The sequence below is a fragment of the Bactrocera tryoni genome, chromosome 3 (genome assembly GCF_016617805.1).
Source record: "Bactrocera tryoni isolate S06 chromosome 3, CSIRO_BtryS06_freeze2, whole genome shotgun sequence".
NCBI classification, from domain to species: Eukaryota; Metazoa; Arthropoda; class Insecta; order Diptera; family Tephritidae; genus Bactrocera; species Bactrocera tryoni.
In genome coordinates this window covers 76,986,577-77,130,755 of record NC_052501.1, presented here as the reverse complement: position 1 = coordinate 77,130,755, position 144,179 = coordinate 76,986,577, and the positions used below count along the sequence as shown (strand labels likewise).

At 37.0% G+C, this 144,179-nt stretch overlaps 10 protein-coding genes across 15 annotated transcripts; 7 read left to right on the top strand and 3 right to left on the bottom strand.

Annotated features, from left to right (window-relative positions):
- The first annotated feature begins 25,747 nt into the window (after positions 1-25,747).
- Positions 25,748-27,546, top strand: LOC120772010 (glutamic acid-rich protein-like). Of its 4 annotated transcripts, none has more exons than XM_040100372.1 (3): positions 25,748-25,836; positions 25,967-26,186; positions 26,242-27,546. In XM_040100372.1, the coding sequence occupies exons 2-3, from the start codon at positions 25,985-25,987 to the stop codon at positions 27,411-27,413; spliced, it is 1,374 nt and encodes a 457-aa protein (XP_039956306.1). In that variant the 5' UTR covers positions 25,748-25,836; positions 25,967-25,984; the 3' UTR covers positions 27,414-27,546. The 4 variants fall into 4 exon arrangements, with proteins under 4 accessions (XP_039956306.1, XP_039956304.1, XP_039956305.1 ...); XM_040100370.1 differs by having other exon boundaries at positions 25,772-25,872; XM_040100371.1 differs by having other exon boundaries at positions 25,792-25,898.
- A 16,179-nt stretch (positions 27,547-43,725) lies between these two features.
- LOC120771214 (farnesol dehydrogenase-like) lies at positions 43,726-44,797 on the top strand. The gene is made up of 3 exons (XM_040099116.1): positions 43,726-44,376; positions 44,446-44,580; positions 44,648-44,797. Exons 1-3 carry the CDS (start codon positions 43,807-43,809, stop codon positions 44,687-44,689), a joined length of 747 nt encoding a protein of 248 aa, XP_039955050.1. The 5' UTR covers positions 43,726-43,806; the 3' UTR covers positions 44,690-44,797.
- A 2,564-nt stretch (positions 44,798-47,361) lies between these two features.
- Positions 47,362-48,341, top strand: LOC120771655 (farnesol dehydrogenase-like). Its single transcript, XM_040099770.1, has 2 exons — positions 47,362-47,970; positions 48,031-48,341. Exons 1-2 carry the CDS (start codon positions 47,401-47,403, stop codon positions 48,208-48,210), a joined length of 750 nt encoding a protein of 249 aa, XP_039955704.1. The 5' UTR covers positions 47,362-47,400; the 3' UTR covers positions 48,211-48,341.
- A 14,080-nt stretch (positions 48,342-62,421) lies between these two features.
- Positions 62,422-63,474, top strand: LOC120771291 (farnesol dehydrogenase-like). The gene is made up of 3 exons (XM_040099222.1): positions 62,422-63,062; positions 63,132-63,266; positions 63,334-63,474. The coding sequence occupies exons 1-3, from the start codon at positions 62,493-62,495 to the stop codon at positions 63,373-63,375; spliced, it is 747 nt and encodes a 248-aa protein (XP_039955156.1). The 5' UTR covers positions 62,422-62,492; the 3' UTR covers positions 63,376-63,474.
- Positions 63,475-66,154: 2,680 nt separating this feature from the next.
- LOC120771575 (farnesol dehydrogenase-like) lies at positions 66,155-67,107 on the top strand. The gene is made up of 2 exons (XM_040099640.1): positions 66,155-66,782; positions 66,843-67,107. The coding sequence occupies exons 1-2, from the start codon at positions 66,213-66,215 to the stop codon at positions 67,020-67,022; spliced, it is 750 nt and encodes a 249-aa protein (XP_039955574.1). The 5' UTR covers positions 66,155-66,212; the 3' UTR covers positions 67,023-67,107.
- A 1,072-nt stretch (positions 67,108-68,179) lies between these two features.
- On the top strand, positions 68,180-69,160 carry LOC120771743 (farnesol dehydrogenase-like). Its single transcript, XM_040099915.1, has 2 exons — positions 68,180-68,836; positions 68,912-69,160. The coding sequence occupies exons 1-2, from the start codon at positions 68,267-68,269 to the stop codon at positions 69,086-69,088; spliced, it is 747 nt and encodes a 248-aa protein (XP_039955849.1). The 5' UTR covers positions 68,180-68,266; the 3' UTR covers positions 69,089-69,160.
- A 1,873-nt stretch (positions 69,161-71,033) lies between these two features.
- Positions 71,034-71,978, bottom strand: LOC120771664 (farnesol dehydrogenase-like). The gene is made up of 2 exons (XM_040099779.1): positions 71,360-71,978; positions 71,034-71,299 (listed from the first exon to the last, which is right to left on the bottom strand). Exons 1-2 carry the CDS (start codon positions 71,927-71,929, stop codon positions 71,117-71,119), a joined length of 753 nt encoding a protein of 250 aa, XP_039955713.1. The 5' UTR covers positions 71,930-71,978; the 3' UTR covers positions 71,034-71,116.
- A 3,162-nt stretch (positions 71,979-75,140) lies between these two features.
- On the bottom strand, positions 75,141-76,970 carry LOC120771107 (farnesol dehydrogenase-like). 2 transcript variants are annotated; one of them, XM_040098955.1, is made up of 5 exons: positions 76,582-76,970; positions 76,329-76,475; positions 75,556-76,244; positions 75,352-75,486; positions 75,141-75,284 (listed from the first exon to the last, which is right to left on the bottom strand). In XM_040098955.1, exons 2-5 carry the CDS (start codon positions 76,345-76,347, stop codon positions 75,243-75,245), a joined length of 885 nt encoding a protein of 294 aa, XP_039954889.1. In that variant the 5' UTR covers positions 76,348-76,475; positions 76,582-76,970; the 3' UTR covers positions 75,141-75,242. The 2 variants fall into 2 exon arrangements, with proteins under 2 accessions (XP_039954889.1, XP_039954888.1); XM_040098954.1 differs by having other exon boundaries at positions 76,329-76,970.
- Positions 76,971-77,811: 841 nt separating this feature from the next.
- LOC120771108 (farnesol dehydrogenase-like) lies at positions 77,812-80,940 on the bottom strand. Of its 2 annotated transcripts, none has more exons than XM_040098957.1 (4): positions 80,874-80,940; positions 78,289-78,969; positions 78,073-78,210; positions 77,812-78,006 (listed from the first exon to the last, which is right to left on the bottom strand). In XM_040098957.1, exons 2-4 carry the CDS (start codon positions 78,853-78,855, stop codon positions 77,965-77,967), a joined length of 747 nt encoding a protein of 248 aa, XP_039954891.1. In that variant the 5' UTR covers positions 78,856-78,969; positions 80,874-80,940; the 3' UTR covers positions 77,812-77,964. The 2 variants fall into 2 exon arrangements, with proteins under 2 accessions (XP_039954891.1, XP_039954890.1); XM_040098956.1 differs by having other exon boundaries at positions 80,854-80,877.
- Positions 80,941-91,276: 10,336 nt separating this feature from the next.
- LOC120771357 (farnesol dehydrogenase-like) lies at positions 91,277-93,701 on the top strand. The gene is made up of 3 exons (XM_040099311.1): positions 91,277-92,338; positions 92,404-92,544; positions 93,249-93,701. Exons 1-3 carry the CDS (start codon positions 91,769-91,771, stop codon positions 93,288-93,290), a joined length of 753 nt encoding a protein of 250 aa, XP_039955245.1. The 5' UTR covers positions 91,277-91,768; the 3' UTR covers positions 93,291-93,701.
- Positions 93,702-144,179: the final 50,478 nt, after the last annotated feature.

Here is a 144,179-nt window from a genome sequence, read left to right as displayed (position 1 = left end):
TCCCCTATCACAAGGCAGACTGAAATGATTCCCTTCGAACATTAGCTGCGCATGGTATATTTTGACATGCAATTAGAATCTATATAAGCTACGAAAAGCAGCTCGTGTCTTCAAGTATTTAAAATTAACAGGACAAGAGCAGTGTACTAAGTAAACAAGGGTATGTGTCTTCCAAAGTCCTTGAAATTTCTTGCCAACACACTTCCTCAGTACCACATCAGCTTTCTTAAGGCAGTAAGTAATAGAATTTGCTGATGCGCTCGCATTTTACAAGCAAATTATTCTTTTGACAAATACGCTTTTAATATACACCGTCAGCCGTCGAAGGCTCGCATTACAAGCGTCCTTGCAAGCTACTGGAAAATTTCGCCAGTCACTATGGTAATATATGCACACACACCGAACACCACTGTCACCAGACTGGCGTGCAAATGCAGGTGCCCGATGTAGGTATGTGTGCATATATGGTGCTCTCTATGTACTCTCTCACACATTGGCCTCAACATTGCAAGGACGCACACGTCTAATGCACGTGCAGCAAGTAATAACACAATAAAACGTGCAGTTGAGTGCTAAATTGTTTTGCAGCAGCGCCTTTTTGAGACTCGCCGGCAAGCGTGAAGATTTCCACACACACACACACATACCCACACAAGTTGACAAAAGGGGAGAAGACGTGCGAGCGCTAGTGCAAATGCAAATGCAAATCCGAAGAAAGAGCGTAGTGGCATTGCAAGACGTTGTCACTTGGCTGAAAAATGATGTTGACGCGTGTGTGCAATTTTGCAATTCATGTTGAATGCCGGTGCTGATGCGTTTTTAATTTACTACTACTCAACAATAACAACAACTCCGTCATACGCATTTTAGGTGGATAAAAAATGGATGTTTTTTGAGTACTCATATATGTATGCGCGAATGCATTTTCTTAGCGGATTTGTGAGTTGCTCTGTAAGTTTAGCTTAGAAATTTAGTTTCCTAGAATTATTTTTGGTTTTTTAAGATAACGCATGTCTTTAAAAAGCTCTTGAAGTTGGAGACGAGCGCTTTCACCGAAATGCAACTATTCGCGTCAAGGAATACAGAATAAAATAATAAAATTATGTATAGAAAAATCCTGAAAAGCATTTTTAATATGATTTCAAATAAGTTTCTGTAAACTTTCATCCAACTCCAAACTGGATCTTCTTAGATATCGCTTACGCCTTTAAAGCCGAGTCATTTCTTCTTTTCGTTATTTTGCGCCGGTTCGAGAAATCAAGTGCAGCCAGGTCCTTCTCCATTTGATCTCCTCAACGGAGTAGAGGTCTTTTTTTCCTCTGTTTCCACCGACCGGATACTGGGAAGTAAAGACGGAATACCGAGAAACTATTATGTTTTCATTCTTTCGGAACATCATGATCAAGCTAGTGTAGCCACTGACTCTTGATTCGCTGAACTATCTCAATGTCACCTTATATCTCGTTCTACTCATCATTCCATCGACTATTCGCCATTGTCAATGCTCAATAGACCATAAATCTTCCACAAAATCATTCTCTCGAACACTTCTAACGTCAACTCATCAGATATTAGAAAGTCTCCACAACACGTAGCATGACGGGAATTATGAAGGACTTGTCGAGAGAGTTTGGTCTTTCTTCGTCGGGAGAGGATTTGACTTTTCAATTGCTCACAGTGCAAAGTAGCACCTGAGGACAAGGGCGATTCTACATTGGATTCCAAGGCTGTGATTGTTGTTGGTGTTAATACAAGTTCCAAGATAGACGAAATTCTCTACGACTTCAAAGGATAGGGGGTAGAATTTACCCTTATGTCTGTCGTAAGAAGCGACTAAAATCCAATATGCACTATATCTGTTTGGCTTGCCTCGTAATTTCAGCGTAGTCTTGTCAAAAATAGTGCTACAATACTCAGCTTGAAGTGATATTATAATTTGAATGAAATTCCTTGGAATAAAAAGATATTTGAAGTTCTAGCGACAAATGTCACTAGTCATTGAGTTTGATGTGTGTTCAACTGGTAGTAACAAAAGCTACAGGGTCTGACCGGAGAGTAGTTTAGCTCTTGGAGTTTACTCCAATCTGTTCATTGGGCTTGGCCCTTGGGGAAGATTCGTGGTGGCGGTGATTTAAACTAAAGACAAGTTGAATTGAAAATTCGGTTCAGTGTGGAGTCGTACTGCGGCCGGGTGTCGGACCCTGAGCAGTTCAGAGGTTTTAAGTCCGCCTCGAACCCGACCAATAGGAACTAAATAATACTAGCATACAGCTTGTATTATTTGGGGTGCTGATTCATGAATTTTTTTTATCTATATGCTTTGAAAAAGCACCGTTGACGACAGGCCGTTGACGACAGGTACTCATGTAAATCCCAACTATTGTTGTGAATAATGACCATTCGGGTTAAGAAGGGGCTTGAGTGTGTCATCGCTGTGGTATGATTGGATTTCCGGAGATGATGTGGAGAGAGAGGGATATCTAAGCAGCAGGAGGCTTCTAGATGATAGGGTCAGATGTGGGTGGAAGCTCACATGAGAGTAGTTTCGGCTACGAGGTCAGATGGGAGATTTAATTCTGGTACCACGAGAAGCAGGATTCCTTGGGAGTGCCTTCAATCTACTCCTGCGGACTGGTTACTTGGGGAGTATCATGGAGATTGTGCTTAAAACCCAAATGCGGGAAGAGCTAACACTTTGCGTGTCGAATGAGGAGTTGCATCTCAGCGTCCGTATGTTGCCACAGTCCATATCTCTGCTCCTATATAGTAGAATGCGGGTGTTAAGAGACTTATGATGTGGAAGTTTGCTATGCTGAGAGTGGACTATTTCAATTGTCGACGCAACAAAGTGTAGCAAGTGTTGATTTGCCTTGGTATTTAAGGCTGAGATTTTCGTCGAGTTCAGACTGACAAATATATAAGTTTTATACTTAATTTTCAACGACATTTGCTGATGACTGATGCCTTTTCTTGCGGAATTGCTTTTCATCCAAGCTCAACTGAACGCTTTCTTCTTGTTCACAAACATTTCTTTCAGTCACGTAGGGGTCCGCGAGCAATACGACAACAAAAACAAAAATATAAAAAGCATATCTTCTAGTACAACATATGCCTTTCGAAAGCGATTTCACTAAAATTTTAATTTTATGCACTATTTAAGCTAACCCCCGCTCCACCAACTTGCCACCATATTTGCTCACTTGCCACATATTCAATTTACCCACTGCTTGTCTGTACTCAGCACTTGCAGCTTAAGTTAAAATCTGCCAATAAACTTTGCGATCGCATCTTGTTTCACGCAGAACACACACACACACAAGCATACGCATACATAGGGATACATATATCCAAAGCCTTGGATTCTACGCCCCACTCATAGATTTTTGCTTAGTATTTGCTTCCTTTTTCGGTTTTTGCATCAGCATGGCAGCAGAAATTTGCAACGGCTTTGGCATCGGAAATGGCAAATGTCGTTTGTTTTCTCCACACTCTCCACCACTTTTAGCTCGTCTACAGCTTCCTGTCGACAGTTGCAGTGACAAAAACGGCAAACGGCTAACGCCATAATGCAGCTGCAGCAACAATACAACAAAAACGCACACATACTCAAACAAAAACACAAGTAAATATATGAGACAAAAGCAACAACATCAACAATATGAAAAAAGTCTGTTTTAGATGCATACGCTTAGGCGCTTGGACGCTTGGCCTTGGTTTTGTTACACACTCGACTTGTTGGTGTCGGGCCATTTGTTATTTTTATTGTATTGTAAATAAGTATGTTGTGTTTTCCATTTTTTGTTGCTGTGTTATAGACGTTGCTCCTGCTGTCGACAATTTTTTCACTGTTAGTATTTTTGTTGTTGTTACTCTTTTTTTTATTTGCCTTTGTTGTTATTTTGCATTGCAGACGACATGTGTTCATAAATTTTGTCTCATGTGCATTGGCGTGGCATTTTTATTGCATTTATTCTATTGACTTTTCCCAACTCAAATGGTCTTCATATAATTCGCATACATAAAAGTTGGATAAGACGCTGTTACGAACACAGTAAGACGACCTGAGTGTGAACGAATGCTTGTAAGCAAAGCAAAAGCACACTATAACGGTATCTTTTTCAATAATGCGCAAAAAGGCAACGGCAAAACACACTGAAATAAAAACAAGGCATGCGAGTAATTTGAAAAAAAAAAATTAAAAAAAGTTGGCTGTTGAAATAGTACTCGTAGTAAAGGGTTTAAAAAAAGCTCCAAAAATTTAATAATTTTTAGTTGAAGTTAAAGAGACTATTTTCATAAGTAAATATTAATTAAAAAAAATTTAATTTAAAAAAATTTCAGTGTTTCAGTGTAGCAATAGAAAAAATTATTTTTTGTAAAAAATGCAAAAGTAAAAAAAAATTGTTCAAATATTTTATATGAAAATTCTAAAAGAAAAAAATTATTTGCAGTCAAAAAAATAAAAAAATAGAAAAATTTAGTGAAGTATTTTTTTTTCGAAAATTTTAATATGAAATTATGTAAGTGTTTCTGTGTAGAAGAAGGAAAAATTACAAAAAAAAATTCCAAAAAAATATATTTTTTGTAGAAAGAAAATTTGAAAAAAAAAATTAAATATTTTATATAAACATTTTAAAAATCTTTTTCGGGAAAACTAAAAGAAAAAAATTAAAATAAATCAATTTTTTTATAAAAATTTTTAGAAGAAAAAGTTTGAATGTTTCGGTGTAGAAGTTGGAAAAATTACTGTTAGTAAAAATATATAAAAAAATATAGAAAAAAATTGTAAAGGGTGATCCATTTTAAGGCTCCTTGCTTACAAAAAAACACGGAAACTTCAAATATTCAGAACTTTCTTTGGCATTTATTTTTTGAAGATTATATCTTACAAATATCGACATACTATTTCTCATATAGTCCATCCGCAGAGTCCAGTTTTCGATGACTCGATCGAGCATTTCGACTGATAACTGGCATATGATGTTTTGAGCGTGATGTTTTGCTTCAAGGCCTGAATAGAAGCTGAATGGTCGGCATCGACTTTAGACTTTACATATCCCCACAGGAAAAAGTCTAACAGTGTGATATCACACGATCTTGGTAGTTAATAGACCGGCTCAAAACGTTAAATTATCTGCTCACCGAAGTGTGCTCTCAATAAATCCATTGATTGGTGCGATGTGTGGGAAGCGGCGCCGTTTTGTTGAAACCAAATGTCGTCGAGATCATGAGCTTCAATTTCATGTATCAAATAGTCGGTTATCATGGCCCGCTATCGGCATCATTTTTGAAGATATATGGACCGATGATTCCATTGGCCCAAAAACCACAAAAAACCGTTTATTTTTTGGATGAAATGGCAGAAATATGTCTCATCGCTGAACAAACACGTCGGATCTTTTTTGGAACTTTTCAAGAGCTCATAGTACGAAGCGATGTCGCTTGGGAAGGTCGAGCGGCTTCAGTTCTTGCAAAAATTGTATTTTCTTCACTTTACGCGGTACTACAACTAAAAGAGAGCAAGCTGTTAGCCAGGGATGTGGCTGCGAGTGAGCGTCGGGCTTGAAACAACTGGCACGCTTGATATTGTATAATGTGCTTTATACTACTCGCCTAGCGGGCCTCTGATGAAAGATCCCACTTTTGATGACGGCCACAGCAAAAGTAATAAGGACTACGATTTAAGGACATGTACCTGTAATGACCGGTCCTTAAATTGGGAAGGTGATTGATGTCCTTGTAAAAGTAAAGGCTAATATCACCGCCGTCTAAGAAATGCAGAGGAAGACCTCCACTTTGTTAGAGAGATCAACTGAAGAAGGACCTGGCTGCACTTGGTATCTCACATTGGCGCCAAACAGTGAAAAGAAGAAACCACGTACGTAAACAGTGTCTACGCTATTAAAGAAGACGAAGAAAAGTAAAGGTGTCGCTATATGATCATCATTTTAGGCTCTTAGAATTAGCTTTTTAATAATTTTGACTACCAAAGTTGTAAGCTTCTGGTAGCTAATACAGTAAGTCTCAAATAAGAAATGGGTACCGCTATGTCTTCAAAGCTGATTATAGGCCGACGAGATCTGAACTATTTTACAACATAATTTGCTTCCAGTTGCCTTAAAATAGGCGAAGTATTTGGTCCGCTTGGTGCTTCGTTAGATCTAAATACATCAAAATTGTTTGTTAATGGTACTTGCCTTTTACTTTCTTTTTGGATTTTGGGCTCTACAAAAAACGTTTTGAAAATCTATCAGTCTTTCATAGGCGGTTTTAAAGTACTAGGAATCTCCATCTATCTAAAAAGTTCCAGAAGTAAATGAAATCTTGGAGAGAAAGCTCAGCTAAATATTGAAGGCTCTAAATGCGTTACTTCTTTTAAAGATTCTAAATGAATGGCTAAGGGACGGATAGCTTTGGGGGGGAAGCAAGCCAAGTTTCCATCGTTGCTTATATAGGCCCTATCCGACTGGATTTTATAGGCGACGTAAGTAGTCCAACATGCCATAAGCGCGGGAAACTTTATATTTACGACACATTTATGGAAACCATTACTTACTTGTCGTGTTGCAAAACGCTTCGTTTCTCGTTAAAGAACTACTTTAAATTTATCGCAATGTTCAAGCATGCCAGCCCGACAAAACTGCTGCTTTTAATTGCTACAACGAGAGTCAGCGCGCGCGAACTCTTTAACTTACGAAGAACAATAGCCGCCAACGCGGCAGGCAGCATCCGTAAATTCACACAAAATTGCGAGTGCGCGCGAGGGCGCTGGGATTGTCGAGCAACAAAGCGGCGCGGCGGTGGACTTGCGAAAGCGGGAAAGCAGCGGCCGCGCTTTTATAGCGTATAAATCCTGCGATTTTGATTGCCAAGTGTCAAATACAGTTAACAGACAACAAAAGGCAAATGAAAGCGGACAGTGGCAACAAATCGAGGAAGTGCAATGCGAAAAGCAACAACAATACCAACAGTCAGTGTAGAAAAAATGATTTTTTGACACAAAATTTGTCGCCACGCATGCTGTGCCGGCGCGGCAGCGTGTGGCAGGCAGGAATTACGGAAGGAAAATGCAGTCCCACACACATACACCGAGGCGAGCGCGGGAAGGCGCGCGGCACTCGAGTTGCGAGTGGTGAGTGGCGAGTGCCGTTGAATGGTGTGGTCGTTCTGCAGGACAAATGGCCGCTCGGCGTCGTTGAGCCCTCGTGATTTATGCGCGCACGTGTGTGTGTGTGTGTGTATGGCGCGCGCAGTGGCCTATAGGTTGCATGTGTGAAGGAAAATGAGACACATCGCTGCTCTTGATTGTGTTCCGCTTTGCGTTCGCATTCACGGTGGCTGTATGGTTGGCATGGTGTTGCCATATTGGTCGTAATCGTTAACGTCTGTGTCGCATTGACGATGACGCCAGCTCAATGGCCGGCCAACTCACACTGTTGACACGCAATCTCTCAGCTCCACGGTTGGGTTACGAGGGCAGCGTCGCGCTTCCCAGCCCCTCTGCGCTGTCATTGCTGTGTTGAACTGTTGATAGCTTGTTGACGGTTGTTCCGCGGGCCTCATGGGGGGCACACAGCGGGCGCACAGAGTCAAACACATACACGGCCAGATATGCATTTGGGTTGTGTGTGTGTGTGTGAGTGCGCGCATATAAATTTGCGACGTGTGAACGATTCTTTCTGTTGCTGCCACACATATAGTTGCTGTTATTGTTTATTTTTCTACTGCCAGTTTTGACTAATTTTGGCGTAGGCTTTTTCACCCTTCGTTTTCTAATTCTTTTTTTTTTTTTTTGCTGCACGGGAATTTGTGTTGCTGGTGAACGAGTGGATAAATTCGTTTTGGCGGCCGAGCAAAGGGTGTGCCAATTGTTTGGCAGGCAGCTATTGTGCGCTGGCGAAAAAACCGTTTTTTTGTCGCGGTTGCTGTTGTTGGAATACTCGTAATTCTTTTTTAGCGTGTGTGTGTGTGTGTTGCGGATTTGTTTTGGTTTGCTGGATTATTCGTGAATGTTTGGATTTTATTTGCATACAAATGACTGAAGTATGTCAAACTGGAATTGTGCATTGTTTGCAAAACAGATCACATTTGTATGTATGGATTTTTGGATATTTTGATGGATGCCGGCGGACAGAATATAAATACGTAATAGGCAAAGGCTTTATTGGTATTAGAAGCTTGAGTGTCATGTGTATGCGATAAAGTGAGGTTAGGTTAGAGGTGATGTTCTGAGAAGCTTACATTCTTATGAAAGTATGTAAAAAAGCTTAAACAGCGCAGAATAATTTTACTCTATTCCATTTAATATGACTTAAAAATTAAAAAAAAAAATAAAAATTTGAAATGAGCTTGCATTTAAAGCAGCTTTCATCTAAAAAAGCTTTTGTTTAAGCAGTGTTCTTACTTCAAAAAAGCATTAAAAAAGTTTTTTAGAGAACTTTCACATGACTAAGCACGGGAAAGAAGCTTTCACTTAAAGAGAACCATCCAATTAAAAAGTAGATATTCATTTAAGTGTACTTAAGAAAATCTTTTCCAGTAAAAATATTTTTTAGGAGAGCTCTCACCTGACTTTCCGCTGAAAACAAGCTTTCGCTTAAAACAGAGCTTTACTTTTAAGAAAGAGCTTTCACTTAATTCATTTAAGAAAAGAAGAATAAATTAAACTTGACCTATCACTTGAGAGAGGCTTTGACTTAAAAAGAGTCTTAGCATATAAGAACTTGCACTGTAAACATAAATCATCGCTAAAAATAGTTTTCACTTGGAAAAGCTTTGACATGAAAATAACTTTCACCTTACAAATATATACTCCTTGAAAAGGACTTTCACTTGCGAGAATCAAAAGAAACTTTCAACTAAAAAGAGCTTTCGCTTAAAAGGCTTTTTCATTAAAAAGCTTTAAGTTCGTAGCTTTTACTTAGAAAGGCTTTCACTGAAAAGCGTTAACTTAAAAAGATTTCGCGCTTAAATAGCTTTCGATTATAAACACTTTATCTTAAAAGCAGCTTTCTTCTTAGAAAAGAGCTTTCACTTAAAAAGTGCTTTCACGTGTAAGAGCTCGGACTTTAAAAAGAAATAAAGTAACTTTCTCTTGAATAAGACTTTAATTTAACAATAGCTTAAAAGCTTTACCCTTAAAAAGAGTTTCTTTTTAAAAAAGAGTTTAACTTGCAAGACCTAAAATAAATTTTCACCTTAAATCAGCTTTCCTTCAAAATGAGTTTTTACTAAAAAGATCTTAATTAGTAGCTGTGGCTTAAAACGGGCTGCCATTAAAAAGATTTTGACTAAAGAGCTTTTGCTCACAAATAGCTTTCATTTAAAAATAGTTTTATCTTTAAAAGAGCTTACCTCTAAAAAAAGAGCTTCCACTTCCCATGTAAGAACTTGCAGCTTAAAAAGAAGTTCTTGAAAGTAACTTGCACTTGAATGAGGCCAAAAAGCTCTAAATGAGTAGCTTTTGCTAAAAAAACATTTTACTAAACAGCTTAAAAGCTTTAAACTAAAGAGCTTTCGCTTAAAAATAGCTTGTTATTAAATAGAGCTTACACTTAATAAGGTTTCATTTAAAGAGCTTTCGCTGGAAATGAGCTTTCAATTAGTAGCACTTTTAAATTAGAATTGAAAATTTCACTCATTCAATTTTTTTATCGGTCAAAATATGTTTTTTTAGTATTCGTTTTCGCGCTCTTCGACGTTTTTAAATCCATTTATGCTACTATACACTTATTTCATTGCTTTTATTTGGCATTTTATGTCTACATTTTCACTCACGTTAAACAAATTTCCCCATGCTTTGGCGCACTTTTATTAACCAACTAATCGATCATAATAATATAGGCATTAATAAACAAAAAGTGACAGCTGCAAAAGCCAAACCGCCAAAAAATAGCCACAACATTAAGTCCGAACATAAGAATAACAATAACAAAGCCTAATTTACAGCTGTCATAAGCGCAAATAATATTCCAACGGAGTAAGAGTGAGCGCTAGTGTCAGGCTTTTATTACTTTTCGCCTTAACGCCCAATTTATTTAGGCCAAGCAAATGGCCGCTTATGCTGGCAAGGCTAAAAAGAAACCACAAGCTTACACATGCTTTTTGTTATTAATTATCCAGTTGTTGAACATGGAGGTAGGTGGCAAAGCCATGTGACGTAATGGCGCAAGCTTTTCGATTGGATAAGACTATATAGAGAGCTATAAATATATATAAATATTCGTATATAATACATGAATCTATATGTATTTATCGACCAAAGTCTTGGCGCTAACCCGCTCGCTTAAATACGCACACATACTTGCCTTTATTAATTATTCAAGCTCCTGCTGTTAATATCCTTTAATGTATGAGCATTGTCCTTGGCACTACTGTGACCACACGCAAATATGTGTATATATTTACAAATAGTAATAACAATAATGATTTACTTATTATTATTGTTACTAACATAGCCAACTTAATTGCTGCTAATACATTACTTAGTGCTGCACTAAATCCGTAGGCTGTTCCTTCAATACTCAGTCATCATGCATTCTTTGTTTATGTCCTCATCCATTGACCTACCTTCCAACATAATTATTATTTGTGTGCCTTGGAATTTATTGCAATTATTAATATTTGATTTAAATGACAAGCAATATAAGTGTGTGTTCAATTGTACATGGGCGAGTATTGTACAATGGGGCGTATGAGTGACCTGTGTATAATAAGTGTTTAGTAGTAAGGAAATGAAGCATTTCATAATTAAGTGCTGACATGCTCACTTTGTTGACAATATATAAATGCCGGTTTTGTAAGCATAACAAGTGCCGTTATGTGCTGTGGAAGGCGGTGTTTTCGTAATGGTAAATATTTCTTCTTTAATATTGTAGAGTAGACTATGAAGAGCTTCAGAGTTAGTTTTCATTTTTATAATAACTTATGTAATGTACCATAAGAGAAAAATTTTTTATAATAATGGAAAAAGATATATTTAAAAAATGAATTTTTGTGAAAAATCATTATTTTTTAATTAAGATATTTTTGGAATTAACGACTACCCTTTAAATTATATAATTTAACTATCAAATTCATGTTCTTGTATGGAATTTTTTTTATTTAAAGAGATATCTTTGAGAAAATCGTCAAGGATAATTTTTCAAAGCAACTGTACAATATCCCAACATTTTTTTTAGATCGGACTGCTATAACATATAGCTGTCCCACAAACTGATCGATCAAAATCCAGCTTGTATGGAAAGCATTTCTACTTGACGAGATATCTTCACAAAATTTGAAACGGATTATTGCCTTAAGTAATGGTACAATATCCAAAGATATTGTGCAGAATGAAGTCCAGATCTTAAATTGAAAGCATACAAAATATAGCTTGTGTAAGAACTGAAGCCGCTCGACCTACCCTAGCGACATTGTATCGCTCCATGGGCGTTTGAAAAGTTCCAAGAAGATCCGACGTTTTCGAGCCAAATTATGTTCAGCGATAAGTCCTATTTCCGGCTCAGTGGGTACGTAAGCAAACAAAATTGTCATATTTGGGACGAAGAACAACCTGAAGAGATTCAAGAGTTGCCTTTTCAGTCCGAAAAATCAACGGATTGGTGTGGTTTGTGGGCCCGTCGAATCATGAGTTCATATTTTCTCAAAAATGATGCCGTAACCGTCAATGGCGATCACTATCGCGCCATGATAACCGACTATTTGATGGTTGAAATCGAAACTCGTAATCTCGGCGCCCTTTGGTTTTAACAAGACGGCACCACTTCCCAGACATCGAATGGATTTATTGAGAGAACACTTCCTTGAACAGATAATTTCACGTTTTGGGCCGATCGATTGGCCAGTAAGATCGTGTGGAATCACACCGTTAGACTTTTTCCTGTGGGGATATGTAAAGTCTAAAGTCTATGAGGACAAGCCTTATTCGATTGAGGCCTTAGAGCAGAACATAACAAATGTCATTCGCCAATTACCAGTCGAAATGCTCGAACGAGTCAACGCAAATTGGACTCACCGCATGCCAAAGAATGTTATTTCGAATGATAATAAAGATTCTCAACTAAATTTGAGTACTCGGTTTCAAAAGCTCCTATGCTTGTTTGTAACTTTTGTGCCGTCCCTTGGCTTTTCACAGAACAGGTAAACACTTATTGCTTCTACTCAGAACTCCACCCATCCTACGGCTATGCTTAATTAAGATTTATTGAGAACCTGCTGTACTAATGACCAGCAGGCTAAGCGCTTGTTCGATTCATAGACATAATCAGCTCCAAATTTTGACATGTTTTACACAACGTGGTTAGATTTGCAAATTGTTTATACTAAACATTTTAGATTTGTCTTGCAACTCTGCTTCCCTATTGATTAAACACAAATTTAATAGGAAACTAATAAATTAATAAAATTAAGCAAGAAATGTCTATAGTACGTATATAGATACAAGTGTATCTTTTAAGTTTAGGTCATAAATAATTGAGAACTTCGGTAAATGAAATGTCAATTTAGCGAAAGCCATTGTGAAGTAAGAAGAAGTTTAGTATTGTATAGTACATACAAAGAGATATTACACTGTGAAATTTATGTGAACAAGTTCAACTGGTAAGCTTATCTGGTGCCTGACAACCACACAAAACCACGGTGGATAACTAAGTTTAAAATTACAAAGAATATACCTCGAATTTCCTCGAAAATATTGAATTATGTATGATCCTAAATTTGAAATTACAAATCCTCAAATTTCCTCCATAACCTCGATGAAGTCAAAAATGAAATAATTTTAAGTGTGGACTAAGCGTTTGAAAAAAAATTGTTGGAGAATACTATTCTTTAATCTTTTTGATTTAAAATTTTCTAAAAGATTTTTTATACTTCGAAAATCTTGAGCGAAATCATAGTGGTAGTATTTTAAGCGAAGAACAGCATATGATGTGGAGTAGTTTTCCAAGAAATATAGGTATGCTTAGATATTACATCTAGGACAACAGGAATATTAGACCCTGAAAAAAAATTACGGTTTATGTGACAGAAGGCAGAGGAGACCCCAATTTTAGGGGTTTACTATTACTACTAAATAGTGTGAGTTCAGTCGCAAAGATATGTATTCTACTACCACAACTTCACTAAGGAGAAATTTCTACGTCATTAGTAGATTGTTCGCTTAGGTAAAATATTTTTCAGTTCTAGAATATTTGCTTCAATAACATGCTGACTTGGTGCTCAAAGCTACCGCCGCTTGGTTGATTCAGCTCTAAGATATATTTTTACGTATGAAACGAAACTCACTTGCACTTGAAAAAAGGCTATACCGATTAGTTATTCAATCACATTCTCCATCCATTCGATATCTGGTCAATTCACCACGTTCCTGCACCATATAGCAGTAGACAATAGAGTTTGGTCTTTGTTCGACGAGAGAGCACTTTATTTCTTAATTGCCTTCTCAGTCCAAAGTAGCACCTGTTGAAAAGAGTTCAAAGCTATGACTGTCAACAGTGACGTGGGTGGCACGAGTGCGACGATTGATTGTTTGATGACAGGAGATATTTCGCCTTACAGCCGTTCATTTCCAGGTCCATTTGCTTCGCTGCTAATCCAGTCTGGAGAAAGCACGGTTGTTGAGGCCAATGATATCAATATTATCGGCGTATGTCAGCAGCTGTACGCTCTTATAGAAGATTGTAACCGCTCGATTGAGTTCTGCTGCTCGAATTATTTTCTGCAAGAGTAGATTGAAAAAGTCGCACAAAAAGTGGGTCGCTACTCTGAAACCTCGTTTTGTATCGAACGGAACGGAGAGGTACTTCCCGATCCAGAAGGAGCTTTTGGTATTGATCAACGTCAGTTTACATAGCTGAATTGGTTTTGGGGGAATACCAAATTCAGACATCGCGGCATAAAGACAGCTCCTTTTCGTGGTGTCAAAAACAGCTGTGAAATCGACGAATAGGTGGTGTGTGTCGATCCTCTTTTCACGGGTCTTTTCTAAGGTTTGGCGCATGGTGAATATATGGTCAGTTGTTGACTTTCCAAGCCTAAAGCCACACTGATAAGGTTTTTGACGTACAGTCTGTGGGAATATAGAGCTATTTTCTTATTCTCCTCAAGCGCTCAGCTTTAACAATGTCAGCAGTATTATCACTGAATAAATTTAACTGTAGTATATTTCTAAACTTCCTCTTCATATTTTCTTTTTTTAATAAACTAACTGTTATTTAAATACAAAATTGGTTTGTTTATTAGAAATGCCGTTATTCATTGCAGACTTTATTTATTGCTATTGCATCACTTTGAGCAATTTGTCTCATCAAATTGGCTTTGAGCACCGATTCGTTTTTGGCATTTTGTTTTCGTAAACTTTACAAATTCGCCATGCAGATGATCATTGTTTGGACTCGAGCTGCTGCTGACGCAACGAGTGTGATGAACGAACGCTCATTGTTGTAGAAATAAAATAGTTTGTCCGTGCAGCAAGTATATCTGGGATACTCTGCTAACTATATAGAAGTATATATATATATATGTATATGTGGCAGTTGTGTCTGTTGTCCCTGGACGTAGAAATCGCTGACAGCTGTTGTCGTTGGCACTTCATTGATTTAAGTTAATTGAAAAATTGATTTCTACAAAACTCACTCGTCAGCTACGAGGGGCATGAGCGCAACCCCTAGCTTATTTCAAATGTCGCAGTGGACTGTGATTTGCCACGACAACATTTTACACTTTAGTTTTTTAATTAAATCGAATTCGAAAATAAAGCTGCCTGCAGTTAATTGCTAGTCTAATATGAAGAGTAAGCTTCGTCAGCAGCTTCTCGCTTAATGCGCTCACAAACTCGTTTAAGTTTAATTGATTTCGCAGATTTTGTCTCGCTTAATAAATTAGATTGCATGCAATTAGCGGGTGAATCCAATTGCCGAAATACTTCGTTTGGAAGCGTTGACAGCGATCACTTAGCCGCTGCCATGAGCACGATATAGTAAGCTTCTTGCTTACCTTGATACTTCAACGGTACAATAAATGCGTCAAATACAAACTTCATTAGTTTGATGCAACAGGCGGACAGGACAGGGGGTGCCGCTCTTGGCAATCATTCGTATTGTTTGCGTTGTGCGAGTTGGCGTTAATTTGTACGAGGAGTAAAGTGCGTGGGAGATTTGTAGACTCACTACGTTGGGTGTGGGTTGAGTGAGCTCCATTGAAGTTGAGTTGAAGTCTAAGGACTGATCTCTTAGTAAAATTTTGAATACTTCGCTTAAGCTTTGCAATGTTCGATCCCTTCAGAGCTCTTGAGATAAAAACCGAAGAGCAACAGATTACATTAGGCATTGAGTGCATAAAATTTGCTCTGAGAATAATTACGTGGCCTGAGTTTTTAACGTGTAAAGATGTAAAGGTACCTACAATCGAGGCATCTGTGGTCGCTGCATATACTACCTATGGCAGGATATCAAGATCGACGCAGTATCAGCTGGGGGAAGCAGAGGACGAGGAAGATCTCCACTCCGTTGGAAAGTCCATGTGGAGAAGGGCCTGCCTTCGCTTGGAATCTCCAGTTGGCGCCACCTTGCGAAACGAAGAAACGACTGGCGCGCTGTTGTTAATCGACTATACCGAAACATAGGCTGATTCACTAAACCGGAAGTGAGACTCTGGAAAATCGAATGCCTTTAGAGAAAGATTGCTTTGACCGTGGCCAAAAAGTGGAAATAATATGTTTCTATAAACGAGTAAGAAGCTATAGATCTAACGCTACCTTGGTATAGTTGAAAGATGAAGTGCATAAGTTTCTTTTTTGAAAACTCGTCTATAACGAGTAAGTCACGGAGCCCAAATAATTGAATTAAATCGGTTTCTAGAGCAAGGTAAGAATTTTTGGATGAACCCAATCTCGAACAAGTAAGGAAGGCCTAAGTTCGGGTGTCACCGAACATTTTATACTCTCGCATGATAAAGTGATAATCGAGATTTCATTATCCGTCATTTACATATTTTTCAAATACCGTATTTGTGTAAAGTTTTATTCCGCTATCATCATTGGTTCCTAATGTATAAAATATACAGTGAAGGCATCAGATGGAATTCAAAATAGCGTTATATTGGAAGAAGGCGTGGTTGTGAACCGATTTCACCCATATTTCGTACATGTCATCAGGGTGTTAAGAAAACATTGTATACCGAATTTCGTTGCAATCGGTCGAGTAGTTCCTGAGATATGGTTTTTGGTTCATAAGTGGGCGAGGCCACGCCCACTTTCAATTTTTAAAAAAAGCCTGGATGCAACTTCCTTCTGCCATTTCTTCCGTAAAATTTTGTGTTTCTGACGTTTTTTGTTAGTCGGTTAACGTACTTTTAGTGATTTTCAACATAACCTATGTATGGGAGGTGGGCGTGGTTATTATCCGATTTCTTCCATTTTTGAACTGTATATGGAAATGCCTGAAGGAAACGACTCTATAGGGTTTGGTTGACATAGCTATAGTAGTTTCCGAGATATGTACAAAAAACTTAGTAAGGGGCGGGGCCACGCCCACTTTTCCAAAAAAATTACGTCCAGATATGCCCCTCCCTAATGCGATCTTTTTTGCCAATTTTCACTTTAATATCTTTATTTATGGCTTAGTTATGACACTTTATAGGTTTTCGGTTTCCGCCATTTTGTGGGCGTGGCAGTAGGCCGATTTTGCCCATCTTCGAACTTAACCTTCTTATGGAGCCAAGGAATACGTGTACCAAGTTTCATCATGATATCTCAATTTTTTCTCAAGTTACAGCTTGCACGGACGGACGGACGGACAGACGGACGGACAGACGGACGGACAGACGGACGGACGGACAGACAGACATCCGGATTTCAACTCTACTCGTCACCCTGATCACTTTGGTATATATAACCCTATATCTGACACTTTTAGTTTTAGGACTTACAAACAACCGTTATGTGAACAAAACTATAATACTCTCCTTAGCAACTTTGTTGCGAGAGTATAAAAAGAATCTTTTCGATAGAGATTCTTCTTCTTTACTGGCCGAGTTCACAACAGCCCAACTCGATTCCAAGTGTAGCCTTGTCTTTCTCCACTTGGTCTTTCCAAAAGAGTCGAGGTCTTCCTCTTCCTCTTCCTCTGCTCCAGAAACGATTCTTTTACATATGGCTAAAGCAGCTCATGACTTCCCGTCTTAGACCAAGTATCCTCTGGATAGCCAAAAACCATCCATTTGAAGGCGAGCGAAAGTGAGAAGGCCCTCCCTCCCCCGGGTTGTGCGCTTGGTTTGAGACCCGGTAATATCGGTACGTATCCATTTCTCCTTTCTGGACAGTGGAGACCGAAAGCTTGGTGGCACGCGCTTGTCGACTTTAACTTCTATTTTCTGATAGAAAAGTTCTCTTGTTAACTGAGATTCAGCGGCCTTAATATAATAACTTGCAAAAAGTCTCCGGTGTAGCTAAAAGTAAGGAGACTGTTTAAGATAGGGCTAAGTTCAAGTCATACTGAAATATGATCAAAAGCTCCGGGTGTAACGTTAGATATTTGTCAAATAAAAAAGTGACATTTTAATATAGATATGCATAAGGAAGAGATTTCACTTTCAAAAACTGTGGAAAAAATTTTGGAAGGTTTCAAGAGCAGTTCGAATTCTAAACTGAATAAAGAGAAATGATAAAGAACTTCTTGTGGCGCTCTCAGAAAAACTGTTTTGAAGCTCTGAAAATATATAACAGAGGTTTAGATAATGCGGTAAATATAAAGTTGCTTTCATCTCAGAGACTATTAGTTCCAGAAATTCGGAACAAAAATTCCGAGCCTTCAAGAATTCAAGCAAATTGCTTTAAGGAGGGTAAAATTAAAGCTCTGTTGATAACCACTGAAAATTGCTTAGCAACTCTCAACTAGCATATAAGAAGCTAGTGAGGACGAAGCCACTGTTGCTTTAAGTAGCTCCATAAATACAGCGCAGAGCGGAAAGTGAACTCGTAATTCCTCGGCAGTCACTAAAAGTCGCTGCAAAGTTTTACACTACTGCTTTGCCATTTCTCGCTTACAGCAGGTGTGCTAACACGCATCCGTTCATAATACCTGCGGAAATGTTTGCATGTGTGTGTTGCGAGCATATGGAGCAATTCGAAAATGTGTGTGCTCGTGTAACTCGAAAAATGTATGATTTACGAGTATGTTGGCACGTTTCGCTAAATTCAAAGTTCAACCAAGAGACAAGCATACTACATAGATGTACTCGTGTATAGACGGAGATGAGAACGCTGCAAATGAGCGCAGATAACTGGCGAAGTCTTTAGTAAAAAATTAGGGAAGAGTTTGTGCAGCACGTTTGGGGAAAGTTCGAAAGCATTTGAAGTAGTCCAGATATAGTACATTTGGATGTATGTGTTTGTGAATATATAATTATTAACGAAAAAGGTCTGACTGTTTTCTGGTAGATCCGCACTTTAAATAACCTCGAAAGTTTTAAAAATTATCCATCTAGTATTTTAATAGACTTTTCGTACGGCCAAGCTAATTTAGTACATTAAGTTTTCGCTTTCGATTAAAACTAGGCACGATTAACGATCAGTTGTACTCTTCCTTTTGTACTCATCAACTGATTGCTATTTTATCAAGGGACACAACCAATTTTATAGCATGGACAATAACCAAATATACAGTGGGGACAACAACCCTTATACTAGCAATCTAGTTTCAACTCGAATTGCATACGATTGAGCATTAATTTAGTAAAAGATTATTATTTGGTATGAATCTATCAAATTCAGGGTTTCAATCTAGCAAAGGCCAATTAATTGATCAATTAACGCCCGCTGAAAAAGGCCATAAAAAAGAAATTGAAAACGAAGTGATTGTGGGAGAGGTTTTCAGAGAAAGGGTCCAAAGGACCAGGGCTGTACATTAAAGTGTTAAAAATATTTCTAAAATGTTGTAATTTCGGAAATATTAATAAGTATTTAAAGTTATCCAAAATATCTTCTGACGACGAAAAGCTGAGTGAAATCGTATGTCGAATATTTTAGGCGCAGATCAGTAAATGGTGGTAAGAACTCTACTGCGCGTTAGAACGTTAAATATTCCATGATATTATTCCACGAACAACTATAATATTAGAAGCTGAAAACAAATGCCCCCCACATGTGTCAAAACATAAAGGGTTACTAATTTCGATTGTTTCTACTTTCTTAAAGAAAAAACTCAGAAACTTCAAATTTAATGGGGAATGTTTATTATCATTCGAAATAATAGTATTTGGCATTTATTTTTTCAAGATTATCTCTTTCAAATGTTGGCCGCGGCAACTTCTTAGATGGTCCAACCGTTGAGTTCAATCTTTGATAACTCGTTCTAGCATTTCCACTGGTAACTGGCGAATGACATTCGTAATGTTTTGCTTCAAGGCCGGAATCGAAGTGAAGTTGTCCTTATAGATCTTAGACTTTACATATCCCAATAACCTAAAGTCCGGTGTGATATCACACGATCTTGGTAGTTAATAGACCGGCTCAAAACGTTAAATTATCTGCTCACCGAAGTGTTCTTTCAATAAATCCATTGATCGATGCGATGATGGTGGGAAGTGGCGCCGTTTTGTTGAAACCAAATGTCGTCGAGATCATGAGCTTCAATTTTAGGTATCAAAGAGTCGGTTATAATGGCTTTATTTTTGAAGAAATATGGACCGATGATTCCACCAACCAACAAACCCTTGTTTTTCCTGGATGAAATGGCAGCTCTTGAATTCCTTCAGATTGCCCTTCGTCCCAAATGCGGCAATTTCACTTGGATCGAAAATGAGGGATCTTCTTGAAACTTTTCTCACCTTTCAAACACTATAAGGTATGATATAGCTCTGGAGATATACGACATTTATTGACAAAACACGAAAAAGCTTTTTCGATTAGCCGATACTACCCATATGACATTGTTCATATTTACTATAGATCTGTAAGGTAGATTGGTGGTATGCAATTTTACCTAGAAATGGACTTGCCAGGCCCTTATTACAAATTTCAAACTGCGACTTTTGTTGGAAACTATGTATAGAAGCCTTACCCCTAATTTTGACTCTAGGGGCCTTAGTGGATTTACTTTAGATAGTCACTCTCGGTGGGTTTCGAATAGTACCGTTGTATGGGAAGAGGGCGGGGTTAGAGAGTCACTCTCGGAGCGTTTCAAAAGTACTGTTATACGGAAAGTGGGCGTGATCAGGAAGTTAGGTTCCAAAAAGAACCGTTATGTGGAACGTGGGCGTGTTTATTGCTTGATTTTTGGTTATTGTCAAACTGCAACTGTAATAAATGTCGGTAAAAGCAATGTTTCCACCAAAGTATAGTGGAAATAATGCTAACAATTTATGAGTTACGTAAATTATAGTAATAGGAGAACAGAAAACCATATGTGTTCCTACTCTCTATGCTCCATTACGCTAAATATTTGTTCATATTCTTTAAACGAAAACTCCGCAACTTTCCACTAAGGCCTCTTAACACTTCCAAGCGCTCGTTCTTCGTCTTACTCAGCTCCTTATTCTTCCCCTTCGTATTGAAAATGTTTTTAAGCATTTAGCACTTTGCACTTTAACTCTCTTGGTGGTCTCATTGCAATCAATGTCGCACAGCAATTGTCGTCCTCCCACGGTGAATGTCCTTTGTGTGCGCCAACTGTGAATTCCTTTCAACGCAGTCATATATATATATGGCTGTATATGTGTTTGTGTGTGTGTGTGGACACACCTAAACATGCAATTACAAATGTGTATAATAGTCTCGGGCGTATTGTCACTTTCAAAAGTTTGGCAATAAAATTTGTGTTAAGTGATTTTATGGTCTTTAATGTGAACATTGTATAAGACAGAGGCACAAATATATATATATATATATATATAAAAGTACCATATATACGAATATGTTTATATGTTTGTTACGATTTAGATTTTAAAATATGTAAGCCGACGTGAATTGCCAACTAATTGTTGGTGAATGAAAGATTTGAATACTTTTCTGTTTGTCTACAGGTATGCTTGCCGGTATGTAGTGTGTTTGGGTAGCTCTTTAAGAAACAATATTTATTGAGAGAAAATATAATCTAAATTCCAAGTTTTTAAATATAAGAGGAGCAGTGCAAAATATTTAAGAGCAAACATACAAAAATGAAACGAAAACAAGTAAGGAAGAGCTAAGTTCGGGCGTAACCCAACATTTAATACTCTTGCAACTTGCAGGAATCAAAGCCTGGGAAATACCATAAGATGTAAAACGTCAACCAGATGAACGGAACTCAAGCAATTTTACATATTTGACAGTCGAAAAAGTCTTTTTGTACTTTGTCAATAGGTGTCATTGCAGTCGTATATCTCCAATGCTACCAATCACTTAGTGTTACATTATATGACGTTGGAAAGCTGAGATTTTATTCTTCATTTAACCAAAAAACTAAATTCGGTAAAGTTGAAAAAAAAGTTACATCTGTTCAAAAATGAGTGAAAATAATGATGAAGTTCGCGTTATTTTAAAATTTTCTATAAAAAAGGGAAGAATGCCTCGCAAGCCACCAATGAAATTTGTGAAGTTTATAGAGACGATGACCAGTTTGTGTAGCACAACAATGGTTCGCTCGAAACCGTTCTGGGAATTTCGATGTGAAAGATGCACCTCGCTCTGGTCGACCTATTGTTGAAGAAGTCGATGAAATTATGGAAAAGAGTGACTAGCCACATAAGCTACTATTACATCTCTAAGGAACTTAACATTCATCATTAAACGCTTAGAACCATTTAAACCAGGCTGGCTACAAAAAGAAGCTCGAGGTTTGGGTACCACATGCATTTTCTGTGAAAAATTTAATGGACCGAATTAACTTCTTCGATTCTATGATGCAACAAAATGAAATCAAACCATTTGTGAAGCGAATCATAACAGGTGACGAAAAGTGGTTCAAATACGACAATAATGTGCGAAAAAGATTATAGTCCAAGCCGGCTGAAGCTCAACAAATGGTCGCAAAGCCAGAATTGACGCCTCGAAAGGTTATGCTGAGTGTTTGGCTGGATTGGAAAGGAATTATCCACTATGAGCTGCTTCAGCCTGGTTGAACGATTGACTCTACATTTTACTGCCAGCAACTGATGAGATGGAAGCAAGCAATCGGAAAAAACGGTCAGAACTGTTAAATCGAAAGCGCTTCGTCTTCCATCAGGACAACGCTAGACCACACACATCTTTGATGTCTGGGCAAAAACTGGAGGAGCTTGGCAGGTAAGTTTTGATGCATCTAGCATATGGCCCTGACCATGCACCATCAGACTACCATTAGTTTCGTTCAATGCAGAACTCCCTTAATGGAGTAAAGTTGGCTTCAAGAGAAGTCTGTGAAAACTTACTTGTCACAGTTTTTCGCCGAGAAACCAGACAAGTTTTATACTGATGGAATAATGTCTCTAGCCGAAAAGTGGCAAAAAGTATACTACCAAAATAAGTAGTAAATAATTGGTTCATTAGAGTTCATTATAAATATATAAATACGAAAAGACTTTTTCGATTAACATGCCACATACGAAGAAAATGTTCTCTTATGTACATTAAGGCACCTCACATACCATCACAAACCATTTGGAACAAAGTCAAACGTATGTTCGAAAACCCTGGTAATAGTTATATGGGGCTAGCTTAAGTTTTCGTCCAATTTTATCTATTTTAGGCACAAAGATATGCCACTTTGTGTAAAACACGCTCTCTCATTTTCAAAGAGATAACTCAAATATTGGCCGATATATGCAGTATAAAGTCACTCGGAAGTTCGAAAGTCTATGTTTTAGGTGTATAGTGGCTCAGGGAAGTATTGAACCGACTCAAAGCATTTTTGATACAAAGACTTCCTGTTGTTAGGAGAGGATTCTGAATTTCAATTGTATATATGGAATGCATGGGATATGCATTGACCGATATTTTCGCTCAAAAGTCAACTATAGGTACTGAGTCCAAGTATTCGGTACCTAGGGGATTGAAGAGTTTTGGTTGGATTTTGACAATTTTTGGTCTTAAAGTAGCATACTCTAAAGGCGTTATTGTTTCATTATTATTTCTTGCTGTTTTGTACACTCGAAAGGAAAGAATCAGATGGAATTTAAAATTGTATGGGAAGTAGGCGTGGCTGTAGCCCTATTTTGTACATTTTCACACAGTAACATAGAATGTTAAAATAAAGCTGTGTACCGAATTCGGTGGAAATCGGGTCAGAAGGTCCTGAGATATGTAATTTTACCTAAAAGTGGGTAGTGCCACGCCCATCATTCATTCATTGCTTTCGAGTTAGTTTCTTACTTTAAAATATTACAACAACAACTGCATAGCAATTATGCTAACAGGATCGCATTTTACATTTATTATAGAAGATTTCATGAGCCATCAGCTAATTACATGTAAATGTAATTATTGTTATTTAGAGAAACACCAAAGTCTACTGTAAATATATAGCCAATTTATGGTGAACATATTTTTTAATTTTTGTTCTTTTATTGGAATCGCCACATACTAAGAAATAAACAAAATCTTTCTGCGAAAAAATTTGGAAATCTGTAAATGAGTTCTGAGAAAAAGCGTGCCGCTGCTGCATGTTTGGGTTGAGCTACTAGAGATATCTCGGCTAAATACAATGCAACGAAGTATATTAAGTTAGTCATGAAGTTTGCAGCACTGCACCGGAGCTGATATACCCTTCACAAGTGCATTTCTTTTAGTAACTATGTGTTCAGTTTATAAGGCAGCTATATGCTATACAAAGCCGATATGAAAAATTTCTTCGGAGATTACATTGTTGTCCTAAAAAATAACCTGTGTCAAATTTCGTAAAGATACCACGTCAAATGTGAAAGTTTTCCATACAAGAACTTGATTTCGATTGTTCAGTTTGTATGGCAGCTATATGTTATAGTGGTCCGATATCAGCAGCTCCGACAAATGAGCAGCTTCTTGAATAGAAATTGACTTTTGGAAAATTTCAAAACGATATCTTAAAAACTGAGGGACTAGTTCGGAGACGGACATGGCTAAATCGACTCAGCTCAACATACTGATAATTTATACTTGTATATATAGTATACTTTATAGGGTCTTCGACGCTTCCTTCTGGGTGTTACAAACTTCGTGACAAACTTAATATACCCTGTTCAGGGTATAAAACTATTCAATACAGTAAAAATTTTCATTTATGATTGTAGGGGATTGATCCAGGGGATTGTACTTGAAATCCAATTTTGAATATGCTCATACCAATAAATCTCAATGGAAAAAATAACGAATTTAAGGCTTTTCCTCTGTTAGATTAACAGCAACTGTCAGTTCTAGTTAAATAGTTAAAAAAAAGGGTTCTTTACCGAAAGAAGGAACCGTGGTTAAGTTTACCAGAACTTAACTGACAAATACCTGCTAACTAAACATTGAGAAAATGGCGCTTAAGCTTTGGCATTTTACTGAAAATTATAGTTATAGTTGAACTTTCCTAACTCGAATAACCATAATCCACAAAAAGACTTCGAGTTATGGCAGGAAATTTGTATACAATTCGACGTCTATTGCTAATTCAAGAGTTAGAGTTATGGAGAACTTCGAGTTGTAAAAGTTTGAGTTATGGAAGTTCAACTGTATTATATTTTTTTTGTGGATTGTGAATACATGCTTATGTTTAGAAATACATATACACAATGAAATCGCCCATAAACAGACACTGATGAACCAGCCTTCTAACCAATTATTATAGTTGTCCGCTTAATAGAGCGTCCATTAAATACAGCTTTCACTGTATTTCTCATTTATGAATTATTTTGACTACCGTATCTTCTAAGTTGGTTCAAACTGTACACAGTGTGCTAACTTTTGCTAAGATCAGTTCAGTAGTTTAGGAGTCCATCGCGGACAAACAACGTGACACGTAATTTTTATATATGTGACCTGGTCTACGAATAGGGGGCTAACGTGCGAAAACTAGTTTTCTGGGAAAAGCTGTTACAAATAATCGTCAGTTTCTCGTTATCTCATTAATTTTTCTCCTTTTTTTGACACCTAAGCCCCCTTTTCGTACACCAGGTCACATATAAAGATAATTGAAGAGCGTAATGAACTGATTTGGGTTAGCCGTGTATGTCTTTCTCTCTGTCCGTCTATAGATATATATGCGTACTGGTCCCTCAGTTTTCCAGATATCGAACTGAAATTCTGCACAGCTGCTTTATTCTCTAAGAAATTGTTTTATTTATCAAAATCACCGATATCAAACAACTATAGCATATAGCTGCCATACAGCCTGAGCGATCAAACTTAAGTCCTTGTATGGAAAGTTTTTTATTTAAAAGAAGATATCTTCAAGTAATTTGGCATGTCTTATTTTCTAAGACAAAGGTATTATAATCCCTGAAAGTATTGTTCAATTTGTTTTATTAAGCATATAGCTGCCATATAAACTGACCGACCAAAAGTAATGTCTTGTATGGAGAAATTAATATATTTCGAAAGGGTATCACAGCTTCTGTGCAGCCGTAGACAGCGTTTTTTCTTGTTTGCAATAAGACTTTAGCCACAGACAGGCACCGAAAGCGCGAAAGCACTTTTGTTGATTAAAACAAAAGAAAAAAACAAAAATCAGTTTTGTGTTCTTCAATAAAATCTTTCCAGTTTTTATCAATATATACTATGTACTATTTGGAATTCAATATTTTCAATTGCTTATCAGCAGCTGAACTGAGCTAACCTTAATATTGATTGTGCCGAAGCGACTTGACTTGTGAGCTGCTAGACTTCAGTCTCGACAGTTTGTTTTGCGAGACAATTTCGAATAGAAGGTTTGTGAGTGGAATTTGCCACAGAGCAGCTTTAAAGTAATTGAATTCCAAAATAAGAATTAGTAAATTAATTTGTGATTTTTTAAATTTGTTTAAGGAATAAAATTTAACGTGTTTTTGTAATTTTCAGGCACACAAAGTACTTGCGATGTTCTGTAAAGTCGCACTAACTTGTTTGCTGGGTATAACAGCGATTAATGCCCGTACAATAGGCAATTACTACTTTCCAACTTATCCGACACAAAACACAAATGAATTTTACCCAGGAGCAGCTATACCAGATTACAATCCTAAGCGCTATGGAGACACCACGAAAGTCGTACGCGTATCGTTAAGCATGGCGCCACCATGTAAGTATATATATATTTAATATTTGCAAGCACTGTACATTTCATTGTTTTTCAGCACGCCATTTATTGCCACCCTATGAAGATTACGGCGATGCACAAGCATATTCGAATGGAATCTACCGAAGCGAATTACCTGCTTGGCAGTACCGAAACGAAATGCCAGCGCAGTACGAAGAAGTCGAGCGATTGGCGCCACAATCGTACCCTTACGAAGTTGTTAACCGTATATTACCGAAGGTGGAGGAGCCCACCGATTTCCAACCGCTCGAGACTCAATTATCGGCGCAGGAGAAACAGATAACTCAAGTTGCGGACGATGTAAAAAGTGTACAGCAAATTGTTAGCGAGCTCGAGAAGTATCTGGAAGGTGTCGCTGCAGCTTTAGTACCACAAAACAAGGCCAAAAATGGTGTTATAAAGATTAGCATGAATCTGGTGCCCAAGCTTGGTGAAGTGCAAACTGGTAGTATGTCTGAAAAGGAAATAGATAAGCTTATTTCAAGTACGTGGGGAGAAGACTCCACAGAGGCAAATACTTCAGAGGAGGGAAAAGAGTTGGATAAGCTGATTTCAAGTACGATTGTAGAAGACTCTGCAGCTCACGATAGCGCAAAGAAGGAAAGAGAATTGGATGATCTAATTTCCAGCATGTTTGGAGTAGATTCTAATGAAAGCAGTAACTCAAAAAATGACAAAGAGTTGGATAAACTTATTTCAAGTTTGATTCTAGAAGACTCAGCAGTTAATGATAGCGACAAAGGATTGGTAAATGTAATTTCAAGCATGATTGTAGCAAAATCTGCAGATGACGATAGCGAGGAGAAGGAAAAATATTTGGAAAAATTTATTACCAGCTTGTTCGAAGACGATTATGCTAAGAATCTAATTGAAAAAACGGATGAAAACAGTGACGCGGAGGAAGAATATGGTAAAAAATTGGATGCTTTCTTAAATCAAATATTTGCTGAAGAAGCTCAGGAGGAAGAAGAAAAAATGGAAGAGGAAAAAGAACAAAAAATAGAAGAGGAAAAAGAAGAAGAAATTGCTACCGCCGAAACAAAGGAAGTAGAGCAGCTCCCATATGACTTAAGCAAGGATATTGATTACCTTTTTGGGGAAGGTAAGGATGTACAGAATCTCGATTTAGATGACCAAATAGTACTTGAAGATTATTTAATGAATAAGAAATATATCTTAAATTACAAGCACAAGAAAAATCGTTACTGAAATCTCCTACCGACATATATTACCTATTATCTTACTTTAGCACATTTAAGAACTGTACTTGAATCTTAAATCAATATAACTGCATTTGAAGAGCTTTTCAGAATCTTAAATAAATATATCTGTATTTCAAGAGCTTTTCAGACTTACGTTTTAGTTATTAATATCTTTTTTTTTATTTTAGAAAATTATTTTATTTTAAAACTGATTTTGTGGTGAAAAAGGCTCTAAAAGCTCTTAGTGCTTTCTTGAAAATGTGAAATTACTTAAAAATCCTTATTTTGATCATTGCTTACACTTCATAGAATTTGAGAGCCTAAAATCATCGGTAGCTTTGAAAATTCTTTAGGAGGAGAAAGACCTCTACTCTGTTGGAGAGTTCAGTGAGCTTGGGCTTAGCTTTAGCCTTTAACTAAGAACAATAAGAGCAATTCTACGACCCGGTGGTTCAATCGCCTCTTGAGAAGCAAAATCTATGAATGTTTATTTCCATGTTTGGTACTTCAATCTGGTTCAATTCCCTCTTGATAAGCAATATCTACGATTCTTTGTTTTCATGTTGGGCCCAAAAAGCTCGAACCAAAGTGCTGATTTCAGATCATTTAATACAAGTGAATGGGGCTCACTGATATGGCGGTCAATTAAAATTTCAGAGTTAAGAAACTCGTAATGACTTTTCTTTCGCCGAAATTCCAAAGAAATACAAAAACAGCTGAAAGCTTTAACAAGGTTTCACCTTGAAATTGGTTGGCTCAAATAATTATGAGAACAAAAGAATTTTTTACATCAGTGCCCACCGATGTAGCGTCACTTTTGTATGAAATTGTACATATTCGCTCAACAAAGCTCTTTATAGGCGGTTAGTAGAGCAACGTTGCAGCTTCTCAAATTAATAAGCTGTGGGCTGAACTAAACCAACTTATTCTGGGTAATAATTCGACGGATATTTGCTGAAGCTTCTTTTTAACCGTTTTATTGCACAGGCATTGCTGCTCATTAACGGTGTGCAGACATAATTTTTTTGGAAGGTATGCAATAGCCAACATCATCAAGCCATGAAATGAGTTTTCAACATAAGCCACATAACCTCACATATCTTGCGGGGTAGTATGATTATTAAAATTTCTAATGGTAAATGACACCGAATCATAAGTCAAACTATATAAGAAAGGAAAATACAAATTTCAACCTGCGAAGCCATGGCAAATTTATTTTTCATTTTATTTCAACTTTAATTACTTTTGTGTATTTCGACATAAATGGAAAGGTTGCGAAAATTGCAAAGGGCTTTGAAGAAGTTGAAAAAGTTTTGATTTGTATACGCTTTAGTGGACATAAAAGGACATTAGTGGATATGCTTGTAGAAGGGAAGCTTAAAGTTTGTATTGCGCGAACTTCTACTTCTACATCGGGAAGTCATTCGGTGAGTAAATAAGTGGTTATTTTTAAGACAAACTTGTATTTAGATAAAAATGCAAATTCGGGTTATAGTTGGAGAACTGTTGACTGCCGGATGGTTGCCTATGCAAACGATGTAGCACTTATGGTCAATAAGGGGTATGGGTTCCAGGCCACAGCGAAATCGCAGGAAACTGTAAAGCTGATGAGCTAGCAAAGAAAGTTACCCTAGAATCGCAATAGGTAGAATGGGAGCGGGTCGGTGGAGAGTTCCTGACGATAGGATATCTCCGAGTCGTAAACAATGGGGCAGTAGGAAGTGGTCTCGTCAACATCCCAAGTAAAACTGTGATGGTTTTGTTTACTAGAAAATATGGGATCCCAGCTGCCGCAATTGTGAGACATCCGACTACAGCTTGTAGATACAAATACTTCAGGGCTCGTTTTAGACAGGAAGCTTTCGTGGAAGCCGAATACCGAAGAGAGAGAAAAAAGGCAACGATTGCTTTATACTGCTGTAGAGGAGCCATTGGTAAAAGGTGGGGTCTCTCACCGAAAGTGGTCCTCTGACTCTACGACACCACAGTCAAGCTCATTATTTTCTATAGAGTTTTTACGTGGTGGATGGCTCTAGAAAAAACCACACTCGCAAAGAAATTCAATAGCGTTAAACAGGCAGCACTCATCAGAATTTGTGGTGCACTAAGATCCACTCCAAACATGGCACTTAACGCCATCTTGTACATAGTGCCAGTAGACATCGTCGGAAGCTATATGGCTGCGAATGTTGCAATTAGACTCAGAGAATATGGGTACTCAAAGGAATACGCATCTTAACACTCTGATATATTGCACACTTTAACTACACATCGGATCTCTTGGTTCATGAAGTTGCCAAACCGAACCCTGGTCCATATACCGACGAAGAAGTGAATGAGCAGAAGCCGCTGGAGGAGAGGGGCGATGAGGTTCTTTACGGATGGTTCAAGGCTTGGGGGGGAAAGTTGGTTGAAGGGTTTACTGTCAGGAGCTCTTTATCAACTCCAGCTTCAGAATTTCTGAATATTGTAGTGTCCTCCAAGCTGAAGTTGCAGCCATTAAGGTAGTAGTAGGTCTGCAGCACCGGAATACAGTCTTCTTCAGAAGTGACCATTTACTCAGATAGCGGAGCGGTGATACAAGCCTTGAACTCATTTACAGTGCGTTCAGGGTTCGTCGAGGAGTGCCTAATCGTGCTATCAAAGCATCGAACGTCTTAAGGCTGGTAAGCCAGCAAGGAAAGGCACCTCAAAACCACTGTCGGTAGAAAGGGAGCGGGTTGGTGCTCCCGTATGCTCTTGTGTTCTACTACTAGACCGCCGGAGATCTAGTGATCACTTTGCCCTCAGTAAGGCTAGCTTCTCCCCAGTTATGGGGTTTTTAACAGGCCATTGCTCTGTTTTGGTTAGGCTGCGAGTCTTACCAGACGTCATTTGCAGAATCTGTAGGGAAGAAGATTAGGTGGAAGTAACTCAACACGTCCTTCTTGACTGTTCCGCGTTTGGAAAGTCAAGACTCGAAAACTTGGGAGCGTCTACATACCTTCAGATGATGGTATTATTTAACTTTTTTCATACTCTATTTCGTGATCGAGTTTCATTGAAGTTCCGAACTGTCTTCGTCGAATTATGTTCAGTACGTCAGCTAACTCACCACTGCCTTTAAATAATTTGGTAGGTGCAATTTCCTTTACCGCCGGGTTTACGTAACCGAAATGGAACTGCATTTTTATCCGACCAAGAACTGTTCTCTCTGCAGCATTCATACAAATTACTTCAGGAATGTTGGTAATTGACTTTGAAGCTTTATGATCTTCTTATCTACACGTTCGACTTAACTGCTGGAAAGTACTTCACTAGATGGGAGGTGATCTTTCGTAAATATAGTCTAACTGTTAGTTAAATATAGTCTAATTAGTTAGTGTCTCTTTGATTCATATAGGTATGGGTCGACCCATTTCTCTCTTTCTCATTATTATCAAATCAACTGTCTTTTGGTGAGAAACAATTTGCTTCCCGTGGAGGTCAAATCGGTCAGATATAATTCATTATAACGCGCTTATTTGTCATTTCTGAACTATTAAGCTTATTCGCTCAGCTGCTCGCTCAATGAGATGTGGGCTGAGTGAATTCAGCTGTTCCTGTCGTCACCTTTTCCATTTCAATTTTTTTACGAAATCTTCTACTAACTTTCTCTCTTTTACTTTAGTCGATCCTTCAGCGTCTACCATCATTCTCTTTTATCTGTCTCCTTCTATATCTTTCTCTCTTTTCCTAACCCACCCAAACCTCGTCTCCTCTTCTATCGGGTGATTTTTTTGAGGTTAGGATTTTCATGCATTAGTATTTGACAGATCACGTGGGATTTCAGACATGGTGTCAAAGAGAAAGATGCTCAGTATGCTTTGACATTTCATCATGAATAGACTTACTAACGAGCAACGCTTGCAAATCATTGAATTTTATTACCAAAATCAGTGTTCGGTTCGAAATGTGTTTTTATCGACAAAGTTTGTTCAGCGATGAGGCTCATTTCTGGTTGAATGGCTACGTAAATAAGCAAAATTGCCGCATTTGGGGTGAAGAGCAACCAGAAGCCGTTCAAGAACTGCCCATGCATCCCGAAAAATGCACTGTTTGGTGTGGTTTGTACGCTGGTGGAATCATTGGACCGTATTTTTCAAAGATGCTGTTGGACGCAACGTTACGGTGAATGGCGATCGCTATCGTATGATGCTAACAAACTTTTTGTTGCCAAAAATGGAAGAACTGAACTTGGTTGACATGTGGTTTCAACAAGATGGCGCTACATGCCACACTGCTCGCGATTCTATGGCCATTTTGAGGGAAAACTTCGGAGAACAATTCATCTCAAGAAATGGACCCGTAAGTTGGCCACCAAGATCATGCGATTTAACGCCTTTAGACTATTTTTTGTGGGTCTACGTCAAGTCTAAAGTCTACAGAAATAAGCCAGCAACTATTCCAGCTTTGGAAGACAACATTTCCGAAGAAATTCGGGCTATTCCGGCCGAAATGCTCGAAAAAGTTGCCCAAAATTGGACTTTCCGAATGGACCACCTAAGACGCAGCCGCGGTCAACATTTAAGTGAAATTATCTTCAAAAAGTAAATGTCATGAACCAATCTAACGTTTCAAATAAAGAACCGATGAGATTTTGCAAATTTTATGCGTTTTTTTTTAAAAAAAAGTTATCAAGCTCTTAAAAAATCACCCGATATATAGATTGATCGCAATATTTCCAAAACAGACTTCTCACTTTCATTTACCGAGAAATCCAAACTGAGCCAAATTCTAAATTTAGAATTAGTATTAATAGCTGTGTAAGTAACGGAAATTCCGCGAAATTATGAAACCGTTATTTTTGTGCTGTTTAAAGTGCGTAGAATGAACTTGATTTACACGCAGCTTTTCGCTTCACTTTGGAGCGTCAGAGCTCGCACAAAGCGGTAAAGTTTTATGCATTTTTATACGTATGTCTACCTATATACATATGTAAGTATATGATTTTATGCAGATGTATGTATGTGTGTGTGCATGAAAGCAGCGCGCTGACAATGAAAATACTTTATGCGGAAAATTTGAGCGCGCACGTCATCACATCGATGCCAATCAAATATACGCGGGCATATAGTATTTATGAATATTCGCAACGGCGGCGGCAGCTCTAGAAACACCGCTACATCACGCTGAATGGTTGCTGCAACAGCGCACACCTACGCACGCGAGCGAGTAGCAGATTTTTATTAAATTTCAACGAAGCGCAATCATATTCGCCAAGCGTTGTGCGATTTATGCGCTGCTTTTGCTTTTCATTTCTTTCCTTTTGGTTTTGTTTTTGCTTTTCACTTCTTTTCTTTTTGTTTTTGCTTTTCATTTCTTTTCTTTTTGGTTTTGTTTTTGCTTTGCGCTTTTATGGCAGTCGAAAATCGCAACATAAAAATTTTATAACAATACTAAAATGTCTTTTTCACAAACGACCACGCGCTGCGGGTAGGCAGCGACGGCGGCGGCGTCAGTCGTTGGCATTGATGACCGCCAAATGCCCGCGATTTCCATTCGGAGGCATTCAAATGATTTTTATTTCATGCGATTTATTCCCAATTTTTGCCCGTTTTTCTTATACTTTTTGTTTTTGTTGGTTACCAACAATGAGAGCATCAAATTGCAAAGGCTTTCAATGACTCATTCGTTAGCCCTTCCTGCCGTGGGTAATGTATGCATGTGAGCAGCGTCGGAACGGTAATTTTTATACTACTAGGGTGGTTGGAAATGTTGCATAATGTTATTACAGATGTTGAAAATATTAATAATTAGTATTATTAAAAATAATTTTTAATTATATAAATAAAATGAATAATAATAAAATAAATGAATAATCATTAAGGATTTTGGGTACAAAACGTATTTATTGCATTAGGGCGGTACAAAAAAAAAAAATGTATTATACTGTTCCAGCTGTGTGTTTTCAATAATTTTAATTTATTGAAAAATTTTTGTTTAATATATTTGTCGTTTGTTTTACGATTATTATAAATTTTATGTTTTAAAAAACATTTATTGCATTTGGTTGGTCAAAAAAAAATATTATTATATTAATTTTACAAAAAATATAAAACTTTGCTCCAGCTGTATACAAGTTGATATTTTTCCATCGGCTTTTATTTTTACAAAATGGTACAAAATCCCGGACGAATATTTAAGTTACTGTGTTTAATATTTTCAAATTTTATTTTAAAAACTTTCTTTAATATATTTTTTTAGTTATATAATAATTTATAATATAATATTTTTATATCATTATATTATTTTTTTGTTTTAAGATAAAAGCGATTTTAATTTAATTAAAAATTTTTCGAAATATAATTATTTTTGATTGTCGATTCAGAAAACAGTTTCATTTATTTTCATTAAACAATTTTTTTTTTAGTTTTCGATGACGAGGAGTTAAAACAATTTTTTTAATTTAATTAAAAATGTTAAATTAAAATTATCTTTCAACTCAAAAATTTCATATAAAAAATATTTTTCAAAAGTTTGTTTTTATAAATAAATACCAGTTTGTGCTTGAAAGAGTTGCCAACTTCATTTTTGAGATCAAACATAGTAAAAAAAATCTTAAATATTTAAATAATCGCAACTTTTTTTTATAATTAGTAAAATTTTTTTATTTACTTCTTGTTTGTTCAGTTTAAAATATATTGAAAAATATTTAGTCTGAAACTCATTGGTTTTTCAACTCTGTACAAGGTACAAGGGTGTAATACTATAATTTGCTACAATAAATAAAATTTTTCTTTTGCCATAACTTTCTGCCAGATCTTCGTTGGTTATTTTCTAATCATACTCCGGTGCATTCTATACTGTTGCCTACATTTAGGCGGACACAATATTCACTAAAAGTGTCTGTGCGTTTCCCTAATTAGTATATGAAATGCGATTTCCCCATTGTCGTTATGCAATTTTCATTTTCATTACTTGCAGCAGCAATAAAAATACCAAACGCCAACATTCACACTCACACACATACAAATAAACAAAAGTTTCAATTTAACCAGACCATGCGGCACTTCGCCCAGCATAATTTACACGGAACCCTCTAAGAGAGTACCATTTTTGCAAATATCAGTGTAATTCCGTTGGCGAAGCCGTTGTGGTATGTCCAGTGAGGCACAGCGGTGTGTAGAGGCGGTTAGTGTTTTCACAAAGTGCAATTTTCATGTTCATTTTGCCTGACACTGGAGAGCACTTTACACCGCTGTTGCTGGGACAAACAAGGCAAGTGTTGAGGAAACAAAAAAAAATTAAAAAAAAAGAAAAAAATTAAAAAAAGAAAAAATTAAAAAAAGAAAAAAATTAAAAAAAGAAAAAAATTAAAAAAAGAAGATAAAATACAAAAAATGAGAAAAAAGAGAAAAAAGAGAAAAAATATATGAAAAGGTTAAAAAAGATATTACAAAAAAATGTAAGAAAATAAATTAAAAAAGAATTTAAAGAACGTAAAAATTAGAAAAAAAAAAAAATCACCAAACATAATTAGAAAATATTAAATGAAAAAAGAAATACAAAAAATGGGGAAAAAAAATATAAAAAATAAAATTTTTTCACGATTCGAAAAATAAAATATTCAAAAATGAGCTTTTAGTGTGTATGTGTGTGTGTGCGCTGTGCCGTAGCGTGCTATAAGTATTCCTTAGTATGTATGTATGTATGCGTGCGTTCGAAACAGTTAGGCAAAGCATGATGCCAGACTGTAGCATGGTGTCAATTCTGTCAGCAGTATATGTACATACATATGTGTATGGATTAGTGCAGGTGTTTGGTTGTTTTCATTGTTGTTGGTTTCAACTTAGCTATTACTGTTGTATTTTTAGGTGTTTGTTGTTATTTTGGTATCGATGATGGTATCTCTGTTCCTGCTGTTGTATATTTTAGTGTTTATTGTTGTTGTTGCAAGATTAGTTGTTGTTGTTATTGTTGTAATGTTTGTGTTGTTGTTTTTGTAATAATCATCGTCATTCCTGTTATGGTTGCTAGATCTGTTGTTGTTGTTTTTAGTTCTTGTTGTTGTTATTGTTGTTTTTCTAATAATCAACGCCATTGCTGTTGTGGTTGCCGTGTGTTTTTCTTTTTTGTTGTTGTTAATTTTGTTATATAGTGCTGTTGTTGTTTTCGTCATTATCACTATTGTTGCTGTTGTTGTTATTTTCCACTCGGCACTGCCAATGGGGATTCATTATGTGGCAAATGCACTTTGGGCTGCGACAGTTTTGCGTGTGGATGCGTGTGTGTGTAGGCGCGTGCTTGCTACAGTCCATTATTTAGTTGTCGTGATCATTGCAGACTTCTAGGTGGACAGCAACCGCCATCGGAGCATACAACAATGCGTGCAATAATGAAATTATCTGCAACACTCTGATGTAGCCATTGTGGCGGATTGTTGTAGCACTTATGACGCTGATTGCCTTTGTGTGGCGAACAGCAGAGCGCCGTGCATGTGTGCGTTTAGGCGGTAGCTCAGAGTTTATCAAATTCCTATTGAAAAATTTGGGTTTTGCTGACATTTACTCGGTTGTTCCATTTGCTTTGAAATAGTTTTGAGGAATTTGTGCATGGAATCAGTGAAGAGACAGCCTGTGCTCCTTCACTCCTAACACGACCGCGATTATTGCCGAAGTGCAGAGCCGCAACAATATCTTCAAGTCGCTAGTCTGTAGGACAAGGGGGCATAGACAAAGCAACGTTATTGGCAACATACAAGACAATTGACTGGCCGGTCCTTAACTACGCCGCATCAATATGGTGGCCTGAATGCCGTGAAACACAGACGTGGAAGCTTCAGGCATATCAGAACACTGCATTCCGGACTATAACGAAATGGCTCTTGATGATCGCACATCTACACAGTGCGGCCCACATGCTTTAAATTAGGGAGCAGCGTAATGAACTCTTCTCCAAGTAGTTTATGCTGGAGTGTTTTTGAAGAAATCATCTTTGCAGTCACCTACTTGAAGCAGAACCTCCTTCTAGGAGCATCAAAAGTTCCTTTCTCAACTCCGTCGACGACATAAAATATTATGCTGATCAAGCTTCGGACGCAACTAAATTCAGACATGCACTGACCGAAGTTTACAGTGAAACCATAAACATCTTCATCGACTCCCTCTCAGTGGATGGCGTACTTGGATTCAAACCATCACGCATTGTACTCAATGAGCTCGAGTTGCCGCGAGTATCGAGCGTGATTGTGGCAGCTTCGTTCTAGACACTGTAGAAGGCTAAACTACTACTTATCCACAAGCGACCGGGATGTATCAAATATATTTCCAGCAACGATATGCAATGAGTTCCCGAATGATTCTAACCATCTTTTTGCATGACCATCTAATCTTTTGACAACCGTACTTTGAAATCCAATTTTTAGTACTTCGTAGCGCCGGTTCCAACTCAACTCGAAACGCTGATTACTTATATATATATACATATATACGTCATAGAGTCTCCGGTGATCTGGCATGCTTAGTGTACCTTACCTCCCATGCTTGATTATCATCAACTTTCTCCCCTCGTACCTATTACTAATCAAAGTCTTTTGCTCAGCCTTAAAATCAAAAAAACTTCAAAACTCTCCATATGTAATACCTTGCAAACTTAGTTCCTGTGAGACACCAACCGAAACTGAACCTTTCTCTACTTGACCATAGTAGAGAGGTATACACAATGCAATAATCGTTTTGTTATCTTTTGGGATTCCTCCTAATGCTTAAAAGACTCCAAAGGATCTTCAAGGTAACCACATTTTCTTACATTTTTAATGATTGCAGATTTTTGTAAGAAACTATACTGGAATATTTTTTTCTCTTGTTTGATCTCTCGAGTACCATATATTCCGTTTGATATTTTATTCATTCGGCAAAAAAAATCTTGAATTCTTTTGAGGATGTCATGAAACTTTTTCTGTATTTCGAAGGTCATTGGAACAATTACTATCATCATATAGTTCCATGGTCCCTTGTTTCGGTGTTTTTCGGCCCATCGAGACACTATCTTGATGCCTTGATGTAGCTTTATACATATACTGACGAATTGAGTTATGGGCCGGCGAAATCGTTCGGTTGGAGTCTGTTATCGAAAGTTTCATTGTGGAACTAACCAGAAATAAAGTTTTGGAGGTACCAATCCGAAATTTTGCACCCATATTTTTCTCATTAAGAAGTTGCTTATTTGTCGGAATGTCCGATATCGGACCACTAAAGCATATAGCTGCAATACAAACCGAACAATCGCAATAAAGTGCTTGTATGGGAAACTTCTTCATATAACGAAATATCTGCAAGAAATTTGGCGTGGGATATGATCTAAAGTACCGGTGCAAGCTCAGAAGAAATTGTTCTAAACGAGTAACAGCATGTAGCTGCAATACAAAATGATCGCTCAAAATTTGTTCTCACAACAGTCGGGTCTATGTAACCGAAACGCACCCGGATTTTTATCCGACCAAGCACAGTGAACTCGGCACATTTCAACCGCTCACAATCAAGTTTCTGTAAGGAATCTTTTGTATTTGTGAAAGGTATTAGACCTTCAAAGTAGCCGGTAGGGTTTTATTTCAAGATCGTCGGAATGGTCATCTCAAGAGATCGAGTGACAATACTTTTTCTACCACCACGAATCTCTTTAACTGTATATTAACGCCAGTATTTATCTGCTTACTTAAACCACACGCTTCATATTGCTTTTCAGCAACCTAGAACATGCTAAAATATTACAATAACAACAATAAAAGCGCAATATAACATGATATTCCACTTCCTCACAATTTGATTTGCAAGCAACTCACTTTTATTCACATTTCTTTAATGTTGTTTGCGTGTGTCAAAGTGCAAAATTCTTATTGTCAGTAATAATTTCACACACAATGGCAAAAGTATTGCATTTTATGTTGCACACACATGCACACAAATATATACACACACAAGCAAACAATGGATATGCAATAGAGAATGAATCAAATGAAAGTGCTGCTGAAGAGCGGATATAGAGACATATATTTTAGCAAGAAGCAGATGAAGTGAAGACGAAAAAGAAGAAGAAGAGAGGGGAAGAAGCAGCATTAGAAGCAACGATGTAGTGCAAGACAACACAAAAAACAACCAAACAACAACAACTAAGTGTAAGAAAAGTAAAATCTTCCGCCAAAGTGACACGGCTCCTCAGCTACATTGAGTGGCTGCATCGTTATTCGCTCGCAGCAATTCCGACACAGTCATCGTCGTCTGTCGGCAAGTCAACAGCAATTTTCATTGCCGACGCATGTCTCCGGCACTCTTCACCATTTGCATTTCAATATTTCGCATGCCGGCAGTAGGAAACAACAAATAACAACTTTTTTTTTCAAAAAGTATTAAATAAATATTGTGCAAATGCGATGAGACCGAACGCACTGCTTGCAGGCATGCACTTGTATATCCGTGTGTGTGTACATGTGTATATTTATCGGTATATATATAGTATGCACATAAATATCTGGTACTTCTGAAGTTATTGCAAATGCAATAAGACTAAATTCAATTTCCTACTCGAGCAACATTTTTTGCTTTTGCAAAATAATGTGCTCCATTATATGTATTCCACTAGTTTTCTGTAATAGCATCGTACAATAACTGAAACTTTTAACCAGCTGCAACTAGTTGACGGTTTTTCTGTTGTTTTCTGTGATTATGCGAAATTCGTCGAACAACAGATGGCGCTGTTGTAGCATTATTTACTGAAAGAGTATTTTGGGTGAGATGTGGTATACTGCGCACAGTTTAAATACACCAGTCCGGGCCAAATTTGATTTGACAAGTCCCACTCCGCTAAGGTCACACCTTTATAATGCGCTCTCTCCATTTTTCCATTCCATTCTGTAGGCGATGCTTAACAGCAATAGGCTTGGAACCATTCCTTTTTTAGGTCGAATCGATGGAATTCATTATATTAGGTTGTCAAATATCTCCCTTCCGCCTTTTTGTCCTGTTGAATTTCGCGGTAATGTGTAAAGCGCTACAGAGCTCTAATCTGGCAGTACTATACATCTTTGAAAGGTCTTGACATAACCTATAAAACGACGCTATGAATGATTAGTTTGGATATTGCGTTTAACAGTTATAGACAGGTAAACATGGTGTTCCCTAACGTCGAAATTCGCGCTATTTTAAAGTTTTTCTTCATTAAAGGCAAATCCGCTAGAGAAATGTTCCGTGAGATTAATGATGTTTTGGGGGATGGTACTCTATCACTTCGAACTACGGAGGAATGGTTTCGACGATTCAGACACAATGGATAAGCCAGACGACGGAAGACCTCTGACGACGAATTATGGAAAAACATCGAGTTGGACCGGCATGTGGCATCTCGTGACATCGCCCAGAAGATGGCAGTTAGTCACCAAACCAATTTAAAACATCTGCAGAAGGCTGGATGCACAGAAAAGCTTGATGTTTGGGTGCCGATTTGACGCAACAAAACCTTCTGGACCGAATCAACGCCTGCGATATGCTGCTGATACGGAACGAACTCGACCTATTTTTGAAGCAGATGGTAACTGGCGACGGAAAATGGATCACATACGACAATATCAAGTGAAAACGGTCGTGGTCGAAGGCCGGTGTATTGTTCCAAGCACTGGCCAAGCCGGAATTGAAGGCCAGGAAGGTTTTTCTGTGTGTTTGGTGGAATCGGAAGGGAATCTTCCACTATGAACTGCTCCCATATGGCCAGATGCTTAATTCTACCATCTACTGCGAACAACCGCACCGCTTGAAGCAGGCGATCGACCAGAAGCGTCTAGAATTGGCCAAGAGGAAGGGTTTGGTGTTCCACCAGGACAACGCCAGACTACACACTTCGTTGATGACTCGTCAGAAGCTACGGGAGCTTGGATGGGAGGTTTTATCGCATCCACTATATAGCCCAAGTGACTACCACCTGTTCCTGTCCGTGGCGAACGCCCTTGTTGGTGTAAAATTGAACTCAAAAGAGGCTTGTGAAAAGTGGCTGCCCGAGTTCTTTGCAAATTAGGAGCGTGGCTTCTACGAGGGGGGTATTATGAAGTTGCCGTCTAGATGGAAACAGATTATCGCACGAAACGGCGCATATTTGAACTAAATCCGATCACTGTAACACTTTTTATAAAGCATTGTTTGCAAATCTCTTCTGTTGTCTTCAATGTTAATGCTCTAAACTTTAATTCATCTAGCGCTGGTAATCTAAGAAAACAGCTTTGTTTTTCCCAGTTCAGCTGACAGCTGCTGAACCATCCACACAGCTGAACCAACAAAATGTGGCGTCGGAAAATCTCTTTTGGTTGTGTTTCCATATCAGTTAGACTTATGGAGCGAAATCTGATTTTTTTCGGCCAAGAACTATCAACCCTGAAATAATTCTTCAAAGTTAATTGCGGAATATTTTCTAACGGTGAAACAAAATCAGTTTTTCAACATTTGTATGAGCACAGAATATTGTCCGTTCGACGGGCAGACATAACGGTAGTTGCAACTCTTTGAAAACTTCTATTGGGGAATATTATTATGCATCCAGATCTTAAACTATTAGTCAGCTTATATTGCATATTTTTAGGTGCATGAAAGTTTGCCTGCTTTCTGTTTTGTTTTCGGAAATGTGAAGCTTATATTTAGGAGCAAAGCCAATACATTTTTTTTATTGGTAGAACTGGTTACATTGGATAAAATCAGTCCCACCCACGGACAGTTCTAAAACTATGTAAATGGATAATTTCAACAACCAACATATCCTTGTAGCTGAATATCTCTATATACATGATAAATAAGTGATTAGCATAATCAGCTGCATAGAGTTCATAAGACCATGTTAGTGTGTCTAGCCTCTCAATTGAGATATGAGATATCGATCTGGTACGTTATTTTCTTACAAAGCAGCTGCTCATTTATCAGAACCACTGATAACGTATCATGATAGCATATAGCTGCCATACAAACTGATCATCAAGTTAATGATTTTTTATACCCTTTTTATGCTGTGAGTGTTATTAAACCTTAGTTTCGCACTTTTAATTTGCCAAAAATCTTAGTGTATTCGAAAAAAGAAAAATAGTCTAAAAGGCTGTAGACTAAAAGCAAAAAAGCAGCATCTGAAGTTGAATTTGCATTAAAAAGCGGCTGAGCAGATTCCATTCAACGCAAAGTAGCAGCATGTTAGTGGCATTTGTGGCAGTGAAAATAATCTGCATTTGAGCAAAGACAGTCTGACAATGATAGCTGCCTACTAGCAACTAGTAATTGCGCACACACTCACTTCGAAACTACACATGAAACCGTTAAAGCCTGCCTTCCAATGCAACATTGTATATTTACCTACTTGCTTATATGTGTGTATGTGCGTGCGCGAGGCTGGGCTTGGCGTGTTGAGTGCACACGTGCAAAGAGCAACGGTATGTCAATAGCCGGCAGGCAATGTAAGCAGTGCCGCACATGCGCCAAAGACTAGTCTTTTTGTTAGCTTAGCACTAGACGAAACTGCAAGTATGTGTATAGATGGGCGTGTGGCGCTTATCTGCATAATTTATGCGTTACGCGGCTGTATGCTTGTGTGTAGGTTCCTTTCTCGTTGTATCTTGCCTGTTGTCGTTTTAACTTTTTTCAAGTATTGAAGTTTTCGGAAAATGTCATAATCCTTGCAGACGGCTTATCAACTAACTTTTCTACTTTGCTAACGCAATTTCATTTAGCTAAACTTATACACACATATATACATGTGTGCACATATATATAAATGGTAAAATAAAGCAGCTTAGTTGTTGTTGCTTAACTTTCACCTGAAAAATTTCTGTAATTGAGTAGACGCTTGGCAAAGTCCGTTGATAAGCCGAGAAAAATGAGCTGAGTGTCTATGTGTATGTGTGTATGTATATATACAAGCATAACGGAGAGATATGTACACAAATAAATCCGTGAATTTTTACCATAAAATGAGCAACTCAATTTCCATATTTGTTGTAATAATTTTTACATAACACATACATACATTCTTAATAGTTAAATTACGAAGCTCAATCGAAGGAAGTAAAGTTAGCGCCAGTTTTGATGGGAATCTTATGATTCAATGCGAAAAATCTTAAAAAAGAAAAAGTGAAGTTAACTTCGCACACACAAATTTTCTTACAAGAACTTGATTCTGATTATTTTTGTAATATAACAGTGTTCTCAATTCATAATCACTCTGAAGTGATTGCTGATTATAAAGGTGTGACCTTATCGGCATGGAACTTGTCACATGATTACAAAGAGCGTTCCAAAGTAAACAGGACTTAACAAAAAAAAAGAAAGCAGATGGGCTTTTATTCATAATAGTCTCCTTCTGCTTCAATATAGCTTTTTGCATTGTACAAAAGGATGTCGAACGAGTGTTTTAGCTCGTTGGCCGGTATGGCCGCCAGTATGCCGGTGCAAGCCTTTTGAATGGTCTGAATGGTTGAACGTCTGCATAACGCTTTCCTTTCATGGGCAAATGCATTTTACCGAAAAGGAAGAAGTCGCACGTTGCCATATCAGGTGAATACGAGGAGTGGTTAATGCTTAAAACGTGATTTTTGATTAAATAATCGTCCTTCCAATGTTGGTTTCTGAGCAATTTTTGGTCATCAGTCAATTTGTGCGGAACAAACCGTACACACACCTTTCGTAAGCCCAAATGTTCGGTCAAAATGCGATAAATCAATGTTTTGGAGATGTTCAATTCCATTTCCATGAATTTGAATCATGATTTCGGCTGATTTTTGATGAATTCACGCACAGCTTCGATGGAATTTCCGGTGATCACGGATTTTGATTGGCCCACATGTTATCATTTATATCCTCACGACCATTTTGAAAACGTTAAAATCACTCGTGCACTCTGCTACGGCATAGGCAATCATCGCCATAAACTTGTTACATCTATTGAAATGTTTCGGTAAAAGTTTTACCAATTTTAAAAACAAATTTGATGTTGGCTCTTTGTTCGAAGCTCATCTTCGCACCGATAACACAAACATACTGACACTTAAAACGCAATAACTTCACTTCCAATCAATGAAATGTCATGAAATTCTCACTGAACAATTGATAAGGACAGCAGACTCTAACGTAGACGTATATATATATATAGATGCATATAGATGGCACCACCATGGGGCGCTGGATTCAAAAGGACTTGTTTACTTTGGAAGACACGTTGTACAACAATACAAGCATATTTACTTAGGTTAAGATGTGTACATATGATAACATATTGACATAAGGTATACATTGGGGAAATTGATAATAATGGGCACTGCACTTAAAAGCAATCCGCTGATATGCCGATTCGTAGAACAGTCAGTACTTACTAACCGTACAGAACGGTCTTTAAGAGCTAATACAACGCAAAAAGTCATAGAAATGGAACGTTGGCAGAATCGAGTTGCTGTAGTCACTGGCGCCAGTTCGGGCATTGGCGGGGCTATTGTCAAATATCTCGCTAATAACGGTATGGTGACTGTCGGCTTGGCACGACGCAAAGAACGTATCGAAGCCCTGCGCGATGAAGTGAAAAACGAGGCAAAGCAACGTATACACGCCATTAAGTGCGACATACGAGATGAAGCTGATGTGATTGCCGCCTTCAAAGAGATCGAAAGCAAGTATGGACCGGTGGCGGTGCTGGTAAACAATGCCGCCATTGTGCGTTATGGCGAAATGTTGAAAGAAGGCAACTCACAAGATATACGCGATGTGATCGATACAAATGTGTTTGGTGTTGTGTGGAGCACACGTGAGGCTTTCCGTTCGATGAAGGCTCAGGGTGCTGATGGTCACGTCTTTCTCATCAATAGCATAAGTGGGCATGTAGTACTGAATTTCCCGAATGTCTCTTTAAATATTTATCCATCTTCAAAGCATGCCGTCACCGCCATGACGGAGATCTACCGCCAGGAGTTTCTTAAGAATAACACCAAAATTAAGATCACCGTAAGTTGTGTGCATTACGTCGATTGTATAGTAATTGTTAATTACATTCAATTCTGTTTTGTTCAATAGAGCATTAGTCCCGGCGCAGTGAAAACCGAGATTATGGTCGAAAATCCGCCTGATATACCAGATTTGGTATTCTTGGCCTCCGAAGATATCGCTGATGCGTTGATCTATTGCCTACAGACGCCACCGCACGTGCAGGTTTGTAATCCCTCATAATAGGTCTCAGTGTGTAATGAAAAGTTCATGTTTTGTTATCCCTTTCTAGATTCACGAATTAATCGTAAAACCAGTCGGTGAAAAATTCTAAGATTGCCAGTGTTGAAACAGCAACTCACTTCTGATACTTATGTTTGTTGAAGTTGAAAGTATTGAAAATGTTAAATAATAAAACGTAGCTAAAATTCATTAGAAATTATTCGTGCATTTTATTTTTTTTTTTTTTGGGCAAAAGTTTGCGATACTTAATTTATTGAGAACGCAGCATAATAAGGGTACTTATAGCTTCGGTGATTTCCATAACTGTAATCAGTAAGCAAGATTATCTTACGCCTTCAATGGTGAAACTATTTCACATAATTTTTCTGAGATATGTTTAAGTTTCGGGACTAGATTAAAATGTTTTCAGAGATGGTGTGAGACCACCTTGGAACTATTTAGGAATGAGTGTATAACCATTTTGAGATACTTCTAGTTTCAGGACTAGAACGGGAAAATGGTGTGGGACCACATTGGAACTATTAAGGAATGAGATACTTCTAGAATCGGGACTAGAACTGGATTTTTTCGGGACTAGATTAAAATGTTTACAGAAATGGTGTGGGACCACATTGGAACTATTAAGAAATGAGATACTTCTAGATTCGGGGCTAGAACGGGATTTTTTCGGGACTAGATTAAAATGTTTACAGAAATGGTGTAGGATCACCTTAAAATTATTGGAAAATGGATGTAGACATTTTTATATATGTACGTTTAGGTTTCGGGATTAGAACGGGAGTTTTTCGGGACCGGCTTAAAATGTTTTCAGAAGTGGTGTGAGACCGTCTTAGAAATATGTAGAAATTAGTGAACAACCAGTTTGAGATATTTTTAAGTTTCGGAATTAGAACAGGATTTTATCGGGACTGGCTTAAAAGATTTTCATAGTTCGTGTGGTATCATTTCAAAGTTTACCTTGTATTTTGTTGATCTTAAGTCTAATTATTTAAGGTTTAATATGAGATACTATTAGCCCCAAAATCGATCGTCTTTTATAGATTATTAAAAAAATTAAAGTTGAAAAACGTGATTGTTATTTTCAATTTTTTTTTATTAAATTAGAATGTTATAATTTGTCTTTCTAAGAAACTTAGAAAAGGAGTATACACTCAAGTAGACATTGCATTGTACATATGGTATATCTTGAAGACGGTTATTAAGCGATTAAAGTTCATTAAGTATGTGATGATGTTTTTAGCACCCAGAGGAGAAGGAAGGAACCTCAATGATGTCTATATTTAAATGACCAGTGTGTCGAGCTGAGTAGCTTTAGACATTTCTGTTTGTATATATTTAAACTAGTCTCTAAATTTTTAGATATCAAACTCAAATCGTGCACACGTCCTTTTCTCAACCAGAATATGTTAATTTTTGGAATCGCCGATATCGGACCACTATACCATATAGCTATTATACAAACTGATTGGAAGTACTGATATAGGAAATTGGAATGAAGTATTGATATAGGAAACTTTTTCGTTTCATGAAATATCTTCAAGAAATTTGGCAAGGATTATTGTCCAAGACCGAATTTCTATAGCATATAGCTGTAATAATGAAGGGTCAAAATAAAGTCGTTGTATCAACAAAATTTTCGGTTGACAATAAAGCTTTTCGAAATCTAGCGTCGCAGCTTCAATAATTTTTTCATTTTTTTTTAGACCACTTGGACGCTTTTATCTTACCATTGTGGCCAAATAATGGCAGCAGTTCTCAATGGGATTGAGATTTGAACTTTTTCCTGTACACGTCTGAGGCTCAATTACTTCTTCATCAATATTTTTGGTTTGTAATCTGTAATGAATTATTGAAAGATCTATTTCAATAGTTTTATGCTTTAGTTACCGGAAAACAAAGTTTTCCCCAGCCTGAAGTCGAAATTTTGTGAGATTTTGCTCACTCTTGCCGCTGTTTCTGCATTCGGGTAATGGGAAGTAGTTTTTAGATGGACGTCGCGTTCATTATCCAGGTTTATTCAGTACATTTTGCGAAGTGTAGCTATATTTACCCCAGTAGTTTCGAAAAATATTGAATTTATTGTGCCAGCATGGTTAAAGTGATTTGTAATGCACATTAGTTTAATTTGTCGTTCATGACGAGATTCTATTCTTTTCGGACGCCCACTTTTTATTCATGTTTGCGAAGTTATTTGAAGTGATTTTCTTCACATCGCCACTAAAGCTTAATACGCTTGCGCCTTTTAGCGGAAAACATGAAGTTTCAAAAAAGTTTCTTTAAAGACTCCGACCTTTAGACGTTTTTCAAGCAAACATTTAGTGAGGCGGGTCGAATTCCGACAGTCTTCAGAAATGTACCAAAAGTATGAAGGAGAAGACTGAAACCATTCCTGTTAGAAATTTAAAAATTATGACACAAAACTCTAGATTTGAGTAAAGCATTTCAGCCGATCTAAGAACGAAGCTTCTACAGACGATACTATCCGTAAAGCACGGAATCCATACAGCGGTAAATAAAAATGTCAGCTGTATAACTTTCAAGACGGCTTAGTTTTACAACAGTTGCAGTTGATGCACGATCCCACTTAAGTTTATGGCACTTGTTAAAACCTATTATCTGTATATTGATAAGCACATAAGAGGGACCATTACTAAGTGAAAAATAAGAAAATATTACAGGGCCTCATTTACTATTATATCACGTTTTTATATTTACATAATTTGAATATAAATAGATGCACTTGCTGTTCCAGGGCTTCATTGCAAAGAGCGCTAGGAAATCTTAGTGGAAACCACAAAAACCATGGAGCGTTGGGAAAATCGCGTAGCTGTAGTCACTGGCGCTAGTTCTGGCATCGGCGCGGCTATAGCTAAGTATCTCGCAAATAACAAGTTGGTGATAGTGAACCTCGATATAAATATGGAAGGCCACATAGCATTACTTGCTGAGGTAAACGCCGAGGTGCGAAAACGTATGCACCACATTAAATGTAATGTACGCAAGGAAGACGAAATAAATGCCGCATTCAGAGAGATCGAGAAGAAATATGGTCCTGTAGCTGTGTTGGTCAACAACGCTGGCGTCTTGGGAGATAGTTTCCTACTGAGTGAGAATAATTCAGGGGAAATGCTTAAAGTGCTCGAAACGAATCTTCTAGCTGCGGTTTATTGCACTCGCGAAGCATTTCGTTCCATGAAAGCAAATGATATCGACGGGCATGTCTTTATGATCGGTAGTGTCTGTGGACATAGTGTGCCAATAGTGCCAAATAACCCACTAAATTTATATTCACCTACGAAGTTCGCGATCAGAGCGCTCACCGAAATGTATCGACAAGAGTTTTTGAGCCAGAACACAAAAATTAAAGTAACGGTAAGTTGTATATTGACCGCGCGAACAGTTGTGGCAGCAATTATCACATCTTTATTACAGTGTATCAGCCCTGGTGGAGTTAAGACGAATTTACTTAATCATCCTGGTAATATGGTGCCAACACTTCCGAAGGAACTCAATCCGAATGCGATTGCGGATGTATTAATTTATTGCCTACAAACTCCACCGGATGTACAAATCCATGATGTGATAATCAAACCCATGGGTGAAATGGTTTGACAGTTTAAATTAATTAAAAAATATGCCGATCTCTCGATATTGACAAAATAAAACAATAAAAGCTCGCAATAAGTGTTGAACTTAAGAAAATAGAGAGGGCTCGCAGTTCAACCGTGGTTGAGTTTCGAAAATTTGTTAGTTGTCTCACATTTATTGGACTATATTTATGTTAAGTAAAAGATAATCGAAAAATCTTAAGGTTCAATAAGTTTAGGTTTGGTTTCGTGTTGATCCCTTTTACGGAGGTGACCACGATCTCTAATGAACAGCGCTTGGTTGTGTCAAAATGAAGCTTTGTTTCGGACCGCCAAAAGAGTACTCAACAAAATGCATAACTCACTTTATGAGGGGCGTTTGGATCAAATGGAAAGTCTATTGGAAAAATTAGGATCAGAACAATGCTCCCAGCCATAAAATCAATAAACCTTTTTAGAAAAAATTAGGACCAGAAGAATGTTCCTGGCTTAGGGAGCATGTTTCTTGACTTGACTTCTTGACTTTCCATTTAAAGAAATTTGAATTTTTGGGCCGGATCGATTGGCCACCAAGATCATGGGAAATCGAACCGTTGGCTTTTTTCTGTAAAGTCTATGAGGACAATCCCGCTTCGTTTAAGGTCTTAAGGCAAAAGATCTCTAATGTCGTTCGCCAGTCACCAGTCGAAATTCTCGAACGAGTCATCACACAAGGGATGTACTATCTGCGACGTAGCCGCGGCCAACATTTGAAAAAGATAATCTTCAAAAAATAAATGCCAAAAATGCTCTCTTGAAAGATAATACGATTTTGTTCAGAACTTTTTTTGGGCGGGGAAGAAATAATTGATCGAAACAAAATTTATAGGGTTTATAGTTATCTATTTAAACATCAATCACAATTTTTTTGGATACGAAATCTTTGATATTCTGCCTTTGGGAAGCAATTGCCCGATGCATATGACGGCGGGCAGGATGCAGGTCGCAATTTCGATCGGAAACAAAATATTCAAAGAGATTCATATTTTTTAAGAATTTATCCTCTAGTTAAACTAACAACAATTCCAAAAAAAAAGCGTAGAATTTTACAAATTTTTTAAAAAGGGAAAAAAACTGGTTTTTGAATAAAAAATTTGACTTTATGTTGTTTAAAAATATGTTCAAACTTGACTTTTCTTAGTTTTTTTTTGTTTAAATAGAAAATAATTTATTGCCAAAGATAATAAACTTCGCCCCAATTCCATAGGACGTTTAGTTTTTTTTCTATCCTGTCCGCCAATTAAAAAAAATCGTAAAAATGAAAAACCGAGAAATCGCGCGTCAAAGTTTTCGCATTCTGTTCAAGCGCTAATATATCTGCTGAACGCTCGGCCACTATTTCCCTTCTAGCTTCCAAAATATTTCGAATTTCCTTCTATAACTTTATGGACAAATTCTTAGATTATTTTTAAAGAGATTTAAGTAAAACAAAAATCGATTTTTGAAGCCTCTAAAGCAGGCTCCCCCCTTAAATTTGTATGGCTTTCTATGTGCTTAAGATCTCAAGGTGTATACTATATGCCAAATTTTCATGAACATGTTCAGTGAATTTTGGTGAGTAAAATATCAGTAAAATTGCCCTGAACTTTGCTTTTACTTTTGCTTTCAGCATTCGCTAATTCAGACCTCTTTGTATGAAATGAAGATCTTATTAATATTTGATGTAGTTTGGAGGATAAAAAATATGATGTTGAAGACGATGACACAACGGAGGAGCACGAGCCCATGGGAGCCCGCGATAACTAAATGCGGCCAAAAAGTACGCAGTCTGGCAGAAGCAAAGTAAAAGGGAGTGAGAAGTTTAGAGGAAACGTAGAAAGCAGCAGAACAAAACGTGTCTTCGAGAGACAAATGAGAAAAAAGTAAAATGGCCTAAGCAAAAGAGGAAGTTAACGCAAGCACTTCTGTCATTAACGAAAGTACAAATATTCTGGAAGCAGCTAAGCCTTTCGACGAAGATTTGAAACGAGCGATTGCAATAACTCCGGAAAGAGAAGACTTCAAGCTTATTTTATTGTATTTATTTATTTTTTCCCACAGAGTGCTCATTTCGGAGAAATTAGGGAGGCTGGTTGAGTTTCCACAGATACAACCCTTGATCCTGACCCGGCTGATGTAGAGCCAAATGACGCCATTAGAATTAAAGACGCTGACGATGGAGGTATGACAGCAGATGATGGCCACTCTTGTGATTGAACCGTAGAATCGATCGGACGCATTTTTATCGCAAATCTTTCGTGACAGGCAATTAGGGTTCTTGATTTTTATTCGAGCACTCCCATTGTATTTTCGCTTTTCAAAAACGCTTGAGAATTTTCATGGCATGGTGGTACCAAAACCAAAAATAAACGTTTTCAAAGTGGTGACGAGATAAACATAGTCAAAGGCCGCAGCAACATTGGAGCCAACAGCCAAAGAGCAGAAACGGTTGGGATATCTGCCAAAAAACACGTACAATAATCACAGTTGTAGTGCAGAGGATAGTACAAAGATAAAAAAGAAGCGTAAAATCAAGGGTTCACCGTCGTCCGATGAGAAAGAGGTGAAACTAACAGGATATATTTGCAACAGATATGAACAAATACACGCAAAGTCATCGTAAATGTCACTTACTTGACGAACATGACATGATCTCAAGCTGTGGTCACCTTTCCAGCAGTCACTTTCGTCGCACGGGAGAATGTTTAAAAATGAACATATGCGTTGGTCGTAAGGAGTGCCACTTAATCGCTGCGGAGTAGAATACTTTTTGAATTTATTCTTATAATACTTTTTAATAAATTAATTATACAGTCCACTCATGTTAGATAAGGCCGAGGCACACATGCTCTCAACAAATCAAATAAACAAGGGGCGTTCCATGGTAAACAGGACTTAAAGAAAAAACCAGAACAAATGTTTTTATCCGCAAAACAAATTTCCTTCATTCAAAACAGTTTCCTTCTGCTTCAATATAGCTTTTTGAACGGTCCAAAAGCATGTCGAACGAGTGTTTTAGCTCGTTGGCCGGTATGGCCGCCAGTATGCCGGTGCAAGCCTTTTGAATGGCCTCTACGTCTGCATAACGCTTTCCTTTCATGGGCAAATGCATTTTACCGAAAAGGAAGAAGTCGCACGTTGCCATATCAGGTGAATACGAGGAGTGGTTAATGCTTAAAATGTGATTTTTGATTAAATAATCGTCCTTCGAATGTTGGTTTCTGAGCAATTTTTGGTCATCAGTCAATTTGTGCGGAACAAACCGTGCACACTCCTTGCGTAAGCCCAAATGTTCGGTCAAAAAGCGATAAATCGATGTTTTTGAGATGTTCAATTCCATTTCCATGAGTTTGAATCATGATTTCGGCTGATTTTTGATGAATTCACACAGAGCTTCGATGGAATTTCCGGTGATCACGGATTTTGATTGGCCCACATGTCGTCATTTATATCCTCACGACCATTTTGAAAACGTTAAAATCACTCGTGCACTCTGCTACGGGATAGGCAATCATCGCCATAAGCTTGTTACATCTATTGAAATGTTTCGGTAAAAGTTTTACCAATTTTAAAAACAAATTTAATGTTGGCTCTTTGTTCGAAGCTCATCTTCGCACCGATAACACAAACATACTGACACTTAAAACGCAGTAACTTCACTTCCAATCAATGAAATGTCATGAAAAACTCACTGGACAATCGTTAAAGATTCTAACGCGTTCGACATATAGATGTCACCACCAGGTGCTGCTAGAGTCAAAAAGTTTACTTTGGAACCCTCCTTGCATATAGCTTAAGATCGTTGATAGGAGCTACAAGATAAATATTACGCTAGAATCTATCTAACTTATAGGAATCTGGGAGACAAAGTTGAAATAAGATCCAAATCCAATTTATGCAATTTTTCTGTTTAGCCAATTAGACAATTTCACCTGATGAGCGTTTGACTTAATGACTAATAGCATGCTGCCAAAAACACACATCATGTGATACTAACCTCAGAGACTTTTATGCGGGTTATGCTGCGATTCAAGCATCACATAGCATACACACCCACAAAATGGGTTAAATCAACTGCTGCTGTCACTTCGACCGCATTTCGTTCAATTCGTATCTAATTAGGCAAGTCGATGAGTGGCGATGAGTTAGCGAAATACCATATGCAGTAGTGCTCAATAGCGATAACATGGCTTAAGACAAGTCAACTAACAGCAACTAACCAAAGCATTTCCATACGAATGGCCGAGGATTCATTAATCATTGAGACGAGAAGCTGCAAACAGCCAAGAGCAGACTACTAAATCCTTGCCACACTACATTGCTATATCATTAGTAAGCGCGGAGATATGACAACAAGCCGTTATAGCAACAACAACAAACATAAGCAGTGAAGGCAACAAAGCAGCAGGCAGCCGCTGCTACAAAGTCCTTAAGATAGACAAATTGCTAGACTGGTAAGGAGACAAGGCAAGCTGTAACAAGGAAGTGGAAACAGATAGACAAATATAGCCCGATATATACATATATGTGGTATGTAGTAAGGGTAGAACTCGCCGCGTAAAGCAAAAGTTGAAGATACACACACGGCACATTTTCGAAATGGAAATTGCGCTGAAACGATAAGAAGCATGAATGGCAAAGCAGCTGCGGAATAAAAGCGTTCAAACCGCCAAAAAAAGACTTTACAATCTTATTAAATTTAATCTGTTGCTGTTCTGACTCTTGCTACTGTCACACCATATGCCCCAAACCACGACTTAAATCCACGCGCGACACGAAGCTGGTGAGCGGAAATAGTGTGAGAGGGAAAAAAGTGTGGAAAAAAAGAGAAGTCGTAGAAAAAGCAACGCTTTGGAAAGGATTCTTTTTGTTCGTTTTTTGCTGGCTTGCGTATGAAGTGTGGTCGAAGACAAAAACGAATGATGCTGTAACGACGCTGACGTTGATGATAATGCTGATAGTGTTGACAAGCACAACAAAACCAACAACTAGGGTCATGGAAACCGCTAAGTAGTTGAAAAAACGCGCACGAAACGTCGCCGGCACATAGAAATACGGGAATGCTAAGGCATGGCTAATTGACTTTCTGCTGGGGCAGACCAACTACACACACACCCACACATACACACACATATATATATATATATATATATATGCACATATAGACATAAAACAGTTGCAAGGCACCCGTTGCGGTTGAATGGTTTAACGATGAAGTGAAAAAAGTCAGTCGCACGACTTGCGGGCATTTGCGTAGAGTCATAATGAAAAGAAAGCCGAAAGGCTAGCAAAAGAGGAAATGTGCTTGGAAAAAGTATTACACACACACGCTAAAAAATGCTCGTAGAAAGAAAATAACGGCCGCTGCTGAAATGAAGCCACTGCGCTGCACAACCGCGCGACGCGGAAGTGGCTGCATTAAAAAGGCATTAAACGTGCGCTGCCCCGGCTGGCAATATTTGATGAGCGAATTGTCTCAGAGTGCTGTGGGGCACAAAGAAATCAATGCCGGCAGACAATGCTCAAGTTTGCCGAAAAAGATGGCAAGCAAAAAAAATTTGGTTTACTTAAATATTTGCCGCGCTAAAAATTTTACTTTTCATTAGAAGAGTTTGCTGAAAGCGAGGAGAAAGGATTTGGTGAAAAAGAGTAGATTCGGTTTGGTAAAACCTCTTGAACTGATTGCTATTCTACGTAGATGCCAGTTCAATACTTGTAAAGACACGCTTCGAATTGATGTTCACACAAGCATGTGGGCTGGGTGAAGCTTTTTTCAGTTCGGTTACCGTCGCACTCACAGTGGTAACTGTCATTAACTCCAATTGGTATACCAAGAGAGAATCTCTCAAAGAGCGAACGCTAAACTGAACAATATTGGAAGAAATTATTGTAAGATACTATAAAGACTCCAAAACTTTTACTTTTACAGGGAAATAGGACTGAGTCGAATAAAAAAATATTATATAACCAATCGTTACAATTCTTTAAAAACCTTCAAAATAGGTTCCTTCTGCGTCGATGCAGCGTTGTCAGCGCAATTTCCAAGCATTGAAGGCGCCACAAAAGGCATTCTCCGGAATAGCCTTGAGAGCCGAGGTACATGTTGCTTGGATCCCCTCTGTCGTCTCAAAAAAAAGGAGAATTGACTCTTTGTCTCGGGATCATACTCAAAGATCCATGGCTCGTCACCTGTGATAACGTTATTCAAAAATTGGGAGTCACTTTCATACATGTACAAATTTTCTTGGCACACTTTCACTCGCCGCAATTTCTGGTCGTCAGTGAGCAATTTTGCGACCATCTTCGCGCACACCTTGCGCAACTGCTTCGTCACAAACCGTCATGAACCGCAGATTTTGATAAATTTAACATCTGGGCAATTAAACGAAGACTTAGTCGACGGTCTGAGTTCAAAATTTTGCGCTCACGAGTCATATTGTCGGTGTTTGTCGAAGTCGCAGGTCTCCCAGCACGATCTTCATCAGCGGCTTCCTCTCAGCTCTCCAAAAAGACCTGATGCCCACCAAAGCACACCACGTCTTGCTAAAGCAACATTTGCGTAAGCCTGCTTGATCATATCAAACGTCTCTGTAGCAGATTTATCGCGTTTTACACAGAATTCAATCGCGTACCTCTGCTCTAACGAACGCTTGCTTTGCTTGCACCACTCACAGAATCGCGTCGCGCGAAAATGTTTGTCCTGACTCTCCAGGTTTTCGGAGACAACTGACCAGCCGCTCGTTCGTTAGCTAGGAACGCCTTCTATCGAATACAGTCGGTGCGCGCACGATCCGAAGTACAGTCGCGGCGGAAGAAAATCCGTCCTATTACTTTCCGGACAAATCCTTTATATTATTTTTACTCTTGAACTGAAAGAGTCGCAATTATCGGTCCAGGGATTCTTGACGGCGTGTCATAACTTGCTCAGATAAAACTTGTTTCTCACGCTGCTGTACTATATTGAAGCACGGAATGGTATAGAGAGAAGCCAATAGAGTGAGTGGACCTTAGACCTATCATGCGTCATGAGATGGCCACTAAACCCACCTATTTATCTACCTACTCTTGAACTATTACCTTAAGAATCGGTTAGCGGTTTGTTAAAGCGTACTCTGACTAACCTAATAACCAAAAGTTATTAGCTCCGTTACAGAATGAGAATACTAGATATTTGATATTAAAACCTGCTTTAGAATAAACTAAAAAACAGAGAATTTATAAACTGAATCTTAAGTTATCGCGTACTTGCTCAGGCCCCATCCGTGGCAGAGCTATATGGGATGACGTTAGTTGTGTATCCATACATTTCTCCAGCGGCATTTTAATAAAACAGAGATAATATTTCTTCCACAAATAATTGTATACAATGTGACTCTTTTACGCAATAAAATCTTTCTCAATCCACCGAAACAGTCTACAAAATGCCTACCTACAACAGCTTAAATTTATGCCCACATATTACTTGCGTACTTCAACTTAAAGATAAAATTTATCACTGTTCTGTTGAATAATCGCCAATTATTCCTTTGCTCATCATTCTCCAATATTGTATGCCCTTCCTTAGCCGATTTTATGCCATTTCTTAGCCGCTCGCATACACCGCATTGATTAGCCACAGCGTCGAAGCGCATCTGTAACGAAACTGACGATATCGTCTACTCAAATTGATACACTTTCCAATACACCAAACGCAAAACACAATTCGCTATGCGTCAAGCGCGCCTGGTGTCTATTTAGTGTCTAACGTGTGGCGTCCAGCGTGCTGCCTTGAGCGTCTAAAACGCGGCAACACAATGTTCGAAGTATCGTTGTGGCAGCAGTTCATTTAAAATTCTATGCCACAACTCGTTTGATTCGTTTCGAATCATCAATTGCCACAGAAATATTTCAAGCACACACACACACACAAACACACAATACACCGTAATAATCCCAGCAGAATAGCCGCTGCAAATACATATATCTATTAAATACACAAGTTGCTCGCTCAATACCTCAGGCTAGCACCGTTGCTGTCGATTGCCGCCGGTACGGTTGGAAATTACTGTTAAAACTGTGTGCGGCAAGGCGGCGGAGAAGACGTAGAACCTTTTGGTGCAGAAAATGTAGCAAATGCATGCGGTTTTTGAAGTCTTAGCTCTGTCGTTGCGGTTAGTTGCTAGGCGTCATTTTGCGCTCAAGAAAGAAATATTCACAAATCACTCAGGCATTTTGCCGTCGAGTTTGATGAGAAAAGTAATATTGGATTTTTTTTTCGCCTGCAAGAAATAATTGTTCTCTGTAATTGCGTTTTGATGAAGTGGTGCAATGGGTTGAACTTAGGCGTAGACGCCCGTTGTATTAATTGAAATATTTTTCAATTTTAGGGCATAATTTTTCGACAACTGAGAGAGATAGATTTCCAATTATGGAACCGGGTGATATCACGCCTAGAAGTACTTAACTAAAAAACACCTAAATAATACAGTTTTGGCAGTCCTAGTGAAATTTTTGTCGTATATATCGGCCTATACTCGATTTAACTTTTTAAATGAAATTTTTTTTTGAGGAGATGAGGAAATAAGCTGCCCTGAGAATAGGTTATTGCAAAAGGTATATGAAACATCTTCAGCTCTTTATCAACGAAAATATTTTGTGATTCGTGAAATCAATTAGCATATCTCATCTAAGGCACGTTTAAATAAATACCCAATTTTTTTTGCATATTTGTTGACTTTTCGCCTTCTTATTATTTTGTTTGTAGCCTAAAGGTAGGCAACAAAATATATCGGCACTTTATACTGCAAATATCGGTAAGTATTTCCCACTCTTACTCAATGAAATTAACCGTAAATATTTCGTGATTTGTGAAATCAGTGGTAATATCTAATTCAAAGCAAGTTTAATTAAAAACCCAATTTTTTGGCATTTTTGTTGACTTTTTCCACACATATTTTTTGCGGCCTGAAGGTAGGCAACAAAACATATCAAAAAAAAAAACAATTTTAATTTTCTGTTAAGCTTCTTAAAATAAAGATATGTATTTACTACGATAAAATTGAGTTTTCTTTGACATAAGCTGACCCAAATTATCAACTTAAGCCTTCCACATAAACCCGTAATTCATACCATATTTATGTATATTGTCCTGTGTAGTCCATAATTTCCCATCAGTAATTGTAAACAAACAAATCAACTAAATGTGTGTCAAAGCAAAGCATAAAACATAAAGAGAATATGACAAACATGAATCACATTTTTACTCTCTGAGTAGCATAGCATGAGTAGGCGTGACACTTGCTTTAATCCGTGGATTAGTAGGCCAACGTAGTGGTGCACCTTAGTTACATATTTGCACAGAAGCAATGAAGCATAGTCATATTTATTATTTCTCTTTAATTCTTTTTTTTTTTTTTGTTTTTCTTCCATTTTTATTTGTGCAACAAACTACGCTGAAGCTGAGCAAAGTATTTGTATTAACTGATTAATTATTTATGTAGCACACTGTTTGTCTTTGAGCGTATTGGAAAAAATATTTGAAAAGGATATAGCAGAGAGATCTAAGACAAATGGCGTGGGAAGAAAGTCATTTATTAGAAATATTTCATTTTGATCTCTACACGCATTGTGTCTAAGCTCACAGAAGCTGTTTTAATCACGTGCTGATGATTTACTGTTTGTAGAAAAAGTATATTTTTTGACTTGAATAAACTATGCGGAGCATACTTAATAACACTGTGTGAGAAAAGTGTGAGATTTTACGGGGGAAAATGCGCAGAGGAAAAAAAGTAGATATTCGGTGATAAGGCATATAAATTCAATAGGTACTAATATTGGTATTATTTCAAGCTTGGGAAATAAATGTTTAAAATTATTTAAAAGATTAATAATTTTTCTTTGTATGCCAATCAACTTCAAAAAGACTCCCTGAATAGTATTGACCGTTTTACAAGCCGGAACTTCTAATATAATTCTGCATTGAAATGGATACTCATAATTTTTTTATTTCAAATTTAGGTGGTCTAAACTACAAGTAGTTTCGGGTAAACTTGGATGGAGTTAGATGCATCAAAAGACCGATTGAATATTTAAATACGTTATCCAATCCAGTCGGATAGTTTTCATGTTTTATAGTATGCGACATAAATGGTTGTCAACGTTGAGGAAAGCGTTCTTTGGGCTAACAGTAGCTCCGATATTGAGATAATTGGATTTTGCATAAAGATCATGTTGCCCAAAAAAGAGATTATAGACATATATTTTCGGACTGTCTAATGCGTATACGTTGGAGTAAAGTGTAGCCGTATCGAGCCAGCGGAGACAAAAATTAGATTTTCCAAATATCAAACATCTATCAGCAGAAGAAGTGTCTAAGTAACATAAACTTTTTTCCTAAGATTGATGAGAATATTGCTTTAAATTTAAATCTTCTACCAAAAAATGTGTATGGATACCTTGAACGAATGTTTACAATAACTATTCTTAAATTTTTTTCTTTTAAACAATAAAATAAAAACGCCTAAAATATACCTATAATGAACTTTAACCTAATTTCCTCTCAAATGAACAGCGCTTGGTTGTGTCAAAATGAAGCTTTGTTTCGGACCGCCAAAAAAGCACTCAACCAAGTGCATAACTTACCTTATAAGGGGCATTTGGATCAAATGGAAATTGGAAAAATTAGGATCACAACAATGCTCCCAGCCAATAAAACAATAAACCTTATTAGAAAAATTAGGGCCAGAACAATGTTCCTGGCTTAGAGAGCATACTTCTGGAACTAACTTTTTCCAACAGACTTTCCATTTAAAGAAATTTCAATTTCTGCACGACATAGCCGCGGCCAACATTTGAAAGAGATACTCTTCAAAAAAATAAATGCTAAAAATGCTCTCTCGAATGATAATAAACATTCTCCAGTAAATTTGAAGTTTCTGTATTTTTTCTTTAAAAAAGTCCGGAAACTCAAAATGGTTCATCCATTATAGGTATCGCTACGTATTGCACATGTTTACAGAAAATGCAGTCAAAGTTAGTCTCCGATATACATTTGGTGAGATCTCGAAAGGAACGCGCAATTAAAGGGGGAGCTTGCTTTAGAGGGGAAATCGATTTTGTTGAGAATTTTTTTTGGGCGGGGAAGAAATAATTGATTGAAACGAAATTTATAGTGTTTATAGTTATCTATTTAAACATCAATCACAATTTTTTTGGATACGAAATCTTTGATATTCTGCCTTTGGGAAGCAATTGCTCGATGCATCTCGCATATGCGTTTGTCGGACGGCGGGCATGATGCAGGTCGCAATTTCTATCGGAAACAAAATATTCAAAGAGATTCATATTTTTTAATAATTTATCTGCTAGTTAAACTAAAAACAATTCCAAAAAAATGTGTAAAATTTTACAAATTTTTTTAAAAATTGAAAAAAAAACTGGTTTTTGACCAAAAAAATTTGACTTTATGTTGTTTAACAATATGCTCAAACTTGAATTTTCTTAGTTTTTTTTGTTTAAATAGAAAATAATTTATTGCCAAAGATAATAAACTTCGCCCCAATTCCATAGGACGTTTAGTTTTTTTTCTATCCTGTCCGCCAAGTAAAAAAAATCGTAAAAATGAAAAACCGAGAAATCGCGCGTCAAAGTTTTCGCATTCTGTTCAAGCGCTAATATATCTGCTGGACGCTCGGCCACTATTTCCCTTCTAGCTTCCAAAATATTTCGAATTTCCTTCTATAACTTTATGGACAAATTCTTAGATTATTTTTAAAGAGATGTAAGTAAAACAAAAATCGATTTTTTGAAGCCTCTAAAGCAGGCTCCCCCCTTAAATTTGTATGGCTTTCTATGTGCTTAAGATCTCAAGGTGTATACTATATGCCAAATTTTCATGAACATGTGAGTAAAATATCTGTAAAATTGCCTTGAACTTTGCTTTTACTTTTGCTTTCAACATTCGCTAATTCAGACCTCTTTGTATGAAATGAAGATCTTATTAATATTTGATGTAGTTTGGAGGATAAAAAATATGATGTTGAAGATGATGACACAACGGAGGAGCACGAGCCCATGGGAGCCCACGATAACTAAATGCGACCAAAAACTACGCAGTCTGGCAGAAGCAAAGTGAAAGGGAGTGAGAAGTTTAGAGGAAACGTAGAAAGCAGCAGAACAAAACGTGTCTTCGAGAGACAAATGAGAAAAAAGTAAAAAGGCCTAAGCAAAAGAGGAAGTTAACGCAAGCACTTCCGTCATTAACGAAAGTACAAATATTCTGGAAGCAGCTAAGCCTTTCGACGAAGATTTGAAACGAGCGATTGCAACAACTACGGAAAGAGAAGACTTCAAGCTTATTTTATTGTATTTATTTAGTTTTTCCCACAGAGTGCTCATTTCGGAGAAATTAGGGAGGCTGGTTGAGTTTCCACAGATACAACCCTTGATCCTGACCCGACTGATGTAGAGCTAAATGACGCCATTAGAATTAAAGACGCTGACGATGGAGGTATGACAGCAGAAGATGGCCACTCTTGTGATTGAACCGTAGAATCGATCGGACGCATTTTTATCGCAAATCTTTCCTGACAGGCAATTAGGCTTCTTGATTTTTATTCGAGCACTCCCATTGTATTTTCGCTTTTCAAAAACGCTTGAGAATTTTCATGGCATGGTGGTACCACAAACGAGATAAACGTAGTCAAAGGCCGCAGCAACATTGGAGCCAAAAGCCAAAGAGCAGAAACGGTTGGGATATCCGCCAACAAAACACGTACAACAATCACAGTTGTAGTGCAGAGGATAGTACAAAGATAAAAAAGAAGCGTAAAATCAAGGGTTCGCCGTCGTCCGATGAGAAAGAGGTGAAACTAACAGCATATATTTGCAACAGATATGAACAAATACACGCAAAGTCATCGTAAATGTCACTTACTTAACGAACATGACATGATCTCAAGCTGTGGTCACCTTTCCAGCAGTCACTTTCGTCGCCCGGGAGAATGTTTAAAAATGAACATATGCGTTGGTCGTAAGGAGTGCCACTTAATCGCTGCGGAGTAAAATACTTTTTGAATTTATTCTTATAATACTTATTAATAAATTAATTATACAGTCCACTCATGTTAGATAAGGCCGAGGCACACATGCTCTCAACAAATCAAATAAACAAGGGGCGTTCCATAGCAAACAGGACTTAAAGAAAAAACCAGAACAAATGTTTTTATCCGCAAAACAAATTTCCTTCATTCAAAACAGTTTCCTTCTGCTTCAATATAGCTTTTTGAACGGTCCAAAAGCATGTCGAACGAGTGTTTTAGCTCGTTGGCCGGTATGGCCGCCAGTATGCCGGTGCAAGCCTGTTGAATGGCCTCTACGTCTGCATAATGCTTTCCTTTCATGGGCATATGCATTTTTCCGAAAAGGAAGATGTTGCACGTTGCCATATCAGGTGAATACGAGGAGTGGTTAATGGTTAAAATGTGATTTTTGATTAAATAATCGTCTTTCAAATGTTGGTTTCTGAGCAATTTTTGGTCATCAGTCAATTTGCGGAACAAACCGTGCACACACCTTGCGTAAGCCCAAATGTTCAGTCAAAATGCAATAAATCGATGTTTTGGAGATGTTCAATTCCATTTCCATGAATTTGAATCATGATTTCGGCTGATTTTTGATGAATTCACGCACAGATTCGATGGAATTTCCGGTGATCACGGATTTTGATTGCCCCACATGTTGATCATCATTTGCATATGTATATCCTCACGACCATTTTGAAAACGTTAAAATCACTCGTGCACTCTGCTACGGGATAGGCAATCATCGCCATAAACTTGTTTCATGAAATAAAACGTTTCGTTAAAAGTTTTACCAATTTTAAAACCAAATTTAATGTTGGCTCTTTGTTCGAAGCTCATCTTCGCACCGATAACTCAAGCATACTGACACTTAAAATGCAATAACTTCACTTCCAATCAATGAAATGACATGAAATTCTCACTGGACAATCGATGAGGATAGCAGATTCTAACGTAGACGTAACGGCATATAGATGGCACCACCATGGGGCGCTGGATTCAAAAGGACTTGTTTACTTTGGAAGACACGTTGTACAACAATACAAGCATATTTACTTAGGTTAAGATGTGTACAGATGATAACATATTGACATAAGGTATACATTGGGCAAATTGATAATAATGGGCACTGCACTTAAAAGCAGTGATATGCCGATTCGTAGAACAGTCAGTACTTACTAACCGTACAGAACGGTCTTTTAGAGTTAATACAACGCAAAAAGTCATAGAAATGGAACGTTGGCAGAATCGAGTTGCTGTAGTCACTGGCGCCAGTTCGGGCATTGGCGGGGCTATTGTGAAATATCTCGCTAATAACGGTATGGTGACTGTCGGCTTGGCACGACGCAAAGAACGTATCGAAGCCCTGCGCGATGAAGTGAAAAACGAGGCAAAGCAACGTATACACGCCATTAAGTGCGACATACGAGATGAAGCTGATGTGATTGCCGCCTTCAAAGAGATCGAAAGCAAGTATGGACCGGTGGCGGTGCTGGTAAACAATGCCGCCATTGTGCGTTATGGCGAAATGTTGAAAGAAGGTAACTCACAAGATATACGCGATGTGATCGATACAAATGTGTTTGGTGTTGTGTGGAGCACACGAGAGGCTTTCCGTTCGATGAAGGCTCAGGGTGCTGATGGTCACGTCTTTCTCATCAATAGCATAAGTGGGCATGTAGTACTGAATTTCCCGAATGTCTCTTTAAATATTTATCCATCTTCAAAGCATGCCGTCACCGCCATGACGGAGATCTACCGCCAGGAGTTTCTTAAGAATAACACCAAAATTAAGATCACCGTAAGTTGTGTGCATTACGTCGATTGTATAGTAATTGTTAATTACATTCAATTCTGTTTTGTTCAATAGAGCATTAGTCCCGGCGCAGTGAAAACCGAGATTATGGTCGAAAATCCGCCTGATATACCAGATTTGGTATTCTTGGCCTCCGAAGATATCGCTGATGCGTTGATCTATTGCCTACAGACGCCACCGCACGTGCAGGTTTGTAATCCCTCATAATAGGTCTCAGTGTGTAATGAAAAGTTCATGTTTTGTTATCCCTTTCTAGATTCACGAATTAATCGTAAAACCAGTCGGTGAAAAATTCTAAGATTGCCAGTGTTGAAACAGCAACTCACTTCTGATACTTATGTTTGTTGAAATTGAAAATATTAAATAATAAAACATAGCTAAAATTCATTAGAAATTATTCGTGCATTTTATTTTTTTTTTTTTTGGGCAAAAGTTTGCGATACTTAATTTATTGAGAACGCAGCATAATAAGGGTACTTATAACTTCGGTAATTTCCAAAACTGTAATCAGTAAGCAAGATTATTTTCCGCCTTCAATGGTGAAACTATTTCACATAATTTTTCTCAGATATGTTTAAGTTTCGGGACTAGATTAAAATGTTTGCAGAGATGGTGTGAGACCACCTTGGAACTATTTAGGAATGAGATACTTCTAGAATCGGGACTAGAACTGGATTTTTTCGGGACTAGATTAAAATGTTTACAGAAATGGTGTGGGACCACCTTGGAACTATTTAGGAATGAGATACTTCTAGATTCGGGACTAGAACTGGATTTTTTCGGGACTAGATTAAAATGTTTACGGAAATGGTGTGGGACCACATTGGAACTATTTAGGAATGAGTGTATAACCATTTTGAGATACTTCTAGTTTCAGGACTAGAATGGGATTTTTTCGGGACTAGATTAAAATGTTTACAGAAATGGTGTGGGACCACATTGGAACTATTAAGAAATGAGATACTTCTAGATTCGGGGCTAGAACGGGATTTTTTCGGGACTAGATTAAAATGTTTACAGAAATGGTGTAGGATCACCTTAAAATTATTGGAAAATGGATGTAGACATTTTTATATATGTACGTTTAGGTTTCGGGATTAGAACGGGAGTTTTTCGGGACCGGCTTAAAATGTTTTCAGAAGTGGTGTGAGACCGTCTTAGAAATATGTAGAAATTAGTGAACAACCAGTTTGAGATACTTTTAAGTTTCGGAATTAGAACAGGATTTTATCGGGACTGGCTTAAAAGATTTTCATAGTTCGTGTGGTATCATTTCAAAGTTTACCTTGTATTTTGTTGATCTTAAGTCTAATTATTTAAGGTTTAATATGAGATACTATTAGCCCCAAAATCGATCGTCTTTTATAGATTATTAAAAAAATTAAAGTTGAAAAACGTGATTGTTATTTTCAATTTTTTTTTATTAAATTAGAATGTTATAATTTGTCTTTCTAAGAAACTTAGAAAAGGAGTATACACTCAAGTAAACATTGCATTGTACATATGGTATATCTTGAAGACGGTTATTAAGCGGTTAAAGTTCATTCAGTACGTGATGATGTTTTTAGCACCCAGAGGAGAAGGACGGAACCTCAATGATGTCTATATTTAAATGATCAGTGTGTCGAGCTGAGTAGTTTTAGACATTTCTGTTTGTATATATTTAAACTAGTCTGTAAATTTTTAGATATCAAACTCAAATCGTGCACACGTCCTTTTCTCAACTAGAATATGTTCATTTCTTGGAATCGCCGATATCGGACCACTATACTATATAGCTATTATACAAACTGATTGGAAGTATTGATATAGGAAATTGGAATGAAGTATTGATATAGGAAACTTTTTTCGTTTCATGAAATATCTTCAAGAAATTTGGCAAGGATTATTGTCCAAGACCGAATTTCTATAGCATATAGCTGTAATAATGAAGGGTCAAAATAAAGTCGTTGTATCAACAAAATTTTCGGTTGACAATAAAGCTTTTCGAAATCTAGCGTCGCAGCTTCAATAATTTTTTCATTTTTTTTTAGACCACTTGGACGCTTTTATCTTACCATTGTGGCCAAATAATGGCAGTAGTTCTCAATGGGATTGAGATTTGAACTTTTTCCTGTACACGTCTGAGGCTCAATTACTTCTTCATCAATATTTTTGGTTTGTAATCTGTAATGAATTATTGAAAGATCTATTTCAATAGTTTTATACTTTAGTTACCGGAAAACAAAGTTGTCCCCAGCCTGAAGTCGAAATTTTGTGAGATTTTGCTCACTCTTGCCGCTGTTTCTGCATTCGGGTAATGGGAAGTAGTTTTTAGATGGACGTCGCGTTCATTATCCAGGTTTATTCAGTACAGTTTGCAAAGAACTTGTAGCTATATTTACCCCAGTAGTTTCGAAAAATATTGAATTTATTGTGCATGCATGTTTAAAGCGATCTGTAATGCACATCAGTTTAATTTGTCGCTCATGACGAGATTTTACTCTTTTCGGACGCCCACTTTTTATTCATGTTTGCGAAGTTATTTGAAGTGATTTTCTTCACATCGCCACTAAAGCTTGATACGCTTGCGCCTTTTAGCGGAAAACATGAAGTTTCAAAAAAGTTTCTTTAAAGACTCCGACCTTTAGACGTTTTTCAAGCAAACATTTAGTGAGGCGGGTCGAATTCCGACAGTCTTCAGAAATGTACCAAAAGTATGAAGGAGAAGACTGAAACCATTCCTGTTAGAAATTTAAAAATTATGACACAAAACTCTAGATTTGAGTAAAGCATTTCAACCGACCTAAGAACGAAGCTTCTACAGACGATACTATCCGTAAAGCACGGTATCCATACAGCGGTAAATAAAAATGTCAGCTGCATAACTTTCCCGACGGTCTGGTTTTACGACAGTTGCAGTTGATGCATGATCCCACTTAAGTTTATGGCACTTGATAAAATCTATTATCTGTATATTGATAAGCACATAAGAGGGACCATTACTAAGTGAAAAATAAGAAAATATTAAAGGGCCTCATTTACTATTATATCACGTTTTTATATTTACATAATTTGAATATAAATAGATGCACTTGCTGTTCCAGGGCTTCATTGCAAACAGTGCTAGGAAATCTTAGTGGAAACCACGAAACCATGGAGCGTTGGGAAAATCGCGTAGCTGTAGTCACTGGCGCTAGTTCTGGCATCGGCGCGGCTATAGCTAAGTATCTCGCAAATAACAAGTTGGTGATAGTGAACCTCGATATAAATATGGAAGGCCACATAGCATTACTTGCTGAGGTAAACGCCGAGGTGCGAAAACGTATGCACCACATTAAATGTAATGTACGCAAGGAAGACGAAATAAATGCCGCATTCAGAGAGATCGAGAAGAAATATGGTCCTGTAGCTGTGTTGGTCAACAACGCTGGCGTCTTGGGAGATAGTTTCCTACTGAGTGAGAATAATTCAGGGGAAATGCTTAAAGTGCTCGAAACGAATCTTCTAGCTGCGGTTTATTGCACTCGCGAAGCATTTCGTTCCATGAAAGCAAATGATATCGACGGGCATGTCTTTATGATCGGTAGTGTCTGTGGACATAGTGTGCCAATAGTGCCAAATAACCCATTAAATTTATATTCACCTACGAAGTTCGCGATCAGAGCGCTCACCGAAATGTATCGACAAGAGTTTTTGAGCCAGAACACAAAAATTAAAGTAACGGTAAGTTGTATATTGACGTTACGAACAGTTGCGGCAGCATTTATGACATCTTTATTACAGTGTATCAGCCCTGGTGGAGTTAAGACGAATTTACTCAATCATCCTGGTAATATGGTGCCAACACTTCAGGCGGAACTCAATCCGAATGCGATTGCGGATGTATTAATTTATTGCCTACAAACTCCACCGGATGTACAAATCCATGATGTGATAATCAAACCCATGGGTGAAATGGTTTGATAGTTTAAATTAATTAAAAAATATGCCGATCTCTCGATATTGACAAAATAAAACAGTAAAAGCTCGCAATAAGTGTTGAACTTAAGAAAATAGAGAGGGCTCGCAGTTCAACCGTGGTTGAGTTTCGAAAAATTGTTAGTTGTCTCACATTTATTGCACTATATTTATGTTAAGTAAAGGTAATCGAAAAATCTTAAGGTTCAATAAGTTTAGGTTTGGTTTCGTGTTGATTACGGAGGTGAGCGATGTCATGTTTGGGTAATTGAAATTCCGGTTCTTGGTGGTGCCAAAACCTCATAGCTTTGGTTCAAGAGAACCTTAAGTACAGACAAAACGCTTTTGGTCTTGATCACGCCAAAACGTCATACGTGTAGATCAAGAAACCTCACGTTTAGATAAAATACTTTGAGTTGTGATCACTCAGAAAACTGAATCAAGAAAGTCTTACGTGTAGACCAAATACTTGGAGCCTATCAGAACTCAGTTCAGCGACTAGTTTCGATTTCAATCAATTCGAATTGTTTACCGATCCACTGTATTTCAACATCAGTCTACCGAAAGCAGGCTAGTCGAGGAGTACGAGGAGGAGCAGGTAGAGTAGTAGTGTAATTTTTTAACTGTCTGTCTGTTATCTTTACAGTCGTTCATGTATCTTTCAGTTCAACGAAAGCAATATCCGTTCTAGCACGTTTCTTGCGTTGATTCTTGATGTTGCGGTTCTTGTGTTACAGTGGTACTTTGGCAGATCTGCTCTTGCTGATATTATTTGATTTTTTTATTTGTTTGCGTTAGCTTAAAGTGGAGTCTGGTATACAACATTTACCCATATTTTATTCGAAGTCATCGGGAAAGCTTCTATGCCAGTTGTATGTCAGCGTGTGCTTTGTTGGCGCAATCATCTCACCAAGCACAGTAGTGGGTTTCTTAGGGTGAAGGGCGGCAAGGTAGAAAAGTAAACACACTCAATTTGAGTGCCCTCAAATGACTTATGTATCGCAATGACGTACACGAATCTATAGTGTATTTTTTAAGTATTTACATCGATAATTATATTTAAAGAACTCTTGTACTGTGTATCTATACCTTATTGCTAACTAATTAAAAATTGGAAAAAATAAAGGGTCTTAGTAATTATAGCTAATATATAGTTATTCATATTATTAAGAGCACTTGCTGGGCTCGGTCACTTTTATTATTGTAATACGCCAGTGAAAACATTTTTAAGAAATCTTAAAAACGAAACGATGGAGCGTTGGGAAAACCAAATAGCTGTTATCACAGGTGCTAGTTCCGGCATCGGCGCGGCAATAGCAAAGTATCTCGCGAATAACAAAATGGTGACTGTTAACCTGGATATGAGTATTGAATGCTACCAAGCACTGCTTGCTGAGCTAAGCCCGGACTTAGTAAAACGTATGCACTGCATTAAATGTAATGTACGCGAAGAAGTTGAAATTAAGGCAGCATTTATAGAAATTGAGAAAAATTTTGGACCTGTATCGGTGATGGTCAACAACGTTGGTATGATAACGAAAACCAAGCTATTGACTGAAAATAATTCAGAGCATTTAGTTAAAATGCTCGAAACGAATGTCTTAGCTGCGATTTATTGCACACGCGAGGCATTTCGTTCGATGAAGGCGAACCGTATCGATGGACATGTCTTTCTCATGAACAGTATCTGTGGACATAATGTGCCATTAATGCCGAATAACGTTATGAATCTATACCCATCTACGAAATTCGCGATTACCGCGCTCACGGAAATGTATCGGCAAGAGTTTTGGGATCAGAAAACAAAAGTAAAAATAACGGTAAGTTAAACATATATATATATATGTATATACATCTAAGTTTTAAATAAAGAATCCGTCGTAAATTCATTGCAGAGCATCAGTCCTGGCATTACTACGACGTCGCTCGCGAAAGGCCTTGATGTGCCGCCGCATACAGCCACTCTCAAACCGAATGCTGTGGCGGATGCATTAATTTATTGTCTACAAACTCCACCGGATGTGCAAATCCATGACTTGATTATTAAGCCAATTGGAGAAACGTTTTTGTAAAGCTTTTGTTAAAATAAACTAGAAAGAAGTATAGAAATACTCAACGCAATGTTGGTGAAAGATATACCAAAATAGATTTTTTTTCTTGAAGTGAAACTTGCAGTTTCTTTAGAATGCCAGAAAAATGTAAAGTTGCCACAATTTTGAAAATATTAGCTAAAAATAGTTAGAAAATAAGCAAGAAAATTATTTAAAAACAAAAACACCAAAAACTGAAAAGTTTATCGAAACAAAACAAATATTTTTGAGAAGGAATGTTGCCACATGTTTGAATTTTTTTATTCAAAAAAGTCGTTATTATATCAAATTGAAGAGAGTTGGAGTGCTGACAACTAAATATATTTGTAATAAGGGTTGCCACCTGATTACATTTTTTATTCCACTAAATTTTATTAAATGGATACATTTTAACAAGTTGGTATTAAACTGGCGTTTTAAAAAGCTTTTCGTTGATTTTGCAGCAGGCTGATAGAGGAGAATATTTTTGAGAAGTGTTCCCATATCAAGCGCATAAAAAATACAAGCAATAAATCTATTTTTATTCTCCCAAATTGTGCAAATAAATAAAATATAACAAGAGAGACATCAAACCAATCAAGCTGAAGAAAATATTTTTTGGTTAAAAGTTACAGATAACTTTCTTCTTCTATCTTACTGGAGCAGACAGCGTTAACGCGGTTATAGCCAAGTTTACAATAGCGCGCCAGTCGGTTTTTTCTTCGCTGTTTGGCGCCAATTCGAGATTCCAAGTGTAGCGAATTCCTGCTCCACCTGATCACTCCAACGACCTGGAGTTCTTCCCTTTTCTCTGCTTCCCCCGGCGGGTACTGCATCGAATACGCGCAGAGCTGGAGTGTTTTCATCCATACGGATGACGTGATCTAGCCAGCGTAGCCGCTATCTTATTATTCGCTGAACTATGTTCGTGTCGTCATATATATCGTACATCTCATCGTTCCCTCGACTGCGGTATTCGCCGTTGACAATGCGCCACAAATCTTACGCAGAACCTTTGTCTTGAAAACTCGTAACGCCGACTCATCAGATGTTGTCATCGTCTATTCCTCTGCACCATACAGCGACGGGGATGATGAGTGACTTGTAGATTTTGGACTTTGTTCATCGATATAGAACTTTTTTTCTCAATTGTGTAATCAGTCCGAAGTAGCACCTGTAGCAAACATTATTCAGCGTTATATTTTATTTAAACTATCTACGACTTCGAAGTTATGTCTTGCCCTAGTTCCCTACCAGACCCATTTGCTTCGCTTCTTTGTCTAACATCAAGAATGCAGAACTACCGGCGTGGTTTTTATGGCCAATGATGTCGATGTCATCGGCTTACGGCAGCAGTTATATGCTCTTACAGAAGATGGTACCTTGTCTATTCAGATCTGCAGTTCGAATTATTTTCTGCTGAAGTAGATAGAAAAAGTTGCACGATAGGGAGTCGCCCTGTCTGAAAACTCCTTTGGTATCGGACGGGTGGGAGAGGTCTGTTAGGATGGTAAACGATTCGAGTTGATTGAAATCGAAATTAGTCGCTGAACTGAGTTTTGATAGACTTGAATTATTTTGTCTAGACGTGGGATTCTCTTCATTCAGTTTTCTGCGTGACCAAAGCTCAAAGTATTTTGTTTGCAGATGAGTTTCTCTAACTATACCTATAAGGTTTCGCTTGACCAAGGCTTAAGTGTTTTGTCTATACTTAAGGTTCTCTTGTACAAGATCTATAATGTTTTGGCGTCACAATGGATCTGAATTTCATGAACTCAAGAATGATCGCGGTCACCTCCGTAAAAGTGATCAATACGGAACCAAACCTAAACCTATTTAATCTGAAGATTTTTCGATTATCTTTTACTAAATATTGTAATATAAATGTGAAAGAAATAACAATTCTTCGAAACTCAACCACGGTTGACCCGCTAGCCCTCTCTATATTCTTAAGTTCAATACTTATTGCGAGCTTTTATTGTTTTATTTTGTTAATATCGAAAGATCGGCATATTTTTTAACTCATTTAAATTAGCAAATCGATTTACCAATGGGTTTGATTATCACATCATGGATTTGTACTTCCAGTGGAGTTTGTAGGCAATAAATAAGTAGATCGGCAATAGTATCCGCATTAAGTTCCGTCGGAAGTGGTGGCGCTATATTACCAGGATGATTGAGTAAATTCGCCTTAACTCCACCAGGGCTGATACACTGTAATAAAAATGCGATAATTGCTGCCACAACTGTTCGTAACGTCAATATACAATTTACCGTTACTTTAATTTTTGTGTTCTGGCTCAAAAACTCTTGTCGATACATTTCGGTAAGCGCTCTAAGCGCGAACTTCGTAGGTGGATATAAATTTAGTGGGTTATTTGGCATTATTGGCACATTATGTCCAGAGATACTACTGATCATAAAGACATGTCCGTCGATATCATTTGCTTTCATGGAACGAAATGCTTCGCGAGTGCAATAAACCGCAGCTCGAAGATTCGTTTCGAGCACTTTAAGCATTTCCCCTGAATTATTCTCACTCAGTAGGAAACTATCTCCCAAGACACCAGCGTTGTTGACCAACACAGCTACAGGACCATATTTCTTCTCGATCTCTCTGAATGCGGCATTTATTTCGTCTTCCTTGCGTACATTACATTTAATGTGGTGCATACGTTTTCGCACCTCGGCGTTTACCTCAGCAAGTAATGCTATGTGGCCTTCCATACTTATATCGAGGTTTACTGTCACCAACTTGTTATTTGCGAGGTACTTAGCTATAGCCGCGCCGATGCCAGAACTAGCGCCAGTGACTACAGCTACGCGATTTTCCCAACGCTCCATGGTTTCGTGGTTTCCACTAAGATTTCCTAGCACTGTTTGCAATGAAGCCCTGGAACAGCAAGTGCATCTATTTATATTCAAATTATGTAAATATAAAAACGTGATATAATAGTAAATGAGGCCCTTTAATATTTTCTTATTTTTCACTTCGTAATGGTGCCTCTTATGTGCTTACTAATATTGATATAATAAATTTTATCAAGTGCCATAAACTCACTTTACGACAGTTGCAGCTGATGCATGAGCCCACTCATCAGCTGCAACTGTCGTAAAACCAGATCGTCGTGAGAGTTATACAGATTGCAATTTTATTTACCGCTATATGGTTTCCGTGCTTTACGGATAGTATCGTCTTTAGAAGCTACGTTCTTAGGTCGGCTGAAATGCTTTACACAAATCAGGAATTTGGGTCATAAGTTTTTTATTTCTAGCAGGAATGGTTTCAGTCTTCTCCTTCATACTTTTGGTACGCTTCTGAAGACTATCGGAATTCGACCCGACGTCACTAATTGTTTGCTAGAAAAACGTCTTAAGGTCGGAGTCTTTAAAGAAACTTTTTTGAAACTTCATGTTTTTCGCTAAAAGGCGCAAGCGTATTAAGCTTTAGTGGCGATGTGAAGAAAATCACTTCAAATAACTTCGCAAACATGAATAAAAAGTGGGCGTCCGAAAAGAGTAGAATCTCGTCATGAGCGACAAATTAAACTGATGTGCATTACAAATCGCTTTAAACATGCTGGCACAATAAATTCAATATTTTTCGAAACTACTGGGGTAAATATAGCTACACGTTCTTTGCAAAATGTACTGAATAAACTTGGATAATGAATGCGATGTCCATCTTAAAACGACTTCCTATTACCCGAAGCAGCAACAAAATCATAGAAAACATCAGACTGGGGAAATGCTTTTTTCCGACGTATCCAAATTTAATTTGTTTTGATCGGACGGAAATGCCTCAGTGCGTCGTAGGAAAGGAGAGCATGTTGTGGAAAGCTGTGTTTTAACCACCATAAATCATTCGCCCTTTTTGATGATATGGAGGGCTATAAGCAAGTTTAGTGTTGGGCTGCTTATTATTATTAAAGGATCAGGGAATGCCGAAAAAATACAGCGAAATTTAGAAAGAAGGCGTATTGCAGACTATTGAACAGCTGTCCAAACATACTTAAAAGGTTTAGTTTCAGAGTGATTCCAATAGAGCCATATCGGTAGCTAAAGCATAAAATTATTGAAATATATCTTTCAATATTTGATTACAAACACTGATCGATTACAAACCAAAGAGATTGAGGAAGAGGGAATTGAGTCTCCCACGTGGCCAGGAAAAAGTACAGATATCAATCCCATTGGAAAAATCCTATTGTAAAAAAAGGGTAAGAGAAAAGCGTCCAAAAAGTGCAATAGAAATGGAAAAAATTAATGAAGCTGCGTGGAAAGTAGAAAGTAATGGAATTAATCTTCAAAGCTTGTTTGAATCCATGCCTAAAAAATTAGCCGATGTTATTACGAGGAATACTAAGAATTTTTTTAACAAATAATTTTATTTTGTTTTGCGCTATACATAGCCACTCGGTAAAGCGTGTGGTTTTCTTCGTCATGGTGAAATATCGTTTTATCTTTTAAATCAAAGCTTTTCACCGCAAGGAATAAATGCAAGTCACACAAGGTTCTCAGTATCAGAGAATTATAAGCAAATTAAAACAACTTTAAGTTCAGTTGCACGGAAGTAGTAATACTCTTCACAAGAAAAAATATTCCATATAAGAACATGATTTTGAACAGTCAATTTATGGGGCAGACATTAGCAATAGTGTACAGATCTGAGCAATTTTTTTAGAGATTGTACTGTTACCTCGGTAACTACACACGCCAAATTTCGTAAAGCTTTATTGTCAACCGAAAAATTTTTTCATACCACGTCTTAAGTTTGAGCGCTCATTAGTGCAGCTATATGCTACAGAAATTCGGTTTGAACAATTTCTTCGAAGATTGCACTATTGTCTTGAAAAATAACCCTTGCCAAATTTATTGAAGATATTTCATGACAGGAAAGAGTTTTCTATATCAATATTTGATTCCAATGGTACCGTGTGTATAACAGCTATATGCTATGGTGCTCCGATATCGGCGATTCCAAGAAATGAACAAATTCTTGTTGAGAAAAGGACGTGTGCACGATTTCAGTTTAATATCTAAAAATTTACAGGTTAGTTAGTCTATAGAGACAGGCAGAGATGTCTAAAACGACTCAGCTCGACACACTAATCATTTAAATATAGACTTTATTGGGTCTCCTTCATTTCCTTCAAGCTTTGTCACATACTTAATATACCCTAGTGAGAATCCCAATAACCGTTTTCAAGGTATACCATATGTACAATGCAATGTTTACTTGAGTGTATATTCCTTTTCTAAGGCTCTTAGAGAGACAAGTTATTACATTCTAAGTTAATAAAAAATTTTAAAAATAACAATCACGTTTTTGAACCTTAATTTTTTTTAATAATCTATAAAACACGATCCATTTCAGGACTAGTTGTACCTCATATTAAACCGTAAATAATTAGACTTTAAATCAACAAAATACAAGGTAAACTTTGAAATGATACCACACCAAGTGTGAAAATATTTTAAGCCAGTCCCGAAAAAATCCCGTTCTAATTCCGAAACTTAAAAGTATCTCAAACTGGTTGTTCATTAATTTCTACATATTTCTAAGATGGTCTCACACCACTTCTGAAAACATTTTAAGCCGGTCCCGAAAAAATCCCGTTCTAATCCCGAAACCTAAACGTATTTAAAAATATCTTTACCCATTTTCCAATAATTTTAAGGTGGTCCTACACCATTTCCGTAAACATTTTAATCTAGTCCCGAAAAAATCCCATTCTAGTCCCGAAATCTAAAAGTATCTGAAAATGGTTAACCACTCTTCTCTTAATAATTCCAAGGTAGTTCTACACCAATTCTGAAAATATATTAAGCAAGTTCCAAGCTAGCCCTGACACTCACTTACTAATCGTCCCTGATTAAGCTCGAAATAATTCGTCATCCAAAACGGTAGTTGTGAAATAGTTTCTCCATTGAAGTCGTAAAATACTGATTACAGTTATGGCAATCACAGAAGCTATAAGTACCCTTATTATGCTGCGTTCTCAATAAATTAAGTATCGCAAACTTTTGCCCAAATAAAAAAAAAATGCACGAATAATTTCTAATGAATTTTAGCTATGTTTTATTATTTAATATTTTCAATAACTTCAACAAACATAAGTATATGAAGTGAATTGCTATTTCAACATTGGCAATCTTAGAATTTTTCACCGACTGGTTTTATGGTTAATTCGTGAATCTAGAAAGGGATAACAAAACATGAACTTTTCATTACACACTGAGACCTATTATGAGGGATTACAAACCTGCACGTGCGGTGGCGTCTGTAGGCAATAGATCAACGCATCAGCGATATCTTCGGAGGCCAAAAATACCAAATCTGTTATTTCAGGTGGATTTTCGCCCATAATCTCGGTTTTCACTGCGCCGGGACTAATGCTCTATTGAACAAAACAGAATTGAATGTAAGCAGCAATTACTATACAATCGACGTAATGCACACAACTTACGGTGATCTTAATTTTGGTGTTATTAGTAAGAAACTCCTGGCGGTAGATCTCCGTCATGGCGGTGACCGCATGCTTTGAAGGTGGATAAATATTTAAAGATACACCCGGTATATTCGGTATTATATGCCCAGCTACACTATTGATGAGAAAAACATGACCATCAGCACCCTGAGCCTTCATTGAACGAAACGCCTCACGTGTGCTCCACACAACACCAAACACATTTGTATCGATCACATCGCGTATATCTTGTGAGTTGCCTTCTTTCAACATATCGCCATAACGCGCAATGCCGGCATTGTTTACTAGCACCGCCACCGGTCCATACTTGCTTTCGATCTCTTTGAAGGCGGCTATCACATCAGCTTCATCTCGTATGTCGCATTTAATCGCGTGTATGCGTTGCTTTGCCTCGTTTTTCACTTCATCGCGCAGGGCTTCGATACGTTCTTTGCGTCGCGCCAAGCCGACAGTCACCATACCGTTATTAGCGAGATATTTCACAATAGCCGCGCCAATGCCCGAACTGGCGCCAGTGACTACAGCAACTCGATTCTGCCAACGTTCCATTTCTATGACTTTTTGCGTTGTATTAACTCTTAAAGACCGTTCTGTACGGTTAGTAAGTTGTGCTATACTGACTGTTCTACGAATCGGTATACGAGATTTATAGCCTGAATTAACGCATGCTGAAAGCAAAAGTAAAAGCAAATAATAGAGAAGCGAAATTTTACTGATATTTCACTCGACAAAATTTAACTGAGCATACTCACGAAAATTTGACATATACATAGTATACACAGTTATCTCACTCTGAGTGTTTAAGAGCTTTTAGAATTCGGCTCAAAAAGACCACAATGTAAATAACATAACTATGAATGATTACCAAGTCATCCGGCTAACTGATAATTGTTGTGATTCTAGTATATAATATAATGATAAACGACAAAGTAAGAGAAGTGCACATAGAGAGCCGTACAAAATTAATTGCCCGTTCCATTTGAAATCTCACTAAAACAACTGTACCATAAAGAGACCAACTTTGACTGCATTTTCTGTAAGCTTTTTGGCGACAATTGGAGATTCCAAGTATAGCCAGGTCTTTCTCTACCTGGTTTTACCGGCAGAGTGGAGGTCTTTTATTCCTAAGCTTCTCCCGGGGGTTCTGCGTCGAATGATCCCAGAGCTTATTAGTATTTCGGGAATACCAAATTTAGACATCGCGGCATAGAGGCAGCTCCTTTTCGTGCTGTCAAAAGCTGCTTGGAAATTGAAGAGGTGGTGTGTGTCGATCGTCTTTTCACGGATCTTTCCCAAGATTTGCGAGACAAGCGATGCCTTTTTTTGTTTGATTATTATTACCATTAATTATTATTTATTTTATGGTTTTTTGCAATAAAATTGTTCTTTAATACCTTTTGCCTATAAAAAAAAAGATGCCGTCTTTGTTTTATTTACTTTTGGTGAGTTGCCAAATTAAAAAAAATATTTTTTTTGAAAATAAGAGTTGCCACATTATTCAAATTTTTTGATGTTTTTTATGTCAATAAGAGTTGCGATAGTAAATTTTTTGAATGAATTTTTTGTACTAATAATAGTTGCCACATTTTTTAAAATAGTATTGTTTTTTTTTGTTGATAAGAGATGCCAAACAAAAAAAAATTTTTGCGTCAATAAGAGATGCCATATTAAAACAATATTTATTTATTTTTTGTGCCAATAAGAGATGGCATATTAAAAAATATTTATTTATTTTTTGTGTCAATAAGAGTTGCCACATTTAATAAATTTATATTGATTTGTGTTAATATGAGTTGCCGTACTAAAAAAAAGTATAAATATTTTGTGTCAATAAGTGATGCCATATTAAAAAAAAATTATTTTCTTGTGCCTAAAGGAGTTACCACATTTTTTAAATTAAATTGTTTTTTTGTGTCAATAAGGGATACCATATTAAAAATATATATTTATTTATTTTTTGTGTCAATAAGAGTTGCCACATTTATAAAATTTATATTGCTTTGTGTTAATAAGAGTTGCCATACTAAAAAAAAGTATAAATATTTTGTGTCAATAAGTGATGCCATATTAAAAAAATTGTAGGTATTAATTTTTTTGTGCCAAAGGAGTAAATTGTTTTTTTTTGTGTCAATAAGAGATGCCATATTAACATTTTTTCATTTATTTTTTTGTACCAAAAAGAGTTGCCACATCTTTTAAATTTGTATTTTTTTTGTGTCAATAAGAGTTGCCATATATAGCATATATTTTATTTATTATTACTATTGTCTAACTACGAAAATATTTGTTTTTGTAATAAGTGGTAGTATCAATAAAACGGTACAAAATTGAAAATTAATTACTACATTACTGTTGTGTATGTATATCATAAATACTTAATTGAAGTAATTAGAATAACTCGCCAAGTGGCTTGATCGTCAGTTCATGAATCTGTTGGAAAAGCCGACAGAAATTAAGCCGTTACAAAAACAAAGAAATAACTGTCAGAATACAAACCTGCACATGTGGTGGTGTTTGCAGGCAATAAATCACGGCATCGGCAATATCGTCGGCGCTCAGGACTGAGAAATCTTTGAGCTCGTCGCGAATGCGCTGCGTTATAATTTCAGTTTCAACGAAACCGGGGCTAATGCTCTAAAACAAATTTAAAATAAATTGTTTAACAATAAAATGCGTAAAAAGACAAAAACAAGCAATTCCAACTATTTTTACCGTAACTTTCACTTTAGTGCGCTCATGGTTGAACTCGTTCCGATAAACTTCGGTTAATGCCGTTATAGCATGCTTTGACGGTGCATAGATGCTCATTGGCACATTCCCTGCCGTCACCTTATGCCCGGCTACGCTGTTCATCAGAAAGACATGCCCCTCACCGCCATGCGCCTTCATCGAGCGGAATGCCTCGCGTGTGGCATACACCACGCCTAATATGTTAGTTTCAATGATATCTCGTATATCCTGCGTGTTGCCTTCGGCCAACACTGAGCTGTTGCGCAGTATGCCTGCATTGTTTACTAAAACCGCTATGGGGCCAAATTTGCTTGTGATTTCCTTGCAAGCAGCAATCACTTCATTCTCATTGCAGATATTACAGCGGATCGCGTGTATGCGTTTGCGGGCCTCAGCGGATGCTGCATTACGTAATGCCTCAATGCGTTCTACGCGCCGTGCGAGACCCACTACAAGCATACCGTTATTTGCGAGATATTTCACAATAGCCGCGCCAATGCCGGAACTGGCGCCGGTAACTACCGCGACGCGTTTGTGCCAACGCTCCATTTTTTTGTAAAATTTTTGGTTAGTTTATTTTTAACAATTTTTTTTTGAACTTTTTATTGTTCTATTACTTTTTTTTTTTACTTTTTCTGTGAGTACTGCTAGTTAACTTTCACTCTTGAATAAAATAATAAATTTTGAAAATATTAAAAATTAAAGATATGTACATATATATATTTTCAACCAAAATTTATATAGCATATTTAAAAAAAAAGATATTTTTAATTAATTTTTAGTTATTAAAAGAAATATATTTTAAAATTTGTCTCGGAAAATTATTTGAAATAAAAAAAAATGATTTGAACCAGTCTTGAACGGATCTTACGAATACCTGGTGTCCTCCATAATAAGTTAGCTTTACCTTAGCGGACCAACTTTTCTCTACAGTCGTGGGTCAGAAACATGAAAAAGTATGGCTACAATGAAGGAAGGAGAAGAAGATGCCAAAACTGTAACTGCCAATAGTGCATCTGTAACAGAATGGTCTATATTTTAGCTAAGTGACCCAGCAAAAGCAAGGTACACAGAAAAGCATCGTCCTGCCTGCCTGATTAGAAGAGTACAGCTGCGGTCGCCAACCAATGAGGAGCTCACAAAGAAGCTGTACGATTCTATTGATCGCACGAAAGTGGTTGTTCTATTCAATTTAAAGCTTGAACCGCAAGCAGTGGCAGCCAAGCGAAAGAGGTCAGCTGAAGAGATTAATCCATTAGCCAATAGGCCAAAGACAAAGAGTGTGATGCCGGCAAAATCATTTGCTGGTGCGGCCCGGAACCTCATTATCATTTTAGTGCTAGATCAGGGCGAACCGGCAGGAAAAATTCCCAGAGGACAATGGTAGTAGGTGCAAGCTTTGATGACAAACGTGGTGCACTTCGGTCAACTTAATCTATTCGCAACACCATCACCCATCTTTAGATCGAGCATTTATTATTGGATAATATTTGACCAAATAGACCACGTCCAGCACGCAGTGAAGGAAATAAAGCAGTCGTAGCTGAGAGTATACACGAAGACCATGTAGAGTGGATTTGGCATCATTCACAGTTAACACGAACTGACGTATGGAACGACTTGGCGCATTTTACGTTGGATCTTAAATTGGAAGCGTACAAAATACAGCTTGTACAACAACTGAAGCCACTCGACCTACCCAAGTGACATGGCTTCGCTTTATGGGCTCTTGAAAAGTTCCAAGAAGACCCGACGTTTCTGAGGCAAATTTTTTTCAGCGCTGAAACCCATTTCTAGCTCAATGGTTATGTAAACAAGCAAAATTTCCGCATTTGTGACGAAGAGCAAGCTAAAGAGCTGCCATTTCATTCAGAAAAAACCAAGGTTTGGTGTGGTTTGTGGGGCAGTGGAATTATCGGTCAATATATTTCTTCAAAAATGATGTCGGTGAAACGTAACAGTCAATAGAGACCAACATAACCGACTATTTGATGCCTGCAATTGAGTCTCGTAATCTGGACGATTTTCAACAAAACGGCGCCACTTAATACACATTGCATCCATCAATTGATTTATTAAGAGAACACTTCGGGGAGCAGATAATTTCACGTTTTGGAGCGATTGATTGATCACCAAGACCGTGTGATATCACACCGTTAGACTTTCTATGTGGGAATATGTAAAATCTAAAGTCTATGCCGACGATCCCGCTGCGATTCCGGCTTTGGAGCAAAACCTCACGTGTGTCATTTCAAAGTTACGAAAGTCAACGAAAATTGAACTCAATGGATGAACCATCTGAGATGAAGTCGCGGCCAACATTTGAAAGCGATAATCTTCAAAAATTTAACGCCAAAGAATTTTGTTTCGAATGATAATAAACATTCTCCATTAAAACATTCCTCAAAAAATTAGTTTGATCACTTTTTGGTTACAAATAAAATTACATTTCATTTTAAATTCATTTTATTTGACTTTTATTTTAATATTTTTCACTTTTTTTCTATTAGTAAAGTATTAATATTCTAATTATTTTTCTTTATTAACTTTTATTTAACTGCAATTACTTGTATTTTCAAAGTCACAGACTAACAGTTTACACTTCGTAAGGGAACTAAAAGCCTCTTTAGATTCTAAAATCGTATTTATACCACTTACTATAAGGCGGCATGAACTTGTAATCAGAATCTAGTTATGTAAATGAATAATCAAATATTTTACTTGTTGTTGTTTTTACAATGTATAAAAACATGTGATAACGTGATCATTAATAACGCAGCGAAGTTGAGTGACAATATAATGAAGGAGTACATGCTTATATCATTATGCAATAGATAGGTAGGGTTACCGCTACAAAGAAAATAAATAATAACGAAAATCTGTTCTACAAATTTACAGCAAAACATTGAAAAGAAAACAGTTCAATATTCCAAAGTTAAAATAGAATGAAATTGAAACAAAAGAAATAACCTGGTTTTAGGATTATGGCAACTCTGTTTTTTTAGTTGTATTATGTTGCAGTTAAAACAAGAAAAGTAAAGAGAATATATCAATTTATGATAAAAAGGAAACAATTTAATAAGCTCAAATTACAATATTGTCAAACTCAAATATGCTTTCAAAATGAAAAACTCTTTAAAAAAGGGGTTGCAATCAGTACAGTTTTGGTTTAAAAGTTTTACAAAGATATCGATATGTAAGTTAACAAACTCAGATGCGAATGAAAGAAATAAAGTCGACTAATATTGGAGGATGGAGTCATGTGTAAAAGTTCACGCAAGTGAGGAAAGTTCTCTGATCGCCATTCAATTGGGAGTGGCCAGAAACGATTCTTTTACATATGACTCAAGCAGCTCACGACTTCCGGTCTTTGACCAAGTATCATCTTGTTAGCCTAAGAACCGTTTGAAGGCGAGCTAAAGTGAGAAGGCGAAACATCCCCTGTTTGTTGTGCGCTGGGTTTGGGACCCGCCACGTAAAAAAAACACCGCCAATGAAAGGGACAACAAGCCTCGGATGAGTGACCCCCCTTTTGATGACGACCTTGGCAAACGAAATAAGGACTACGAATTGAGGGCATACACCTGGAATGTCCGGTACCTTATTTGGGAAGGTGCCGCTGCCCAGCTGGTTGATGTCCTGGTGAAAATAAAGGCTGACATCACCGCCGTCCAAGAAATGCGATGGACGGGACAAGGACTGAAACGAGTAGGTCCTTGTGGCATTTACTACAGTGGTCATATAAAGGAGCGCAAGTTTGGTGTGGGATTCGTGGTGGGAGAGAGACTCCGTCGCCGAGTATTATCATTCACTCCGGTGAATGAACGTCTAGCCATAATCCGCATCAAAGCGGAGTTTTTCAACATGTCGCTGATTTGCGACCACGCCCCAAGGACGATGTGACCAAAGATTCCTTCTATGAGCGCCTGGAGCGCACCTATGAGAGCTGCCCCCGCCACGATATCAAAATCGTGCTTGGCGACTTTAATGCCAGGGTGGGCAAAGAAGGTATCTTTAGCACTACGGTCGGTAAATTCAGCCTCCACGACGAAACATCCCCAAATGGGTTGAGGCTGATCGACTTCGCCGGGGCCCGAAATATGGTTACCTGTGGTACTAGATTACAGCACAAGAAAATACATCAAGCTACCTGGTTTTCTTCGGATCGAAAAACCACCAACCAGATCGGTCATGTTGTGATAGACGGAAGACACGTCTCCAGTCTTCTAGACTTGCGTACGCTCTGAGGTCCTAACATCGACTCGGACCACTTTATTGTTGCAGCCAAGATTCGCACCCGCCTCTGTGCAGCAAAGAACGGACGTCAACAAACACAAGGTAGGTTCAACGTCGAGAAGCTGCAATCACAACAGACAGCCGAACGATTTTCTACTCGGCTTGCACTCTTGCACTCTGAGAGCACTCGTCAACAACTCGGTATAAGGGAACTGCGGGACGGCATTTCAAACTCCTTACATACAGTTGCAACCGAAGCCATTGGTTTTCGGAAAGTGCAAAAGAACAGCTGGTGCGACGAGGAGTGCCGTGTCGCAGCGGAGAGAAAACAGGCTGCCTACCTTGCAACGTTACGATCGACCACTACACGTGCGGGATGGCATAGATACCGAGAGTTGAAAAGGGAAGCGAGACGCATTTGCAGACAGAAAAAGAAAGAGGCCGAAATGCGTGAGTACGGAGAGCTTGATAAGCTGGCCGACAGGGGTAATGCTCGAAAATTCTACGAAAAAATGCGGCGGCTTACAGAAGGTTTCAAAACCGGAGCATACTCCTGTAGAACCCCCAAAGGTGATCTAGTCACCGATGCCCAGAGCATACTTAAATTATGGAGGGAACACTTCTCCAGCCTGCTGAATGGCAGTGAACACACAACGCCAGGAGAAGGCGAACCCGATTCCCCAATCGATGACGATGGAGCAGACGTTCCATTGCCCGACTATGCAGAAGTTCGAATAGCAATTACCCGCCTGAAGATCAACAAAGCGGCGGGGGCCTATGGATAGCCGGTCGAGCAATTCAAACACGGCGGCGAAGAACTGATAAGGAGCATGCATCAGCTTCTTTGTAAAATATGGTCGGAAAAAAGCATCCCCAACGATTGGAATTTAAGTGTGCTATGCCCAATCCATAAAAAGGGAGCCCCACAATCTGCGCCAACTACCGTGGGATAAGCCTCCTCAACATCGCGTATAAGGTTCTATCGAGCGTATTGTGTGAAAAATTAAAGCCCACCGTCAACAAACTGATTGGACCTTATAAGTGTGGCTTTATATGTGGAAATCAACAACCAACCAGATATTCACCATGGGCCAAATCTTGGAAAAGACCCGTGAAAGAGAATCGACACACCACCTCTTCGTCGGTTTCAAGGCTTCTTTCGACAGCACGAAAAGGAGCTGCCTTTATGCCGCGATGTCTGAATTTGGTATCCCCGCCAAACTAACACGGCTGTGTAAACTGACGCTGAGCAACACCGAAAGCTCCGTCAGGATCAGGATCAAACAAATAAACAGTCATCGCACTAGCGACTTAGCTCTCACGTCACTGTTGACAGTCATAACTTTGAAGTCGTAGATAATTTCGTCTATCTTGGAACCAGCGTAAACACCATCAACAATGTCAGCTTGGAAATCCAACGCAGGATAACTCTTGCCAACAGGTGTTACTTCGGACTGAGTAGGAAATTGAGAAGCAAAGTCCTCTCTCGACGAACAAAAACCAAACTAAATAAGTCACTCATAATTCCCGTCCTGCTATATGGTGCAGAGGCTTGGACGATGACAACAATTGATGATTCGACGTTGCGAGTTTTCGAGAGAAACGTTCTGCGAAAGATTTATGGTCCTTTGCGCGTTGGCCACGGCGAATATCACATTCGATGGAACGATGATCTGTATGAGATATATGACAACACTGACATTGTTCAGCGAATTAAAAGACAGCGGCTACGCTGGCTAGGTCATGTTGTCCGAATGGACGAAAGCACTCCAGCTCTGAAAGTATTCGACGCAGAGGAAGAGGAAGACCTCCACTCCGTTGGAAGGACCAAGTGGAGAAGGACCTGTCTTCGCTTGGAATATCCAATTGGCTCCACGTAGCGAAAAGAAGAAACGCTGTTGTTAGCTCGGCTATAATCGCGTAAGCGGTGTTTACGCCAGTATGGAAGAAGAATCGATAGAAATGGATTACGAACATGACCATCACTGTAACTAAACAGTAACTAAAACAGACTTTTTAAATTAAAATTAAAAATCGATAAATTGATAGAGAATCGATAGACCGATAGATAATAGATAAACCTATATATAATCAATTAATCTATAGAGAATCAATAAGCGTTAGAACTATTTTTGCGAAAGAATAAAATATTTTTCAAAATAAAAGTATACATTTCTAGAGCTTATTAATTCGCTTTTGAAAGAAATGCATACAAATTAGAGTGGGTCAACAAACTATTTTTTTTCGCTTGGTACTCTGAGAAATAGGTTCTTAGACAACTCTCAGGTCGGTTTTATGAATATCTGGTAGCGGAAAATCCTCCGCTTTAGAGTTTCCCTTCTTAGGCCGTTGTCTTCTCAATGTCTGGTTGACAGTTATCGGCCAGTTAAGTTCAGGTTAAAAAATAAGGTTCTTGACCGATAAAGCCAGTCTGGATTAAGTTAGTCCGAACTTAACTGACAAATGCCTGTTAACTAGATGTTGACACATTGGCCCAAAGAAGAAAAAATCAAAAGCAGATGACTTTCCCGTTACAATTAAGAGTTCATATTATAGTGAGTATCTTAGCGGTGTTGAAACTATTTTTCAGGGCACCAAATAAAAAATTATTTATCTAAAATTTATGTGGCACGTTTTGTCCGGGATAAGCTCCTAAACTGCTGAACGCATTTAAATGAAATTCAGCACAATGTGTACAGTTTGATCCATTTTAAAAGATAGCAGTTTATAACTTAATTATGCAGAAAGTCAAGACAAAAAAGAAAAAGAAAGTCAAAAAAATTAGAAATAAACCTCAAAAAGTCACTTTTCGGTATGGATTTTGTAAGTTCACTAATTTTTTAATTGAAAAAAATTTGTATAATTTTAAAACTTAAATAAAAGCTTTTTCTTAATAGCGGCAATAACGTTTTCGCTTTGTACGTAAATAACATTTTCACTGTGTTGGTGTGTTTTGATTATTATTTATTTATTGTAAATCATAGCCGCAGTAACTGACTGCTTCTAAGTCAACAAGCGGGAAGCTTTATACTTTGCACTGTACCCTATGTAAGTATATACTAGAATATCTTGTTTATGAAGCACGCAGCGACTACAAAAATATATACATATATGTAATATTTATTTATTAAAAAGAGAATAATCATATTCATTTAATTTGTATTCTTGTCTATATCTATGCAGTGATATCATGATAAGTACGCGTGGTGTTTATATTATTGATATATGTATGTATGTAATATAGCATGACTTGGTAAATATTACAAACACAGGCCCAAATCGGTGCAGACTCTTGCGTACTTCGAAATAAGATAAATATTTCATAATATCTGTCGAAGAAAACAAACTTTAACTTGCAATTCCATATATGTACATTAGCGCGTTTTTTTTTTGAACTATTCATGAAATTTCCTTGGAAAGACCCTAAGAAAAAATCCCTGAAAATTTGAGCCCTTTATATTAACATTAAGGACTGGACCAAGGCATGTAAAAATTTTCCATAGAAAACACAGGACAATCGTGATTTTTTATCTTTAAATTTCTATAGTAGCTCAGAGGCATTTTATGGCATCGCTTTGACTTTAGACACATATTCCTCACAATTGAACACTCTACAAAAGTGCCCAGGCGACAAAGTCAAAACTCACATCGGCGAGGTAGTACGGAGCTCTAAACATGATTTTTCCACAAAATTCGCATTTTTTTGTATGTATCTCGTAAATGACAAGAGCTATAGAAAAAATGTATAGGACAAACTTATATCGATAGAACTTATATAGATAGAAAGTTTATTTGCTACAAAAAATGTTCAAAGTTAAAATCGCTATCATTAATACTTCTCGACATATTCGACTTTTTAATTAAGGTTGTGTGGAATTTTCATAGATTTTTTACTGCATACCATCTAGTATGACTTTGTAGTTCAGCGCACATACGCTACTTGATTGAACTGAAATTGGAACGTGATTAGCGCAACTGTTGTAGCATGAACAGAGATATGCATGATATGTATTAATTAAGTAGTTATTTATGACAAGCGTAGATTGCTTAGTAAGACGTCTGTTTTTGACTAAATCATTGAATGACACAGCAAAATTTTGGCTTCGGTTTTGGTTTCGATTAAGAACTGCAATGGTTTCAATATTTAAATTTTCTTTGTTATAAATGCCGGTTACAACGATTGCGGTAAAAAACAAACTTTATATTATAAATCAATTTTTAGTACAAAATATGAAAATAGCAAATGATTAAATTCGAATATATATTACAAAGAGTCCTTATACAAATATAATTCGGAAATAGAAACTTAACTCCGTAAATTAGTAAACTACGGAGTAGAAATTTTTCAGAACACGGGCTGCTATGTATATTTTTGGCCTAATAATGAAAATAGGAATATTTATCAACGAAAATGGTTTTATTGTTTTTCAAAATATTCTCCATCAAGATTTATACACTTTTGCATGCGCTCAAAACAATTTTCGAAGCACTTTTTCCACTCCGATTGAGACACCTCCAAACATGGTTTTTGAATGCTTCAACAGCATCTTTTGGCGACGAAAATCGTTGACCGCGCATTATTTTCTTGATGTGTGAGAATAAAAAGAAGTCATTGGGTGCCAAGTCAGGGCTGTATGACGGATGACCCATCAATTCGACGTTTTGGCCGGTCAAAAAGGCACTGGTTTGAGCCGATATGTGAGAGCTCGTATTGTCATGGTGCACAATGATTCGTCTTCTCTTGTTCGTTTTTCGAATTTCTCCGAAGACTTCAAGCAAACAAATGGTGGTGTACCACTCAGAATTGACCGTTCTACGTTGCTCAAGCGGAACAGTCGCCACATGACCAGTTTTGTTGAAGAAACTGGCGACCATTTGCTTCGAAGTGCTTCTTCCACGAACAACTTTCGTTGGATTTGGCTTGTCTTGGAAGACCCACACGGTCGATTGCTGTTTTGTTTCGGGCTCATACGTATAGATCCATGATTCGTCACCTGTGACGATCTTATAAACGTCTTTTGAAGCATCGCGATTGTCTTTTTTCAGCATTTCTTTACACCAATCCACACGAGCCTTTGTTTGAGCGATTGTCAAATTGTGCGGGATCCAACGAGAACAAACCTTTTTTACGGCCAGGTGTTCATGCAATATCGAATGTATGCTGGTGTGAGAAGTGCATAGGCATGCCTCTATCTGAAGGTATGTTACATGACGGTCTTGCATTATCAGTTCACGTACGGAATCGATGTTTTCTGGCACAACGGCTGTTTTTGGACGACCTTCACGTAATTCGTCTTTGAGCGAGCGTCGGCCACGATTGAATTTGTTGTACTAGTTTTTCACAATGCTATAGGATGGTGCTTCATAGCCATGCAAAGATTTTAGTTCATCGATGCACTCTTGTCGTGATAATCCACGTCGAAAGTTGTGAAAAATGATCGCACGAAAATGTTCACGAGTTAATTCCATTTTTTGGCCGAGATGAATTTTTTAATTCCCTGTAAATAAAACAATTCACGATTAAATGACAAAACGTTCTGAGTGATGTTATGCTAAAAAATGTCAAACTTTCCAATGGAAATGTCAGATTGCACCTGGCAACACTTAGTGTTGCCTAGGCCAGAATATATATAGCAGCCCCGTACTTGCTAGTCTATAAATGAATATGAAAATATATGATCATGAAAATCGGATATATATTACATATAACGCCCATACAACCGATCTTTCAAATAAATTGTTTTTATATTCAACTAATTGAAATAAGAAGCTAAGTATATGAAATTTTGTAATACACAGTAACAAGATAGTTAAAATCATCAAAATTGGAAGACAAAAACATAAATAGCGACTCTGGTTTAAAAGCTACAACGACACAATTTTGTAAAATAGTTATTAATTCTAAGTTGAAGATGGGTAGTCAATTTCATTAAAATCGGATCCCTACAAAACAAAGCTGCCTTGCAACTGATGTTCAAAAACATATTTTTCTATACTAAATTGTCAAGTTAGAAGCCAATTAGAGCAAAATTTCTTGTGCCATTTACTGACGATTAGCTAAAGGTTTACAGAAAAAATTGTCAAAATCGGACATCTATAACACAAAGCTGCCATACAACTGATGTTACAAAAATAGGATTTTGTATGATAGCATTTTAGATTTGAAAGCGCTGATTACAAAGTGTCGTAAATTGCTTACCACCGATAAGTGGAAGGTGGTTGATAAAAATCAACTGAATCGGTTGTCTTCAACACAATGCCGACATACAACTGATTTTTCAAAAACTTACTTTTCTACAAAAAATTTTCAAATTATAAAGTTTAAGTTAACGAAAATCTTGTAAAATGTTTACATACTAGCGGTCAATGGAAGGTGGCTAGTAAAAATGATAAAAAATCTGATCACTACTACACAACGCTGTCATACTACTGATATTTCAAATATAGGATTTTGTATTATTTTAGATTTGAAAACACTAAATACAACATTTCGTAAATTGTTTACCAGCGATTTCAAAAACATATTATTCTTTAATAAACCCTCAAATTGGTTATATGTATCTATGTATACATATACATATGTATAAAACAAAGAAAGCATATGCCTTAACAGCGACCTTTCGAGAAAGTCTAAATATAACCGGATTGTTATGAAATTGTGCTTCTATCAGTACTTGAGTAGTATCTTTTTCTGTTAGAATTCGACGATAAGACAAATAAAAAAGAATTTTATATGAGTGAGTCAAATGTGAAAACTGCTTGTCATCTTTAGTTTAATGCAGAATGAGAGAGCGACTAATGCTCGTGAGTTGTCAGTTATATGAGTACTACATAGGCATATATGTATGTATGTATCTATATATAACAATCGCTCAAATTAATTTTGCATATAAACAAACAAAAGCGATGATGACTGTTAAAAAAATTTGTATTAGATATACATATACACAGTAATATTTATAAACTGTGTATATATGTATAGTATGTGTATACATATATCTACATATTGAAAATAATACTCTTCAAATTTGGTGCTCAGAGCACGGTCGAGCGAATTGGCATAATTTTGGATGTTATCTTAACCAAACCTGCATGCTATATAAAGATATGTATATGTATATATATATATATTGATTACCTGTTTATATTTAGTAAGTGCATATGGATTAGTTTGAGGGCAAAAGGCAGATCAAGAAAATGCCATTGTTAATATAAATAAACCGGGTGTATTACGTATAAATAAAAGATAGCGCTAAATTGAGTTACTTAATGGTCGAGTGAGGTTTAATTATAAACTAAGTATAAAATTCTTATACTGTAAAATTTTTTATGAAAAATTTTTAAGACCTAAAAGTCAGTTAGCGCTTAGTTAATACGATACATAGTCAATTAGTGCATAATTACAACTTCATTAGCGAAAAATTACTATGAATTTTAGTTAATAGGAAAAGTATTCGGTCATAGGTCATAAGCAAGTTTTAATTGAGTCAGTTATATTATCTTAGATAATTAGTTAATGCTTTAATTGAGAAAATTATATTATTAATTGACTAAATTATGAAACACTTATTTAAGTGTACTTTTTAAACTGAAAATAATTATTGGATTTACAATGCGAAAATTTTAATATTTTTTCCATTTCGATCGCAAATATATTTCATAATAAATTAGTGCATATTACAACAGAAATCGAAAAATTATTCAAGTTTTCTATTGACAACTCTAATATTTATTTGCAACTTTAAAAGTACACATAAATAATTGTTTCAAAAGTCAAATTGCAATTGCAACTGAATTAGCAAAAAATTAAAGTGAATTTTATTCAAAGAAGAAAAAATAGTTGTTTCGAGATCTGCGTGAGTGCTTTAATTTAGTAAATTATACTAAATAATTATTACTTAATTGAGTCAATTAGGAACTATTTTGAGACTACTATTTATGTGTACTTTTAAAGCTGTAAATAATAATTGGAGTTGTCAATAGAAAACTTGAATAATTTTTCGATTTCTGTTACTAATACACTTCAAAGTCAATTATTGCGTAATTGCAACTGAATTAGTAGAAAATTATAGTGAGTTTTATTTAATAAGAAAAAATAACCGTCCTGCCATCTGCTTTCATTGCTCAACAGAGTGTGTCTTAATTGAGTCTATTAAATTGTTTCGGATAATTAGCTAATTGAGTCAATTATAATATTTTAAACAATTAGTTAATCGAGTCGATTAAATTGTTTTAGATAATTAGCCAATTGAGTCAGTTATATTATTTTAAGCAATTCGGTAATTGAGTCAATTATATTGTTCTAGACAATTAGTTAATTGGCTTAATTAAGTAATGTTTTCAAATTTTTAGTACTTCAAGTTTAATTTAAAGCTGGAAAGAGTTATTCGCATCTTTCCGAATTAAGTTATTGAATTAAATTTTGTCTTTCTATAATTTGTATAAAACATTTAATTGTCTTACAAGTTGGGAGTTTACTCACTTTAAAACAGATGTTATGGGTAAAGCACACTTTTATAAATTGCTTGTCATTTTGTAAGCTTAATTGAGCGTGTCGGAACAGCAAAAGGAGTGACTCAATTAAGAACCAAATTTTCTAAGCTAATTGAGCTGTTACAACGAAAATACAACTGAATTTTAGTTTAAAATTATTATTTTTTCGTGCAAATAAATATTTTTCCTATGCAATATATCTAAAATATAATAATGTAATGTCAGTTAAATAATAAAAAAAATCAATAATTAATAAAAAATTAATATAAGTGCTATCAGTGATAAAATAGAAGATAGCATATATGTAAATAACGGTATCTTTAATTGAAACTCGCTGCAAAAATGAGCACTAACTCCGAATTTGTATAATTACCTAAAATTCTTCAGTATTTACTAGTTGAATCGCCTTCTTTTTTACTGTGCAATATCTATACGTATATACGAATCAGGCAATACATATTTATCTCGGTATATTTTTACGCTAACTTGTTACACATGCCTTAATCTGGCGACGCCCAATTTATCTGCGGCTTTATCATTTTATGCATTGTATGCCAAAATATTTACTTGGGAGCGCCTATAAAGAGCACACCATTATAAATTAAGCTGCAGAGTTCGACGACTTTTAATTTTCGTCAAGAAGCAGAAGCTTCTCAGCGCATACCGAACTGCATTTAGCAATTCGAAAGATTACAACTGTGTCGACACTCGTCGTGTATAAACCCAAGTGAAGATGGAGCGCTGGCTGGGACGTGTAGCTGTGGTGACGGGCGCCAGTTCGGGCATTGGTGCGGCCTGTGCGACGTACCTCGCCGATAATGGTATGCTGGTGGTGGGATTAGCGCGACGTAAGGAACGCATTGAAGCTTTACGCGAAACGCTGAAACCCGAAGCCGGTCAACGGCTACATGCCATACAATGTGATGTGCGTAAGGAGCAGGAAATTGTGGATGCCTTCAAGCGGATCGAGTCGGAATTTGGACCGGTGGCGGTGCTGGTGAACAATGCGGGCATAATGCGCGGCAGTGATTTGGTGAGTGAGGGTAACTCAAGCGATTTACGTGATACGATCGATACGAATGTGTTGGCGGTGGCATATTGTACACGCGAAGCTTTTCGTGCGATGCGCGAACATGGTGGCGATGGACATGTTTTCTTGATTAACAGTATTGCGGGGCATAGCTTTTCAAATGTGCCGGGCTTATCGTGGAATCTATATCCATCTTCGAAATATGCTGTGACCGCTATGACGGAGGTTTATCGACAAGAATTCTTGAAATACAACACGAAGGTGAAAGTAACGGTGAGTTGTTTTGGAAAGTAGATCGGGAGATTTGTGCGATCTTATGAGTATTTTGTTATTTGCAGAGTATAAGTCCTGGCGGCGTGCTTACAGAGATTTTGCCAGCACATCTGCTACCGGAAGACAAAACCGGTTTACCGTTGCTTAAGCCTGAAGATGTGGCTGATGCATTGATATATTGTCTGCAAACACGCCCGCATGTGCAGGTGAGTTGAAAATTTTTTCAAAACTTTTTTTTGAATTTACGTTTTTGTTTTTTAGTTTTTAATATTTTTAATAGTTTAATAATAATTAAAAAAAAATCAAAATTTTTATGAGCAGTAGAGTTGAGACTTTTTCACAACTTTTTTTAAAAATATTTTTTTTTGAACTTTTTAATTTCTTAAATTTGGAATAACATGATTTTTGTAAAAATTTTGGGATTCTAAAAAAAAGTTTCTAAAACAAAAATTAAACAAAAATGAAACAAAAATTTTAAAAATTTTTTACTAATTTTCAGTTTACAGAAAAAATATATAATTACAATCATAAAATACACATTTTTATAATTAAATTTTTTATTTAGAAAATTATATGTATGTATATTCAGAACTTTTTTCAAAAATATTTTTTTGAACTTTTAAATTTCTTAAAATTGAAAAAACATAATTTTTGTAAAAGTTTTACCAAATGCATAAATTCTAAATTTTCAAAACTTAAACATTTTTAAAACAAAAAAATTTAAAATCAAATTTTTATAATTTTCAATTTACAAAAAAATATTTTTTAGAATTATTTTTATAAAACACATATGTATATATAGTTAAATTTTTTTATTTTAAAAATTATATTTTTTAATTTTTTTAAAAATTAATTAATTTAATTTAATTTTTTTATTAAAAAATATTAATTAAAAAAAATTTCTCTGCAGATCCATGAGCTGACTATAAAACCTCTGGGCGAGTCAGTATAAAAAATGCACTCAAATAAGCTCTACTATTTGAAAAATTGAGTACATAGTGATACAATTATGTAGTTCATGTGAGCGTGGCGCTCTATAAAAATGATAACAATTGTATATGCTTGTTTATATTAAAAATAAAAATCTTTGAGTACAAGTAAAAATCAAATATGAAAGAGAGAATGATACAGCAGAAATTTATTGTGTTGATAAATATGAAGAGCGTTGAGAGAGCATATATACATATACAAGAGGGAGAGAACAAAGGCAGAACAACCGGAATTAAAACATAGAGAGAGAAAAGAGAGAAAGAGAGAGCGGACGATCAAAGTTTTTGGCAAATGAGTAATAATTACATACTTAATATTAAAACCAGATTGTTTTGGTTAAATGCGATAAGAGCTGCCATTAGAAAAAATTGTTTACAGGTGAATTATGTATAAATAAATATAAAATTTTTTGAAATAAAAATTATACTTGCTTTTCTGAGATAAGGGTTGCCATATCTGAAAGTGATAAGGAGTGTTAAAGTGCAACGACTAAGCTAAGAGCGCACTTTAAGCGTAAGTTTGTTTGTAAATTAAATTAGATTTTTTAATAGCAATATATACACTGGTGGCAAAAATTAAGAGATTACAGGCTAGCAGACTGGAGTTCAGATCATATAATAGTAGATTTATTAAATTAATGTTATTTTTCGTAGATTAGATATAAATGTAGCGTTATTTCAGAAGTTTTTGAGCTATTTGCTTAAATACAGGGGCGGTAAAATTAATGAGTACAGGTAAATAATTACTGAAATTATATATTACAGAATATATTATATTGATTATGGTTGAGAGGACAGAATAATTCTTATAAGTTATATACTCTGAGTTTTTGTTAGCATAATATAAAAATATATATATTTTACAAGAACAAATTTTAAAATAATAAATTTTTTAAAATAAAAATTAATAAATTAATAAAAAAGAGTTCTGGCAGAATTTCTAATAAAGTCTAAAAATTTAAGGGGGTATTCTTCTCTAGAAGCATGAATTTCAGGTAATTTTTAAAGTGTCTTAAAAAAAGGCAATTAATATTTTTACTATCCATTTTTTTATGATGTTTTTATTGATATCTTAAGAATACAGAATTAATTAGAGGGGGGAGAGACAGAGGGGGAGAGAAAATGGCGCATCCTGACTCTCCTGGTGGTCTGAAAAAAAAAATCAAAAGAAATTCTTAATCCGTAAGAATGCTGTTATAGTCCCCATTTCAAAAAAATTTCTTGTTGAAAAATGGCGACTGCCTGAAAATAAAAATCATTTTTTACGTTTTTTTTTTAAATTCCTGAATTTTTTTAAAATATTTAAAACAAAAATTTTGACACGATGCTGGTAGGAACGATAAAGGATTATATAAAGAAGGTTCACACAAAATTTCAAGTAAATCGGCTGCACAGAACTTTAGATAATGCCGGTACCGTGTGGAAAAAAGTAGTTTCGAGAAAAACGCGTTTAAAAAATTCGACACAGCCGAACCAGGCTAGGTACTGCGTCACTAAAGTAGTAGTAGTAGAGTAGCTCTTAAAATAATTTTAATTTTTAAAAATCCTTTAGAGGATATGTTCTTAAGGGTCTAAGCTTTAAATATATGAAAAAAATCGAATTTTTCAAAATTCCCTTAATCCGAAAATAGTATTCTTAAAAAAACGTTTAAAGAGCTAAAAAAAAATAATTATTTTTGTTTGATTAGAAATTTTAAGTGTTTTAAAAGAAAGCTTCCGTTCTTGAAATTTCGATTTCACCGATCAAAGACTTACACTGAAGGCATAATGTCGTTAGTTTAAAAATGGCGAAAAGTGGTCGACCAAAATGGTACACATTTGTTTATTTATTTATTTCTATAAATATAAAAAAATGAGTTGAAGTTTGACTGTAAATACGAAAATACTTTTTCTGCTACCAAATATTTACAATTTATTTCATGTTTTTTAATATTAAATTCTTTTCTATGAACAAAGTTTTTTTTTCTAAAACATTTTTTTTATTCTTGTATCAGCTCTGATAACTTTTTTATGATTTACCTTCCCTAATAAATTGTGAGAAAATTTGTTTATAGTTAAAAATAATAAAATTATTTTATATACATATAATTATAATTGTATATACATTATGAATCTAAATACATATAGATAAAATATTATTTTTGGTTCATAAATATAGTTTTCGCATATTTTATAATTTAATTAAATTTACTAATATTGAAAATAAGCAAAATTAAAAATAAAAAAACGAAAAAATTCCAAAGAAGTAATTGGATTTTTGTAAAAAAAAAAATAAAAAGCCATTACATTTTTATTATAATATATTTGTCATTTTAACTCCAACATTTATTTAAGATTTTCAAATATAATTTTAAAATTATAAAGTTTGAAGCTTTTGTACTTTCATTTTCAAATCTGAAAATTTTAATTCTATTTTTTAATAGTGAAAAATTATAACCCATATTCCGTTTAAAAAAATCAACATTTGTGGTTTTTGCAGATTTTTTTGTTTTGTCATAATTTTATAAAAATTTGTTTGCTATCATGTTTTCATCTTTTCATGTTTTTTTTTGTTATTTTTATATTTTTATTATTTTTTAATTTTTATTACATTAACAAAAAAAACTTTTAATTTAATTTTAAAATTATGAAATGAAATTTTTGTAATTTATTTTCAAATCCGAATATTTCAATTTTAATTTGGAACATTAAAAAATGCTAACCTATTTTTCGTTAAAAAAATCAATATTTTCAGATTTTCTTGTTCTTTATAAAATTTATTTTGTTTTTATTTTTTTAAACTTTTTATATTTTTTAATGTTTACTTATTTTAAAATATTTATGTGCTATTTTCAAATATAAAATTAAAATCCTCGGATTTTAATATAAAAATTTCATTTAAAAACTATGGATTTTGAAACTTCTGAAATTTTATTTTCGAGCAAAAAAAATAATAATTTTCCGTTTTATTAGAAAACTCAAAATTTTTAATTTTTTTGAAGTTTTTTTGATTCGTCACAATTTTATTATTGTTGCTTATCTTACAATATTTTATTATTATAAATTTTTTTAAGTATAAATATTTGTTATATTTTTAATCATTTTATTAAATAAATTTACTAAAGGTTTTTTAAAAAGTTTTTAATTAAATTTTTTTTTGAATAAATGGTTAGTTTATTTTCCCACCACTGTGCTTTCTTGCCTAATCCCAAGCAATTTTTAAATTGCTCCAGCACAATAACTATTTGCAACCAACAACAATTGTGAAATTTAAAGTCGCACCAGCGTTTTTAGGTGGCTTTGATTCGCCATGGCATGTTTTTATAGCATTTTGACAAAAAACCTTTGCGCTTTGGCTGCTGCATTTCCTTGATTGCCATTTCGAATGCCAAAAATCGCATCAACGCTATTTTCATCATTTGTTTCCGATAATCTTATTATCCAAATACACACACACACAAATATGTATACACACACACATACACACAGCAGCAGACGCCAATAAAACCACATGTTCACAACGCTTGCCTGTGTTAGTGTGCATAAGATGGCTGCTACACACGCACGCAGCCTTCGGGGCTCAATGAATGGCGACCAATACAGTGGCGTTTGCTAAGTCATGCATGTCGGTGGGATTTTTGACCTCCTTTGGCACTGAAATCTACATTGTGTAACATTTCACGTCGCCAGTATTTTGCCAGTGACGCGTAGTTGGTGTTGCTATCGTTGTTGTTGTTGTTGCTTTATTGATACTTGTCGCAAGCGTGGCGTTGTTGTTGTAGTTGTAACAATTTTCGTTTCGTTGATTTTGGTTGTTGTAAAATTCTTTTTTTTTGCTGTTGTAATTGTAGGTATTGTTGTTGCAATCGTTGTTGTTGTCGTCATACTTCTCTGTTGTTGGAATTGATGTTGTGTTATTGTAATTTTTTGTTTTTGTTGTCGTAATCGTTCATGTTGTTGTTGTAATATTTGCTGTATTTGTTGGTTTTGTTGTAGGATTTTTTTTGTTGTTTTCCTTATTGTTCCTTTTGTTGTTGGTAAGGGATTCTATCCCGACGCTCAACGGCAAAACACGTCGCCAGGAGCAACAACAACTACTTCGGCAGTTGACATTGTTGTTGTTATCACTTTCTGTTTTTGTATGTTTATTGTTGCCGTAGCCAGGAACATGATCATGTTTTCAGCTGGTCTACCAGTAGTTGGCGCTCTTTGGTTTCTGCAGGATGCGAAAAGACATGCGAACGTTGGGACACATACCAACAACAACAACAACAGCAGCAGCAGTAACAACAACAGCGAGTTAAAACAATGGCATAACTGGCATGTCGTCAATGGCACGAAATGGCATCGTATGTCTCCCAAGTGAGTCAACAATATGGCCAAAAACTAACCGGGTCTCCATGTACATATGTATGTGTGTGTGAGCTTCTGCAAGAAGCGCAATGTAACGCTGTATGTATGTGCGTGTATAAGTGCGACCGTCATTGGTATCCATAAGCTCTCCTCCCCATCCCTTCACTTCTACCAGCGCAGCTTGCGTTTGGGTTTGCGTTTGCAACATTTTCGTTGCCAAGCCACATGTCGGAAGTAGCCGAATGTAATCCAATCACGGAAATTGATTATTGGTAGAACGGTGTCACCAATGCGTCCACCCACATTCACACCGCGTCCCGCTTACGCTGTGTGTGATCGTTGGCATTTTGTTTTGTGCACACTATCTTCAGTTTGTGGCGTCACGAGTTCGACAATTCGTGATATTGGCAATGCTGCCGGCGACGTTCGACTTTCGATGGCGATGAAAGAAGTTTGCTATGTACAGTTGGGTGTTAAACAAAAGCCAGCTTGGCTTTTGTGTCTGTCAACATTTGAAAATAACTAAAATAAAATAAATTGTGAGATGAAGTTCGAAATGCTTCGGACTTCTTTCCTGGGATATAGTGCTTGGACAACATATTTAGTTGATACGTAGTTGTTTGAGATATGAGAGACTGATCTTAGAATACTTTGAGTTGAAGTATGGTCGTAAGAAAGCAAGTAATGTGCAAACACTTTGATCAGAACCTTAGGGTGTTAAGTACAATCAGAAGTCTTCAAACCCTGGAAGTTATCCTTTCGAAATTTTCACGATGTGTTTTTGTTCTTTATGCATATTCATCCGATCTCTCTCGGTTTCTATCTGTCCTTACGTGTTAATCTTTCGAAATTTCCACGATGTCTTTTTCGATTTCTATATAACGCTCATTTTACAACTCTCTGTCGGCGTTTCTTATTTTTTATCTATTATTTTACTTTCTTGTGTCTACCTCAACAGTCTCAAGTCGATATATGGTAACTTTTGAGATTAAATGTGTCTCCTTGAGAATGCAGAAACGGTATTAGAAGCAGATTATGAAAATATTTGTATATATATTGTGGTGATCTTCTGGATTTTCAATTAACTCTGTTTCCATTTTCATCTCCGGTTCCAAACACAGATGTCTAATAATTTCCATTCTCAAACCAATAATACATGTAGTTAGCTGTCTTCTGTACCTAGTCCACTTTCTTGACAATTAAAAATGTGTACGTATAGTAATGGAAAGATTCTCTCAGCGTCACAGGGATAAAATTTATGTAGCTTTAATTTGCTTCGCTTCAGATGACTGGCCGTAAAAGTTTGTCTGAGTATCCGATTAGTATTCAAAGAACTCTGTGCTGTCTTAGAGCCCGATCCATTTGATAAAGATACAGTCTGAGTCTCCTTGCGACCTTTCATTACCCATGTTTTTAGTATACGTAGTAATAATCGAACTGGGAAACTAACTAGAGGAAAATCCCACTTGGACTGCCAGAGATGCTTGTCCGTTGTGTTGCTCAGAGCGCATAAGTGTGGAACAAAATGACCCTACGATTAAATATCGAAGTAACTTGATGCCACAGATAGCGAGGTCATACACTCCGCGACTAGCTTTGAGCGTACTGTGAGCGAGTTCAAGGCCTGTATAGCAGCTCTGCTATCGGAGTGAATGCAGACCTTTTCAAAGAAGTCGCACTTCGTTGAAGTACGTCTCCTGCTAACTTATTAGTTACAATTTCTGCTTGAAAAACACTACTGTGGTCCGGCGGTCTGAAACAAGAGTTGATTGAGAGCTCCGGGGAGAATACTCTCCCTTTAACTTTCCCCTTGAGTTTCTATCCAGTTTTGAAACAGCTCATGGCGCATCTTCTCCAACGACTTCGCTTCATCCACATATCTCTCGAATGTATGTGCGCAGAGAACAAGCTGGAGAAAGTTTCCGGGCGCAGAAACCATGTTATCAAAGATTCAATTGAAGTACGAGTGGGTTTCGGATAGCTCCACGCTGAGATTTTATTTGTGTTCAGCTTCCCGATGAAGAATTAATTTATATTCACTGATTTGAATTACGAATTGGCCGGTGTAACTTTGTTTGACTTTTCTGTTGTAGAAATGTATCGGACAACTAGAGAGCAATACATAATTCTAGCATGTCTTTTAATCTGCTTTTTGGAGTTAGATATGTAAAAGTAAGAAAGAGCGGAAAAGCTGCCTAAAACTGGTAGTCTGTGAATCAATCCGAAGGCCTTACGTTATCCCTTAAATACTGTTGGTTGACGGCTACTTGCTGAGTTCTTTTCTTTCAGTCTTCATCACAGTTGTAAACATAATGCTAATCTCGAAAAGGGAAGACATTTGATGGAGCAAGGCTTGGACCTCCACCCAAAATTAGCAACGATAAATTCTCAACAAAGAAAGACCCATAGTTTCAAATAGCTTAACAGCTAAACACTTTGGCGTTGCTATTTTTCGCACCACAACTGTATGACAAAGTGTACTGACACGGAGTAAAGTTGAGGTTATGTTAAGTAGTGCAGCGCATGAAAATGTTTAGCCAGTATGTGTGTCAGCTCGGATTCATTAATTCCCATGAGCTAGCCATCCGTCTGCTGTTACACTGCCTGCCGCTCGTGCGGTGTGTCTGATTTGAATTTTTAGTAGCTCAAGTTACCCAACTAAATGCTAGTGGTGTGCGGTGCGGAGTTGAAGACAATCTGCAGTCACTCGTACACACATAGACACATGTGTAAGTATTTATGCAAAAGGGATATCGCCGAAAATCGAAAACAATGAAACTTGGCCAAGTTGTCGTCTGTGCCATTGATTTTGCGCTGCTCGCTGAGCGTGCAGGCAACGGAATTTAGGCGCAGCTCTGCAAGTAGTTGCTTGTTTTTTTCTTTGTTTTTTTTTTTTTTTTGCTGTTGTACGTAGCACATTTCTTGGCTTCGACAAATTTCGTTTCGTGTAACATATTTAAACATGAATTTGTTGTTAGTTTGCCGTACTTGCCTCGCCAGCGCTCGGGACACCACTCTTTTTCCATGTTGTTGTTGCTTTAATGAGACTTGTAAAGTGGCCAAATTTAAAACCCATTTAAAGTACGTTCGCTCGTATATTCTTTGGTCGATGTAAATTTCATTCGGTTGGCAATTCTAGTGTGTGCCATTTGGCTGTCGCTCTTTAGGAATTCATTGCTTCGGAAATATGCTCACATTCCGTCGGCGCAACACCAAAATGGCGAGTGAATAAGAAAAAGGTGGCGTAAGAGTAGTAAATTTAGTTGTTGGCATTTAAACGGTGCACATTTTTCCGCATTTCTTTAGTTCGGTTCACATATTTATCGCTATTTTCCGTACGACCTTAGGTTTTGTTAGGCTTAAGCCCAGTTATAAATATTATTCTTATTTAAAGCGTTTAACGCTAAGTGTAATGTGCTCATTTATTCACCGAGCCAAAAATGCTTAATTCGGAATTTTTTTCTTATTTGAGCTTGCCCGTAAGCTATTTACTCACATGGTCCTGAAAAGACTGCAGTACGGTTGTTCGCCTCTTCACATGTCACAACTAACTGTCATCACATGCGAGTCGAACGGTCATAATTAATGACAAAATATGAGGAAAGTGTAGGCAAGTAGGCAAGAGGCCTCCTATGACTATGTCCAACACCAACTAGAACTCGTTCAAAATATGTATGTATGTAGCAGCTTCGCAGTTCAAGCGACTAGAGAAAGTATCAAAATTATATATCAAATCGCTTCTAAAGTTAGCAAAAAGCTAACTAGGGACCTGTATCCATGCGTGATAGTTGGTCCGTATAACCAGGGGCGGATCCAGAAATAGTTTTTTGGAGGGGAGGGGAAAACAATTTACTTGAAACATGAAGATTATTCTGCAGTGATTGCAATTAATATATCGTGATGCATGTTCGTCCTCAGCATTCAGAGCTTGCATTCGTCACAGGACTGTGAAGGAAACTTTGGATTATTTGACTTTTGCTTCTGCCCGCAATGGCACTGCCAGTGATCAAGATCACCTTTCAGCTTCAAATGTCACACGACGTAGTCATTCTCCAAAAGGCTTTGCATCTATCTATCAAGCAGTCAATGAGATTTTCAAAGCACATACATTTTTGAAAGCAGAAGCCTTAGTTGAAATCCATCCACTACTCCTTTAGAAAAGCGCGTCTTCAAATTTTCGCCGCGTGTATCCAACAGAGGAATTTACACTGAGACCTTTAGAAGCAGAAATTTTCGCGTTTTGTTTTTCGGCCGCAGAATCTTGGTTTTCTTCGTCAACTTTTAGGATCGAAAATGTTCCTTAGCGTTTTGTCTTCAAATATAAATTGAAATTTGCACATAGCATTTATGAGTATCGTTGCTTTTCCTTGCTGTTTCCTTTTTTTTACCAATTTTTCTATATGGGAAAACTTGGAAATTACCTCCTTTGAATCCGCCACTGGTATAAACTTACCCAATCTAAGCTTGGAAGATGGCTTTGCAGCGTATTTTACGTATCGTCTCTGATCACAAGGTACGGCTTTATCAATAAAGAAATGCCCTACTAATGCTCTCCGTCGCTTAGAGAGTTTAGAGCTCTTTCATGAGAAGGTTTGCTGAAAAATAGCTTGTGTATTGCAAATCCATGTGCTATTACTAACCGTTTTATGCTACTTTTGAAAAATTGTTTGTTTGCTGGAAACCTCTAGTAACTTAGGACTTTTAGTTAAAGAAAGGCAACCACTTCTGGAGGTGTTGTACTATTCTCATCAAATTCTTTTCTGTTAAAAAAAAAAGGCTTGGCGTCAGCATTGGATTAGAATAAGTGTGGTTAGGTTTGATTTGTTCGGTTAGGTAAAGGTTTGTGGTTAAACCTTAGAACTATTTTAGCCTCGAAATTGCCTTGGCGCACGTTTACCAAATTTTGGCTGACAGAAGTGTCAATTGTAGAAATCAGGTGCTTACATCGACGAAGATAAAAACCTATAATGATGGAGGGAGCGCTTTTCCACCAAGTTAGAAAAAAAATGTTCTCGAGCTCTTGTGGGTTTCTTGATAATATCCGTAAAGTGCTTGTCCGATTTTGGAATTTAGGGTAAAGAAGACCTGAACTTTATTCGATTACAGCTCCCGATGAGATCTTTGTTTATATATGATTTATCTTTCACTAGAGAATTACTCATATATATAACCCCTAGGGTTATGGAGCTCTACATCCGCAAGATGCTTGTTCTACAGAAGACCTGAACTGCAGTCAAAGAGCTCAGTTCCCTGCCATTATCTCTTGACAGTCTGTTCCGGAAATCTCGATGCTACAAAGGGTGGGGTCCTTCCTATTTTAAGAAAATGTACACACTAAGGTACTGTAAGGTACTTGCTCAATTTTTGTGGATATAGATGACCTGAAATGCAGCTTTCGATGAGATCGTTTGTTCAGATGTGATGTAATTTGGCTAGAGAATTTATCATAGAATTTAACTCAGGGGTACGGTGCTCAGTTCCTTGTTATTATAACTTGATAGTTCGCTCCGTAAATTATAAGCTTAGTTTTTAAGTTTGATGATGTATTTCCATTTTGGAAAAGTTAAATCGATGGCTGACTTTACTTCGTTTTCTCGACAAAATCTAAAGACTCCTCTTGTGAATACCCTCTTAAAACTTTTGGATCCGGTTTGCAGTACCTCTTTACTGCGTTTTGTGGTCTCTTTTAGCAGTACAACTAATATGAAAAGTAATCTCAATATCAAGAAAATATTTGAAATCTTTAAGCTAGCTTCACAAATCTCTTTAAAAAGCCTTCGGAACACCATTGGAAGCCACGCATTTAGCGTTACCGTTACCAAAACCTCCACCACCGTAACCAATAAATGCAATGGATTTTATGCTGAGCATAATATGTGGCAAAAATTATAACAATGTGGTTTAAGACTGAACTAGCATTAGTGAGTGCTAGTGCAGAAAGGAGGTTGAAGGTGCTTGGACCTCCACGTGCTAGCACACTCGCTTTCAAAATATACATGTTGTATAATAAAATGCTTAGAACTATATAGAGAGATGTAAATAGATATGATGAGAAAAAGTCAGTATCAATAGCATTGTTGTAAAACCAAATATACGACAAATGTAGCAGTTATAAAATGTTGCTCACATTTAGGCGCAATATCAATTTAAAGTTTGACGGTATCATACAGCGAAATCGAAACGAGTTTTAAGTAAATTGTTGATATTATTGGAACTTAAAAATTATGAAGTTGTATTTACACATAATTTTTTTTGTTAATGAGATAGTTTAATCTCAAGAATAATCTTTTTCTTACGAAACTTTATTCAAGAAATATTACTCTATATTCTTTTTTTCAAGAAACCGGTATGGAATCGGTAAATAAAGGTAGTAACATGACAATTCATTCAAGAACATCAAACCTGAATTGGGATCATCTAATAATAAAAACTTGTTATGTTTGACCAAAGCTTCTTCCAGCAAACACAGAGAGAAATACTTGTATGTAGATCTCAACTTATTGATGACTTTGATATCATTCTGAATACATTTAATAGAAAAATTGCCCAATTAACTTTCAAGACTACAGTTTTTTTGTTTTTATGTTAGAGAATAAGGTCTACGTATGTAGTCACGAATCTTATAATTACGATTTCCGTTAGTCTAAATATGTGAAGTGGAAGCAAGATGCCATCCAGCTAGCAGACGGCATTCTCTACAAGTTAATAATTAAGAAATAAAAATAACGTTTAAACGTGATCGTTTGTGGTAAAAGTAGTCACTACATAGCTGCTGATTCATTCTTCACCTATAAGTAAGCAAACTTCTTGCGTTTGTATGCTATTATATCTGTCCAAATATAACTCAAAGGTCACGTTTTAATGTAAGATGGAACAAAACAGAACAATAAAAAAAAACGAAACATACTCGGTACATATAAGTTCGGTTCTTAAGAAGAGAACTAAAAATTTCTCACTAAAATAATTGCTTAATTGCTCGAGAATAGTCTTTTTTGGCATTCAGTGTCAAGTTAGGATTGAATCAAATAATTTAAGTAATGATAATAGTTCTAAGACATAAAATTTAGCAGAACTCAATATCAAGCGGTTGCTAATCGTACGTCAGAGATACAGTAACTATGCATATGTCTTCCGCCACGTCAAATAGTGCATTTATTACTTTATTTTTATTATAATTATTTTTAACATAATTCAAAATACTTTACTATTTGTTTTCGAAGCTTGAAGCAGAAGCCTGCGTGGGACAATTCTTGGTTAGGCTAGGTTACGACGTTGATTCCAAGATCGATCTTATTTAGACAGCCCTTAAAAAATGGATCTTAAGATTCTTACAGATCGGCTAAGCACTTCCAGCCTATCAAAAATTAATTGAGACGGCTAATATCAGCAGCGGCTATGTCATTTGATTCGCTGAGGGTCAGATTACCGAGATGTTTCAGCTCCAGTTTTGCAAAAGCTGCATGATGTAGGAGAAAGCGTCTAAATATTTCCACCTTACCCTCCTCCCTACAACTTTGACAAGATTTTAAGCTATAACGCATGAATACCTCTTGGACAGTGTGTCTAATAAGAACTCCATGAGCGATCCAACTCTGTTCCATTCCGACGTGAGCGGGTACCCACCTCCAAAGGAGTCGAATAAAGGAGTAGCTTGATGCTATTTCTACGGAGAACATACACTTTTTGATTAGCTTTGTGCTCAAAGTTAACGAATTCCGCGCTAGTATTGCCACTCTGCTGACACAGTGAATGCATACCTCCCGGAAAGAGGCTGCAATATGTCTAACATCAACTTAATAGCAGCATGATTGACGGAGAGCTTCTTACGGAAATAGTCGCAGTGAAATTTTCCCAGATGAATCGAAGCTTTCCCTCGTAGCTTCCCTCGTAGCTTTCCCTCGTAGGTTCGATTCTTCTTCTCTAGCGACTGCTTCTCATCTAAGTATCCCTCGTCAGTATGTGAGCAAAGAAAAAAAAACCGCTACGAGTGGCTTTTGCGCCATAGCGATCCATGTTTGTAGGAACGCATTTTAAGGAAGAATTTTGGAATATGTTTGTTCGGGGCCCTTTATTAACCCAGATTCCTTAGGGCAACCAGAGCAGCGATATATCTGTCGACAATTTCTATGAGGGCTTTGTTTAAAATGGTATTTAGTGTTGTTCGTAGTGCACTGTCGATGCTTAGCTCAAGCTTTTTAACATATGTAGCTCTTAGACTAATACACTATGGAACAATATTGGCTTGACTACGATTTCGAAGAGACAATGGTACCTAGTATTTTTCCATTGGCGTGAGTCTCCAACTTCTTTCTAACGCTCCTCTACAGCATTATAAGGCAACAGTGGTCTTCTTTACGCTTTCCTCAAACCAGTATTAATATAGGTAAAATAAACATTTTTGATTCATGTATACACATCTTTAGCTACGGAGCGAGATGACTCAAATTCGGAGTATATTAAATATAGAACAATTAAAAATATAATAAATATATGTATATCCTTTCTCTTACCTACTCGCCCTCTTGCTATCCCTCTCTGCATTATTCTATATTTAATGTTTCTACTCCTCCTCTTGCTCTCTCTATATACATTTCTCTGACTTTTTTTTTTAAATTTTGTTGAACCCTTCAGTTAGGAAATTCCGCATTCGCCCTTGAATGCAACAAGCGCGAATTATTACAGAACATAAATGTGGGCTTATAATGTTGCGTACATATGTACATGAGTACATACGCTTACATAAAACCGCAACAACTCAAAACCGACACAACAACCACACGTGCCACGGGCAGTCTAGCAGCATTGGCATAAATGCTCGTTGCGCCACAAAAGCCAACAATTTCCAGGACAAATGACAGTGACACAACAAAAATCTAGGACGAATGTGTGTGTGCGCTGAGCGCTTGCAACGAAATAAACGAATAACTGTGAAGGATATGAGGGAAAAATTAAAATTAATTGGTGACTTCTGTTTTTTATTTGCGGCAGATATAAATTACACGACAAAGATTTGCATTTTTAATAGCAGCTAGTAGCGCCGCTGGCTGTTAGCTGGCCGGTGTGTGAGTGTGGCGCACTCGGGTGAAAAGTAAAAGCATGCAGCAGTGAGGTCGAACAGAGGCGGCAAATATATTTCGTTGGTTACTTTTTAATGAATGAATGAATAAATTGCTGAATTAAAATTTGCAAAAGAAATACTGGCAATGCGAAAGTTGCGCAAATAAATGAAATTGAAATAAAATAAAATCCAAATTAATTACTAACTATACATACATACATACATACATACATATATATGAAATGATTTTTATAATTGCCACATTTACATAACTACTTGCCAGCTGTGCAAACAAGCTGCGCTTAAAGTTGTGGAATTTCATGCGAAACCCGAAAAGTTTTTGATTATTTGCATTGCAGCTAGTTGAAAGTAGTATAGCGCTATTATTGTGTGCGCTCCAGCTAGCAACAGCAGACAATAGCATTGAGTTGTACATGGCGTATGATTAACTTTTTGACACAACTTTGATGGTGTTTGCGCACAGTGTAGTGGGCAAACATATTTAACTGTCTTCAATTAAGCTTAGTTATTTAGCCAACAACAGCAGCAACAATAGCAATAACAACAAGAACAATGCAGCGCCGCTTGCAAGTTGCAACACTTTTTCGCACACAACCAACATCATTAAACTTTTCCCATTTAACGCAAGTAGATAGCGGAGATAGCTACTCGTCTGCAGCCAGTTGTCTTTGGTAAAAATCTATCTTCAACTAAATTGAGCGCTATCTACATAGCAACTGTATTACCTGTCTGACTGCAAATATTCGTTGCGCACACTTTTTACAAGCGAAAATTACGAAATAGTTGCAGTGTTGCAAGTCTTGCAAGGAGCGCAGCGCTGCCAGTTAACAGTCAGATCATCGTGTAAAAGAAAAAGTTGGAAAGGAGTAAAGTGAGCTGTAAAGTATACTTTGAGTAACTAAATGACAATACTTGCGAAATGTAAAAGCGAAATGAAAGCGTAGAGTTTGCGAAAAAACCTGAAAAGTTTTGCGAAATGTAGAAGATAGTAAATTTTTTTGTTTTTGTAACGGCAATGTTTTGTTACTTTGCGTACGCTAACTTGTGGATTCAACTATATTATGGCCGAGAGTGTCTATACTGAACGTTCATTACTGTTGCATTTTCTCTACGCCCAGGCCCGATTATACTCACGATTTTTAAGGAAATTTGATCACTTCATGTCTAAAAGTTTCTTAGCGGACGTTTTTCACGGAGTAAGAGCCTGCAGCGTGCCAGCGAAACTTATAATATTTGTATAGACGGATCAAAAATGGCTAATGAAGTGGCAGCCGGAATGTACTGCTCAAAGCTAGATATTAGGTAACTTTTCAGCCCTCTTGAATACTGCAGTATCTTCCAGGCGGAAGTAATTGCGGTCAAAAAAGAGGCTAAGATGGCCAACAACGCTGGAAACAACACAAATAAGATAGCCAGGCGACAATAAAGGCAATTATTCAACATCGTATTACTAAGAGAATGATCTTTGAAGATGGGAGACCGTAGCTATGGTGTCTGCATATACCATATAGTGGGTTCCAGGCCACAAAGGAATTCCGAGGAACGAAATAGCTAATGATGTTGTCAAAAGTGCCGTCCGTTTGGCTACCAAACGAGAACAAGAAATACGAAAGTCACTAAAATTAGCATACACGTAAATTTCCGAAATGGATGTCAGACATTTCAAAGCGAGATGGAATGGCTTAACGACATGTAGGATCGCCAAGATCATATGCAAATGCCGTGAAGGAAAACAAGTAAGCTTTTTACTCACATGATCCTGAAAAGGCTACAGGACGGCTATTGGCGTAATGAACGAATACATCTTGCGCACATTACGTGCGAGCCGAATGAGCATAAGTAAGGACGCTACACGCAGAGAGTGCAGAAAAGTTAGCATGAGAGAGACGCTGAAAACCTCCCAAGCTTCTGCCCAGAATTATCTAGAACTTTAATGGCTTAAATCTCTCATGAGACTAGATGAAGCATCATTTTTGAGTATCAACTCGCTTTTAAAGTTCGTCAAAACCCTTTACGTTTTCTATGATGACCATTTTAGCTCCAATTAAGCTGACATTACCAAGTACCAATAAGTCTATGTATGACGTGATAGCCGGTCAGTATAACCGAAACTAACCTTATGTACAGAATAAAGACTAGTAGTAAGTCATTACTTCGAAAATAATGCTCATACTGTGCTGTATTTCTAAATATGAGTTTAGAACTTAGGACTTAAAAATTTAGGCTTTATATTGTTGGCCATTCCAGCTTATTTTCAGCATCGTGTTCGATTACGTGGAGCTGGGCTTGGCAACTCAAACTAAGGCTAATATGCATCTTAGGCTTTAGCCTTTTAATAAATGGTGCCTCTACAGCGTTCAATTCGGTGGTCTTTCGCCTTCTTTTTGTTTATTACTGAACTGTATCTCGCATAAGCTTACGGAGAGCTGGACGCCCGTTAGTATTAATGCGATTGTAAGCTCCTTTTGGACTGTGGTAAATAAGAGTAAATCCAGTGAGCTCTTCGTCTCCAACAAAAAGCGAGTTTCCGTGGTATTTGAGTTCTAATCATGTTGCTTTACCCTTGTCGCCCTTTAGGTTAAGCTGAACATCTTGCTGGATGGCAATAGCCGAAATTGTATGGAAGAAGACGATGAAGGATGGCCTTAATCTAACGACCTTTTAAGAAAAGCCGCTCCTGCACTGAACGCAATAACGATAAATCGGGAATGAGTAAGACATTCACCATCTTATTTTTGTTTACTTCTGGACTGGGAATTCGCGATAGATACAGTGAGCTCTTTTCCTCCAAGAAGGGTCGAATTTCCTTGGAGTTCCAAACGGTGAAACTGAATATATTGCAGTTAACGAAATTTTTGGAGGAGGACGTTGAAGCAAGATCTCTGCAGCTCCTTCCGGACTTGAAATAATGACCGACTGGGAACGATTCAGAGATCCGTCGTCTTCTTCCTGTTTACTACTGGACTTTTTCACACATGAGCTTGCGGAGTGCTGGTTACTTGTTAGTATTAGAGCGGTTTTAAGCTTCTTCAGAGTCCGCGGTATGTCGGGATAGACCCAATAAGCTCCTTCTCACCTCAAACAAGGGGCGAATGAGGCTGCAAACCTTGACGGATGACAGTTTCGAAATTGTATGGACGAGGAAATTTCAGCAAGACGTCAGCACTTCCTGTCAGATCTTTTGAGTGACTTTTAATAACTGGACTTACATAACTGCAACCTACCCGCTGAACTAACATAAGTCGAAAATAAGGTATTTATCAACCTGCTTCCTTCGTCCCTCTATATTTACGCCAGCTAGTCACTTAGTTTTTGACATATCGATTTGAAGTTTCTCACACCTCCTTTTCTCACAAAGAAGCCTTTTTAGATCGTTTTCTTCACTACTGTAACCGGCTTACACTCTTTAAAAATTCAGCTGTAAATTTATAGTTGAGCATGTTGCACGGACTAAAGTAACATGTTCACGATACTTGAACATGACACACAATTTAAGAATGACTAACGCCCTGAACTAAATGTGTCCGCTCTAAATATTTACTACCTTTACCACTTACAGTCACATTTCCGGTTAATGAAGTTGTGTTTATCTAACTAATTAGTCTTGTGCCACTTTTGCAGTCAGTTCAGTCACTCAAGCAAGTTTAGAAATAGTTGGAAACGGTGACAGTGGCACCAGCGAATGCGGATGGCCCGAGGAACAGAAAGAGAGAAAGAGTAAAGCGGAGACAGAACAAGGAGGGAGGTAAAAGAATGGGAAACGAGGTGAATGCTGAGAAACATACAAACATGACCTACAGTAGTTCACACACACATATACATATAAAGATGAGAAATATATAACGATGCAGAAGTGGAAAGATTTACAAATCAAAACAAGTGCAGAGACACACCAGCACACAAATCCATATTTATACCTTTGTGCAAGAGTGCCATTCACCAGTAGCAATGCATTGACATCAGCTGCAAACTAACATGACGCACACAACTAGCAAAATACCGCTGCTAACACACACAAATATACACATGTATGTATGTACCTATTTGTATGGCGGCGGTTGGGTGTCACGCGTGCAAAGGACACCATTTCTAATGAAAATAAATCAGGATATGCTAATCCTTTATGACTTATGTAAATTACAGTTCACCCACAACAACATGCAAACGCACACATACATACAAATCTGTGTGAATTGAACTTGCGGTTTTGCTAAACATTTATGTAAGTCAGCTTGAGTTAGTTGCAGGGTGGTTCATAAAACTCGTTAATTAAATATATTTTTTTTTTAATAAAATAAAATATAATAAATTAGAATAAAATAAATTAAAAAAAAAACGAAATAAAATAAAAATTTAATTTTTTTTCTGTTTTTTCGGGTGAGGAGATGTAAAATGCCTTCCACATCATCAGTGCTGTCGTTACAGCAACGGTACGTGCCACTTGCAGATCACTACAAACCCCCTCTCTAAGGAACCGTCGCTCAACCTGTGACCACACCTGCGACCAGCTCACGCTTTTTGCGGCGTAGCTAGATTGCTCCGAATTTCTGGATAATCCCCCAGATTGCTTCACTATTAGCCTGTTCACATATTCAAAGAATGTGTGTTTAACGTCGTCTTCTGTCGCTGTATAGGCATGACGGGTCCTCCACTTTTCACATTATGTGCATGCACTTTTGAAGTATCGGTGGCCGGATAACAAAAGTCTACTTCTACAAATTTACGGCTTGTCCAGTAGCCTTTTATTGGTCTGGCTGTCGATCTGCCGTGACTCCCGTTCTCCAATCCTTGTTTTATTGTATCTTTCTTTATTTGTTTTGCTGCTTTATTTGTTATTCCGGAATGTTTTTTTAGCTCCCACATCTTTTTCCTTTCGTATGCCAGAATATCAATTGGGACATTATCGCTCATAACAAATATTAGACCACCTGAAACTGTTCGGTAGTCTGATGCAACTCTGATGCCTGCGGTGCGGTACCCTCTGTCCACTACCTTACGCCGGCTTTTATTTTTAAACACATCTTCCCAGATCTTAGCTTCGTGTAATAAGATGCTGATAGTCGTCGACATTAGGAGCTTTCTCATTTCTTGCCTGGGGTCTATTGGACATTAGTCTGCTAAGTTGGGAAGTGATTTTCGGTGTGCTGAATTTGTACCCAGAAAGTTAGTCTGAGGTCCTATTCTACGTCTAAGTAGTTTACTGCTGCTTTTGCCCTAAGAATATCCGTGGTCGTTCACTTGGTTATTCGTTAGCAGTAGAATCTGTGTTTTTTTCCGTCTGGAGGTTGTGTGAGTCCAGCCATGCTTGCATCCGTATCATGACCTGATTAAGCTTTCTTCGTGCATCCTCTGTATCTCGCGCTTTAATTAGGGCTGCAATGACGTTCGCTTAGTTAATTACGTACGATTTGTCTGGCATTTCAAGTTTTAGTAAAGCGTCGTAGCTGATCTTCCACAAGTCTAGGCCTAAAATGGGTTATTGTGCTGCTCCTGACGTGACCGTTATCTGTTTACTTTGTTACACTAGTTTTCTGTTACTTAGCACTGCACTTCAGCTCTGAAGTAGTCTGGGATTTTAAAACTTTTTTCGAGAGCGTCGATGATATTCTCCCATCTAACGCTGCTGAAGGCGTTTCGGACTTCTAAAGTTGGAAGCGCTGAGCGGCTTCCACTCTTTCGTTGACGCATTTTATGGCTCCTACTGTTGATCTGCCGTTTCTAAAGCCGGGTTGTTTAGGAAAGAGTCCTCCGCTTCGAGTCCGGATTTAAGAAGTCATCCATAAAGCTTTTCCGCTGTATCAAGCATGCATAGTGAATGGCATGCTGATGGTAAGTTGGGATCTTCTTTTCCCTTACTGACAATCACCAGCCATTGCTTTTTCCAGGTTTCATGGAATATTCCGGCTTTGAAACAGGCATTATAATATGTATGTATGTATATATTCAATAGTACTGCCGGTCGCTCTGCAGCGATTATATTCAGTATTTCTTCTGGGATCCCATCCGAGCCGGGTTATTTGTTGGCTTCGAGCTTGCCAGTGGCTAGTTGGAGCTCTTCGGGGGTGAATTAGGCATTTCTTAGAGGGAGATCTTAGTGTCTTCTCTGAATCACTAACCCTTTTTTCGTGTGTTTACGATGTAATCCATCTTGGCAGCGGTTAAATCAGCCTTAATTACTATTTTATTTCCATGTCCCCAGGGTTTTCGGTATCGATGATGATCGCTGCCAGTGTAATCTTCTGGGACTTTCCATTTATTTATTGAGCCTGTCATCTGTTCTGATGACAGAGTAATGTCTGATGTAGCCTCCTCGCATCCCGGTCTTCTAACCGTGGTTGCATTTGCCGTTTTGATCACTACAATATTATGATTCCTTGAAAGCTCAAATCTGTTAATCGTTCTTAAGCACATTCAGGAAAACTAAGTTCATTTCGTTTTACTATTTAAACTTGCTATCTTTTGGAACTGCAGGTTTCCCTCGATTATTGAAGATAACTACGTTCCTAAAAGTTGAAGCTGAAATTTACTGTATTAGAACCGCCTTATTGAACCCATACAAATCTGTATACAGTAAAGTCTAGTTCTGTCGCCTCGTTTGCTGAGCGTGAAGCCTTTTAGCTTTCCCACTCGCTGCTGAGCTACTCTTTGAGTATGGTCTTCTGCAGCCACAACGTGCGCTTCTAGCCACACCAGACAGAGAGACCCAAATTCGAAAGTTCGCAAAGGCACATACATATGTACATCCTTATGTACTTATATACATAATTGTAAATATATGTATGTATGTAGATAATTCAGCTAACGCGCATAATTCATGTAAGCATGACAAAATGATTAAGCGAATTGCCATTTTCACATTGTTGTTGCTGACAGCAATGAGAAAGTAGTAAGCCATGTTTTTCTGCTGGCCTAGAAATAGGCGATGGGGTCGCAGTTGCGGAAGTGTGGTATTAAGTAAGCATGCTCAGGCATGTTTATGTGTTACACTTTGGAACCTGTGTGATCTCACTAGTTTATTAGAAGAAACTTAATTTGACGAAATAGTGAGAAAGCAAGAAGGTGAAAAAAAGAGAGAAAATTACATGTAAGAGGTAGGCTTTAGCGAAAGTTTCGGACGACTTTTTTGATATCAATGTCGTTTTCGTTAATATCTGGGGTTTCATTATCAAAGCTTGCACTCGAGGAGAGTTAAGTTAGTATACTTTTGGTTGTACATTATGCTTTTCGGCTTCTGAGAGTCTTCAGCTTCATCGGCCATACCAAAATTATTGTAACCTCGAGGAATGCAGAACTGTCTTTTTTACTCCTTTCATATGAAGTTTCAACCCTAATTTTGACCGGGTTGGCTTTGAAAAGGCAACACCGAGCTGAGCTGGAGGCCGAGTGGTAGAGTGAAATTTAAAAACTCACTAATATGAAACACCAATATAGAAATAATTCATAGTAAATGGAAGTAGGGTGCTGTGGGCCCGCCGCGAAACCTAAAATAAGGCATGAAAGCTTGAATCAAAGATGGGCGTGTATAAAGATCAACCGTCCGCGGCTGTTACTGAGTCTTCTGTTGCTCAAGGCACAAAACCTTTTCAAAACTAATCTGTCTCTATGTTAGATACCAGGAAACTTCTAGAGTTCGAAAGTATCTTTGAATCCGAAAGGGTTATTATGGCCCAAAATACTTCTAAAAACTCATTTTTGCTTATTCTAGGTACTATGAGACCTCTAGCAAGGCATTTTAAGATAAAATTTGGTAGTTCGGCAGGATTTTTGGGTCAACGTGGGAAAGAAATCGCAATGGTTATTATGGCCCAAGCCCTTCCAAAACCCATATTTGCTTATTCTAGATATCGAGATCTATAGGGTCTAGGTTAAGGTACTACACAAAATCTTTGACTCAACGTGAAAAAGAAAACGACAGCGTTATTATGGCCTAAAACTCTTCCAAGCCCGACATCGTTACTCCGATGCAGAGTCTGGACTTTAAGAGACCCCTTTGGATCAACACAAAATGCTTATGACAATGCGGAGAAGTGTATGGGCACTTCAGAAAATGTTATAGGCACTCCACAAAATAGGGTATTTTCGCCCTTACTATGGATCGTATTGTTGAATACCTTTTGAAGGAACTTGAAGAGTGAGGCTGGCAGGTCGAGTACTGAACTGACGATTTTGATCTTTTGTTAAAAGGAAAATTGCGTTTACGTTCTAACCAAAGGTATCTAAATGTGGTTACCCAGTGGGCTGAGATAAATAGATTAGTCAGAAATCTAAATCCAACTGATAGTTTAACACACCAGAGTATAGAAAATCTCTGATTTTACTCTCCTTTCGTTGGAAGCATCTATTTTTCAACCGATTGACGGCGTGACGTCCTTGGCGCTTAACTTTGATAGGAATGGTTTCGTTGCCCGGTGAAAAACCGTCTAGTTATGTAGCTGCGGATTCTTATGGCTCTGTGTGAACTGTAGAGCACCTACTACTTGCTACTAGTTCTAAGTACAGTTAATCTAGCCTCAAATTTTGGTGTCCTAACTGAACATTATTCAATAGGTTTACACGAGGCAATTAAATATTCTGTAGGGCCCTTTTTGCCAAAGGTGTACATATAAAGGAAGGCGAGGTGGAATCATATTGTCACTTTCTCGCCAATTGCCCGACTTTTTCCAAACTGATATTGAAAGTTTATGGATAATAATAAGGACGAATTTCTGTACAATGAGATCTATTGATTTTGGATTAACCCTACGACCTAATCTAACCTTGCCTATGCTCAGCGCTTCTCTGCTCGTTAATCAGTTAAATTTCATACAAGAATCTAAAATTTTGCTTGTTCTTCTATCTCAAATTAATAGTGGTATGCTATATTAATTATACTAGTTACCTGTTCGATTCAGCACTCTCATAATTTAGCGATAGCTGCAGTGAACTTATTTTAAAGAACATTTTGTATAAAAATCTGAATTATTTTGCTACATACATTTTAGCTCTTCTCCTCTCTAAATACACGAACAAGTCAACGGAGGCACGAAGAAGCGCGACCCTTAAATTCGAGGATATTAATAAAATGACAAACATTGTCTAAAAATGTGCAAATGGTAACACCAAAGTGCGAACAAAAAAATTAAAAGAAATGTGTGTGTAAGTGTGTATGTATGTACATATCCGACAACAAAAAGTCAGCGACAGCGGCAATTACAAAGCCGACAACAATAAAAATCTACATAAGTAGCGACAGTGCAAAAAGCTTAATTAAATTGTTTGCGGGTATTAAAATTGCCAAGCCCAAGAAGGAGAGGCAGCAAGAGATGAAGAAGCAGAATAAAAAAAAACGAAGGCCAAAGAAAAGACAACAAAATTTAAAAATAAGAAGTTAGAAAAACAAAGCACGCCGTCGTCAAAGGGTTCAAATGGTAAATGGGATTTCGAAAGCTGAAGCTTAGAGCCTGAGACACGAGACACGAGACAGGGCACAGGCGAAAAGGATGCCGACAAGCAACAACAATAAGCGGCAGCAATTTAATGCTGTGCCAGAGGAAGTGCCGTACAAGCGCAATACAAAGAAAAGGATAAAAAACAATAACAACACAAAGACACAGTTATAAAATATTGTATAATATCAACATAATATTTGCGCTATTTAACCCTTTGGAACCCACAAAGCGGCGCGAAGACAATAGGATGTGCGCTTGGCGTTGGAGACAAAAGACTGCACATTATTGTTGTTGTTTTGATTGTGCTTTGCAGTAAGCTGGGTGTTATTACGGAAGTGCTGAAGGAAGTGTAGGGCCACAATAGCAGGAAAGTATATCTAATGAAAATAAAAGGAAATTAAAAATGTACAAAAAGCGAGTGTGGATCAAGAGCGGAGATGTTACAGAGCGACAGCGAAGTTGGCTGTGGTTTAAATTAATGTGTATGAATTATATTTAAAAATTCATGAAATGAAAGTCAGGAAAACTTTCGCAAAAGCATTAAGTTGACGCTCTGACATGTAACTAAAAAGCTATGAGTCAAGCCTATATTGCCTTGCCTCTTTTCATGGCTAATGTAAGATAAATTTTTCGGCAAGAATCAAAAAACGCTTCTCCGTAGTCTCTTTTGTGGATCACGTGAAAGTCATTACTCATAAAAGGCTCATTTGACACTTATTTATGCGAGTCAAACGAATTCATCTGTGATCTCTGCTGTTGATATAGTATGCATTTCAGCGCCACGTAAAAAGCCTTTGTAGATGTAAAGCTCAGGTGGGAAATTTTCCTGCTTTAAGAGAGTAATGTTTCTATAAATTCAAACTTAAACACAATGTAGCGAATGAAAGGTTCGATTTTTGACCGAAGTACTGGGAGCCGTTACCAACTGTAATAAAGTATAATCTAGTATATGTCAGCAATAAAATGGTTTTAGTCAATTAAGAGAACATTTTTGCCACAACATTAATCTTTTTCCTATAGTATATAAAAATAATGCTTCGTCTGCGCTTTTCATATAAACATGAACTTTGCTAATATTAGTTAGTTAGGTTTGCAGACGAATACCGGCCTCCATATTTGTATTCTTAGGTCAGCCGTGGGTGTTATGTTCTTTAGTTCTAAAATTGTGCTGTTGTTTCAATACTTAAAGCACGGTTTCCCAATGCTTGGTATTAACACTCAATGATCATTTTTCGAGACTCGAAGGAGCATTTATGATAATAGAAATAATTGAGGTTTGCATCGCGACCTAAAGTCTATTGTGGGCCCTCTCTATCACAACGAATCACTGATAAATTCCAAGGTGCTGGGTGCTATTTAGACGATGTGATTCTTTTTCGGATACATAAAGCCAAGGGCCTTTGTCTGCTATCTACAGATTGTTATGCACTAAGTGGTTAGGAGTTTACGCCTTCAAGCTGCAGAATCAGCAATTTGTGCAAGAGGCTATCCCCATCTAAAATCGGTGTTTCTGAAGCTTACAGTTCCTAGTATAAAAATACCATAAGCGAGATTTGTCTCTCGGAAGATTGATACGCTTTTAAACCTTATCAGGTTGTGATTTGCCTATCAAAATTGGCAAATTTTCCTGTCATATGCCTATGATTTGTTGCCTATAACTTTCCCTGCCCCCTCTGTCTTCCTTGCGGAGCAGCGTTTTTATGTTACCAGCTTTACTGCAATGCAAATTTCCGATCCTACCATCTTAGAAGCAGTTGCAGACCGAGCAAGGTTGTCAGGCGCTTTATTCCCGGCTATACTCATGTAAACTTGTCTCTCAATTGTGATGCACTTTGTTGCGAGCTAACAGGCTGATAAGCCGTTCTATGCACTCCTACATCAACAGCGTTGAATTATTGTAAGTTGAGATTGCCTTAAGTGCCGCTTGACCATCGCTAGGTAAGACAATACTTTCATTGCGATAGTTGTGTTGGAGGTTTACCTCTACATACCGACTTATAGCAAAGACTTCTTCTGAGAAAATGCTCGGAAAACGTCTCATGAGTATGGAAAGTTTGGTACATGATCCTGTACTAATTAATAGTGCTGCCACTTAGTAGTAAGTCAAGCGTGGGGTTACTCCACATAAGAATCAATGTTCAAAAATATGGGACTCTGATACCATGAACAGCAAAAAAAATGCACACATGCTTTTTTCCTCCCTGACAAGTATATGTAAGTAGCTTTAGTGTTAATAGCTTGCGCCGTATAGCGACAACTTTGCATTTTTTTGCTGTTCATGGGGTCAGAGTCCCACATTTTTGAACATTAACTCTTATGTAAAATTGAACGAGGAATCGAATGTAAAAGTCAATTTTGAAAAAAAGTTGGTGGAAAAGCACAAAAAACTGTTTTTTTTGGAAAAAAATGTTTTTTTTTGGGATTTGGAATTTTTTTTAGATTTTGAAAATACTTTTTTCAGAAAGCTAAGAACTTTTAAAATAAAATTTCATAACTACAAAATTTTTTGCACTCAATTTTCAGGTCGTTAAAAAATAAAAGAAATAGTAATTTTTTTGTTTGATCGGAATACGGGTACAAAACCATGTCACCAATTGATGGAATGGCCCATATATATCAGCTCGATTGCTTAAATAAAAACAACAAACAAGCACTCATAGAAATACATATATTATATTGCGGCATGAGTAAATTTGGGTAGTCGAAAAAGTCTTTTCGTATTTTGTCCATAGATGCCGCTGCAGTCGCTCTAGTGCTACCAATCACATTGTGTCATACCATATAGTTTGAGAAAGATAAGATTTTGAGCTTCATTTAACCAAAAAAAAATTAAATTTAGGACAGTTGAAAAAAGTGACAGCTGTTTAAAAAATTGTCAAAATAATAAAGAAATTCGCTATATTTTGAAATTTTTATATAAAAAAGGGAAGAATGCCACACAAGCCACCAGTGAAATTTGTGAAGTTTACGGAAACGATGCTGTGTCAGTTAGGACAACAATGGTTTGCTCGAAAGATGCACCTCGCTCTGGTGGACCTATCGTTGGAAAAGTCGATGAAATTATAGAAAAGATAGACTAGAACCGTCACATAAGCAGCCACGACATCGCTAAGGAGCTTAACATTCATCACAAAACAGTTTTGAATCATTTAAAAAAGGCTGGCTACAAAAGGAGGCTTAATGTTTGGGTACCACACGATTTCTCTGTGAAAAATTTAATGGACCAAATTAACATCTGAGATTCTGCTCTGAAGCGAAATGAAATCGAAACATTTCTGAAGCGAGGGATAAGAGGAGACAAAAAATGGATCGAATACGACAATAATGTGCAAAAAAGATCATGGTTCAAGCGTGGTGAAGCTCAACAAATGGTCGCAAAGTCAGGATTGAAGCCACGAAATGTTATGAAGGTTATGCTGAGTGTTTGGTGGGATTGGAAAGGAATCATCCACTATGAGCTGCTCCAGCCTGGTCGAACGATTGATTCTATATTTTACTGTCAAAAACTGATTAGATTGAAGCAAGTAATCGAAAAAAACGGCCAGAACTGATCAACAGAATGGATTTCGTCTTCAATCAGCACAACGCTGGACCACACATCTATGATGACTCAACAAAAATTGGGAGGCCTTGGCTGGGAAGTTTTTATGCCCAGACCTTGCACCATCGGACTATTATTTGTTTCGGTCAATGCAGAACTCCCTTAATGAAGTAAAGTTGGCTTCAAGAGTAGTCTATGAAGATTACTTTTGCAGTTTTTCGCCGAGAAACGAGAAAAGTTTTACACTGATGGAATAATGTCTCTAGCCATATAATGGCAAAAAGTGGTCAACCAAAATGATACATATTTGGTTCATTACAGTTCATTATACAAAAAAAATAGGTTAAAAAAGGCACTTTTCCCCTTTTTTTCTTTTTAATTTCCGCTATTATATTTCCTGTTCTTTTGACTGGAGTCGAATATTTTGTGGTTGGCTTATGAAGGAAATATTATATAAAATTGTCTGGCAAACTAAATTGTTGCTAAAACTAAATTTTTTTAACCTTCCACTTTATTCGAGTATAAAAAAGAACTGAAACGCCCGCATTTAACCAAATGAAAATGAAAAGTGAAACTTCACACTGCTACAATTTAAACGTCGTCGCCAATTGACGTTTGCCCGTTGTAGACGTCGCTGCGCGCTTAATTCACTGGCTATTTATCCAGGCTCTACTGCCCGCCATATGGAAATTTCTCACTCATTTACTTTATAATTTTATGAAATTCCCACAGCATAATTTTAAGTGCACTGCAATTTTATTTCACACTTCCCCTCCACTTGCTGCTTCTGCGCTTCCGCGCTGCTTTCAACACGCCAGGCGAACGTGTGAGTGTTAGCATTCACCATTGTCTCAGCCATTCGCGGTTGTTGTTGTGTGTCTTCTGCAGTCGGCTACAAATGGTGGTTCGTTCATATATGTGTGGGTGTAGACGTGTGGGTGTTTAACAGAAAAAATTAAATTACAACACAATAAAAATGAACTTTATTGCCGCAGAAAATGTTGCGGTTAAATTTTTACACGGCTACAATGTTCAAATTTCCTTTAATGGCTGGAAAAAGGCAACCGAGAGTTCGCAAAGAAGTCTGCCAAGTGGCCATTAAGACATTGTTACCTTCGTTTTTTGCATTTGTGGCGCCAAAAAAATGTAGCAGCATGGAGTTGCATGAGGGAATGAAATTTTATGTTGCCACTAATTGGTTTTACACGACTCAATGAATGGGCTTAAGTGATGGTTTATAATTTCGAAAAAGACAAGTTGCTTGGTTGTAGTCGGGAGGGTGAAAATTTGTTTAGGAAAGGTAAATTGTAACAAAGTAATTGCTGGCTTCGTAAAGTAATTTGTAGCTTTGATTTATATAATTATATGTACAAGTATATTAAGGAATTATGCAAACTATTAAAAAAATTAACTTAGGTAAGGCAAACTTTTGAAAATTTAAAAATAATTTCGAAGAAACAGAAAAAACAGCGCTGATGAAAATTTTAATATAACGGTTAAAGTAAAAAATTAAACAATTATTATGAATAATTTTGTTTTCAGCAATTTTTGTAATCAAAAATATTAAATATCATTCACTTTTCTCAGAGATTACGTATACGTCATGTGGTTCTATATAAAAGAGGAATATTTTTTTATTAATAACAATTTAAAGCATATTGAATTAATAAAAAGCTAAAAAGAAAATTCTACTTAATGGCCTTACATGCCAAAATTTGAATGGTTGTCCTTTGAAAAGTTAAACATCTTCCTCGAAATGTTCTTACATAGGTACTATATTTAAAATGAGAGGTTACGTATACGTCACGTCATGCTATAAGAAAAATAAGAATTTTTTTGCTCACGAAATTTAATAGATAAAAATCAAAAATATTTTATTTTGCAATAAAGCATCTGAACATCGAAAATTATTAACATCATTTGCAATTTTTTGCAGCGGTTGCGTATACGTAATGTTGGCCTATAAAAATGTGGAACAAATAAAAAAATAGAAATGGAATCAGAATATTTTTTTTTTGGATATGTATTGCCGAATCTGAACAATTTTTTGGTTACAAATTTTGGTAAATGCTGAAGACTACCTTCTATTTAAAAACATTAAAAACTGTTTTTGTGGATGTTACGTATACGCACAGGTGATCCCTAAAAGTGTTGGATATATTAATAATAATAAAAGAAGTTAGAAATATTTGTTTGGATACAAATCTTTGTAAATGCTGAGACTATCTTCAATGCAATAATAAAAATAATTTTTATGGGGGTTACGTATACGCCATGTTGGTCTAGTCTATAGCCAGATTATTTTGAAAGACTACAAATAAAGCTCCTAAGCAGATTATTTACACTTACTAAGAGCACATATTAAAGGAATTTTTTGGATTTTTGATAAAAAAATGGAATTCTTAATGAGGACAAAAGCTCAATACCAAAAATTCATAAAAATTTCTCTATTTATTATTTTTACATAAATTTTGAACAAATTGCTATGGCTTGTTTCATTCAGTAATTTTATTTTTACTAAGGAATTTAATTCAACATTTTTTTAACCCGATGGCAACCCTACAAAATAATAATATTCTACAGTATGCTTTATAAAGGTTTGATATACATACTGATCTCTTTTCTTGCACATCTTGTAATTTTCTCCCAATTTTTTTTAATATTCCCACCCTTTTATAAATTAGTTAATTATTTACGTATGTACATACTTATGTATTCTGTTAATTTAAAAGAGACTATATACTATAAAAAAACGTAAAATTGTAAATTTGCATTAGAAAGGGTTTTCTTTCAGAAATAAAAATTTTCTATGAATGATTTATGAACAATTACCACCTTTTTTGAAAAAAAAAAAAATTACGTTTAATAAAAAAACGTAAAATTGTAAATTTGCATTTGAAAGGGTTTTGTTAAACTTTAAAACGTAAGGCAAAGTTCAAGATACATATTCATAGCGTTGCCACTCTTGATCAATTTTGAAATAAATGTAAATTTAAGTAATAAAACTCTGTTAGTAATATTAGCTATTATATACGCTTTTTAAGAAATAAAACTTTGTGGTGTTGCCACCTGTTTTGAAAAAAAATTAACTTGCAAATTTTCAAAGAAGCTTTGTATAAGAAAAAAAATTAAGATAAAGTTGCATTAAAAGTTGTTTACAGCCGCAGCTTTCATAAATGAAATCAAAAGGTTAACGTGTAACATATATTTTAACAGCGTTGCCACTCTTGTTCAATTTTTAGACCAATATAAATTTATTAATTTAATAAATAAAATACAGCTAGTAATGAAAGCTATTATATAAGCTTTTTAAGAAATAAAACTTTATAGTGTTGCCACCTGTTTTAAAAAAAAATTAACTTGCAAATTTTGAAAAAATGTTTGCTTAAGAAAAAAAATATAAAGTTACGATAAAAGCTATTATATAAGCTTTATAAGAAGCAAAACTGTATGATGTTGCCACTTGTTCCAAAAAAAATTACTTTGAAAATTTTTAAAATATTTTTGCTTAAGAAACCAAAAATAAAAATGAAGTTGAAATAAAAGGCGTGGCTTTCGGAATTTTACGTTTATTATTTATTATTATTTTTCTAGAAAAATATGTGTAGTATGTAAGACAAATTTAGCTATTTAACTCTAAATACTACATTGTTGTTATACATATATGACATATTTAACGGCAAATCTAGTGGTTTAAGATTATTCTGGCTCTTTTATACTTCGAAAGCTCGATATCTGAAATATTTCGAATTATCTTGAAAAAAGGTGGCAATAATACTACAACCGATAATTATTACCTTGAAACACACTCTTTATATAATTTATTTTCCTTGAAATTCATAGAATTTTAGTACACGAGTATGGTATCGAAGAAACTTTCGCCTATTGCCATTTATCTCAGTCAGCATACGCTTACCTAGCAGAAAAGCTTAGAAAATGAAATTAAATTCCTTTCAGCGAATTTCGCTGATCGAACATGCACACTTATATAAATTCATAATTCATACATATTTACAATATCTGCTTTTACATAAACGCACAGAAAATCATATGTTTACTTAGAGATATTCCAAAAGCCTGACATATGCTTGTGTGGTTGTTGCTATTTGAAAGCGCTGTCAGCAAATATGGAGGTGTGGCAACATTGAATGCGCAGAAAAGTTTCAACTTTTTCCATGTAACGGCAAAAGTCGCCACACCAACTAACCAAGTGTTGTGTTGTTGGCCTACTCATCTGCTGGCATATGCAATAAATAATTTTTGCCGCTGGCAGCGCACGATTTAACTTTAGTTTAGAGAATTTCTAATAAAGTTTCAAATGAAGTTTTTGACTTCGCCAGCGTTCATTTCCCCATCAGCGCCTTCGTTGAATGGGTTTTGCCTTTGGCCGCGCTGTCTGCGGCATTTCCTTGCTCTAGAAAGCGCTGCATTATTTTCGTGTGCGTGTGTGTTTTGGATGTGTGTGTGTGTGTTTCTCGGCATTTTCTTGTTAACTTCCTGCTTGGCAGTGTCATTTTGTTCGCATTCAAATTGCTGGAAATTGCGGCCTAGTGGATGATGAGGCAGGCACACTCACACACACACACGCAAACACATGCACACGTACACTGCTGCGCTTGAGCACACATATGCCGTGCTAGTTGCTGGCATATGTAAAAATTCTTGCCAGTGCGTATGTATGTGTGCGCGCTGAAGTGGCAAACAGGCATTCGAAGAAATGCCTGGCTGTGGGGTGCCGCAGCGGGCGGGCGTGCTGCCATTGTTGCAACTTGTCTACGCGTCAGTGTAACAATTTCCGACTTTTTCATCTGGCAAAACATTCAACTTCATAACTGTATAAGTATGCGACCGGAAGTAGCTCTACTTTTACTTATGCAACTCATTGTGGCTACGCCTATTCGTTCAAGCGCTGCTGGCGCATAATAATAGGGCACGGACGGACTGTTTTGAAGTGGCTGCGAAAAGTACATATAAGTTTTTTGAATTTTCTGCCGTAGTGTCACATGTTATTCGTATGAGAGTATGTAAAATTTATATAGATTTTTTTTCTCCAAGTTTTTCCTTTCACGCTTTTATATTTAAATTTCTTTTTTTCACTTTTTTTCTCAATAACTGAAGTGTCAATAATACCGAAGTTTGCGCCAAAAATAATATTATTTTGCATAACTTTTAAATAACCATGCCAAAAGTGGCAATAAGAAAGCAGCGTGTAACAAAAGCGCAGCGAAGTAAATGTGAATAAAAAAAGAAGAAGAAAAATATATGAAAATTCAATCTAAATTCAAATTCAAATTTAGAAAAAAAAAATTTGATTAAAAATTTTTTCGAATATCTCCTCCAACTGAAGGATCTCATACAGAGCCAGCTGATTTAATATCACTTCGTGGGAGTGATGAGCCATTTAAGTTGCCTCCATTGTAAGCTGGTCTATATGTCTCATGTTGTGTTGTGATGGATACTGCCGCTTCGTTGATAGCTTTAGAATTCTCATCAGCCTGACACATGTCAAATCGTCAAATTTTCCAACGTAAAACTACCACTGAGTAGAGTTTTAAGTTATTACCTTGGTTTTGAAAAGTGAGGCTAATAAAAGAATACATTATCAGTGTCCTCTATGCATACTGTACACATCGGACAGTTTAAACTAATATCATGATTAAATATATATAAGTAGCTTAGAAAGCACCTATGTTCACTTAGTGTCTAGCTTAAGTAGAAATCCAGGCCCCCATGACGTCTGCTTATCCGCGAATTGATGCCCGGTGTCAATCTATAGGTCCAATGTACGTACTTTGAGTGAGGTTTGTCACCATTGATGCCATATTGTTAAGCTTTTGACTATCTCAGCTCTTTTAGTTCCTATTGACGGCTCTGCTCATATCAATTCGTTGAGCGTCATACTAGTTGTTACTTCAGCAGAATATTTGGCTATTGTTTGGAAAGCACTGATTACTTTTAGCCTGTATTTATTTGTGCGGCATATGCTTTAATGTCAACCGCCTGGTTCCATATTGGAGCTGAATATAATATAATCGGCATCATTACCTTTACTAAAATCGCCAGCTGAAACAAACGTAGCTATTAATCTTATTGATTCTAATTGTTTGACCTAAAGTGTATTGTAGGTGGTCCGAAATTTTGAGCTTTGCGTCGAATATTGCTCCCAGACACTTTAATGAATGAATTTCACGCTCTCCAAAGATGAGATATATTCTTTCCTGCACTTTCAAAGTACTTATTATCATCACTTCTGTTTTGTAGTAAACTAAACTAGTAAACCAAAACTAAACTATTGACGCAGATCGTTTAAGCACTAGCACTCATTGCATTTGCTCTATTTGCGTATGCGATTAATTTCAAGGCCTTTAGTTGATGTCTTCTTAGCACTTATTCATGCAACACATAACATAGCAGACAGCTTTAAACCGAGCCTTACCGTATTTTATTTGAAACATAATAGCTCCTGATGCCTTCATCGGTATCGAATCTTCATCGTTTCTTTACGAAATAACTCTAATAATTCGTATAAGACTTAGAAGATTAACTTTAAGGCTTGATTATGTTTGTCCATTTTGTTGAAAATTTTTTACTGCCACCTTTATATCGTTTGCCACTTACTGCGCATTTCGTAGTGTCAACGATATTGTTTAGTGCGTCAGGAGTGGATCTCGAACTTTAGTAAATTTCTGATAATATTAAACAACAAAATATCCACTTATCCAAGTTCCAAAGTCTTTCAGCGAAGCTTCCTATTTATATTCGCGAAGTTTGTAACACCCAGAAGGAAATTTCGAAGACCAAATAAAGTATATATGTATTATATATATAAGTGATCAGTCTGTCTATCACGATTTTGACATCGCTCATAGAAGATAATTTTGGTCAAATCGTAATTCTTTTCCGTGGGGGCGTGGGCGCCAATCAGTGATATGTTGAAGAACTTCGCTTTGAGGCGGATTGTGGCTAGACGTTCATCCACCGGGGTGAATGACAGTACTCGGCGACGGAGTCTCTCTGCCACCACGATTCCTACACCACATTTGCGCTACTTTATATGTCCACTATAGTAAATGCTACAAGGACCTACTCGTCACAGTCCTTGTTCCGTCCAAGGCACCTCTTGGACGGCGATGTAGTGAGCCTTTAAGAGTTTAATAGAGTCGTTACTACGACTTTGACTTTGTGCATGCACACCATCAGTTTTCTGATATTCCTTATTTTTTATTTTATGGATGGGTAGAATTAAATGGTATTTGAAATAACTATTTTATTTTATTTAACTTAAAGGCTTAATTGAATCTCTTATGATGCTGACTGAAACAAATATTTCATTATGATTAATTGACCCAATTAAAATTATGCCTGAAACAATTAATTTATTTTAATTAACTTCATTGCTTAATTGAGTCAATTAGAATGATATCTGAAGAAACTATTTTTTCAAAGGCTTCATTTATCCAATTAAGTTGCTTTCTGAAACAATAATTTTATTTTGATTAACTTAGAGGCTTAATTGGTTCAATTAATATGTTATCTGAAGTAAATAATTTACTTGAGGCTAAGTTGACTACATTAAGGCAGCCTCTCCTCTGAACAAAATGTTATATGAATTAAGTTTAAGGCCTTTTGTTTTCAACAAGTAGTATATAAATATAAACATATATAGTATATATATATTTATGGACATGACTTATTTCATTTTTTCAAAACATCATTGAAGTAATTTGGGGTAATGCTGCCGAGTCAACAGTCTTTGCTCGGATCCGTCTGGTTTCGTATAACCGACTGTGGTGGTAATAGCGCCTTTTCAGCGGCTTCGAAACGACTGCTCGTTGTAGAATGTGGCTTCTGGATACATTTTTGAAATGAAAGTAAATTGATATGACTGAAACTAGAATGCTTTGAATTGTACTTCAACAAAGGCTAAATAAGTATTATTTTCCGACATTCTACAGCACGGGAAAGCCGGCCAGTGCAACCTTACTTCGACTTCTACTGCACCGAGGAATAGTAGTGTTTGCAATTCACCTTAACCAGAGCTCCTAACTTGAATCTATTATTTCGGCTTCACAAATTGGCATACTTTCTGTCTCAAACTGTAATGCAATATATTCTTATTGATTGTATTAATATATAGGATCAGTGTAAATTGTATACATTTTAAGCAGAGTTTCTCAGACTAATCGATTCTTTTAGTTCGCGAAATTCATTCATTGAATTGATTTTATTGCTCTGTAGACTTAATCTCTGCTTTTTCGTTTTTTATTTAGAAAATCTCAAAATATACGAGCTAAACTGTTCTTCTTGAGAGGAGGTGAATCTACTTAGTTTCTTCATTTGTACAATCGAGATTCCTATTTCCTTTTCCTATTTTGGAATTTAGCAGGAGAAATTTTCAGTAATTGCTACCAAGAAGTATCGAAAAAGCCACCAATTTTATACTTTTCTTCTTTAATTACCGTTCATTATGGCCGCTAAACGCCTTTGTTTGCATATTTACTGAACGAATTCTCATTGGATCTCACTTTGGCTTCATTTTTAGTGTTTCGTATGTGCCTGCCTCTGGGATAATTCTCTTACAATGGGATACTCGAAACTGAGGCACACTTTTAGTTTTCTATGCTACTAATTTCGGCTGCCAACATACAACGATATATTACCGTTAAACAAACAACAACAGCGAAATGTAACAACAACAACAACTTCATGATCTACTGTAATTTCGACTGATTCCCTTGAGCCGAGTGTCAGCTGTGCGAGGAAAAACGATGTGAGGTTAGCAAATGCTGGATTTTCCAGACGCGCATACGCACAGACGGGCATACATATATACAGATTTATAAACATATATACAGACATACAGATAGCTAAACATTGATGCCGTGGCGTTCAGGTTTGAATTATTGTCTTTACTAGCGTCTAACCCCACAACGTACCTGCAGCTCTATGGCGCATTCCACCAGGGAAACAAAGTACAAGGATCTTAGATTGGGATTTCAATTCTACGTAATGTCAACAACAGCAAAAACAATGCCGAAAATGCGTGCAACAACAGGCAACACGTCAAAGCTGCATGCCAGAGTGTGGGTGTGCCACCGTTGATGTTATAACGGTACATGCCGCACACCAACAACAACAACAAGGAATGTGGCAACAACGCAATACTCGTACGCACCGGACGCACGCGTGAGAAAAGCGGAAATTAGGACGAAATTCCGACGAAAAAGTTTACCTTAGAGCCGACACATAATTTATGGCTTTCGCATTTTTGCAACAAGCAAAGCGACGCCGAGGCGCTGCTGCGGCCCGCCGGGTGCTATATTAGGAACCGCCAGAGGATGTGGGCTGTAGCATTTTGATGTTGCCGAAATTAGGGTTCATTAAGCGAAGACAGACTTGCTAGATTAGAGGGGCGGGAGGGTATTGTGGCGCTGCCAAACTAGTGGGTGTGGCATCAACAGTGCTATACGAGTGTGTGCCGCTGTAATGGCGAGGGCAAGAAAATGCCGGGGTGCCCGCGAGCGTGTATGCGAATCAGCGTTGACATGTGACAAGCTACGCAGTGCGCTGTTGAAATGTGTACATGTGGCATGCAACATGCTTGCATGGCTGTCTGACGCAGTAACACAACGACAAACACACACAAAGCATAAACATAAATTTAGCTGTCTGCGTCTTTGTGGCAAGTAGCAATTGACAAGAATGGCGCGGCACACTCAACAGTTGCCATAAGAAAACCATATCAATACATGCAACATGCCACAATGGCAACTTGAACAACAAAAAACCAAATTTATTCACACACATAACTGTTTTGAGGCTTTTGTGCGCCGCTAAGTATGCTAAGGAATTTGTCTTATTCGATTTCACAGTTTTTGCGTTGCCAATGCTTGAAGTGTGCTTATATATATGTGTGCGTGTGTCACATGGGCATGTCTTGACGACATGTTGAAATGTGCTTATTTGATTTTTGTATATTTTTTTGTCGTTCAACTGTTTTACCTGCGTGCAAAAATGCCCTTTTCGTAGCTGTCAATTATTTTTGTGCCACGACATGCGACAATACTAATGCAACGGTGTAACGGTGTATACCTGTATATGTGTATGTGACTGTAGACACAACTCAAAGTTCGTAAATTTTTGTTTTTGCACGCACATAAATATTTTATAAATGGTAATTGGCATACTGATTTTCGAAGTTGTCAGAAATATGTAAGAGGAAGGAATGCTTGAAGACGCTCCACTGCCTCAATCCGTCAGCGATTAGCTGATGGGTTTTCGGGTAGTTTCATATGTATATCTCGTCTCAGCAAAAACCTGACTAATGGCATTGGAAGTTTGCGTCGGGCTGAAGGTAGAAGGTAGGATTGTTGCGATTTGCGATACAAAGCTTAGAGCGAAGTTTGTTTATCCGCGAATGGATCTCCGGTAACAGTCTCTGGAACCAATGTCCTTTCAGTGAGGTTTGTCACGACTGCTGCAATATTGTTAAGCCTTTTGCTCTCTCTGAGTTTAGTTTAGGATTTGATTTGCTTTACCTGCAGACCATAGAAGTGTATTCTAAGTGTTCTTAAAGATTTTCTTGCCTGCACTTTTTAAGTACTAAACACATAGAGGACATAAAAAATTATGTAACAAAGTAAATCCCAAAATGAATCTGTTCTAAAATGAACTAAGGTCAAGCTTATGTAAATACCGGAACACTCTACAGTGTGATATAATGGCTCATCATAAAATCGCTGTCATTTGTATGGATACGAGGCTAGAGCTTCAGTCAAAGTGAAGTCACTTTCAAGATCTAGGTTAAAAATGGTACCTTCTTCAAAGCAGTAAGTTCAAGTTAGGTTCTGCCAAATAATGAAATAATTGTTAACTCTGCTCTATAGCAGGATTGGAGTAACAAAAAAAAAACACCTATTTGAAGAATATATTTTTCAGCGACTAAAAATACACTACTTATATGGAGGTAGGTTAGGTTAGGTTAATCTGGTAGGCCAATAAGCCACGCGTAGATACGTTTTGGTCCTTTGCGATACTCCATCTGATATCGCAAAATCGGTTTCTGGGATCCTCTAAAATGCTTGCGTTTGACGCGAATTTTAACAAACTCTGCGGCCTCCTCAAGTGTATCGTGCCGTGGGGACCCCAGATGCCTACAGCGTAGTCTTATTTCGCCAAGAGAGTACTAGTGGCAACAGGCAACGAATATCGGGTCTCTTGACGAAATTAGTTTGATTGGAGTTCCTATGATCATAACTTGCAGATATCATTAATGCAGCTTAACTACGAGACAATGATGAAAGCGTTGAGAAGAATTCTGATCTGCGACGTTAGGTCAGGAAGAAAACTACAGAATCATTTAATTTATATAATATAGCAGTAAATACCTTCGCTTTAATTCTTCTCAGTCCATGAATAATATTTCTTATGCCATTGCAAATAGTTTTCTCCACATAAATGATGTTATATAGGTGAAGTATACTCAAGTTATACCTAAGTTGGCACTGCGTAAAAATATTACAATAAGCCGGAAGACAATGTAAGCACAGTAATTATAATTTTTGACATGTAAGCGATTCTTTTAGATTCATCTCGTCTTCCAAGTGGGGTCGAGTCGAAGAATCTCAGTTATCATGCTTTCTACGAACTGCCCAATAAATATGTGGCAGTATCAAGCTGATTTGTCGATATGTGGCTGTGTGTTTGATTCATAAGTAGAAGTGCTGGGCATTACAACTGATTGAAGTTCATATCCGCCCAAGCGTTTCAAAGCTGCTATACAGTTTCAGAACGGAAGATGCGCTTAATCTTCAACAGTTAAAAAGTAAATGAAGTAAATGAAGTTGAACGTTGCATCAAGCCTACTATGGGTTATGTGAGACAATCGCTATGTGACGTAAAATATTGGAGGTCGATGACATGAGATTTGAGGACTTTTTGTGGAGGTTGCGACTTAAGTCAACAGATATGGTGATCAATCTACGACTGACCAATTTAAAACCTATTTACTACTTAGCAATAATGCCGTGCGAAGAACTGAAATGTTGGAAATAAACAACGCTTGATAGGCAAGATGCTCATAATAAGAGGTAGAAACGGAGACCGAGTAAATATCCTTTGCCACAGCAATCGGGTCTAAGTAATTGGAACAAAATGGTATTTTTATTCAGCCAAGGATAATTAACTTGTAAGCATTTGTATAAATTAAATCAGAAATGTTTTCTGCTGCTACAACAACAAAAACAAAAATATCAAGTGTATACATATAATCACTGAGTGTTAGTTAGAGACTCCAAAAGATATCAAATTGCTTCTCTACGGAAGGTGTAAGTATTCATTTCCCCCATCAAATTCAACTAAAATCAGAGTTAAGCGAATATATTTATTTTTGGAAAAAGAAAAACAGACCATACCGAAGCTATAATACCCTTTGCAGATGCTTTCCTCCTCCACCTGGTCTTTCCAACGGAGTGAAGGTCTACCTTATCCTCTGCTTCGCAGCGTGCGTCGAAAACTCTCAGAGCTGGAGTGTTTTTATCCATTCGGATGATATGACCTACCCAGTGTAGCTGAACTATGTCAATGTCATCGTATATCTCATACAGCTCATCGTTCCATCGAATGCCGTAGCCAATACGCAAAGGACCATGAAGCTTCCGCAGAACCTTTCTCTCAAAACCCCGTAATGCAGACTCATCAGCTGTTGCCATAGTCCATGCCTCTGTCCCATAAAGCAGGACGGGGATGATGAGCGACTTCTAGAGTTTTGTCTTTGTTTGTCGAGTTGGGACTTTACTTCTCAATTTTCTACTCAGTCCGACGTAGCCCTGTTGGTAAGAGTTATTCTGCGTTAGATTTTGAGCCAGACGTTGTTGTTTGTGCTAATGCGGGCTCCAAGATAGACGAAATTATTCACGACTTCGAAGTTATGATTGTCAGTAGTGACGTGAGAGCCAATTCACGAGTGTTGTTTCGATGACAGGAAAATTTTCGTCTTGTCTTCGTTTACCAACAGACCCATTTGCTTCGCTACCTGTTTCAATCTGGAGAAAGCAGAACTAATGGGGCGGTTGTTGAAGCCAATGATATCAATAAGATCGGCGTACGCCAGCAGCTGTACACTCTTATAGAAGATGGCAACTTCTCTATTTAGTTCTGCAGCTCGAACTATTTTCTCCAGAAGAAGTTTGATATCTTGTTTGGTATCGAACGGATTGGAGAGATTCTTCTCGATCGCGACTGAGCTTTTGGTATTACTCAACGTCTGTTTACACAGCCGTATTAGTTTTGCAGGGATACTATATTCGGACACAGCAACATAAAGGTTCCTTTTCGTGGTGTCAAAAGCAGCTGTGAAATCGACGAAGAGGTGGTGTGTGTCGATCCTCTTTTCATTGGTCTTTTCCAAGATTTCGCGCATGCAGAATAACTGATCAGTTATTGATTTTTCAGGTCGGAAGCTACACTGATAAGGTTCAATAAGTCTAACCACGGTAGGCTTTAATTCCAATCGTCCAATCGCCGAGCATGAACCACTACTCCGCGTATATACTTACAGATAAAAAGATGAACAGACAAACGGATATACTTATCTAAATCGACTCAGCACGTCACGCATTTATTTATATTTAAAGAGATCTCTGAGTCTTTCTTCGGGTTGCTACAATTTTCGTGTTAAAAAACCTTCGAATACGAAGCATGCTCAGGCAACTAAATAATTAATATTTATTGAAACAAAATAAGGAATCATAACTCAATATTCAAATTTCAGCACACATCTGTTCGAATTTCCATTGCTCTTCATTTCATTTTATTTTTGGGTTTTTGTTTTTGCATGCGCAGCCACCGACGACGACTTACAACGCCAAAGGCTGTGAATAATTTGCGTGCAATGCTGCCATTTCCGGTACGCTGAGCGGCAGCGCCACAACAAAACGTTAATGACGTGCCGCGTGCGCCGTGTGTGCGCGGAAATAATGCCGGCGGAGTCGTCGAAAGCAATCGAGCGCACATAAATGCAATATACCAAATAAATTTATGCAAAATACGATAATTGTGCGCATTGCTGCCGCGCCACTAATGCCACGCGAGCTATGCGCCACATATATATACATATATATGTGTGTATGCGTGTGTGGGAATGTGATTGTGTTTGTGTGCGCTTTGGTTGGCGAAGAACTTAAAAGGTATATCGCGTCAGTAACTAGCAATTACTTAAATTTGAAGTGTTGCGAAAACAACGTTGCATAATTGGGCTGCAACACACGCAGCAATGCAGTGGCAGCAGACGTGCCACAAACTATTCATTTTAATGTGGCAATAATGGGAAGCGGTAAGCTTACAGAAATACTGATATAAATAGATAACGCAATATGCATAGCGTGCCGGTTTCAGTTGCGTGCTTGCCACAAATACACTTACATATTTGCTTAAGCTCATGGGTGTAGCTGTGTGTGAGTGCGTGCGTCGAGTGTTTGGTTGCATTTTCGAAATTTGCATATAAATGAATTTTGCTGACGGCGTAAGCAGCTAAATATTTACATGTGTAAGTATGTATGTGTATTTATATATATGTAGGTGTATATATGTACAAATAAATTTATATATGTATGTTGCATGGCTGCCTACCACCTTTTCAATAAGCCAAATTGTGAGCATTTTGCAAATTCGATTGCTATGCAATTCTTTGCTATGCGCAACTGAACGCTTTTGGTGTAGTTTTCAGGGAACGAAGTCCGACCTAATATCCATAAATATTTAAATGAATTACCGAAAGCGGTAACCCTAGTTATATAATCTTGGGGCTATAGCAAACAAATTAGCTGCCGAGCAACTTTTGGTGTCTTTGACACGCGCTTAAGAGAGCTTCTGCTGAGAGTTTCTGCTTTCCTTACAACAATTTCACTTTGGTCGTTCTGTTTGTAGGCATTGTCCCGATATTGATGGTTTTCCTTGAGTAGTCTGCAAAATCTCAGATTGATATCTCAACAACTGAGTGAATAGTTTGCGTATATACAAATAGACGGACAAGGCTAAATCGATTCATCCCTCATGTTGATGCTTCCTTCGCAACTTCCTGGCAAACTTAACTCCTGTTCAGAGTGTAAAAAAGAGTAAAATAAAATTCTCTCAATTCTAGTGTGTACTGGACTAGACTTTGGCTCTCTAGCTAAATGATGAATGTATGGTAACTTAATTTCTGTATTTTTATCTCATACCAACCCATAGCCAACCTAATAGCCTATATTTATGCTTAAATGTACACTATTCGGTAAAGCTTAAAGCTTTTCTGAAAAGCTCTCCCCTTAAAGCTTTCAAAAACTGAATATTCAATAATATTTATGCTTAAATATAATATAGTCGGTAAAGCTAAAAGCTTTTCTGAAAAGATCTCCCCTTAAAGCTTTCAAAAACTGAAGGTTCAATATTATTATTGCTTAAATGTACACTACTCCGTAAAACTTAAAGTTTTTCTGAAAAACTCTTTCCTTAAAGCTTTCAATAACTGAATATTCAATATTATTAATGCTTAAATGTAATGTAATCGGTTAAGCTAAAAGCTTTTCTGAAAAGCTCTGCCCTTAAAGCTTTCAACAACTGAATATTCAATATTATTTATGCTTGAGTGTACACTGTTCCACAAAGCTTAAAGCTTTTCTGAAAAGCTCTGCCCTTAAAGCTTTCAACAACTGCCTATTCAATATTCATGAGTGTTTGTCATTGGAAATTTGACTTGTGTCAATACACCCGTTTCTAAAGACTTTAACGATATTATCTGTCTCGAAAAGTTTTAACAAAGCTTTAAACTTTAGTATAGATAAACTTTCGCAAATCTTTAAACATGAATTTATACTCTTGTCCGCGCACCCGTATACAAAAACTGTGGTAACGATATCGGCTGTCTCGAAAAGCTTTTTGAAAGCTTTAAGCGTTATCAAAGAAAAACTTTCACAAAACTTTAATAATGAATTTATAATCTTATCAACCCACTCGTATACAAAAAACTATGTTAACAATGTCGTTTGATTAAAAAGTTTTAACAAAGCTGTAAAACTTTTACAAAGTTTTCAAGCTGTCACAAACAACAACTTTTACTAAACGATCATCATTGTTTGTTATCAAGTCTTGAAAAAATTTCAATCAAAAATTTCAATGCCAAATCATATACAATGTTATATGGAAGTTGAAAAATCATTCAAGGAGTAAAACTGCAGAGAGCGTTACTTTAGGGATTTTGAGAGTCAACACGTTCATCACAGCCGAAAAAATCAGACATCTACAGAGTGTATTTTATGGTTAAAAAGTATTACTTTATGGTTAAAACAAACTTTGAGGAGCCTCTGAAGTTTCCAAAAGGTCAAGGTACACCTATGAATTCGTTACTCATCAATTTCAATGATTTTGAAGTTTTGCCAGCGGAATATTAAAGTCCAGTCATGCGATCAGAAAGGTTTTGTAAAAATTTTGAATGTTATGAACTGAAGACGAAAGTGGTTACCGATGGGAGTATTTTTTTGGGATCTCAACTCAAATACATTAAGATCATTATCAGCGGTCATAGTAGTTCGGAGGACCTCTTGCGTTTTGCTCTGGAGCAAAAAGCAATCGCAGTTGCACAAGTTCTGGTTGTTGATCAGCGCTTGCCGAGCTTACTGCGGGTCCAAAGAACCAATTCCAGAACGTAAGAAGGCATTGGTAAACCAGCTTGCTTCCAGTCTGATTCTATATGTTGACAAAGGTATCACTTGAGAGATATTTGAGTCAAACGAAGTAGTTCCTAGGTCTCTATGATATTTTCAGAACAGATTGAGAAATTGAACTTCTTTTAGTGATTCTTGGTTTAAAATTTAGGGTTGGTTTCAAATATTATAGATAATACTAGAAAAAACAGTTGGGGTTTGATATTTTAAGCCAACTTTTTGATCTTATTTCATAATTAGGTTTCAGAAGTTTGAGTTTTCAATATACAATCACTCCAATAAGTAAAAATCTTTCTCATTTTTTTGCTGACGTGGTTTATTTATTACGACAAGTTGCAGTTAAGAATTTACCACTTTTAAATTTGAAGACTTCTTTACACCTTCCTCAACAGGTAAATGTTTTCTTCACACATCTCCCAACGCTCAGGCACTTGCTCGCTCATTTCGGCAAGTGTTTGCGCTACTTAACTGCAGGCGACAGCAACACATGTGCTATTCTTTGCAAGCAAAAACAATAACAAACAGATACGCAAGCGTCCACTTGAGGGTGTACAGGTTTGCCAAAAGTTGAGCATGCAATTTAATGAGAAACTCTTGCAAAATTAAGTCACTGAAGCGTCTAAGTAGCTGCTCTCCCACTTTTTGTCTCACAAACTTGCACTTCTTTTGGCATTCCCGGCAATGCGACCGCAAGGTGTTTGTTGCATTTGTTGAGACGACATTTTCACATTTGACTTCTGTAACTGTAAATGGTGAAGTAAAGCATTTACATTTGTTGCAAAGTTGCAACTTTCTTGCATTTTGTCATTTTATCGCCAACATTAAGGCAACTTTGGCGCTCTAATACCCTTCTACGCTGTGCTTAAGTGTTTGTTGCTTTTGGGAAAACTTGCGTTAATTAAAGAAAGGAAAATGTTTAAACAAAATGTAAAGAAAGTACATACGGAGTGCTCATTGTTGCAGAGAGTTGATACTCAGCTATAATATAGTTTCACCTTTTAGGGTATTTCAGTAAAGGTCCTAAAGTCACTGACTGGTTGTTTAAAGTTGGTTAGAGAGTAACCCGCTTTGTTTCTTATGCTTTTTACAGGTCCAAGGCTGTTTCTTACGTTCTGCGCATGGTCAAATGGAGACATGGAGCTCTCAATGATGGCTGGGTTCGTATAAAAGCTTTTAAGCATGAAAAGATATTCGTATCCAAGCTGAGTCTGAAATTGTCTAATGCATATTTCCAGATCTCAAAGAAAGCTGAGTACATACAAAAGCTTTTACGTTAGAACCAAGACTAAATCTGAAAACATATGAGTTTCATGCGCCAAAGCAGTATAAGTTTTAGTTTAGATTCTACGCAATTTTCGCCGGTAGGGTTTAAAGCGCAATAGCATTTTCGGGGGTATTAGGACCGAATCAGCATCGGATACCCTACTTATGTAGTTGATAGATCTACAAGCAAACTTAATATATTTCTAAATTTATGATCTAATTAGCTTTTCCAATACGTCTCCCGGAGGCAGTTGTAATAGCTCTGGACAGTATTGAGCTTCAATCAAGCCTCAAACACCTTATTATCAGTCTTCTGTGCGACAGAGTGATCATGGCGGTATAGGGAAGCCAAGTACTCAGCGAATTATGAGTAGAGGCATATCACAAGCTAAAGTTCTTCTTCCTCTTCTATGGATCATAGTCGTTAACGTGCTGCTGGAAAAACTTGAGGATCCTGGCTGCCATGAAGCACTCATGATCAAAGCAAAATCTTTGAGAAGATAGAAAACTTTCATGGAAGCCTAATATAATAAACACATTATGTTCTGAGGCGCCTTTGTGTGGTTGAGGACCCTAGAAGAGACCATAATTGCAAGGAAGCTGGAGAGCGTTCAACGATCGCACTCATCAGTATGTGGTGTGGACTAAAGACCATACCAATCATGACATCTGATCTAATCTAATGCAATCTGGCATGTAGGACCCATATGGAAGGTGTATGGCTGTCAAAGTTGTTATCAATTTCAGAGAATCTGGGTTTCTTAATGAACACATATCTGAATATTCGGAAATTCTCACACGCTTTGACTTTATACCGTATCCTTAGGATCATGGACTCGCCAAACCAGACTCTGACGGCTTTTTCTCTACCCACATACCAAAAAATAATTTTGTTACGAGACACTTTGTGATAAGATAAGTATGAATGCCAGGCCACCCTGAGGTGCTGGCAAGGAAGGGTAATCGAGAACCGCCACCTGTAGAATGAGAACGGGTCGGTGGTCTCCTCTCCTCGTGTGTTCAACAACCGGATAGCTGGGCCAGCGTTGGGCTCCCATCGGTTCAAGCGCCGTCGCAACATCTCCTAATGCGCAAAATCGATCGTAAGGGATCCACAGAGCTTTTTGCTTTCAGTGGGGCTAGCCGCTTCCTAGTTGTGGGGATTCTAACAGGCCATTGCCCTATCGACGATCTTTGGATCAGCCATCAAACCCAACTAACCAATTTATATTGAGGAATTCAACCCAAAAAACTTGAATTTTGAACGTGAACTCTACCTATGGAGCTTCTGATTATCGTTTTAACAGATTGTAAAGGATTTACGTCTGTCTTCACTTCTTGTATTTTAAGTACTCTCCAAGTCATGAAGTAATTCAAGCAGCCTAACGATTTCACTTTAATTTTATACTTATTTTTAAACCCAATAATCCATACACCATATTACAATGAATATGGCTACACCGTACCGCTTTCCAGTCTTTACTTTGCTCAAGCAATAAAATAAAGGCAATAATTACCCTCGGCATTATTTGTGTCTCTCACTCATTAATAGCGTAAATGACATTCGTTCAATCAACAAAGGATTTTCCCTCCCATACAACCAGAGGCTTTCCCACCTCATTCGCCACCGACATTGTTGAATGAAGAAATGTGAGCACTTACCTGCTGCTGGTCATTCTCGTGTCGTCAAAGAAAGCGACCGCACATCAGTCAAGAAGCTTCATTCGATGGTTGAGACAACGCGCTGTGGTTTTTCAACAAAAACGCAGCTGAATCAGCTGGTATTGCTCTGATGGTGGTGGTCAGTGGCGTATTGAGGTCAATTTGAAAGGGGAAAAATGGCATCAAGCAATGTATTTTTATTAGTTTTGGAGTGAGAGTATCCAAAATTGAATTTAATATACGAGTTGTTTCGAACGTTTTGGAAAACAAATTCACTGATTATATGGACTGTATGCTTCTTTAACTAAACAGCAGTATGAGAACTTCTCGGTTAAAGTCGCATGGACTCACAACAGTTTGAGTTTTTTATCATTTAGGAAAGGAGCTGTAGTTCTAACGAGTATAAGGATGGTCTTTAGAATAAGAATACATGGTTATACTCCTTTATTGGAGGCATAATGGCTTTATTTTGCGATGGAGTTTGTCACTCGCAAGGCGATATGTTCTGCCAAGCGTGAGCTTCTGCGACTGAATTTTACTGTGAACCAGAGATTCATGAGCTCTTTACTATAAATGGTCATACCAGCTGGAAGACACGAGAGACACGATCAGAGCTTGAGAAATAACTCAAAATTATTGATTTTATTGGACGAATTTATTATAGAAGACCAAAATATCCGTACGTTTACAATCGGCAGATCCTTAAGGGCTTTGTGATGATATTATCTATCGAACAACCGAAAATTGTTTGGAGGAAAGCTGCTAAGGTCGTAGATTGTTCGAGAGAAAGGTTCTGAGGAAGTTTTATGATCCTTTGCGCATTAGCAATGGCGACTACCGCAGCCGACGGAACGATGAACTCTACGAGATATATGACGACATTTACATAGTTCAGCGAATCAAGAGACAGAATGAAAACACTCTGAGAGTTTTTTACGCAGTACTCGCCAGAGTAAACATAGGATGAAGAAGACCTACACTCTGTTCCAAAGATCAGATGAAGAAAGGCCAGGCTACACTTTGAATCTCCAAATGGCGCCAAACAGCGAAAAGGGAGAACGACCGGCGCGCTGTTGTAAAGTCGTCTATAACCTCATAAGTGGTGTTCTGGTTAAGTCAAAACAACTCTGCAGGGACTTAAAAGGATCTTCAGGAGTTTTATCATGATGACTAACATTTCCAGATCTTGTTATTATAGTAAAACGATTTCCCAAACCAGGTCTTGCCATCTGTTTCGAAGCAAATATGGTGAGTTCGCAACCGCATTCGACCTACAGATTCTACGAGATATTGACGTATACATTTTAGTTTCCCAGTGTGTCTATGGTTAAACGTGAAAAATGAGGTTTCTTCGTGATATTGACGACGACGTTAAAAATTGAGGTTTCTTCGATCTACTGCCAACTTCAAGATCGCTAGCAAATAATGTTCCTTACTAGTCGAATATTTCTTCCATGCCACCTCCTTATGCCCGCCACTGCTCGCTTAACTCTCTTGCTCACCGACGAAATTGGCTTTACTGTTATTTTCGGTCGCCGCTTTCGCTCACCGCAATTCGCGATTAATCGTGATAAATTGTGCGTAATCAACTTTCGCATACAAAAAGTGTAGGGCCAAGCCATACGTCTTCCATGCTCTCAACGGCAATGTGTTTACAAATTTTTTCGAGTGCAGATTAACGGACATAAATACGCGTGTCTATATATAGGGCCTAGGCCGTTGGACGCCGTTGATTATGAAAAATATTTGCGCGTGCAGTCCAGCCAATTTACATACGCCGACACACACACACACGCACGTTGACACAAATACATGTCATGCTGCGTATTTTAAGTAGATTTTTCATCATTATACATGCCATGCTTTTGTCGCTGGCTTGCTTGTATTTAAGGCGGCACTTTTATGCCACACTGTGGCTTTTCTACAGCGCCATTGTTGTCATTGTTTTTATTGTGGTTTCTTATTAAAAAATTACACATAATTTTTCATATTGCTTAAAATAGCCCTAGCATATATTTCTCACACAAATACACAGACACACAGTGTCCTAGTACACTCACTCGGAACAGTGTGTGTACATTGCATTTAAGTACCTTTGCCTCAATTTTTCTTACTTTCTCTCTAGTTTGCAGAAGCTTTTCATCAACTTTTGCCACATTGTTATGTGCTTTATTTCGCATGCTTCGGCTTTTTATTTATTCTTATTTCTTTTTTCGCGTTGGCAACATTGTTCTCTCTGCTGCAGGTCAAAATTATCATAAAATTGTCAAGTGTCTCTGTGTGAAAGTATAACGGAAATAAATCAGCGGGATTGTGTGGATTTTCAGCGCTCACACGCTCGCTGGCTGCTGTCGTTGACGCCCGCCATTGTTCGCATTTGTTGTGGCTTCGACAGTGCACGCCAATACTTATATACTATACATATATGTATGTATGTATGTAGTGTGTGTGCGGCTTCGTCTTTGTCATTGGGGTCAAGTGTCGCAAGCTGCACGAAAGTGCTATTTGTATGTGTGTGTGTGTGTTTTCTGGCTGATTTTGTTTTTAAGTACATAGATGGAAGTCGATAAATGAAGGGGTTTATAATAAATTAAAAAAGTAAGGGAGGGTTAAGTTTGAGTATAACCGAACATTTCACACTCTTGCAACTTACAAGGATTAATGCAAGGGAAGCACCCTTATATACATAAGGCTTATTAGTTATATGGTATTTTAATAGGCTTCTTTAATATTTTTGCACTTTATAGAGTCATGAGAGAGCCATCTCTGAATATATGAGTTTTATATACAAAAAACAAAATTTTAATTTTGACATATATTTATTTTAATAATGTTATAATGATGAGTTGTCATAAAAGTCTTCCGGTATTTTTATTAAATTTTTTTTTTATTGAAATTGAAATGAATTTTTGATGACTCATGCCCAGCTCTTGACCGATGCTACGGCTACTATGCCGGTCTCTTTCGACCAATTCAGCGATTTTATCGCAATTTTCGACGATAGGCCTTCCGGAGCGTGGCGCATCTTCGACCACCTCTACACCAGAACGAAAACGTTGAAACCATCGTTTTGCGGTGGAAATGGAAAGGGTATCGGGTCCATAAACTGCACAAATTTTATTTGCGGCTTGAGATGCATTTTTGCCTTTATCGTAGTAGTACTGTAAAAGATGCCGTATTTTCTCTTTATTTTGTTCCATGTTTGCGACGCTTTAACTCACTAACTACTTAAAAGAAACGACAATCAATCAAACACGTGTTAGCGCGTGAAATGAGCTTTCCAAAAAGGTATAGCATGACCCGATACGACGAATAAAACTAGAACTACGCGCTTTCAGCGCCAACTAGCGAAAATACCGCAAGACTTTTTTGACAACCTTTTATAAGCACCAGCAGAAAAATGCATTATTCAGGTTTCGTGCGAAATTTTAGTTGACAGGGTTGCCATCAGACAATAAATACAAAAATATTCGAAATACATACAGTCATAATATATAGTTATTTTGATATTATTATTGGGTACATGTATATAGCTTTAAGTAATTTTATAGGGTTGCCACCATTAAATATTATATGCAAACAAAATTAAATTTTAAATTATCAAAAAAAAGTTTGTTTAATAATGTTTTAGTATACCAATTTTTCCCTCAAATTTTTTTTTGGCAGGGTTGCCATCCGACAATGAATACAAAATTATTCGAAATATTATGTATGTACATATATATAGATATTTAAGGGGCTATACCAGTGCAACCCATGAAAAGTTAGGCGGTTTCGCGATTTTTTTTAAAGAAAGTACTCGATCGAATGTTTCGAAGTTAGAGAGTTGCCACCATTAAGTGTTATGTATTATATAGAAAAATTATTTTTGGAAGTAAAAAAATTGTTTTAATAATGTTATAATATAACCAGCGGTAAAAAACCTTTTTCCAGTCAGCTTTGCTCCTAAAATTTCATTTGCAGTGTTGCCATCAGGTAATATACGATACATAACTCCAAATGATCTCCAAATTCGTGAGTTTAACTTTGAGTTTTGACAGAGTTGCCACATAAAATAAATTAATATATTTAAAAAAAATGCAAAAAAAGTTGTTAAATAAATACCGTAAAATCAAAAAAATGCATTAGTGTTGCCACCTGATTAACAATTTTTTACAATTTTAACGGAGTTGCCACATAAAATAAATTAAAATAAGTATATATTAAAAAAACAATGCCAAAAAAGTTGTTAATTAGATACCGTAAAAATAAAAAAATGCATTAGTGTTGCCACCTGATTAAAAAAAAATTTACCTGAAAGTTTTCGACAAGCTCTAGCTACAATTAAGCTCTAGATTTTTTATCGCATTCATTTTTTGGAGTTTTTTATAGCTAAGGATAAACATAACTTTCTAAATAAGCATACATATATGAGGGTGCTTTTTGAACGTGGTTTTCAATGAAGTAATACAGACTTGGTAAATGTGATTTCATTGTAGGTCTTTTTTATAGCTTGATACTTGATATATACACAGTTGGTTTAGCAATTTCATATTGAACACACTTGCTCCGAAACAACGTTTGGAAATCGTGAAAATTTGTTACCAAAATAATGGTGCGCTTCGCGAGCTGCGTCCACTATTCGGGTAGACATAATTGCCCAGCAGAGTCAACAATTCCAGCAACCATTGAACGGTTTCCAACCACGTTTAATCTGATTGATAATTCATATCTGTATCATAATATATATGTCGTAAAGCGCGTACTGAAGTTGCAATTGCAACTGTGGAGGAGAGTACCAAAGAATACTGGAAATTTTTATTCCGCCATCGCGCGCTACGAGCTGTGTCCATCCGCTATATGAATAA

What these genes read in the sequence shown, in the direction of transcription:
- LOC120772010 (XM_040100372.1), top strand. Translation starts at nt 25,985, where the DNA reads ATGTTCTGTAAAGTCGCACTAACTTGTTTGCTGGGTATAACAGCGATT. An exon ending in GTTAAGCATGGCGCCACCAT is followed by an intron (nt 26,187 to 26,241) that starts GTAAGTATATAT and finishes ATTGTTTTTCAG; the next exon opens with CACGCCATTTATTGCCACCC.
- LOC120771214 (XM_040099116.1), top strand. Translation starts at nt 43,807, where the DNA reads ATGGAACGTTGGCAGAATCGAGTTGCTGTAGTCACTGGCGCCAGTTCG. An exon ending in ACACCAAAATTAAGATCACC is followed by an intron (nt 44,377 to 44,445) that starts GTAAGTTGTGTG and finishes TTTGTTCAATAG; the next exon opens with AGCATTAGTCCCGGCGCAGT. An exon ending in AGACGCCACCGCACGTGCAG is followed by an intron (nt 44,581 to 44,647) that starts GTTTGTAATCCC and finishes ATCCCTTTCTAG; the next exon opens with ATTCACGAATTAATCGTAAA.
- LOC120771655 (XM_040099770.1), top strand. Translation starts at nt 47,401, where the DNA reads ATGGAGCGTTGGGAAAATCGCGTAGCTGTAGTCACTGGCGCTAGTTCT. An exon ending in ACACAAAAATTAAAGTAACG is followed by an intron (nt 47,971 to 48,030) that starts GTAAGTTGTATA and finishes TCTTTATTACAG; the next exon opens with TGTATCAGCCCTGGTGGAGT.
- LOC120771291 (XM_040099222.1), top strand. Translation starts at nt 62,493, where the DNA reads ATGGAACGTTGGCAGAATCGAGTTGCTGTAGTCACTGGCGCCAGTTCG. An exon ending in ACACCAAAATTAAGATCACC is followed by an intron (nt 63,063 to 63,131) that starts GTAAGTTGTGTG and finishes TTTGTTCAATAG; the next exon opens with AGCATTAGTCCCGGCGCAGT. An exon ending in AGACGCCACCGCACGTGCAG is followed by an intron (nt 63,267 to 63,333) that starts GTTTGTAATCCC and finishes ATCCCTTTCTAG; the next exon opens with ATTCACGAATTAATCGTAAA.
- LOC120771575 (XM_040099640.1), top strand. Translation starts at nt 66,213, where the DNA reads ATGGAGCGTTGGGAAAATCGCGTAGCTGTAGTCACTGGCGCTAGTTCT. An exon ending in ACACAAAAATTAAAGTAACG is followed by an intron (nt 66,783 to 66,842) that starts GTAAGTTGTATA and finishes TCTTTATTACAG; the next exon opens with TGTATCAGCCCTGGTGGAGT.
- LOC120771743 (XM_040099915.1), top strand. Translation starts at nt 68,267, where the DNA reads ATGGAGCGTTGGGAAAACCAAATAGCTGTTATCACAGGTGCTAGTTCC. An exon ending in AAACAAAAGTAAAAATAACG is followed by an intron (nt 68,837 to 68,911) that starts GTAAGTTAAACA and finishes AATTCATTGCAG; the next exon opens with AGCATCAGTCCTGGCATTAC.
- LOC120771664 (XM_040099779.1), bottom strand. Translation starts at nt 71,929, where the DNA reads ATGGAGCGTTGGGAAAATCGCGTAGCTGTAGTCACTGGCGCTAGTTCT. An exon ending in ACACAAAAATTAAAGTAACG is followed by an intron (nt 71,300 to 71,359) that starts GTAAATTGTATA and finishes TTTTTATTACAG; the next exon opens with TGTATCAGCCCTGGTGGAGT.
- LOC120771107 (XM_040098954.1), bottom strand. An exon ending in ACACCAAAATTAAGATCACC is followed by an intron (nt 75,487 to 75,555) that starts GTAAGTTGTGTG and finishes TTTGTTCAATAG; the next exon opens with AGCATTAGTCCCGGCGCAGT. An exon ending in AGACGCCACCGCACGTGCAG is followed by an intron (nt 75,285 to 75,351) that starts GTTTGTAATCCC and finishes ATCCCTTTCTAG; the next exon opens with ATTCACGAATTAACCATAAA.
- LOC120771108 (XM_040098957.1), bottom strand. Translation starts at nt 78,855, where the DNA reads ATGGAGCGTTGGCACAAACGCGTCGCGGTAGTTACCGGCGCCAGTTCC. An exon ending in GCACTAAAGTGAAAGTTACG is followed by an intron (nt 78,211 to 78,288) that starts GTAAAAATAGTT and finishes AATTTGTTTTAG; the next exon opens with AGCATTAGCCCCGGTTTCGT. An exon ending in AAACACCACCACATGTGCAG is followed by an intron (nt 78,007 to 78,072) that starts GTTTGTATTCTG and finishes CTTTTCCAACAG; the next exon opens with ATTCATGAACTGACGATCAA.
- LOC120771357 (XM_040099311.1), top strand. Translation starts at nt 91,769, where the DNA reads ATGGAGCGCTGGCTGGGACGTGTAGCTGTGGTGACGGGCGCCAGTTCG. An exon ending in ACACGAAGGTGAAAGTAACG is followed by an intron (nt 92,339 to 92,403) that starts GTGAGTTGTTTT and finishes TGTTATTTGCAG; the next exon opens with AGTATAAGTCCTGGCGGCGT. An exon ending in AAACACGCCCGCATGTGCAG is followed by an intron (nt 92,545 to 93,248) that starts GTGAGTTGAAAA and finishes ATTTCTCTGCAG; the next exon opens with ATCCATGAGCTGACTATAAA.